Source organism: Cydia pomonella, chromosome 1 (genome assembly GCF_033807575.1).
Source record: "Cydia pomonella isolate Wapato2018A chromosome 1, ilCydPomo1, whole genome shotgun sequence".
In the NCBI taxonomy this organism is placed as follows: Eukaryota; Metazoa; Arthropoda; class Insecta; order Lepidoptera; family Tortricidae; genus Cydia; species Cydia pomonella.
Genome location: NC_084703.1, coordinates 26,077,550 through 26,197,162, shown reverse-complemented (window position 1 = coordinate 26,197,162; position 119,613 = coordinate 26,077,550). Strand labels below are relative to the sequence as shown.

General features: G+C 37.5%; 3 protein-coding genes, 1 long non-coding RNA gene and 1 other non-coding gene across 6 annotated transcripts; 3 read left to right on the top strand and 2 right to left on the bottom strand.

Annotated features, from left to right (window-relative positions):
• Window positions 1–26,404: 26,404 nt before the first annotated feature.
• Window positions 26,405–101,750, top strand: LOC133518824 (neuroligin-4, Y-linked-like). Of its 2 annotated transcripts, none has more exons than XM_061852559.1 (11): window positions 26,405–27,894; window positions 74,768–75,466; window positions 75,816–76,033; window positions 78,766–78,915; window positions 82,639–82,839; window positions 83,708–84,203; window positions 84,294–84,378; window positions 91,122–91,316; window positions 94,291–94,442; window positions 97,308–97,426; window positions 100,593–101,750. In XM_061852559.1, the coding sequence occupies exons 2-11, from the start codon at window positions 74,892–74,894 to the stop codon at window positions 101,588–101,590; spliced, it is 3,189 nt and encodes a 1,062-aa protein (XP_061708543.1). In that variant the 5' UTR covers window positions 26,405–27,894; window positions 74,768–74,891; the 3' UTR covers window positions 101,591–101,750. The 2 variants fall into 2 exon arrangements, with proteins under 2 accessions (XP_061708543.1, XP_061708551.1); XM_061852567.1 differs by lacking the exon at window positions 26,405–27,894 and adding an exon at window positions 30,704–31,080.
• On the bottom strand, window positions 39,001–40,224 carry LOC133529903 (uncharacterized). Its single transcript, XM_061867706.1, has one exon. The coding sequence runs from the start codon at window positions 40,222–40,224 to the stop codon at window positions 39,001–39,003; it is 1,224 nt and encodes a 407-aa protein (XP_061723690.1).
• Window positions 46,044–47,496, bottom strand: LOC133518818 (uncharacterized). The gene is made up of 2 exons (XM_061852547.1): window positions 46,965–47,496; window positions 46,044–46,794 (listed from the first exon to the last, which is right to left on the bottom strand). Exons 1-2 carry the CDS (start codon window positions 46,993–46,995, stop codon window positions 46,154–46,156), a joined length of 672 nt encoding a protein of 223 aa, XP_061708531.1. The 5' UTR covers window positions 46,996–47,496; the 3' UTR covers window positions 46,044–46,153.
• On the top strand, window positions 77,996–78,067 carry Trnaq-cug (transfer RNA glutamine (anticodon CUG)). Its single transcript has one exon. It is a non-coding gene; the product is annotated as a tRNA-Gln (tRNA).
• Window positions 101,751–110,172: 8,422 nt separating the features above from the next.
• On the top strand, window positions 110,173–111,190 carry LOC133518815 (uncharacterized). Its single transcript, XR_009799537.1, has 2 exons — window positions 110,173–110,444; window positions 110,908–111,190. It is a non-coding gene; the product is annotated as an uncharacterized LOC133518815 (long non-coding RNA).
• The last annotated feature ends 8,423 nt before the right edge of the window (window positions 111,191–119,613 follow it).

Genomic DNA, 119,613 nt, shown 5'->3' with positions numbered 1-119,613 from the left:
TTATTAGGTCCATACTTGCGAACGGGGCCCGATGTCTGACTCGATATCGAACCCGATGACTTCTTACAAGGGTCGTTTTCCATTTCACGAAATATCAAAACATCGTAACGTATTGACTATCAAAATAACTCACTTTTCTTAAAAAATTAATAATAATAATTCAGCCTATATGTATACATCCCACTGCTGGGCTTTTCTTAGTTCGAATAAATATTACTTCGCATGTATTTAGCTGCTTCACGATACACTTTTCTACTTTACAATCTTATTAAGTTTAATTGAGTAACATTTATGATTCTTAAAACATTAACGTGGCTAGGCACCAGGAGCTTAAAATTCCAACAGTTTTCACAAATTGGCTCCACACCCGGTGCGTTACAAAAAAGACTAGAATGTGTCGATTGAATTCTCTAAAAGCTCGCCTCTGCGGCATCGTAATTTTTTATCGGCTATCCCACGGGTGCATTTTACCCCTGAAACTGCCACGTACGTTGCCAAAAATGGCTTTGCCTGTTTTATGGTTGATAAAACCTGAAAAACGTTAGTTGAGGAACTCCGTTTGCGTGAGTGTTCTTAAAAGCAATGTTTGCAAGCAAACCATTGAAATCTTTAAGTAAGATAATTTTCTCCAACATATTCGGAAATGTTCACCTTATTGTAGCAAAAATAGCATGGGAACTTTTTCGTTATGGCCAACTCAAATTAAAAAAATTCAAACCATTATTGTCGTGTTTTATCGGACGGGAAGTTATTACTGTGTTATTTACTTTTTAAAAACATGTATCCACTAAGAAAAACGCAAACAGCCAATGAATATAGTTGCGAGCCGCGTCTACACGACCCGCTCAGCATCATTTCAAGGTATAGGATGGAGTCGTGTATGATCATGCGAATACTGCTTAATAAAAACAAAGAAAAAAATTTTTTTTGAGGATCTCATGCGTGCAAAAACAGCTTATATTGCACAATTATATTGAATGAGCGAATATTGAATGGTACTGAATGGCAGACTAGTTGTGCCTTTAACCTTTAAAAAATAATTAAAGACCAGGGAAATTGTTTTTGACGTTTTTGATGTGAGGTTCGATTTGAGTGCTGTTTGATGCCTAAATTATGATTATTTTACTTGATTTCCTCGCATGTTTGGAGAAAAGCACTATATAAGCCTCGACAGAAACAGCAATTCGTCCGATAAAATCGAAACTCATCCACGAATTGCCCTTTCCCGGCCTCTGCAAGAATATACTATTAAACGGATTTTTCAAACCCCAACTAGTAACAATGAGTTTTTTGGAACTTTTATATACGAAATATCATTTGTGACATTATATATCCTCCTGAGACCTAAGCATTTAATGTGATCACTTGTCCTTACGGCCGGTTGTACTTTATAAAGCCTTGAACAGTTTTTGTTGCAAAGTCCGAGACTTTGCCAATTGAATAAAACATAAACTATAAGTTTCCTGACTTTTCACTAAAACAAATGTTTTTTGTTTTTATTTGACAAAGGCAATGAATATATTTGTGTTTAGATATATTTTGTCCTTTACAAAGGACTTTAGGGCGTTTATGCATAAATAGGTATAGTATATAAATCAAACAAATTATTTCTAAATAATTATTTATTTTAATATAATTCCACAAAATATGTATCATTTGAATTCCTGAATAGATAATCTAAGAGACTTACCGAATTTTTCGATAGTTATCTGGTTAGACTTTTCTACAATTAAATTGTACAACTCATCATACAAGTATTCCTCCACATACTCGCTCATATTTGATGGATTCAGAATGCATGGCAAGTAAGATGATGAGGACAAAGTTGGCACGTCAACATCAAACTTATCACATTTCCACAAAGGAACATCTTGTGGCCGACCTGGGCCTTGACTGCAAGTGCCTCCATGAGTACGAACGCCTGAGCGAGTAAGTATGTCTTCTGCCCCGACCGCGACGACAGTACTCCTGATGAGGCTACGACTTCGACTTCGACCTGTTGGTAAATTACCTCCATCCTCGCTATAGTCGCTGTCGCAACTATCGCTCAATTCTTCATCTGCCGAAGATCGTGATTCATTTAGTCCAGATGTACACGGAGTGAACTCTTCATCCTGGCTTGATTCTTCATACTCAGATTTATTTAATACTTATATCTGTTATATCGCGGTCTCGTAACGCTGAAATTATTATATACACTACTTTTTGTACTAATAAGTGATTTAAGTAAGATCAACTTCACATATCCAAAACAAGAATAACGAACGAAGTACCTTTATATAGGTTCAAAATATTTACGATGATTTATTTACTCTATTTTTCATATTTTCTTCGCTAAAGTATATGATTTCGAAAGATAATATAATCATTTTTAATTCGATAAAAGAACTATATTAAACCAAGTGAATTTACCATTTAAAAACATTTTAAATTTTACTTACTGCGTCGGCCACGTGGCGCCATTGTTGTCAACTCCTGAGCACTCCTTGCAATAATGGCGGCCAATAGTTATCGAATTTGATTAATGAGATGTTATGGTTTAAAGTTTAAATTCATCAAAATTACTTAACTTTCAATATCGTCCAGAATTTAATAAAATGTTATATCTGCTTCCTTGTTCTTCCGTTTATTCAGACATCAGTAAACAGAACAATATCTTAAATATGGATTAGATCGAGATTTAGGTTTCGAATCCATTGTCTATTTTTAAATTTGCGCGAGCGCCACGTGACACGACTATCGTGATCGTGCGAGCCGAGCGGCAGCCCGCTGCTATACGCCTGCCCGGGAGGCGCGCCGGCCAAATATACCTAAACTGCGTAGTGACACCCCCCTGCTATAATCAAGTTTACACAGCCCTAAAAAATTGTTTTAGCCAGAACCAGCACGGCTTCCTTCAGCGCCGATCCACAGTGTCCAACCTGGTTCTCTTAAATGAATATGTCACCGACGTAATGGACAACTTGGTCATCAAGTAGACGTGATATAATATACTGATTACAGTAAATGTTTTGACAGAATTAATCATGCCACATTGCTATTAAAATTATATGAAATAGGTATTCATGGGGACTTGCTCAGGTGGTTTTCCTCTTACATAGATAACAGGTGTCAGGCTGTTGTCGTTAATAATTATATGTCAGGGTGGGTTAAAGTTTCCAGTGGCGTCCCTCAGGGGTCGCTGCTCGGGCCATTGCTGTTTAATATATTTATTAACGATATCAGTAAATGCTTCGTTCACTCTGAACTTCTCTGCTTCGCAGATGATATGAAGATTTTCAAAAATGTTAAATCGACTCAGGATTCATTACTTATTCAATCAGACCTCGTGCGTCTAGATGAATACTGCCGTACTAATAAATTAGATCTCAACCCATCCAAATGTATTTCAATTACATTCTCGCGCCAACGAAATATCGTCCCCTTTACTTATTCACTTAAGGGACAACCCCTGAGCACGGCTAGTTTAGTGAGAGACTTGGGTGTGGTTCATGACTCCAAACTTTTGTTTGATAAACATATTGATATATGTTTGATAAGCATAGTAAGCAACGCTTTGGGAGCTCTAGGATTCTTAATGCGAAACTCCGCTCACTTCACCCAAGCTAAGACTCTTAAAGTTTTATATTGTGCTTTAGTTAGAAGTAAACTTGAATATGCTTCCCAAATTTGGAATCCTTGTTATAATACGTACATTGACAGGATTGAACGCATTCAGAAAAAGTTTCTGAAATACTTAAGTTTTAAGCTTAAAAGTTCGTATCACTCTAATGACTACCTAAGCACTTGCAAAAAACACCATCTAATTCCTTTACAAAAACGTCGCGAAATCGCTGATATAACTTATATACTTAATATCACCACTGGCAATATTGATTGTCCACAACTTCTTTCTAAACTTTCGTTCAGTACGCCCACTCGGTCTAAAAGATTTTATCCCCCCCTTTCAGTTAAACGCACTTTATCTAATTGTAGGCAAAATAGTTTCCTGTGTCGCGCAGCTCGTAACTTGAATAATTTGTCGAAGGATCTAGATATTGACGTTTTTAATTGCTCAATCCCTACTGTAAGGCGCAATCAGTGCTTCTAAATAACATGTTGCAGGTAGTGATATGCTATGGAGTGTGATCTGTTACTTTAATGTATTTGAGCCCGGTCCATGTTGTTCATTTAAATGCGAATATAAGTTGTTTATCTTAGTGTAATTTCATAAATTATAAATGTTCTTGCTTATTGCTCATATCTATTTCTTGGTCTCTCTTTTTTTATTAATTGTAACCTTGATATATTTCATATTGTAATATCTTGTGTCACATGTGCTTTTGTATCTAGTGTGTATTTTGTAATTATATATACAGTTTCTATTTGCGAGTTCCTGTAATTGGCTCTGTACTACTATCTAAAAAGTTTAATGTATTTTTTATAGCTGTTGGAATTCTTTGTATAAATAAATAAATAAATAGGCACAATATCTCTGTCGAACCTCAAGGATAAACTATCGCCATTGGTTAAATTTCATTCGTTACAATCAAATAAGCACCCAGGACTGTTTTGGCGGCAAAATTCAAACACTCGGGAATTGATGCTACGTATAGGTCGGTCGTCCGTTGCTTAAATAAGAGTTTTAAAAATGCCCGGCCTTTAAAGTGTGGTTTATTTAGCACTTTGTAAAGGACGCCAGGTCCCAGGAGGCTTACGCCATTATCAACGATGCTCCTATATAATAAACAACGCTGCGCACCGCAGTGCGGCGAAAGCGCCATCGACAAGAAGGTCCCTTTTCATAGATAATGTCACATTTAATATTTAACAGTCGCTTTTCGGTGAAGGAAAACATCGTGAGGAAACCGAAATAATCCCAATAAGGCCTAGTTTGCCCTTTGAGTTGGAAGGTCAAATGGCAGTCGCTGTCGTAGTCGTAGTTGCCAAGCTAAAAATGGTACCTGTGCTTTAAATTGTAGAAATGCAGACTATCTCGCTCATTGGTCAATAAAAAGGTCGCAAATTCGTTACACAAGTTTCAAAACGCTTGACAGTAAATCGCAAGTCCCGCGAACACGGTTTTGTGTTCCAACTTTAGCAATTACGTTGGCTAGGATTAAAGTTGAGTTTGAAACTTTCAAAACAGGATGGATAGTTACAGTCGTGGGAACACATGCCTTTGATGTGTGCCGAATGTAAAAACTCAATATTTTACATTTTAACATCATAATCATATACCTAAAAATAGTTATTTATTTTATTACATTGAAGACTTAAAAAATTATTTACATGTGCTTTTGTATAGTAGTTAACATACTTAAAAAGTAAATCTAAAAAAATACAAATTTATACACTAGGGTCGACAGGTACCCGGGTAAATGTGCCTAGCACGCTGCTGGCGTTACCTCTTTGGACGGCCAACGAAATATGGTGGACCAAATATGCGCCGGACCTGGGGTCGCCACTTTTTTCTCGGAGGCGTTGACCCAACTTTCTTATAAATCTTTTAGCATCCGCGCACCAAGGGCCACTGGTACAAAATCGAAAGTTGGCTCCAGATTTAAGTATTTAGCCCGTTTCAATTTGGCGGCGTTTTCGGCAGCGGCACCAGCTTTGTGTATCGTGTGGCTGAGATGCGAAGGGGCAAATGTGCTTACGCACGTCGCGTCCCAAATGAGGCTACGTCCTCGCGCCCATGGGACCAGCGTCAGACCGTCTGGTCTTTTTCCGTCGGTTCTGTTTAAGCCTTGGGGCTCCAAGACACAAGGTATATTCGCAGACACCAGTGCACGTCGAATAATTTCGTTAATGCACTGGTGTCTGGAGAACCTACCGGCGCAACGTACGCAGCTCAGTCCGTGGTGACCGTTTTTTTGGACTGCAGCCCCGCACACACACTGGTGGGGTTCGCAAACAGCACTACCCAGTCGTAGTGCCACGCCTATGCGGAGGGAGTCGGTATCAAGGAGTGTGCCCAAGTGTGGTGATGGTAGTGCATGCAACCATGCTCCGGATTCAGGCAATGCCACTGCTTTCAAACGCGCCACATCGACATCCATAGCGGCTTCGAGTAGGTCGTCGTATGTTTTCTTGCTGAGAATGTCGTCCCAGGATCTTTAAAGCTTCAGATTTTTGGGCCTCGCGTCATTCGGGCACCTAGCCTTCCACTCATAAAAGGCTTCTTCCAAAAAAGGGATTCGGACACTGCCACCGTTTACTGATAAGATTCGAGTGACAAGTTCCATGGAAGCGTGAGCGGAGGCTATGAATGCCACCAGTCCGACATCGTGCGCTCGACGAATTCCGAGACCACCATACCGGATAGGCAGCGAAGATTGAGACCACTGGGAATCATTCAAGCTGACATTGAGCATGATATCTAGCCCATTTCGCAGTTTGATTTAAGTTGCGGATGTGCTCTGGTAAGAGCCATGAGGGCGCTGTTCGAAGTGTATAAATCATGCGAGGAATGGAGAAGCAGTTACGTAATAAAAACAAGGCAACATGGGATGAGAGCTGTTGTAAATGAATGAGTGATGATGATAATGCATCCCTTTTTTTCCGAATTGTAGAGGGCACCCCTTCAGGAAATATTGGAGAACCTAAAAGTGAAAAAGATGTAGTATCAATTAATTTCAAATTTGGTAACAGTGTCTGGATATCAGGGAAAAAACCAGATGAACTGCATGAAAACAATTCACATTTTTCTGAATTAACTTCTAATCCAATGCCTGATAGGGCTGGCAGTAATATCTTTAAATCGCTAAGAACAACGTTGGCTGGTCCTCCAATCGTGCCATCATCCAAGTACCACACGTTTAAAGGAGATGCCAATGACGATATATGTTTTTGTATGGCCAGACAGAAAACTGACGGACCTAATGGATCTCCCTGTTGGGCACCGACTTGAGATGACAAAACACTACAGTTATAAAATAGGTTGCTAGGAGAGGCATAGCACTAGTAGAGGAAGGGATATAAAGAAGGTATCAAATTCCTTACTTCCTCTAACATTGTATCTCTCTCCACGCTGTTGAAAGCATTTTTTAAGTCAAGTTTCAAAACAATTCTGTCATCGCCATCCTGTAAGGTAGCGAAAGAACGTGTAGCGTGAATGGCAGAGGTGTGCCAAACCCTACTTGGTGGGGCTGAAGGTAAGCCGCCATATTTTCCCTTACTGATTAGCAACACAGTTTGGCAACGAGACGGCGTATGGTATTCCCGATCGCGATGGGCCGAATCCCTCCATCTTTTTTTGATAGGGCGCAAACCGATGCTCCATATAAATATGGACAGACTTGCGGATGGACCATCCCTCGCAACATAAAGTTACATAATTTAGTCAGCGATTCAAGTAATTTAGGCCCATTGCTTCCCGCTGATGAGGAAGTTAACTCCTTCAGATGCTGAGGACGGAGACCATCTAGGCCAGCGGCTGAGCCATTATAAAAACTTCCTATAGCATTTATTACCTCCGAAGTTGTTATAGTTAAATACGGGCTTGATGAATTGGGCTCGGCTGGTAAAATGAGCTGTCTTGATGGAGGTGGATGTTTATTTTGTAATTCTCTTAAAGTGTCGTTATTGTTGGGAGCTAGTGTAGATTCGGACATTAGAAGCCGTACGGCCCCTTTTAAGTCTCCTTCATAAACTTTAGATTCTATTGAGCGATATAGAGACTGTGGTTTATAATTTACTTCGTCAGGGAAGTATGTGTTTAACGACTCAATGTTATCTTTTACTTTGGACGTCAGAGATTTGTGAATAGAACTCTCCGGAACTCTTAACGCCGTAAAGGAAAAAGATAACAATGCATACCAATCTTCTGTACTGTTTGTTTTGAGGCAATTTTCTATCATGTCCGCTAACCTGCCAGCAGCTAAACTTCTGGCTCCTTTAGGTATATGTTTGAGTACACAAACATATTTCTTTAGCTTAGGTAGAGTGGCAAGACCTGTTGTAGTATCATTGTCTTGGTTTGGCTGGGAAGCTTGGGTTGGTGGGGTAGAGGGTTGCGGCGTATTTGTACCGTGAGTTCGACCTAAGTGGATATTTAGACCTTTCTGGCCTTTAAAGAGACGACCCGGTGGGCAAAGTGGGTATTGTACATCTAATGCAGCAGGTGGGGAACATTTAGTGGGGTACCTTTCGTTATCGAACACATTCAACGCTATTTACAAAATAGCAAAAAAAAAAAAAAAAAAAAACGCTACGCTAAAACTTAATATAAAAGGATACGGTCTACCGGCCTTAAGTATTTTATGCTAATGTAGTTCGGCAGCAGGGTTCATGAAGCAATCCTACTAGCCCTCCCTGACCAGCGGCCGCGTGGTAACCGCCGAAGATTAATCCGACTTTGCGTTCTTTGAATGTAATTAATTGGAGAGCATGTTTATGTAGCGTGTGGATGCAGTTAAACTGTGATAGGCACTAATACTTCACTTCAAAAGCACAAACAGCACGAATAAAGCTATTTTTCTTGTTTGTAAATAAAATTTTTGACAACCATCCGTCATGTTATCTGTGTGGGACTACACTTTGGATAAAAAATAATAAATCCCTTTTTGGAAAATTAAAGGAAATGTAGTTTTATTGACATTATCATATTAATTCAATCTAATCAATTAAGTTATAAACAGTGATCGGAACTATGGGAGTAAAACTTTAACAAAACTTGTTAAGCGGACATAAAATAGTGCATACAGCCCTAAAAATATTCATGTCCATAGGGATAGGAATAGTATAGTACTTACAGCCATAAAAATATTTACATTCATAGATATTCGAATATGTTTAAGACTATAAGCACTCTTTTTACGTCCGCTTGATAAGTTTTGTTAAAATTTTACTCCCATAGTTCCGATCACTGGTTATAAATCATGGAGTACAAAATATGCCCTGTCCTTCTTCTTGGCTTGGGGATGGATGAAAGTTGAAAGCATTGGGAACCTACAAATATACCGCCTACGATACAGTACTCATACCGAGGAAAGTGCAAAATCCGAATTGTACAGGAGTGGCATCCAAAGCTTCATCGGCGTTTTTTTCTCGTATTTGTTTCAATAACGACACTTTAAGAGAATTACAAAATAAACATCCACCTCCATCAAGACAGCTCATTTTACCAGCCGAGCCCAATTCATTCATCAAAAAACGGAACCCTTATAGATTCGTCATGTCCGTCTGTCTGTCCGATTATGTCACAGCCAGTTTTATCCGAAACTATAAGAGCTATACTGTTCAAACTGGGTAAGTAGATGTATTCTATGAACCGCATCAAGATTTTTACACAAAACTAGAAAAAAAAAACAATAAATTTTGGGGGTTTCCTATACTTGGAACTGAAACTCAAAAATCGTTTTTCATCAAACCTATACGTGTGGGGTATCTATGGATAGGTCTTCAAAAATGATATTGAGGTTTTAAATATCATTTTTTTCTAAACTGAATAGTTTGCGCGAGAGACACTTCCAAAGTGGTAAAATGTGTGTTCCCCCCTGTAACTTCTAAACTAAGAGAATGATAAACCTAAAAAAAAAATATGATGTACGTTACCATGCAAACTTCCACCAAAAATTGGTTTGAACGAGATCTAGTAAGTAGTTTTTTTATAATACGTCATCAAATTAAAAAAAAAAAAAATTCATCAAACCCATATGTGTGGGGTATCTATTATATGGGATAGGTCTTCAAAAATGATATTTAGGTTTCTAATATCATTTTTTTCTTAACTGAATAGTTTGCGCGAGAGACACTTCCAAAGTGGTAAAATGTGTGTGGCCCCCTCGTAACTTTTAAAATAACAGAATGAAAAATCTAAAAAAAATATATGATACAAATTACCATGCAAACTTCCACCGAAAATTGGTTTGAATGAGATCTAGTAAGTAGTTTTTTTTAATACGTCATAAAATTTAAAAAAAAAATTTTTTCATCAAACTCATACGTGTGGGGTATCTGGATAGGTCTTCAAAAATTATATTTAGATTTCTAATATCATTTTTTTCTAAACTGAATAGTTTGCGCGAGAGACACTTCCAAAGTGGTAAAATGTGTGTTCCCCCCTGTAACTTCTAAACTAAGAGAATGATAAACCTAAAAAAAAATATGATGTACGTTACCATGCAAACTTCCACCAAAAATTGGTTTGAACGAGATCTAGTAAGTAGTTTTTTTATAATACGTCATCAAATTAAAAAAAAAAAATTCATCAAACCCATATGTGTGGGGTATCTATTATATGGGATAGGTCTTCAAAAATGATATTTAGGTTTCTAATATCATTTTTTTCTTAACTGAATAGTTTGCGCGAGAGACACTTCCAAAGTGGTAAAATGTGTGTGGCCCCCTCGTAACTTTTAAAATAACAGAATGAAAAATCTAAAAAAAATATATGATACAAATTACCATGCAAACTTCCACCGAAAATTGGTTTGAATGAGATCTAGTAAGTAGTTTTTTTTAATACGTCATAAAATTTAAAAAAAAAATTTTTTCATCAAACTCATACGTGTGGGGTATCTGGATAGGTCTTCAAAAATTATATTTAGATTTCTAATATCATTTTTTTCTAAACTGAATAGTTTGCGCGAGAGACACTTCCAAAGTGGTAAAATGTGTCTCCCCCCCCCCCCGTAACTTCTAAAATAACAAAATGAAAAATCTAAAACAATATATGATATACATTACCATGCAAACTTCCACCGAAAATTGGTTTGAACGAGATCTAGTAAAAAGTTTTTTTTAATACGTCATAAACGGTACGGAACCCTTCATGGGCGAGTCCGACTCGCACTTGGCCGCTTTTTTTCTACATAGAAAGTTTCGGACCATCCTATTCGATAATTATGTTTTTTGTTTATTTAATTTTTATTAAATAAAACCTAAACAGCGGAGCCATACATTTATTCAGTTTTAAGCAATGCTCGCGAGGTCTACAGCTCACAGTGCTACTAGTGCAATTACTGTATTACCATTAATCTGCCCAGATTTTATTAGGTGGCCACCTATCGTCATTTATCAACAATAAGAATGCTGGTTCACACCCACCAGGCAGCGGGAACGTATTTGCGCAAAAAGATCGGTAGATGGCGACTAATTGAACCTTTATAAAAGAAAGCGTTTCTGACTCTCAAAGAAAGAGGGCGGGTTAAACTACTTTTTGCTAAACAGTATTTAGATTCCGTTGACGCGGATGCCTTTTTCTCTTCAGTTAAAGTAAAAACCTAGTTGACGATATCAACTAGTTTTTCAACTAGTTGACGTTTTCTAAGTTAACGTTTCGTTTCGTTGAATCTAAAACCGTCAATGACCCACTACTAGTAACTATACCAATTTTCAAAACTACACGAATTATTTCTCCTGATTTTATTAATTTTCTTGAGCTAAAAGAGGAATAGTAAACAAAATCCACCAAAATCATTTTTATGTAAAATGTTGCCAAGACGAAACCTTAACCTTCAAAAAGTTATAAGATCTCATGTAGAGTCACGTAGAAAAATTAATACGGGAGTTCAATAAATATTTTTTGATAAACGTATTATTATTTTCGGAAATAATCGCCCTAAAAGGAAAAGAATATGTTTCCCCCTCTACTACATTAACTTCTGAACAATATGTCTAAAAAGTCGAGCAACCTGACCGGCTTACCCGTTTTTCAGTTTTTACAAAAAAAAACTATTTTGACGGACGGGTAGGTACGGAACCCCACACTGAGCATGGCCCGACATGCCCTTGGCCGATTTTTCATATTTAGTCAGCAACTGAGTAATCTTGCTTATTCTAAGCAAAAAAAAAAGAGTTATGTTAAACAAAAACGAAAAAACGACGTTGTCTTAAATCGGCCTTTTTTATCTTTACCAACATCCTGTAGCTCCTAAAGTATTAATCATAATCATAGAATTTTATGAGATGCTTTAGTCAAAACCTTCCATAACAAATTAACATTGCACCAAAAACATAGATTTTTAATACAAAAATGCCGATAGTAAAATGTACGGAAAGTCTTTAAATTGGTTTTGTTTATTTTAATTGTTTTATAGTAGGTAAACGTAGGTACGTATATTCTGAATGTGCTTATAAATGTAGGTCATAGTCGTAGCTTAAGGTGTTCACTAATTGCACGAGCTATACGTACGTAACTACGTACATTTTGAAGAAGGCAGGTGTGTTATTTTATCTTTAGTCTTTTTCATCTTTGTTACAACTTTTGCTAGTAAGTACTGAGATTTAGTAGTTTTCGGTTGACTTTGAGTAGGCTAACGCAAAATTGTAGCTTTTATATTGAATTGTTACACGTTTTTACCCAGACAAACGCTGGGAAAAAAAATCACATGGAAACGAAATTGCATTTACAAGCAAAACCATACTTGAAAGAATAATTTATAAGAAAAAAACAGACTTCATTGAGGGAGACCGGTGAAAGAAAGATTATTGTTGATTTTGTATTTCATACCTAAATTAAAAACGCAGCGTCCTACGCCTACGGCCTAATTTTTATGTAGAAAAGACATTGAAAGCCTAATTTGAAACATAACGAATACGTCAAATCGCCAAGCAGGAACTATGCGTCGTTGAAGAGATCCATTCTGATCAGCATCAGCAGTTCCACTTTATCAAATGTCACTTTTTTTTAATAAATGCTTGATTTGTTGATGAAAATACAAAAAGCACTATTTATATGTATGCCTTTCACATTTGAAGAGTTCCCTCGATTCCTCATGGACCCCATCAGCAGAACTGAGTTTCGACAAAAACGGGACCTATTTGTATGTATATATAATCATTTTTTTTTCAAAATCGTTTCAGAAATAACGGAGTTATGGAGTAACAAACATAAAAACAAAACATACAACCGAATTGAGAACCTCCTTGAGAACCGAATTGAAATCATGAAGTCGGTTAAAAATACAGACATGTCTAATTTTTATTTAATTTCAATTGTATATCGTCACCCTGCATATGTATAAATGTATAAACAGTACCCCTAGTGTAAATATTTTCGACAGCGAAACGTTACGTACGCGTTTGCGTTAAGTGTCATTTTGTATGAGATTTTTGACTTTCCAAAACGTCCCGCTTGGCGCGCTGTTCAAAAACCCATACAAAATGAGACTTAACGCAAACGCGTACGTCACGTTTCGCTATCGACAAAATTTACACTAGGGGCACTGATGCTTACTTTAAAAGTTTCGCGTCTCGTGCCATATCTTTTAAGTTCCTCTAATTTCCTGGCTTTCCTCCCCCGCCTTTATATTTGTAATTCAAATATGAAATAAATTCTGCCAATTTATTGCATTTTTTTCCATATACGGTATAGATTTCGTTTTGATGACCCTCGAAAAAATTCTAGCGCTCAAGTGGAGCCGCAGAAACGTAAATGCGTACCCTAAACGTTCCCACGTTTCCCTGTGACCCTTTTGAGTACGTAATAAATGACCTCTGTTTGTTCTCGAGAGTACTCGAGCATGTTTGTGAAATGTTGGGTTTGACATGTGGTACAATGATTTAAATTTACCAGTAAATTAGCACGTTAACTCGTTTGTTTTATTTACTTTGCTAGAAGTTAATTTATTTTAGTTTTCTCGAAAACACATAAAAAACAGCAATTTTGTATCAATTAATTCTAAAATATATTTTTAGAAAGACCATTTCATTGTTCATATCTTGTAGATTGTTATAATTTTTTTCTGCTCAGAAAATGTCATATTTAATATCAAAAATGGGTCAGAGTAAGTGCGAGAGGAGGAGCCTTAACTTGAAACTCTACACAGTCATTTCATTATCTACATTATTTCACGTGGCTTCTTAAAATAATACACACACAAAGAAAAATACTTCCAGTATTCTGCCCTCCTAATGATAAGTGCAGTAACTCGTTCAAACCAGTTTTCCTGAAAAAGCGGTTTGAATAATAATTTCTTTTTTAACTGTATCTCATAGACTATTTTAGTGACAAAAAAAATTAGCACAACCTTAAAACAATAATATGTACCTATCAAATACAAACAATAATCACTTCCTAATCACAGCCAAATTCAACAATGAAGGCAGAATTAAGATACACATCATCATCATTGGCCACAGCATCATGACAGATAATTGTTGCAGCGATAGTTAAGAGGAAGAAGAGTCCGTGCGCTGACGGAGATCGGAGGTGGGGCACATCTTTTCCTGTGGCTGTAAAGTCCAATTGCAGCACAGCACTTTCTGCGTACTTCATACGTAGAACATGTTATGGGGTGGCTAGCAACCCTCACTGTTTTAGGGTGGCAGTGATGCTGCAACAGTCGACAATGTCGAGAACCCTTCCGTTTGTCATACGATCCTTCCAGGTGACTCCTAGAATCGTATGTAGGCAGCGCATGTGGAAAGCATTTGAGCGACGCTCTTGTTTGGAGTAGGTTGTCCACGCTTCGGATGCGTACAGGAGGACACTTAAGACGCATCGTTTGTAAACAAGAATCTTAGTAGGCAGTTTCAATTTGTTGTTATTCCAGACTCGAGCTTGAAGATTACAAAAGTTGGCAGCAGCTCTATCTATCCGTCTCTCAATCATTGCTCAACTTGTCGATCCAAGATAACAAAAGTTCTCGACTACTTCAAGAGTATTGTCACCAAGCATGATTCTGGGTATATGATCCGTGCCTTGAGCGAGAACCACGGTCTTTTTACTGTTCACGGTCATTTCAAAAAGTCGACAGGTATTGTTAAATTTTGTTACCAGATCTTGGAGCCCATACTCTGTGTTAGTGACCAATGCAGCACTATCTGCGTATAGGTGCTCTCTGACCAGCAGGTGGCATCTGTTTTTATTTGATTTTACCAGACTAATGTTGAACAGGTGCCCGTCTTTCCTTGTATGCAGATGAAATCCGACGTCATATTCTGTAAAGGCCACCATGAGGAGAACAGAAAAGAAGATACCAAAACGGGTGGGAGCAAGAACGCATCCCTGTCTTACACCTCGATTTACATTAAATGGGTCAGATTCCTCCCCGTCAAATACCACAGTACCACGCATGTTGTCATGGAAGGATTTAATGATATGTAAAAGAATGTTTGGGCAACCAAAGTGTTCGAGTACCCTGTAGAGCTCTTCGCGACTGACCAAGTCAAAGGCTTTCTTAAGGCGGTATAGAGGGGCACCTGTTTTTCACGGCACTTTTTCTACATACACATAACATTAAAAAATTATCAAAGTAGGAACTCCTGCAGACCCGCTGCTAACAGGTTAATTTCTCCAAAAGTCCTTGCCTTGTCTTGTCCGTGCCTTGTTTCAGGCATGAATGGAACTTGTTTTATAATTATCTCCAACTTACGCTCAATCAACACACACACAAAAGTTTGATTTTTTTGGATTTTTACCAGCAAAAATTTAAAGCCTCCCATTGACTGTTGTTTAATACTTTAAATCGAATTCTCCTGTCTCAACTTTAACGTACACAATATCTTTTAAATGAATTCTGGGGATTTTATTGCAAATACTATGCTGAGACTGGAAATCTTGGACTTGGAAATCTGAAATATCCATAACTTTCACAATAGTTTTCTTTAGTTGGACATTTGTACAACATCGATGAAATCTTTAAAGTCATATAATTTCTTCTTATTTTCATAGATAACTCCACTTTGTGGTGAAAGAATGGCCTGGTTAAAAATACTTAATGATGACTGAATCCGCGGCAATGACATTACTGTTAATAATGTTTACTAAGAATACAGGAATGCCCAAATATTTTGTGCTGAACAATTGTCAACCCAAAGAACAATGCTATTGACATCACGTTGACTTATCAAAAATGCTTTAAGAGCAGAAATGATGTCTTCACGATTCCTTCCACAAATGCTTTCGTTCCAAATTGCAGTTAATGGCATATGTTCTTTGATTGTTGGGCCTAGTAGTACAAAGCTTCAATGTTAAATGCAGTCCCCGCCTCTATTACCGTACCCTCCGCCACCAAGTTGATCCGCAAAAAATATCCTTCCTCCTAGATAAAAATGCAGTAACTTGAGACATACTGCACAATATAATTAAGAATGTTACCAAACTGAAAAACTATTTTCTAAGCTTAGCTGCAGTAATTACCGTTTACTGCAGACTATCAAGGAATAATATTTAAGAAGTTTTCTCACATTTAAAAGTGCAGTAAGTATAGTTACTGCCCGTATGAATAGTGTGCTCAATATTCTAAGGTGGATTCTTCCACTTAACTAATTTAACTATTAACTAACTAACTTAAACTATGGTTACTGCACTTTTAACAAAACAATACTAACAGTTTAACAAATCTGTTCGAAAAATTTGTGCAGTACCTAAACTTATTGCACTTATGCTTGGTAAACTGTATACAGAATTCTAAGTTACTGCAGTTATTGTCAATGAAAAGTCAAGTATTACACGTCAAATACGAAATTGTAGACCTCGTCTTGCTGATTCCGAATATCTATGTTACTCTATTTAGACAGAAACAAGAGTTACTGCACTATTTATAAGAAGGGCAGTATTCTGCCAAAATGAAGTCGAAACCTAATCGATGCGCGTACAAGGCCTTGTTTACGCTCCTTCTCACGCATACATATATATAGAAATAACGTTGCCAGTACAACCAGTCCGCCATTCTAAGGTAATGTATCCATAATTACTATAATTAGTTTTTTGCGAAGTTCCTAGTAGACTACGGAACCCTAAAATAAAACGCTCTGTTTATATCATCATATCGATAACTTTTTTTATCGATATTAAATCCCTAGGATGTGCCCTGAGGTATTGCGAATAAAGTAATGAGTATTATTTTCAACTTTGTAACGCCAGCTAGCTCGGGTTCGTGCGAGGAGGCTATATTTTAAGTGAAAAGACACTGTTACAGAATAAAAGTTTATTCTAATAATAAATTGCACAGGTTTACAGAACACATAAGGGAACTTATTAGAAATTATGCACTATTTAGCTTTGATCAGCAAATTTATTAACAGTTAAGCACATTATCTGTAACGCATCGGTTGCCGGACTGCGCGGGAGCGGCGGGAACATATCTCTATCTGGTCGCTCACGCGCGGCGCGTTTCGATTCGGAACCGTGATTGGCAAATGCGGTGCAGCAATGAAATCATCCTATCCGCGAGTTTCGTTCGGCCGGGCCGACGATTGAGATTGACGCGTTATACACTCCCCCTCTAAGTTCCCAGAACGACCCGTTGGGAGCTTGGTAACATTATCATCTCGCGCTAAGTTACGAGGGCGTCCACGTAGTCGTCGTGGTTGGACAGGCACCGAAGGAATACCTTGACCTGGTGTGAATGGTGTCAAATCAGAACTATGGTATTCACCCAGGTTGGTATTGGTTTGTATGTCAGATATAACATAAGAAGTTGGACTAATAACTTTACTATGCGATAGGGACCATCCCGTTTTGGCATGAATTTCTTCGTTAAACCTTTAGATCAAAGGGTACCGCCTAGCTCATTCCAGATTGACTGATTTTGATTTAGTTCGCCCGAAACTTTTATTGCGACAATATGTGGCCATGTAGTTCGTGTTTTTATTGCGACAACGCGACAAGAATCTTCGCCCGATAATGTGGCCTAGCATTATAATTTGTTTCTTTGGTTTGTTTTATTGAGGTTTTATTATTCTGAGATTTGTTTCTAATCGTAGAGGTTCAGTTAAACATGAGTTAAAACCATCAATCAATCTTTTGACTTTTAATTTAACTTTCCATGATTATAAGAAGGTATTAGAAATAAAATAATACAAGCGATTTCAAGGTATGAATTTAATTAAGTATGTAATCTTAATTCCATTTCAAATATTACAAAACAATCAATATTCTAGGAACAAAACAAGTTGAATTAATACTCATTTAAACTTAAACCAAAGTAGCAAATCATTTCAATCATTTAATCAAACAAATCACTAGACTGTGACCAAATATTCAGGGGTCCTGCAACGTTGGTTCATGTATTGGTTTGTTAATATTGATAAAATCGACCTAACAACAATCTAGCTTAACAGTTCTATCTAGAAATGTATGAGCTTAGCGTTACTAAGCAAATGAGTGTCTACCAGAACTAGGTCATTAACGCAAAACAAAGGTGACTGACGTCGATGCGTCACTGAAAACGTGCATCTCAATAAACTTTGGTGAATCGCATAAAACTGAATAGGATTTTTCACAGGAAAGTTTAAAGTTCATTAATTGGGCTCCATCCTAACCCAAGAGTGCTAGGCTAATGATATAATTTTCTTGTGTATTTATGTAAGAATCTTCAAACACTTGTATTTTCTTAATTTAAAACATCCTGTCTCTAGTGCCTCAGTGGAACGTCGCTAAACACTTAATTCTTCCAATCGTTTTGCAGCCAAAGCCTTTTGTTTCTCATCCTCGTTTGACATTGTTATTTAGTTTTACGTAAATAAATAAAAACATTTAACTATAAAAAAGATAACAAAAGGTTTATCTCATGCTCCTTACAAAGGTATAGGTACTTGCCGCTGCCGCTGGGAGTCCGGCTGTGCCAGCTCAGCTGACTGGTAGCTACTTGATTAACGGGACTTGCTACGCTGAACCACGCCGTGACGATCCTGGCTTTCCGGTGCATGCGACACTAAACTCAAAACACTAATCCACAATTACTACCAATATTATAAAAACTATTCTCATAACGAATGAAACTCAAATGAACTTGTTACCAAAATGAGCCGTTCTCGATTTGCACTTTCCTCAATACGGGGCCAATTCAAAATGGGCTTAAGATCATAAATACACAGAACGATACACAGAAGGATCTTTTCCTAAAATACTCTAAATTTCAATCACAGAACAACTGTTTCCCATAATAATTCACAAACCGGCTTTTTCCCAAAATACACTTAATTTTTGATTTTCATGTTTTAATAGAATAAAGGTGACAGTCCATTTCTGACCGCAGCTGCACTACTGCTCCGACATTACTGCAGCGGCCTGAACGCGTCGGTGTTATTGTCAATTTCCATAGTAAAATCAATGACGGTACCGACTGCACGTGATATGGTAACTTTAACGTATTTCCGACCGCAGCTGCACTACTGCTCCGACATTACTGCAGCGGCCTGAATGCGTCAGTGTTATTGTCAAATTCCATAGTAAAATGATGACAAGACCGACTGCACGTAGCATGGTGATTTTTAGTGTTTGGTGTACATACGACCGCAACTGCGAACCGCACGTCAAATCTTTACAGAAATGTCTTTGGTCACAGATATTAGTAGCTCTAAGCAAAGAGGATATACCCACTACAATATAAGGAGTTTATTACACCCGCGGATAAACAACCCCGATAGTTTCTGTGTTTCGCGGTAGTTCCTCTGTATCTTGGCGTTGCTCTTATTGTTTTTTTTAATGTTTCCTGATAAATTTATTAAATAAACAGTTCTTTCCTTTTTTCTTTCTTCTTTCGTAGTTTTCCGAGAACAGCTATAAGCTCGAAAGGGCAAGAACGATAGAGAGGCAAATATAGGGAGCGTGCATGAACTGTAGGAGGCAGCACAGGAGCTGTCAAATTTTTGGCGCGAAGCGTAAATGTGATGTTTATTGTTCCGATAAGAAAACACTTGACGTGTAAATGTGCCTGTTTATGGTTCCGATTCACACCACAAGATGGCAGACCCTCCAACGCGCACGGTCCCTATACGATTTTCAAATTAAGATTTTTATGGTAGGCAATAAGTAGATAGTAGCTATGTATGTATGTATATATAAATTATTTACAAACTAATAATAGTGAAAAAACTGGAAAACTAGTTCGCCTTAGTATTAATGATGAGTGTTTTTTTCCTGTTTTGTGTTCATTTTTGTACAATAAAAAGTTTTACTACTACTACTACTAAATTACAGGACGCACTTATGTGTTAGAATAAGATCGATGTAGGTATGCTAACCATTAACGTACAATCATGTACACATAGCATAAAAATGTGACAACATAATATTTCTATGATGATTCTAATACTGAACGGAGTGGTCGTATGCAATTTCCTCTCTCTTTCCTCTTTCTCTCTTTTTCCAAATTTTGACTGAGAAAATGTTTCGAATGAAATAGCTTACTCTGTATCCTCTGTATTTGTGTTAAGATATTACGAAACCACAGTAAATTACATTTTTTTAGTGGCCACAATGGTCGCGCACTGTGCGGCTTAAGAGGAATTTCCTCCCGCGGGCGCTCCGGCTTTAGTATGAGCTCCCTGCCGAGGTTTTACTGAAGGTCTACAGAATGGGTTCTTGAAAAAAGAAGTGTACAGGTTTTTAAAGGGTCGGCAACGCGCATCTATCACTTCTGGAGTTGGAGGCGTGCTTAGGAGTTTCTGTGATGCTTATATTTAACAGGATTAATTACTGAATTCTCGCTGACAGTACCGTGGCACAGTGAATTTGGCGTGATAAAATGTGAAAGTGTCGTAATATCATATTATATACACCGTGGGTTGGTAAAATCCGACAGATCTTAACCACGCATTCCTGAGGATCAAAAAATGTTCAGTAAAATTCGGAAAAGAAATGTTGTTTTTTCTTTTAGCCGATTTAAAAGCCATTTTCTGCACACAGCACGTTATTTCTTTCTACATCTTGGCGAAAAAAAAAAAAACATTACAACTAAGAAGTAATTTTTCTTAATTCATCTATAGATCAAAATTGCGAGTGTTCTTTTTAGTTGAGTAATGTCTGTCAGAAGGTATGACTAAACCAAGTCACATAGAGGCAGCGCCGCAGCGAAAAAGGCGTTTTTCACAAAGTTATTGCAGAAACAAATTTTCGCAAGAATTGCCATTATCTCTGAAAGAAGACCGATTACAGAAAATTTGTATGATATTTTAGCCTCTAAATGCGATTAAGAATACAACTTTAAATCTATCAGGTTTTACCAGCCCACGGTGTATAATATCGTGACACTTTCTCACTTTGTCATTTCAAAGCCATTTCTGAGATAAAAGAAGCAATAATTCAGTTGCATTACCTAGAAATACAAAAGTCAAAGTTGTTGTTTAACACCTCATGGTAGCATATGGATACTCAATCGTAAGAAAAATTACAAAATTGAACCACAAGAGAAGCGACAGCGGTTTTAAAATAAAATTGTATTGACAGTTGTGGGGACTTCAAGGCATAAACAAACTTTGCTACAGAGCGCAACACGAATTTATTTTATCACACCATCACGAGGAAAATATTTATTATTCCAATTAATTTATTAAATATTCTTTCTATCAGCCCCTTGGCTAACGTAAATAGCTTTCTTCATAAAGGATTTCTTGTCTCGCCCATCAAGTTTTATATGGTCTAGTCATAAACTGTATCTGCCACGACCACGAGTGCCGTCGCCCATGGACACCTGCAATACAAGAGCGATTATAAGATTTAAATTTGTGCTTTAGTTTGAAATAGGAAACTGGACATATTAAGTGTAAATTGCGTAATTATAGCTCTTACAAATCAATTTATTCGTTTATTCTTTACTTTTAGGTAACTAATGAAAGATTGGTTTAATATGAAAACTCAGAAAGATAAATCTGTAATATTTTGCTAACACTGAACGACTGCATTGGAGAATTTATTTTGTCGCATCGCCATCGCCGAAGCCCACGAATCTTTTTGCAAAAATAAAGTAAACCCGGGATAAAAGAGCCTACCTAGCTTTTTGAGGGGACGTTTATCGCAGACTTCTACATCCAGGCGGTACTAGGCCACCAAAAACGTGCAGACACCACCGGCTGGATTAGGCTGGATCACGTGATGCAAGTGGATCAAGTGCGCATACCGTATCCATCACGAGCAACATGAGTCCGCTCTCGTCGGGTTGCTGTGTGCGGTGGTCACGCATTTAGTCAAGAGGATGGGGAAGATAATTTCAAAATGTTAACTTACCTTAAGTGAAGAAATATTTCTCCTCTGCATTCATTTAATTCGAGTAATTTGGTTGTATTTCTTCAATTTGAAGTTAAATTGTTATTCATTTAATCGGCAAACAAACGATCACCAACAATATCTGGTTTTTTAATAATATTGCGTAGCTGCCTTCGACTGAATGTGACTTTTGTAGAAAGGCAAACTGTTTTTCGTTTTCGTGTACCATGTAGCATTATCGTCACTTACTTCTTCTCGTAAAAAATACAAATAAGTAAATTAGTAATTTTATTTATACGTCTGACAGTGACATTATTCATTGACTTTGACAATCAACTGTCGAACGCTGCCGCGACTGCACGCCGCAAGCAGCAGCAGTCGGCCGCTGCAGTAATGTCGCACCAGTAATTTCGAACGGTAGTGCAGCTGCAGTTGGAAATGGACTGTCACCTTAAAAACTCGTTTAAACTGCTACTACAGATGCTATCTTGACCACTTAAAAATGAAGTGTCAGTAGTAGATGTAAAAGGAATCGATGTCATCATTTATTGTTTCTTGAGATTCGCCATGGCCAGGAGGAGTGCCAGAACCGTTTTTTTTATTGAAAACCAATAACAGCGCCCCGATGTTTCCATCACCAAGATATTGTATGGGGTTTTCTGCAGATTTCTCATTAATTCGGTGCCAATCTTCGTCGAAAAAATTAAAATTTTATCGGTATATCCATCTTCCACTGTCAGAAATTCGTGAACCAATAAATCAGGGACTTTGACATTTTATAACCGATTAAACTCCGTATTATTTTGCTTTAGAAACTTCTGCCTGACCCTATATAAAGAACTTCTTATTTCATCAAAGGAGCACATACTAAAGTTGGAATCGGCTTCATGCAAATTTGTCACAATTTTTTCAAAAACATTATTTACCGGTGTCATTTTGCTGCATACTTCTTTCTTACAAGAATCTATGGCAATATTGCGTATGTTCTCACTATGAATTAGCGCAAATCAATGCATGTGAATCAGTGTACCCCAATATACCACATGCCAGGGTTCAGCATCAGCTCTATCTTGGATACTGCTCTCCCAAGTGCTTTAAGGCAAGTCGGATAACCAAAATAGCGTGTACCTATGTTGCACCAAACCTGAGTTCCACTAGGTACTGCCAGGGTTCACAAGGTGGATGAGTAATATATACTCAAAACTTATATAAGTTCAGTCTTGCAGACCTTATGATCCCTTGGACGCCTTTTATAAAAATACGATATTTATTCATGTTAATTGTTAATTATCAATCACATTTTTAATTTCCATTAACACTTAATTCAATTTTTAATAGTTTGTGAAGCAATAACATTAATTATTTTTAATTGCTTATTGTTCCAAAAACTTACGTAATTGATGTTAATGCAATTGATAATTAATTTTCCTTCCATTTTTAATGGATAATTTTCACTAACCTTTTCAATGTGCAATTTTAATGGTCTATTGTATTAACGTTTCGGTATGACAAACTGACGACTCAGCTAATGTCATCGCAGAGATATGACTGTTACACACATATTAATTATTTTCAACAGTTCGACAAACATCTTAAGAGGGAAGTATTGCACGTGACCGTCCTTCATACAAAAAAAGAAAAATGTTATTCCACCTCTAAACATTTGCCTTACTTCGTGTTTTTTTTGTATGTTATTGACAAAATAGGTTTATAGGTTTTCCTTTTTTTTTCAAAACTTGCAAAACAATTTTTTTTAAGCGGAACCTGTAAACCTATACCTCCTCATATACTAAGCATATGTATGCTGATCCTGAATCCTGTAAGCGTGTTTTCGCAAATTTAAATGAACACACAAAAATTCTCTCATAATACATTAGAATCATTAACCGCAATTTTGATGACTTGCAAGTATTAATAAGAAGATTCGAAATGGTTTTCGACATTATAGTATTGTCCGAATGTTGGCTTACAGATGATACCTACATACCTACCTTAGAAGGCTATAATACTGTCAAAAGTAACCGCCACATTAATCAAAATGATGGAATAGTTGTTTATGTCAAGTCTGATATCCCTTTACAAACTTCTGAACCTATAGAATGTTTAGAAGCAAACTGTCTAGTTTCGACAATTGGAGTAGGATATGCATTTGTTTCGATTTATAGACCCCCTTCGTTTAGGAATACAGACAATTTTACTTTATCAGTAGATCGCATCTTATCAAAACTCAAACAATTTAAAAATATAATTTTATTAGGAGATTAACTATTAATATAATAGATAATAACTTAGATCCCAAAAGAGCGGACTATACCCTGGCTCTGCCTATAAAATCTCTGCTTAAAAACAGGTATATTTCCTGATATTCCTGATATTATAAACGATCTGTGGTGATCCCTATATACAAGTCTGGAGACAGAAACTGTATCTCAAATTATAGACTCATATCCCTATACCAGCATTGTCGAAAGTATTAGAAAAAAAAAACTAAAAAATTACCTAGAAACAAACAATCTACTAAGCAAAAATCAGCATGGCTTTAGAGAATCCAAATCTACGGAAGATGCGGTACAGTCAGCATCAATAGTAGCGGATGAAACAACGCGACAAAAGTATCTGATATTCCGGATAACTTTTCCAAATATAGATAAATCTCTAAAATTTCCATTCAAAAGTATATATTTTACCGTCTTAATTGTTCTACATATAGAACCACTGGTAAGTAGATACTTTTGAAACCCTGTTTGATCCGCTACTTTTAACGCTGACTGTACTACTTGCTTATTAAGAAAATGGAGAACATGGTGATACGGGGCACACCGCTGCATCTTTTTAGTAACTATCTACAAAATAGGAAACAGTCTGTAAGAGTTGGAGATTTGTATAGTAAAGAGGACAATATCGAATACGGGGTGCCGCAAAGCAGTGACCTAGGCCCAACCTTATTTCTTATCTATATCGATGAACTATGTCGCCTTAATATTGGTAATGCTGAAATAATATCATTTGCGGATGATACCGCTGTCTTATTCTGTGGTGACTCTTGGGAGGAGGTTAACAAGTTAAAATGGTTTTAATCTGGTACATGAGTGGCTCTTGCATAATCTACATACACTAAACTATACTTATTTTTTATTTTATTGGTATTCAGGACAACAACAGCCGTAGATATATAATTTACATAGGTATTTTTACATAGTATTAGGCCAATAACAGTTATTCGTTGGGTGCAAAATAATATACAAATATAATTAGTTAAACAAAGTAATAATCAAAGTGAAACTGTGCAAGCCCACAGTAACAGTAACAGTAGGTGATAATCAACATGAAAATTGAAGTTAGAGGGAGGTACACATGCTTGCATATAGTTGATAGGTGTACTAAAACGAGATATCTAACATTTTGTATTAAGAACAACAAGCAGTCACTATGCAAAAACGTATCAATTAAAATACATTCTTGTCGAGGAGAAGCTGATTGCTCATGTTAAACTATTGCCGAAACGTCATCTTTTAGGTATCTAAGAGTTTTAGTTGATAAAAATCTCTGTTGGCGTGAACATATCTCCAGTCTACCGAGTAAAATTAGAAAATTGATATACATATTCAGAAATCTGAGACATGTGTGCGATAAGAAACTCTTAATATTTATTTACTACGCTCTTTGTCAATCTGTGACTACTTATTGCGTTACTGCTTGGGGAGGGGCGTCACTGTCATTCTGGCGGTTACAACATTCTTCAATGGTAATTTTTTTTTCATCTGTAAATAGTATTTTTCTGTGGCCATTTTGTGTGTACCGCTTCAATAACACGCGAATTCTCTCTAGCCTCATAGTCTTTAATCGTCCATTAAGCAAATGACCTTTTTGTCTGCGGTAAGCGTGTAGTCCAAGGTCTTCATTGATAACTTTTTTTAGGGAGCTTCTCTTCACAGACATTTGTATTGCCAACAACTTTTGATTCCGGACGGGGTTTCTTGCAATTCTCGCCTTCACTGCCTTTATTAGAGCTGGGGTCCGAACGGTGCGTGGTCTTCCAGACTTCTAGCCGTCATCGAAGCTCTGAGTACTATTGTATCTATTAATTGTGCGATAAACATATTAATTATTATTTTTTTATATACAAGTGCAAAAATAGGAAATTCGAAACGAGTGGCGATAAATTAAAACACGACCGAAGGGAGTGTTTTAAATCGACACGAGTTGCGAATTATCTATTCTGATGATTGATCAAACCAATTTTCGGTGGAAGTTTGCATGCTAATGTATATCATTTAAAAAATGGAAAAAAAATGGCTGTGACATAAACGGACAGACAGACGGACATGACGAATCTATAAGGGTTCCGTTTTTTGCCATTTGGCTACGGAACCCTAAAAAAGCACTAGTTCGCAAATACCAAATTTGCGAACGCTAAACAGCTACGTAAGGTAGCATTTTTTGAGCAACTTTATTAAAATAACTGTACTAAAGCTCCTTTTGCATGTGTAAGTGAGTATGAAGAGTTCGAATAGACATTCCATTTTTTAATTTTAATATTTAATTAATCGCCTAGGTATGCCTACTCATTATTTGCTTGTTTTGATTATTCCTGTATCACAACTCGGTACTTATGATTCTATTGTCATAAGATCTAAATAGTTGATAATTTCGAATAGGCATAGTACACGTACATTGTGCAACGAGGGGGGTAAGTGAAATTTTAGGATACGAGGGAATTAAAGACCCGATGATAACAGCCACTGTGCTAACTCGCGTCTTATGCATCTTTCACTTCCACCCCCGGAGCGTATAGCTCCAACGATTCCTCTCTGAACGGCCAATGAAGGCAAGCCAGAGCTGAGAGTCCTGCGGGTCCCCTTGGGGTCCACTCCGACCGACGAAGACACGCCGGAGACAGAGACCCTGACCGACTGTCGGGAGCACTCGGGTCCGTGGGGTCGTTACTCCCCAACAGCTCGCGACAAGTTGCCCTGCGGTCTGATTATTATAATTTTCTTTGTATATTTTGGGTCGGTCATGAATATACAATACAATACAGTTTACCACAGAAGTAAATTCACCTAGGCAAATGAATACGGCATCATTTCCTGAACTCGGTAGAGGACGGCTACTGCATATCCAAACGAAAGGAGTTTTATGTAATTTGTACCAATATTTCCAAGAGAAAAAATAAAAATACTTATACATAAATCTAACCAAAAGTCACGAAATTACAGTTGACTAATAAAACCAAAAGGTGATAAGGACAACGATTTATAATTTTCATGATATACAGTTAGTAATTAATATAAACAACTTATATTAAATATGTACATCATTTATTATGCTATTATATTATTACAAACTGTATACAAACTACGCGCGAGAAGGCTTTAATAAAGTTTTTTTCCATACCTAGCTTTTTATGAGTATGTCGAAATTGAATCATTTCCGTTGCATTGTATTTGAAGTCTTTAAAATTATATATTGTAAAAAAAAACCAACACTTAATAGTTTCGTAGAATACAGCGACATCTAACTGAAGTGAATTTAACTACTTGTGTAGCTTACCCACAATCTGCCTTTCACTGACGCCGAGAGAGCGGAATAATGGAAAACCAACTTTATTTTACCGTTACCTATTACGCTAGCGCCTACGCGAAATGTTTCAGAATGAAGGTTCGCCCATTAGTTTGCTATTTCGCCACCGGTTACATACATATTGGTGTTGAGATTTGGATTTCAGAAGTGTTACTTCAGTCCACGCTCGTCCGCGCTTTTGTGAAAACGTGCAAAGAAAATATTGACGTTTAGAACACTATATATAAAATAGATTACAACGTATTAAAAACTATGATAGATAAGTTTCTGCTTTTGACAGTTATGTGCTGATAAAATAAACTAGGTTTAAGGAGCCTTCACTAATTGAGAGTATAATTGTTTTTATCATAGCCAAGGAATTTACTAAACAGCATAAACAAGTGCAAAGATCATGACCGGTGTGATTTAAAAATTATGGATACCACGGCCAAAATGTGTGCTGCTTCAAAAAGGTAAAAAAAAAATATCCTAATATATTTTAATTGTTTTTCGCGTAACGGTGATTTTTGTGTTTTTTCTGTTTGCAAATATATCCACAACCTATTTTTTTATTATCTACCTACCTATTATAAATATTTGCATGACCGAAGCTTTTTGTTTGTTTTTCATGTTTTATTGTGTTTTACATCAAGAATAAGATTAGCTGCCATGCGAACTTATTTATTTAGCATAATGATTTTATATAGTACAGGCTAACTGCAATATGAATAGCCAATTATTGAAGAACGTGCAATGCGAAATTAGAAATTGCAATTTATACCTACATCGTTATTTGTCAATAACTATGTAGGTATAAATTGTAGAAAGCGCTCCACACTTTGTAATAAATTATACTAAGAATTAAAAATATTTTGACTGTTTTCACAAAACGCCAAGTGGAGCTAACAAGCGCAGTACGTAAGATCTTTATTATTTATACTTCTACGACATACAAAAATACACTATAGTGAAATGGAAACGCGCCGCTTTATATAGGACTACCATTTTCAAAGTAACCCATTATCATTGTCGAGTAGTATTGATGCAAATAAAAACTTATACCATAAAATTTATCCCTTTCATGTTAAGATTTTTTTTTACATTATAAAAAGGTGTTGGTAAGAATTAGGTACTTCTAATTCTTGCCAACACGGCAGCTTTCCCAACCAGGCAAGGTATCTGTTGAGTACTCTTTCCCCCCAAGTCACATTCTGTTTTTAGCTAGAGTTCTGTAAAATAAAAAAACCGTAGGAATACTGAAAACTTTACATTTATCTCTCAATAGGTATTACCTACAGATTTAATTTAGAGTGCAGTAAATTCGTGTTCTCGCACTCTCAGTGAAAGCGTGAGTGAGATGGAACTGCGTGCCCGTGAGCGCGGATATCATGTTTTTTAACCTAAATTTTTGTGTCTTAAAAATATAAAAATAATCACTGAGTTCCCTGAAACATAAATTGATCATTTTTAAAAATCACATTCATATGTTTAGCTTTTGTTGAAAATTTATTATAATTTTTCAAAGTGCATTAATATTTTTCGCCTAGAGTACTGTTGCTGCCGCTCATTTCTATTTCACCTTTTTGAACTCAGAACTCGATATCCACCGACTTACCTATTTGACAACTGTATCAATATTAGACATTTTTATGTTTTAATACATATGAATGACTTGGCCATCGCACGGCTACAAAACGACATAAGAGTAATTGTTAACTGTTTAATATAATCTTAATTGAATGTAGTAGCGCTAACCCTAATGACAAGCAGTTAGATCAATACACATATTCGTATGAGTACGAGTAAAGCGTTGGGTATTTGGAATTATGTTAATCGGTCACTGTGTCAGTGACAAAACTGAGGAACTATTACGTGCCATAGTTCTTGAACTACAAGTTCATATTGAATGTTTTTAACTAGGAATGTATCTAAGCCATATTATTCCATATATTTCACTGAAATTTTAGAGTTCTAGCTGTAGCTAGCAGAAAACTACAGGTGATCGAAAATGGACTGAATGACTTCGAAAAGATGCTACGGCCGTGCCTCTTTGTTTTGCTCGACTTCTAATTGACGACCTTTTCTACCCTACAACCAATTCTGTGACATAGTTCTAGGAAATCAGAAGCATATAAACAATGCCGAACTGTTATTTTCATGTTTTTCCGACATTCTTGATAGGACTACCTATATAACTCAGGGCAATTTGGAGAATTTATATACTTATTGACAATTTGGACTCTTTTTAGGATTCCTTAGTACTACGAACTAGAAATCCTTATAGTTTCGCCATGTCCGTGTCTCTGTTCGTCCGCGGCTTTGCTCCGTGATCGTTAGTGCTAGAAAGCTGCAATTTGGCATGGATACGTAAATCTTACATGATAACAGAACAGTAAAACTATAAAAAATGGTACGTCCCATATAAAATATGTTTTGTCAATTTAACCCAATGGTGTGGGATTCTGTTAGATAGTTATTTCAACCCTACGTCCGATTTCTATAGCATAACCACCTACGAGAGGTCAAGGAGACCACTATTTAAAATGAGTCTAAAATATTTATAAGAATTAATGTCTTAGTATATTTAAATAATATTAATCGTTCTAATGGTTTAAGGCATATTTAAGCAAATATCGATAAACATACATACATATAATCACGCCTATTTCCCGGAGGAGTAGGCAGAGACCACGGATTTCCACTTGCTACGATCCTGACATACCTCTTTCGCTTCCTTCACTTTCATGACATTCTTCATACACGCTCGTCGATTTAGGGTGCTCTTGACCTGGCCTTTCTTCAGGATTTCCCCGATTTGATCAGAGAAAGTCCGCCGAGGTCTACCCCTTCCAACTCCCTCTTCTACTTCTCCCTTATACACTTTCTTTGTTAACCTTCTTTCACTCATTCTTTCCACGTGTCCAAACCATCTCAACGTACCTTTCTCAATTTTTGTCACTACATCTTCGTTCAGTCCACATTTTTCCCTTATCACACTGTTCTTAATTCTACACGATAAACATTAATCAATAAAAAGTTATTTAAATTTAACATAATATGTTAGACAATATACAATGAATAATATTCACATTCTCCAATATTTTAACAAAAAAGCAAAGTGAATCATTTGGAACAAAAGATCTCAAAATAATCTTACATAATGTACATTTTTATTCATAATACTTAAAGTACAATAATTAGTCAAGCTAATTACAATTAGATATAACTTTTATAAAAAAAACTTGTTATTATTATAAAATTGCAAGCTATTAAAATAGCCATTTTTCGCGGCAGCCAGTAGGTAGGTGCACAGCCAATACAATACACAGTTTATTCGGTACTTCCCGATGTCTGTCTTAGTAAGCTGAATTTTGGCATGGAGCCTAAGTTTTACGAGGGTGGTTTGCATTTGCAAAAAAAAAAAACATTTTCATCTTTTTAGTTTTATTTTTCTACACAATCTTTCAACTCTTTACACTTCATCCAACGATGTTCCAGATTTTTCAACCCCTCCAAAAAATATTTTATTGTCAAACCCTGAAAAATATGCTTCAGTTTCAGCTATGACTTCCTCATTTGATGAAAATCTTTTCCCACCGAGCCATTTTGCCATGTTTGGGAATAAAAAAAATCACATGGAGCCAAATCTGGAGAATAAGGTGGGTGGGGCAGTATTTCGTAACCCAATTCTACTAATTTGGCTGTTGGCGACTGCTGAGGAGTGTGCAGGGCATTGTCGTGAAGAGAAGATTTTTTGCATTGACTCAAAAACGACTGGACATGTTCAATATTGTTTTTATTGAAAGTATTTATTAAGCTTTTGTTTCATTTTTTTAGACCCATGGTTCAAAAGTTAGAGGGGGAGGGGGGGACCTTTTTTTTCTTTCAGAGTGATTATTTCCGTAAATATTAACTTTATACCAAATGGTTTTTGGAGGCATGTATTCATTTTGAAAGACCTATCCACATCATGGGGTAAAAGAGATTTATTTTCTACGTTTTTTTTACCGTTGTGTCGCCATCCATGGTTTATATAGCCATGCCTAATTGCAGCTTTCTAGCACAAATGATCACGGAGCAAAGCCGCGGATGGATGGCACGGCCAGACGGACATGGCAAAAATATAAAAAAGATTGGTCTGTAACAAATGTGTTATTTGAATCAATAATGGATCAAATTTAATAATAAGTAACTGAACCCGGAAACTTTATATCGGAAACATAAACGAATGGTGACGTTCGGATTCATACTGCACCAGCATTACTGCTGCAGTGTTGTACCGCGACATGGCTGCCGACTGCATTACTATCGCCGCGCAGCGCGACAATATTACAGGAAACGTCAAATTTGATATACATAACTGGATAAATTTACATTTTTACGTTTTCTACAGGAATGCAATCGAATGCAGCAGTATTGCAGCGCGACAATATTACCTGCTCCTGCTGCACTACTGCTGCAAATATCAATTCGATGTCCCCGTCTGGATTTTTGACATTTGCGGCAGCAATACAGTCTGAGTCGTCTGAACTAACTTTACACCGATTTAAGGATGACTCACGCTGGACTGGCCCGGACCCGGCCGAGGCATCCGACACGTTATTTTCTATGAAGGCTGATCAGTGATCACGTGGTGCTTTCCATAGAAAAAGGAAGCACCGGAAGCTCTGACCTGGCCCCGACCCGATCTAGCGTGAATCATCCTTTAAACAGAAGCAGAAGAAAGTGTGGGATTATCATTGTAAATGTCATATTTTCATAGAAATACATAAATAAGTAAGCAATGATTGTGTTAATGCTATGTAGACCGATTTAAGAAAGTGTGGGTCAGAAACACGCCTTATTTTTTTGAAAATGAATATTAGCTTGCGAATACGGTCTGACAGATAGCGAATATGCCTTGACCAAGAAAGATGTCGGGCAACTATCACTCCCAAATATTTGGTTTGATCAACATTTTCTAGCAATTCACAGTTACAAATAGCAGGGTTAGTTGCACCACCTTGCAAATCACCATTGGAGCATCTATGTACTTTAAGTGTAAAAGGAAATTTCGGTTGATTGGAACTAGTGATAGAGAAGTTAATATATTTAGTTTTAGATATGTTTAATGTGAGCAGGTTTTGGGAGCACATGGGTGTACTAATGCAAGTACGTGATGCCTAAAAATAAAACTTTATTTATTTTATTTTATTTTAAAACCATTATTTAAATAAGAATTCGTAAGAATAAAGTCATCTTGATTTTATTTCCGGCAAAATTATTCAAATCATTTTAGTCGGCAATAATTCGTATGAGAAAAACTTGAATGAGAATAACTAATTTTTAATCAAATAAATATAATCATGATTTTTTACTCTAAATAATATTCCACGAATAAAAATATAGTTTGCGCACCGACAACGAAGCGCTTTTGGTCTCTATCACTCTTACATATTAGTGAGATATAGAGACAGCGAAGCGATTGGCATCTTGGCTAGGCACCCTGGGTGCGTAGCCAACATGCCAATCGTTTATGCTACGACAATGAAACGCCACTTGAAAATCTTACGTGAAATTCATTTTACACACTATAACCCATTGTACTACAAAAGTTAACTTAATTCAGACCTCTATCCCTGATTACTAAACTCCTCGGCCCTGGACCCCCTACTCCTCAACCGCCAATGCTCAACCCCTCACTCTTAACACCTAACCCCCGAACACTCAACTTCAAACCCCGATCTCTCAACTCTCAAACCCCTCTACTCGCGATTCCCGATAACCCCTCAACACCCACCCTTCCGACTCTTCTATCCCCAACCCATTAACGCAATGTCCGCTCAATCCCGCTGCTCCTTCAACCCTGACCCTTCAAGCCCTAACCCCTCAACCCCCAACGTCAGCCCTGGTCTTCATTATCACCTGATCTGATGGAGTAGATCTCCATCAAATTTTGAGAGTATTTACTCTCGCTTGAATTGGTTAAGAAAACACCCAAATAACTATACTACCTTTAAAAATTGAGAAACTTACTCAATTCCGTATGGATCCCATCATTAGATCACAACCAAAATAATATGGGACCACCTTGTGCGTATTATTAAAAATGAATTACTCAAATTGGACCACAGGTCTCGAAATAATCGGTGAACATACATTAGAAAAAAAAAAGACACAACCAAATACAGAACCTCCACCTTCTTAGCATTGACGTCGATTAAAGTGACATAATTATATAGGTACGCAATATACTACGCATGAGGGCGCCGCACTTCGGGCGTCGGGCTTCGCTCTTCCTTCCTTTGTCGGACTCCTGTGCAGCGCTCTGACGTTATAAAATAGGGCGTTGGGCGTTAGTAGCGAAGCCATATGTCAGCTGCCTATACATTTGGGTCAAACATAAACCATACACATTTTGCTTAACCGAAGTAAAGCGCGTCCCACCCATCCCTGACTATGTCTTCAAATTAAACAATAGGAAGTATACCGATACAGCTGGCATAGGCTGCCGGCATCTGTGGTAAGTAATTTGCCATGGCGGATAGTTTATAATGTGTAATTTAGAATCGGGTAAAGAAAACTCTGCATGACATTGCAATAACAAAGTGTGGCAATATCATTATTTATGTATTTCTATGAAAATATGACATTTACAATGATAATCCCACACTTTCTTCTGCTTCTGTTTAAAGGATGACTCACGCTAGATCGGGTCGGGGCCAGGTCAGAGCTTCCGGTGTTTCCTTTTTCTATGGAAAGCACCACGTGATCACTGATCAGCCTTCATAGAAAATAACGTGTCGGATGCCTCGGCCGGGTCCGGGCCAGTCCAGCGTGAGTCATCCTTAAATCGGTGTAAAGTTAGTTCAGACGACTCAGACTGTATTGCTGCCGCAAATGTCAAAAATCCAGACGGGGACATCGAATTGATATTTGCAGCAGTAGTGCAGCAGGAGCAGGTAATATTGTCGCGCTGCAATACTGCTGCAGTCGATTGTATTCCTGTAGAAAACGTAAAAATGTAAATTTATCCAGTTATGTATATCAAATTTGACGTTTCCTGTAATATTGTCGCGCTGCGCGGCGATAGTAATGCAGTCGGCAGCCATGTCGCGGTACAACACTGCAGCAGTAATGCTGGTGCAGTATGAATCCGAACGTCACCATTCGTTTATGTTTCCGATATAAAGTTTCCGGGTTCAGTTACTTATTATTAAATTTGATCCATTATTGATTCAAATAACACATTTGTTACCAAAAGTGAGCTTGACAGACCAATATTTTTTATATTTTTGCCATGTCCGTCTGGCCGTCCATCCGCCCTTTGCACCGTGATCATTTGTGCTAGAAAGCTGCAATTAGGCATGGATATATACTTAAATCATGGAAGTAGGGAGGATATGCCGATTCCAGCTCACTTTAGGTATTTATCTCCCCCCCCCACCCCCCCCCTCACCCCCCTCACCCCCCCACCCCCCCCCCCTCACCCCCCTCACCCCCCCCCACACCCCCCCACCCCCACCCCCCCACCCCCCCCCCCTCACCCCCCCCCACCCCCCCCCCTTGATGACATCAACCCTTTTCTCGACATTTTCAATAGTTTTCCCGAATATGGAGTTATTCATGAGTTTAAAGAAATCTTTTTCAAAACTGTTTTTAGCTTGGACTCTCATTTGCGAATTTAAGTCAATATATGATTTTAGCCAAGATGATTGATTGAAAGTGAGAATTCTATGAATTTTCTTACAAATTAACCCTTTTTCAATATATAGTTTGAGGTTAGCATAGTGCACAACATAATTGGTTTTGTTATCGAACGTTAGCAATAACTTTTTAATTTTACCCTCAATTGGTAGTTTGGTTTCAGCACAGAAAGGGTAATCATTATGCAAGTCATGTAAGCTATGTGGATACTCCAAATCTACTTCCAATATATATCCAACATCAGAGTCTATCCGTTGTGTTGATATATCAAACAGTTTAACCTCGTCTTCACTCATCCACCTAAAGTTATCGATTGGAAGCGGGCGTCGCATGGCATCACCGTAAAGATTATTTATATCCAAATAGATGATAAAACTGCTGTCCTGATTCACGTCATAATCATGCATGAATATATTATTGGCCTTAGCATAGCGGTTTGACGCTTGACAGACACCACCTCTTATACCTTTCTTTATAAATTGAATCATTTCATAGTCCGTAAACAATTCTAGGCATACTTCGGTATGTTTCAACATGGCGTCCCAACTCAAACCGGGTGCAGTGACATATTGACACGGATCTAATTCATACGCACCTATACACACTTGTCTAAAGTTTTCAAACACTTCAGCCAATAATAGAACATCTGTCTTTAAATATAAGTCACAGTATTCACCCAGAGTTGTAATATTGAACGCATCCCAAACATCTTTTGCATGTTGGTAATCCTCATCGGAAATATTTAAGTCCGTGAGGCTGCTATAGAAGGCGGCCTGAGGGGGTAGCGCAGTTTCCTCAAGCCGCCTCCAGTCACTTACATACTCGTAAGGGAAAACTCCCTTACGCGTATGTAACTTCATATATTTCTCACGTTCGTAACAATTATCGGATGGTGGTAAGAAATTTGGTAGTATTTTGAATTGGTCCTGTGAAAGGTTTGAAACTAGTTTATCCAAGCTACTTGACATGAATTTATACGAGTCGACAAACCTTAGACTGTATTCGTCAATCCTTAAATCGAATGAAATATATTTTTCCTTGTTAATGGGAATGCAGGTTAACTTTCCCTTAATCTTGGCTAATTCCTTAATGAATAGATGACAATCGTAACCGCTCAAATTGTGAAAGACGACTGGTATAAACTTTGGTAATTGGTAATTCAAATTACATGAATTGTGTGTTTTGCCTCTAATATTACCCGTTAAATGACAATGATCAATTACATAAGCTTCATCATCTCCAATTTTTTTCTTGCAAATATGACATATATTTGAGGATGTGTTAGCACCGGTGCTGTCGCTGTAATTTTTTTTTGGTGGTACGACTTTTTGCAAGATTTTTATGATTCTATCAGCGTCTTCACGAATGCTCTGTATAAATTTCTCCACACAATCTTCACCGCGATAGATAACAAATTTGGATAAATTATTGTCATATTCACAATGAATATAATAGGAAAAACTACATGGCACATGTTTATGGGTGTTACAAGTAGCACTTGTAGTATTAGACTTTTCATTAGCTAATGGAACTAAAATCGATTCAAAGTCACCATAAATTACAAATGGCACTTTCATTTTATTTTTATAATTTTTGAAACGTAAGTATTTATTATTAGGCTTAGGTAGCTCTACAAGTGTCCCCCCACAACCAATTGCTCGGTGTCGATCTAGTTTATTTTTATTTGCAAAGGGGTGTAAACACCCATCACATATCCATGTTGTTTTTCCATGCTTACTAATTTGCGAACTCACTAAACGAGACAAATTTTTAATCCAACAATAATGTGAAACATCACCTCTCTCAAAATATAACAAATTTACATGATTTTCGCAAGACATTTTCGAAATACGTAGAGGTACAATAGTCAGACCCCTGTCATCCCTTTTCTTATCTGTATCAATACCATATACATTAACACTGATTTTATTTAATTTTTCAAACTTTTTAATGTCCGAGAGACAAACCGGATCTTTTATACCTGTCACGTTAAAAATGTCTGTATAATGTGGGTACGATGAGGGACGATCACTGTTTTTATCAACTGGATAGAGAGCACTAATGATGGCCCAATAAAAACACTTGTTATCACGATTTTTCACGTTAACACATGCATTCTTCGATTGCACCTCGGGTGGCAGTGGTATATATGTAGATCCTTTGAGTGGTTGATATTTGTTAACGTTGACGTTGAGAAACTCAATCTTCTCGAGACCCCAACCGCTGTCCCTTTCGTTGAAATCTTCACATTTTTTGGAAATACACAAGGATATTTGTTCAAAATACGATGGAAAATCCATACAGTCTTTATGCAGAGCCACGTTTTTTGTGTTGAATGACTTTAGATCACGTATCACTTCACCTTCAGCATTGGTTTTCACAAAAGTACCAAAGAGTTCAACATTTATTTTTACATGTTTATGTGTTTTTAGTTCAATGGTAATCAGTTTTTCAAGCGTTTCTCCAATATTCAACAAATACATTTTAGGATCCAAAATGTCTGCACTCCCATTAATCCGGTATGTAATTATTCTGCACTTGAAGGCACTGTCAACAATGTAAACAGCACCGTCGGCAGACTTTTCTTGTGCACAAAGCAGGATGTGGCGGTCACTTTCCGAATGAGATATCAAACAGTTTGATAATACATCTTCGTTACAAAAGTTGCAATGATGTAACAACGCCATGGTGATGCTTCAATTCACTCGCTCAGACAACGGTACGGTCGTGCCGTGAGGCGGGCTGCGGGCAACTAAGTGAGTTGCATCATGCCATGCGCTGACGTCTGCGGTGCGCGGCGAAGCGGGGAAGGGGAGCCTGGCCGGCGACGCGCCATGCGACGCCCACACATGATTTGCACGTGTCGACACAGTGAGTCATTATTGCATCATCGGGCTTGACTGAGAATGGTTAGAGAAAACGGGGATTTCCCGTCGACCAAACACAAGTGAATGATTACATATCTTCAAGTATACTCTGGTGAACCCACTTTGTGAGTAGAAAAAAGAAAAGACGTAATATTCAATTATTACTGCGCGTTATTACTGTACAGCCTACAATTGCATTGGTGTAGGGGAGGAAGAAAGATAAGGGTTCTATGTTAAAATAAATAATAAATAGGTTAGTTATTGTTTTTTATTTTTATTTTCATGAAACTTTAACCGTTTCAATTGAAAATATAGGTATTACACAAAATATCGGTGGCATAACACTTGATTTCAGAGTCGACAATATCGTTTACATTGCACAAACTACCTATAATATTGCGTGCATGTTGAACATTAGCGGGGTGATATATCTTGAAATGTTTCTTGAAGAAGTTGAGACGGTTTTCGTAGGTAGACTTTATTTTGTTCAAGTATCCGATACGTGCGTTAATACACTCCATAACACATTCGATATGACTCCATTCCATGTGGTTTATCACCAAGGGGTGTGTGTTCGTCACCGGTTCATTGTCACAGCTGAGTAAAAGTAACGGTACAGGAGAGATACACATCCGAAGACGATCGCACTGAATCAGCTCTGGTGAAACACACATTGGGCTATGAAAGAAGTTTCCAATGACGTCAACTTTTTCCGCAAACATTGCATTCCATTCTTCACAGGTGAGTTCATAATGGCCATTAAAACTGACACAGGTATGTAATCTGATTTTAGCTTGAATAAACTGCAACTTCAAGTATACATGGATATTTGCAATCGGAGCACTTGCACCAGCAGGACAGCGTTTGAGATTGTAGACACTCTTGCTCAGCTCACAGCAACCATCACCAGCACCGGAACAATCAATCGACGGTGTGTAAGAAGGTAAAAAAATGTTTGAATAATTCATTTTTTAAACGTATTTTCAAAGTTCCAAGACACGTTTACAATTGAGGGTGGTCAATGCTCTACTGAATGATTTTACGTGTGGCACTGGTGAGAGCGTTGTACTCAAACAGTGAATCATTGATAATGAGACAGTATGCCGTGGTGTTGGCAGGTACATTCTCTTTAAACTCCATTTCCAATTTAATATCAATAGCACCAGCTCCCGAGTTGAAGCTGTCACACTGTCTGGACGTGTCAATGACTATTAATGGAGAGTGTGTCTTGTAATGAGCATAATTTACTTGAGGGCTGGTATGATCACGGCTGTAGTACGATCGTTGGAAATTGGTAAATGCGTCATATAAGAGCGCATAGTTGTTTGTTTTAAATTCAGCCGAAAAAGGATCGTATGGATAATACTGTGCGTTCAAATACACCCTGCAATTAGTAAGATTACAATGGTCGAATATACTCATATCTTTGGTCTTGTCGTTCCTGCGTGCCGTTTGGAAACCAACAATGAGATAGCGAGGTTTCTCAAGCTGAGTACTAGTCTTGATGCACCAAATATGACGTTCTGAGGAAGGTAGTATGGGATATTCATACAGTTCCCACGTGCGGAACGCTATCTGAACTGGTATGCTGCCCTCAACATACGACATTAAGCGCAGTTTCTCCTTATCAGATACTTTTATGACTGGCATCCTCCATGTGACACGAGTGATTTCAATCTCACCATTTGGAGTCGGCGGTTTTGGTACCGTATTCGGATCAACGGGTGCTAAATCTAAACAGTTTACATCTATACTGGCGCGATTTAATATCAACTCGTGTTTCCCATTCATTATTACCTTCTTGTAATCCTCGGCGAAACCCAAGAAATGAGATAGTGGTATGGTTAATGTAAACTTGTCATGTATCTTTTTAGCACCAACTTCCCACCCCGCAGTCTGAAGACTATGGTCCATTTCCTTGGTGTATGAGATTAGTCCCTTAATGGTGGATGTGATGCCGCAGTTTCTCGCTCGATCAATCTCCACACCGTTCAATTCATAACGAATGTCTTGAAATAAAAAAGCAGCACCATTGTTGACCAGTAGACAGCCTTTCTCCACAGTGCCTTCCACTAATATTTGACTTTGACTCGGTAGTAGAATTAGATCTTGACGGTTGATACATATGTGGATGTTATCGTTGTTTTTGAAAGAGTCATTATACGGAGTGTATGGGTGAAATTCTATACTTTCTATACTGTCATCGAATAACACCTTCTCACCAATGTTTAAGATAGATGACGAGGACATACTTTGAAACCGATACTCTGTAAAAATGTACTGTTTTCTCTAGTCAATTTCCTTGGTTGTTGTTGTTTTTGTAGTGACTGCCGCTGTCTCTCGTTAATACGACGAGTTGTAGTAGTTCTCTCGACGAGAGCAAGATCTCGACTAGTTGTGAAGGTGTTGTTACCAAGGCTTTTATTGTTATGTATAATCATTTTTTTTTTTACTTTTTACGAATATGCAAACGAAGTGCAATGCTTTCACCTCGGAAATTTACCGTATTACCGTGCTCGTTTACAATGCGCAATTCAATGTTTTGTATGCGATTGTTACTCTTCTTGACGGGTAGATATATAATATTGGTAGGTTGTTCAATAATTTGGTAGCCGGGCGGGACGTCAGGTGAAAACTCGTGTAAAACATGTGACGGCTTGTTGTTTACGAATGAGCCCTCCACAATATTGCACTCTATTCTTATAGTGTTTGTAATGATTATATTAATTGTTTTATCCGACCAATGTGATGTTTTTGCTTTAAGCTTTTTCGCTGAATAACCAAACAATGACCCTATGCTGTTTGGTTTGTCAAAGCGAATATCATACTTTGGCGAGAATATCATACACTTGGAGGTATTGTTATTTACAAAGATATCCACCAATTTTTCACCATCACCTTTAGCCCTCTTTGTCATTTCCTCGTTCAAGAGGTGTATTATACTGGAGAGCTCGTATGAACCTTCAGGAATTGCGATTACATCATCCCCATAGTGAAACATATTATTGCTCTTATCAACATTAGGAATAGTGTTGAAAGTCTTAAAGTACACGAGAGCACACTCGTAAAAACCATCATTGTCCAATTCTAGAGCCGGTTGAAAGTCTACATTCAACACAGGCTCGTTACCGCTCAGACTTATTGTGAATGATGTCATAGACATGATACTGACGGGTAGACGATTAATGTAAGAATGAAACTACGCATGTAATGCTCATTATATTTATTTAAAACAAACGCTTAGCATTGGTACACAGGAAGGCCAAACATAAGTGTCCACAATTTACAGTATTAAATTTCTGTAATCGATTGTAATTATACTCTACTCGCATGTTGCGCTGTTGTTTGGTACTAGCGGAATCATTTATATAATCAATAAACTCTCGAGGTGGTCTCAAATCACCAAAGCTATCAAAATATAGACAATAATTACCCTTTTTCGCATAGGCACACCAATGTGTACCTTCACCCTGCTGAGAGTCTAAATTGATAATACCAGTTTCATAATAGTGAGGTTTCTTTGGGAGATTATCTCGCATGAAAACACCCCTAAAGTAGGGGATTTTCTCTCTACGTGCAAATCTCACAATGTCCACATCGGTGAGAGCTTGACCAATCGGAGGTAAATCTAATTTCTTGTTTTTTTTTTTTTCGCCACTTTTGCAGTTGCCGTTACTGTTGCTGCTGCTGCTGCTGCTGCTGCTTCATTAGCCGGTGTAATGTAGAGTCCCATTCCACGTTTATAAGGTGCTAAATATAAACCTCTACCGACAATCTTGCTTTCATTGTTATTATTATTATTTCTATTCCTGACCATTTCATAAATATTTTTAGCAGCAGTGGTAACACCGCCGGCCAAAGTTCCCGTGGCTGCTAAAGCACCCAGTAGCGGTATCAAAGCTGGTAGGAAACCGCCTCTCTTAGGTATTGGAATGACTCGCTGTTTCTGTTGTCCCTTAACAATTTTCCCTTTAACAAAATGTTTCGCAGCTTTTACACCCACTTTTAGTAGTGTATTAGTAGTTGTATCCTTCTTTTTCGCAATGTGTTTTTTTACAGCATCACGACTTGCTTTAATGACTTTTGATATGGGAATCATACCCATACCGTGTTTAACTTTATATTTCATAATCTTATCTACCGCTAACGCGGCAATACGTTCACCAATTGAATTGTTACCACGCCAACGATTTTCAGCAGCTTGGGCCAATCGCAAATCTGCTTGATGACGTCCCTCCAATGTTTTATCACGTGAGTAGGCAATATCGTGTAATTTACAAGCTTCGTCAAGCGGATTCACACCGGGATCGTTGCGAGCCAATCTCTCCTTCAATCTAGTACCGGGACCGCAATAATTGTAACCGGGTATGTGCGCTTCGAATGGTAGATTATTAATTAAATTATTTATAATACCCCCACCGCTACTATGAGATCGCAGTCGTCTAGGTCGTTTGGGATTATGCTTAACACTAACCCCGCCAATGTGTGTTATCATCTCAAGTATCTATACTTGACTGTGTACGTGAGTATAAAGTATGCCTATATATCTATATAATATTTAAACCTTTGAAATTTGATCATGTATGTGTGTATGTGTGAGTATAAAATACATGTCCTAACGATTTGATACATCACAGTGAAATGAAGCTTAAAAAACAAAACACGTCACTGGCTATTAAAGATTGGAGTGTTGTGCTAGATGATAATGTGAAACCAGCAATGACTCATCGCTCCCTTAAACATGGCTCGTTGCTGGCGAATAACATTAGATGTCTCATCTGTGGACCTTCCAACTGTGGCAAGACAAATGTTCTGTTGTCTCTGCTCTTACATCCGAACGGTGTAAAGTTTCATAATGTTTATCTTTATTCGAAATCATTGAATCAACCTAAATACAAGTTTCTGAGTGACGTTTTAGAGCAAGCGGGTGACATACCGTTTCACACGTACAATGATAAGAGTCAAGTCGTCCCACCGGAGGAAGCTGCGGAGGACAGCGTCATTGTATTTGACGATGTGGCTTTGGAAGATCAAGATGCCATTCGTCAGTACTTTGCAATGGGACGTCATCGTTGGTTAGATTGTTTCTACTTATGCCAGACATATAGTAGGATACCTAAACAGTTGGTACGTGATAATGCCAATCTTATATTGCTATTCAAACAGGACGAGTTGAATTTAAAACATGCCTATGACGATCACGTGAACACCGATATGGGTTGGGAAAAGTTTAAGGAAATTTGTCGCGAGTGTTGGCAGAAAAAGTATACTTTTTTAACAATCGACAAGGAGAGAGACATTAATAAGGGTCGATATCGTAAAGGATTTGACGTTTTCATTATTGTATAAAATTTAGTGTCATCTCCGGTTTATTATCAGTTTTATGTTGTCAGCTACTGAAGAACAACGTCGTTTAATTTATATCCTATCAACATATTAGCATCGGCCGTACCAAAAGCAGCAGCAGCAGCAAAAGCAGCATCAGCACATACACTATAAAATAAAATATGTTTGGTAATAAAAAGTTGAAACGGAAACTCGTAGATTCCATTGAGAGTGTAAAGAGAAAAGTAAAAGCGTTGCGAGCAGATAAAACTTTGCTTGACACTTCGCTAGCTCAAACCTTTGAACCAATTACAAAACCGCTCAATGTTTTAATGACTAAAGCTTTAGAATCTAAAGGTAATAATAATAATGATGACAATGCTAAACCAGCAGTAATGAATAACCCCCAGCTCCCTTTGATAAAGACCTCCACACCATTGTCAAAACATTCACGTAAAAGGAAATATCTGATTAAAACCGAAGAACCCAATAGTAAACTGATTAAGTGGAGTAATAATCTTTTTACAAAAACACAACAGTTTGATGATGCTGCTGATGATGATGATGATGAAGATGATTCTAATGATGATGCTGATAATGATGATGATGATGATGAAAGAAAAACAGAGGGAGATGAAGAGTTTAGCGATGCTGAAGATATGAAGTCGGCTCTTGAATTTGATGAAGGTGGTGGTGGTAGTGGTAATAGTAGTATTGATGATCTACAAAATAAATATATGAAACATCTTTTAAAAACATCAAAAATACCATTTGGTGTTTATCTCAAGGATAATAAAATGCATATTGGTAATAGTCGGGTTAAAATCATTGATGACGTGTTACATATTAAAGATTCACGATTCAACCTAACTCCTGGACTGTTGGAACTTATCTTTAAAAGAATACCAAACAAGAATATAGTTTTGAGAAAAGATGTAGAGGATTACAATAATATTTTAGACATTACAAACGCTCATCGTAGAGGATTCTCGCCAAACGGCCAATTGAGTGGAGATAGAAGTGTAAAATATCAATGTTACATTAAACAACCACAAGAATCAAAGAAACATAAAGAAGGTGGATGTTTGAACTCTGGTAGAAGAGATGTATTAACAACTAAAACTTTTTATCCTAAAACTGATTATATCTATTGGGATGATCCCAACGAACTGGTGAGCCGTTTACAGCTTTTGATAGCATCACATAATGCTGGCAACACCTCTCATTCGAACGAGATCAATGCAATCGTTGAGGAACTGACTGAGAGCGGTATAATTTTAAAGTAAGAAAACAGACCCTCTTCTGTTAGCTGTTTTTAAACCTGTTCTGAGCTGTTATCTAATAAAACAGACATGTTTTGTAACTAAGCCTCTCCCCCCTTGCTACCTTGTTATAAATACCGATGAGGCCTCCCCCATCGTTCACTTTCACAATGCCTCTTAACAAGTTTGGACAATACTTGGGTAGCGAGTCTACAATCCGTGACGACTTGAAAGTGGAACGAGATTTAGTAAATTTTGAAAATAGACGGGTGGCAGGAATTCATAAATCTTTTCTTAAAACTGATGCTATTTGTAGGGCTGAATTGGATGAACAAGTAGTATTTTTAAACACAAAGCTAAAGGCAAATATTAAAGATATAAAAGATTTACGGGTAAAGGTTGAACAATTATCAGCTAGAATTACTACACAAACACACGCACCACAACCAGCCCAAACACCATCAGCAACGGCAATAGCTCCAGGAAAGCGATTGAAGAAAAATGAGTAAAGCTCAAGTGGTCAACGAGATACACAGGTATGCGAGAAAAACATTTCCACGTCGTCGATTCATTCAGAGGGGGCTCGATGACACATGGCAGATTGATCTAATTGATATGCAAAAGTACTCCAAGGATAATAACAACTACAAGTATATTCTAGTGTGTATCGATACCTTTTCCAAATACGCTTGGATGCAACCGCTAAAGTCTAAGAGCGCTGAAGATGTTACAAAGGCAATGAGCAGAATTTTGAGTGAAAACGGGAGAAAGCCCAAGAATATTCAATCAGATGATGGAAAAGAGTTTTTCAATGTCAAATTTAAATCGCTCATGAAACATCATCATATCAATCACTACTCTACCTATAGTGTCATGAAAGCTTCCATAGTGGAAAGGCTAATTAGAACCTTAAAACATTGGATTTGGAAACAATTTAGCATGAATGGTTCCTACAAATGGATACAGCTGACAAGTGAAGTGGAACAATATTACAATAACAAACTGCATCGTACTATCGGTATGGCACCGGCGAGTGTGAATAAAAACAACTCTAAACAGTTGTTACATAAAGTCTACAATCACATTAAAGTCAAACCACGTGCCAAGTTCAAGGTCGGTCAACATGTGAGAATTAGTAAATATAAATCCACTTTCGCCAAAGGCTACACCGGCAATTGGACTACGGAAATATTTACAATAACTAAAGTGCAAACTACTAATCCAGTGACCTATTTACTTCAAGACGCTAATCACCAACCCATCTCTGGATGTTTTTATGAACAAGAGTTGCAGAAAACTAAACACAATGACATTTATCTAGTGGAAAAAGTTTTAAAGCGTCGTGGAAATAAAGTGTATGTAAAATGGCTTGGCTTAAATGAAAAAAGTTGGATAGAAAAAGATAACATTGTGTAACTATTTTACTCAATAAATATTCATTTACTCCAAATCAATGAGGTTTCACTCAATAAAACATTCCTATATTCAGTAATATGAATTTATTATTAATACGTGTACATTAAAACATTTACATTCGCAGCGAGCTAACAATTTAAAATTAAACAATGACAAGGAATAAATGCATCATCACCTTAATATGTACGAGCATTCTTACATTTAGGTTCACATTCATAATCACCGGCAGCTATTATGTTTGGACCTAGCACACAAAATATTACATTGATTAAATAATTAAAAGATTTAGTATTGAACATCACGCGTGAAAATAGTTCCGCTGTAACGCCACCTAATAACGCAATCCAGTCTTGATAGTTGATTTGAGCATCTCCCACTATCTCTTCTACGTCATCGTTTAAATCGTCCCACATTACAATTAACGGGTAAATATGACAATCGTCATGGTGACCTTCGATATACAATCGTTTTAACAATCTCGCTACTTCCGCTCTAAATGTGTGAAATGGCATGGGGAGGCGCCATCTATTAATCAGAGTATTGTTTTGGAACGCTTTTATCCACTTGCTTTTACATCCTTGATAAAAAGATTTCATTTCATCGCTCGTATCGCTCTCAGAAGCGCTCTCTAGGCAGTTTGTTTTTCCCTTGTCCCCATCGTCTTGTTTTAACAGTGCCTTTGCTGTTGCCATCGGTTGTGGTCCGGGTGACGATTGCGAAGTGGAGCTGCTACAGCCACCGTCACAGCCGCCGCCGCCGCTTGTGGTGGTGGACAACCAACACTGGCAGCACCAAGTGGTGATGGTATTGTTGTCGGCTGGGGAAAATATAATAAAAATATTGTTATTATTTATATTAAAAGTCAGCAAGTGTTCCTAATTGAGAACATAAGGGATAGGTCGAAAGTGATAGATTATTTAAACTACACAGACAGAACAGAGGTGAAATACTCAAATGTTAATCTGAGTATAATACAACTATACTTACATTTGGTATGTGATGAAGCTTGCGGATCCATGATTTCAACGCAATATTCGTTGTGACACTGTAGTGGGAATATGGTTCAACATGCTCTTTTATAGCAGAAAAATTCAGTGGAGGGGTGGGGTGTAGACGGGGGGGCGGGGCGCATGTGGTAAAGAAACGTGTGAAACGGTTCTCATGAACTATATGAAAAGAGGAAAAGATTTGTTTGTTAAGTTATCGTACAGGAAACGAAACTACATTATTTTGTAATAATTAAAATATAAATATATGTACTTACCTCAACTTTCGGTGCAAACTGAACCATCTTTGTCGAGCGAGGTCAAATGTAGTCATTTACATTATTGCTCAACGAGCTATAGGAAATTGGCATCGATACATGCGAATTTCACATAACGCCTAGTCTCACTACGATTGCATATATAGTCGAGAAATTAGGACCAGTTTCACCGTGACGGGGTGGCCTAGGGGTTCATGACGTTAACTGGCTAAAGACGCCCCGGTTAGCTAAAGACGCTGGTTCGAATCCGACCTTCGCCACGTGGGGGGGTGAGGGGGGGGGGGTGGGGGGGGTGTGGGGGGGTGAGGGGGGGTGAGGGGGGGGGGTGGGGGGGGGGAGATAAATACCTAAAGTGAGCTGGAATCGGCATATCCTCCCTACTCATGGATGGCGACAGAACGGTAAAAAAAACGTAGAAACAAAAATCTCTTTTGCCCCATGATGTGGATAGGTCTTTCAAAATGAATACGTGCGTCCAAAAACCATTTGGTATAAAGTTAATATTTACGGAAATAAATCTCTCTGAAAGAAAAAAAATGTCCCCCCCTCCCCCTCTAACTTTTGAACCATGTGTTTAAAAAAAGAAACAAGAGCTTAATAAATACTTTCAATAAAAACTATATTGAACATGTCCAGTCGTTTTTGAGTCAATGCAAAAAATCTTCTCTTCTTAGTAAAAAGACGTACAAAGCGCTGCAAAGGTACTTCCTTATGCTTGTAATGTAAATGATACTTACTAATAGCTCCTATTTTGACAGAATGGTAACTACGAAACCCTACACTAAACATGCCTCACGTAAAAATAGAAAATCATCAAATCCGACCGTGTCTATCGTATCGTATCTCTTTTAGTCAGCTTATTAGAAGGAGGATGCGCTATTTATTACCGTTATGTTAAAAACATCCGATGGATTTTATGACGAGATATGTTCTCTTTCTTTTTTTATTAGTTTATGCTCAAATATTTAAATCTGCGGTTGAACAATCATTATTTTTAATTTACTTTATAAAATTTCATTACTGGTGTTTCAAATAACTGACTCAATATTTTACACAAAGAGGAAAATATTCATCTGTCTTAACAAAGGCCTGTCACGTCGACTCGCGAATATTAGATATTATTAAAATCGTTCTACCTAATATAATTAATTATACATTTCTGGTTATATTCTAAACAAATATAAAATAATAATGTTGATAATTAGGCTTAGGGCCTGTTTCACAATGTCCAAGTACAGTATTGAATAACTACGCTAGCTAAGTACGGTATTGATAAAACTTCCTTCAAAAGTTAGCACTTTATATCTACCAGTTAAGCTTATCTGAAGATTGTGAAACGCCAACGATGGCTTTATTTGTCAGATAAGTGGCAAGTAGCTTAGTCGGGACTTTACTTGGACATTTTGAAACAGGACCTTACACATCAGAGCTAACTTTTAGATTTTTCGTAATGAGTTTAAGGAAGGAAGATTATTATAATGTAATGTTTACCCAGGTATTGGCTGTCGTATTTATAAGTGCTTTTATGTATTCCTCATGTCACTGTATGATGTTAATATACATGTTGTATTGACTATTGTAAAAGAGCCCTTGAGACCTATTTGCAGAATATTTTTTTGAATTTTTGAAGAAGAAAAAATGCTTATAGATAGAAAGAGGTGGTAAAAAAACTCAGGTTAGTATTTCGTTTCGGGAGAAAAGTCGAATGAGAGTAAAGTTGGGTGGAATCGGAAGTTGTACCTACTTACGCAGGCAACCTAAATAACATCATTGGCTCATTCCACGTCAGGGATGCCGCAAGTTACATTTTCATTTATGCGTTTTTTCGTGATGCAAATATAATTTATTACCAGATAAGTGTTACTTTTTATCTCTTATACTTGAATCTAAATAATAAAGAAAAAAGAAACTCAATTATTGTTCGTCATTTCCTGATTATTTCGCTGAAATTCCTTTCCAACTATTTTTAGGGCGATAATAAAACCTGTTTTTAATAAAAATACTTTAAGTGACGAAAAATATAAAAGTTTTTCATATGAGTTTATTGATAATCAAGAAACATAGTATATAACTTAAAAAACGAACAAAATAAATAAACTAATCATTAAAATTAAAACCAAAATATAACAGAACTTATAAACTTATAAATAAAAAATGCACCCCAGGTAACTTTAATGAATTATGGTACCCAGAAAGCTGGCAGCGTTACCTTTTTGGATGGCCATGCTTGGCCGAGGTAGCTGCCAGCATTCCGGTCACCTGAGGTGTCTGTTAGGCGCTGGGAAATTTTCTTGAAAATTATTTTTTCGCTAGGCCCCCACGGTCCCAGAGTTACTACGCCAAACGGCGCAAATATGTAGCCCTCACCGAGGACAGCATATTTGCGCCGTTTGTTCTGTTCTGCGGTTGTAGCCGCAGCTCCCACCCTGACGGAGGTCGCCTGTAGGTGAGACGGCACGATCGTATCAACGCAGGTGGCGTCCCGCACAAGCGTCCTCCCAAGCTTCCACGGAATGAGTGTCATCCCGTCGGGCCGCTTGCCGTCGTCGCGTGCGATACCGTTCGGCTCTAGGATGGCCGGCACGCTAACGGAGGCAAGTGCCCTCCGGATGACATCATTCAGGGAGGCGTGGCGCCAGATACCGCCCGCGCTTCTTTGGCAGGACAGTCCGTGGTGGCCCAGCTCATCAACATTGGAGCCACAGCGGCAGCGGTGGGGCTCATTGGGTTCAACCCCCAGTCGCAGACTGGTAGCGAGTGCGAGGGTCGTTCTCTCTAGGAGGGTGCCTATGTTGGGGGATGGCAATGCATGGAGCCAGAGCCCCGACTCTGTATCATTATCTAAATAGTATTATTAATATTATTATATATATTTTAAGTTGCGAAAGTATCAATACTGATACAGCGGTTACGTTGTTTCGCGCGCACCTGCATTAGGGACCGGCGTTCGGTAACTGTGTTAAAGTCGTATCTTCGCGAGTTTTCAAATCGATACCGGGCTCTTAAGTTGTTGTAGTTCTAAGCTTCGTGGAGGACATTAGCTTGGTTTTAGACCTAATTTCATGCTTTCGGTTTCTATTCGCCGGAACAGTCGGCTCATCTCTTCCTCATCGGAAGCCAAGAGCGTTGTGTGTGTGTGTGTGTGTTTAAATTGTATATCAAACAATTTGCCGGTTTTTGCCGGACCCGTCCAGACGGGACCATCAAATTGACCAATTTGATCAGAAAATAAATTGGCGTCAATCTCATCTATTAGCGTCCACACATACACAATTTAATTCACCAATTTTAGATTTATGATAAACTTCAAGCGCTCAAATTCATAAATATGCCCCCATACACGCTTAATAATGCGTTCTAGGAGAACTAAATGTCGAAATCAATATGATACTCTGGCACACACAAACTTTAAAAATTGTAGGCAAGAGTTGACTTGTGATTAAAGATTTTTAATGACCTGAAAAGAAATATACATTTCATTTAATGAGATACATACATGCATTAATTTATTCTATGTTAATTTGTTAGTTTGCGCCCGTGAGGGACAATTTGCTATTTACAATAACAATTTTAATTTTATTACACTATGTATATTTAATTCCTTTAATTCCTAAGTTATGTAACAATAACATAACAACTTCCCACAGAAAAATTGAACTTCTTGCGTTTTCTACTAATGAGTTGGGTGTGTTTCAGTACAATGTTTTTATTTAAATGATCTTTTATAATGACAATTTGTGTAGCTGATTAGCTCTGGAGTAAAAAAAGACAAAAAAAGCCTGGGTAAAACGAAGACTGGGAGGAAAGGAAAACACTTGGATGTATTGTTTCGGAATTGTAATTATTATGAATAAATTTTACTGGTGATAGACTACAATAATAAATGTACCGACAAATCTACAATAATAATGCAAAAACATCCGTAATTTCGTTTTACTAACTCCAAACTGTAGTGTGTACCTGGCGATAAAACTTTTGATCGATGTTGTATGTAAATACGTGCAAATTTAAATAATAACAGTATTGAAACTCAACCAAGAGTTTATTTAGCATTAGTCCGCAATAACCGATCTTTGAGATATAACCATTTTTAAATCATAAATCGCGACTAAAATACATTTTTATACCAGATTTCTTTCATATTCGGTGCGACCTAGAACAAAACAACAAATCTGTCTGAACTGTGACCTCATGTGACGTTTCGTATTGCGTTGCGCTCATTAGCATTTCGCGCGCAATTTTTGTACTCTTTATTTATTATTTTAAGCAGTTAAACGATAATTTTATAACGGCAGTAGCATAGTATTGCCGTTTCTGGCTCAGTTTAGGTATTTATCTCCCGCGTCGGTCGCCTTATTTCCCGACGTGGTGCGTCAGCCGCCAGCGTGGCGCCAACAGACACGTGCAAATTGCAGAACATACGTGGGCATGGAGGTCGATGGAGATAAGAGAAGATAAGTTTGATTTAAAATTTGCATATATATGGGCTTATTTTTTCTTTTTTAATACCACGTCGGTGGCAAACAAGCATACGGTCTGCTTGCTGGTAAGCAGTCACCGTAGACTTTGGACGCCTGCAACTTCAAAGTTGTTACATGCGCGTTGCCGACCATTAAATCATGCGATATGCATTAATGGGGGAGGAGAGGGGGAGGGGAGCCACGCCGCTCCGCCCCCGCCCCGGCCATCGCCCCCGCCCCTGCGCCACTTGGTAGTTGTGCATTGATCCCGCCAGATGGCGATACTTTGTATGTGTGCGTTAGCTATCGATCCGTTTAAAAAGTTCGTTAATAAATGTATAGATGGCACTACTTTGTACGTGTAATCGACTCGCAGCCACAGTAGGTATACCGGCTTTGTCTCCAAAAATTGTTACCAGCGGTTTGTGATCTGTCTTTAAAAGAAATTTCCTTCCATATAAGTACTGGTGAAACTTTCGAATGCCATATATAATCGCAAGTCCCTCTTTTTCGATCTGCGAGTAGTGTCTCTCGGCGGACCTGAGCACTCGACTCGCATAGGCGATAGGCCGCTCGCCGGCAGGCGTACGGTGCGCGATCACGACGGCTACGTCCGTGCTGCTCGCGTCCGTCGTCAGCACCAGCGGGAGCTCGCTCGAGTAGTGCGCCAGCACCTCACTCGACTGTAGCTTTTTTTTTCTCGAAAGCGGCCTGACAATCCTTACTCCATATAAACTTGACATCTTTTTTTAGTAACTCATACTCTGTTGTCTAGACATTTTATCAATGACTTCTACTTTACTTGAACATGCCGATACTCCTACTCTTGAAATAACAAACCCTAAATATGTAACGGACTCTGCGAAAAACGTATACTTTTCTTTTTTTTCTTTTCAGACCGTAATTTAGTAATCCAGGAGGTAGTAGTTTTGATACTAAGCCATTTGGAGACGAAAACCTTTTGCAAGGTAGTCGTTTTACTACCATGTTATTTTGAAATATAGGCTTTCTGCAATTGTGATCGTTTTGCAATCCCGTCCTCATGCAGAACCGGTAATTTTGAAAACCAGTGGTTTTGATACCAACCCACAAATCGTCGATCCTAGGCAGAGGGTACCTGTCGATTTCTAGCCATTTGTTGAGCGTTAGCTTATAATTAGCACAGATACGAATCGAGCAGTCCGACTTGACTACTGATACAATTGGCGTAGCCCAGTCGACCGGGGTTATGATACCGTCACTCACCAGCGCGCGGTCAACTGCAATCGGAAGGCGAACGCTAGGGGGCGCGCGCGCATGAATACGGGCGTCGCGCCGTCTCGCAGCCGAAAGCTCACCGGCTCGCCCGTATACCACCCCTGCCCGTCTTCAAAAACCTGCGCATATCTGGAACTGAACGAATGCTAATCAAATTTCCCTCCCGTGACTATATTATTAGTATTATTACACTGAAAACTGTCGCGGTCCACAATACCCAGTTCCTCTAACCATTCGCGACCGATTAAAGACGTCCTCCCGCCCTTTACGACATACAAAGTGAATTCCCGTATCTTATCTTTATATTTAACAATAGGCCTTGTTTTGCCTACAATTGTTACGGGCGGGCCAGTGTAACATCGCAAAAACAGATTGGAATTTATTACATCACAGTCCATAACCACTCACTTGCTTTTGGTAACTGTAGTTACCAGCTGTCACCCTTATTTTATTATAATCTCTAAATCTCCGCAGATGATCGAAAATAATTTAAAGATGAGAAGCCATCGTGCGGGATTAGATAGACGAAGGATCTAACTTAAAACATCTGTTGCCCCATTCTATTCGCACTTAAATCGTGCCTATAAAAGTACAAAACGACGCCCCAGGGACCATCTCGCAAATTGTTCCGGCGATCTCTCGTCCGACCCAAAAGGATTTACTTCTGATGGCCAAGTGAACCTTAATTATATAATTCGTAGTTTCGTTTACTTTTTCCTTGTTTCTCTTTTTGTTCTAAAGCTTTGTCTGTGATTACCTATTGTGTTTTATCATAATTGTACATTATTGCCATTTAGTTTATCATCGATTTTCTCTATTTTCAATACAGGCAATTGTTCCGTTCAATTATTACTTAGCAAAAAGTAAAAAAGTGTTCACAATTATTATGTAAATAGTCCAACACACAACAACCAGTTATCAGGACTTAGTTTGGCTTTAAAATGTCAATAAATTGAAAAGTATTCTTAATTACAACCAGGCATTATATGGTGCTATTAAGTCCCTCGCCATGAGGACTTGAAATATTGTTAAGAGGGTATGATACCACGTGATTGTCTATACAAAAGAGAAAACGTTTTTCCACTTCTAAATATTTTCCATTCTCCATGATTTTTAGTATGTTATTGACACAATGAAAAACTAGGCTTATAGATTATCCTTTTATTCAAAATTTACAAAACTCATATAAAATAAAAAATAAAAAAACGAAGTTATTTGTTAACATTTACTAAGTGGAAATCGTTTTCCCCCCAAATGAAATTTCATAGAAAAATTACTGTTACTTCGTTAGATCCAAAAAGCTATTACCTTTTCCCTCTTAAGGGTATGTGGAAAATATGCATGTAAACAATGCCTCAGATATAACGCTCTTAAAAGTGAACTAAGTTATGGTTTTTAAGCCTGGGTCCCAGACTTAAAAACCATAACTGGGACGAAATGTACATCATTTGTACCGCCGCGCCGTTGTGTGTGTTAAGTATCACTTTGTCAATGAAAATTTGCATGACGACGCAGATAGGGAACGTAAGGCACTGGCGATAAGAGCGAATATCAGGTCAAAATAACATTCTTTAGAGCCCACTGTACTTATCTATTTGCTTGTTTGAGTTTTGTATTAGTGTTGATTCGGAAATGTTCAAGTGTCGCCTATTTTAAACCGACTTCAAAAAAGCAAGAGATTATCAATTCGGTCTTCGACCGCAATTTTTTTTGGACGATTAGTTACGTCAGAACTCCGTTATTTCTGAAACAAATTGGATTTTTATTTCTTTGAAACTTTACAGTTCCAAGTTGGTCACATTTTTGGTTAGCTTTTGCCCGCGACTGAAGGACAATAGTTATTTGTAAACAAGAGAGCAAAGTTTGATATTTCTTCGAGTGCTTGTTTTGTAGTCTAATGTAGAATCTTGAGCGTAGTAAGGGACTCAAAATCGCACGAGATGTAAATAACTTTGATCTCGTGTAATACAAAAATTTCACGTCAGTCAGCCATCAAATAATACAACCTGAAAAAATGTAATCCTTCTTCATCACTATTTCACTCATGTCAACAATTAACTTTAATTTTTAATGTCTAGGATTATGAGCCAAAAATCGGTGGAATTAAAACGTCGTTTTGAGCAATTGTGTTGAAAGAGTATTTTACGTCACGTTGTATAAGTATGGCGTATTCCTTTACAATGTTCGCCTACGCTTTCCGCTCCGGTTCACATTGTAACTTACGCCACTCGCCTGTTTTGACCCTTCTTATACAACGGTTGCATAAAATACTATAATTTGATTAATTTAATAGCCGTTTAAAATATTTTTATAGATTTTTTTATGCCAGAAAAGCCTTTGATGCCTAACCTGTCAAAGAATGACAATATGGCGGACGAATGTTCGAAATGTCACCGTATTTAAGAATTATTTCACTTAAAATTTAGTTTTTTATTCACAAGTGTGATGAAAACCATTGTGTGTTACACCGGGTGTAAGAATATTGCAAACACAAGTCTTTACTCCATCCAGCCTGCGGCTGTCGTGCATCCAAAGACCTTGTTTGCAAAATTTCACTTACCCCCCTAGTGGCACAATGTAGGTACTATTCTCGTTCACGGGACTATTGTGTTCCGGACATTCGGGAGGGAGGCATGCGCGGAGCGAAAGCCAACACGTAGAAGCTCGTTCGGCACTTTAATGAAGCGTAAGGGGTACACCAAGCAGATGCTGCCCTTGCTTTTTTGGGGTGTACGTTTTAGGAAGAAGTACATAGATTGTTAATTATAGGTACAGAGGTACTCAGGAGGCTTAGTGTGTTTATAAACATTTTTTTGAATTTTCTGAGGTGAGGTATACGATAGTATTTATGATGCTATTAAAATGAATACAAAAAGGCAATGGGAACCTTTTCACGTCGTTATCCAATTCTCGAAGCCGAACAGATAAATGGCGAACTATTGTATTATTCGAATGCCACTACGAAACAAGCAGTACATCGTCTGAAACTCCTCAGTTAGCATACAAATGTCTGTCTTACCCACGATCAAATGGTCTGTCCCTAAACAAAGAACTACGCGTAACTGGAAATACTACTTGAATATTTACAAACTCTTACTAGTTTATTATTCTTCCATAAGTAGTGCCACAGTGATAGTTGCGTTTCGATCGCTACGGAGCTTAGGCAATGGAACCTAATGTATTCTGAAATAAATGTTTTTTTTAATACGAATAAGGAATTGAAAACATTTTGGTTTAAACCCTTAAAATAATAATGTTCGTATTATGCTAAATATATAAATTGCATTTAGGCTACTAGCGGCATCGGACGTATGGATTTCAATCTTAAATTAAGCAGGTGTGTAGGGTAAGCATTATTATAATAATCTATTAGAGTGCCTGGAAAAAATTAACAATGCAAGATGATAAGTACAGTAAGCTGCAAAGATAACTGAACCACTGCAAAAAAAGTTTCTGTACGTGGGGTCAATTATCTCTGCAGCTCTGTACATGGCTAGAAAATAGTAAACCCGAAGGTAGTCGTCGTTTAGTCTTACAGCGGGACTTTAACTTTAGCAAGAAGTTGGATGTTATTTACGTTATGCAAAGATATGCTTATAGTGTACAATGAAATGAATATTTGGACAGGTTATAGAAAACTCGCAAAAGACTCTTAATACGATATAAAAAAACGACACAAAAAAGGCCATACATGCAAAAGTGCAAATCTTCGCAGCAGTTACATTTATATTAAAAAAATTTTTTTTTTTGAAAAACATCAATGGTGGTCAACCGACCCTGTTCAAAATAATTTTCGTGGAAAGTATTTATTAATGTTTAATATCTGCAATACATATTATCTGATTTTTAATATTTTTTGCATACCAGGTTCAAAAGTTAGAGGTGGGGGACACAATATTTTTGACTTTCGGAGTGATTATTTCCAAAAATGCACACTGAATTAAAAAACATTTTGAGCATCCTTGATGTTATTTTATACTACGTCGGCAGCAAACAAGTATACGGCTCGCCTGATGGTAAGCAGTCTCCGTAGCCTATGTACACCTGCAAGTCCAGAGGAGTAACATGTGCGATGCCAACCCTAACAACTCTCCCTCCCCTCGTTGAGCTCTGGCAACCTTACTCACCGGCGGAACACAACACTATGAGTAGGGTCTAGTGTTATTTGGCTGCGGTTTTCTATAAGGTGGAGGTACTTCCCCAGTTGGGTTTTGCTCTAGATCTGGAATGACATCCGCTGTGCTGTGCTGTGCCCTACCACACATAGCGAGATGAAATTCACAATGCCCATACCTCTCTTGTGGACGTAGTTTAAGTATGAACCCGGGTCCAAAACTACGGGGATTACGTAATTTACACATTACGCGTACTTTGCGAACATAAAGTGGTGAGGCGCATATTTTTTACAGCTGATGGTCTTTCCACCACGATACAACCGGCTGACGGTTTTTTAAAATTTAAAACAGCACCTAAACTATCATCTGACAAAGTATCAGCCGGGAGGCGATGACTGACGAAATATGCTCCTGGCCCGCGGTCTATTTTGAGAAAAGCGCATTATTGTCTGTAATGGGTTTTGTTCGTACGAGTACTACGAGTAAATTAAACGCACTCGCATGGTCATTCGTTTCAACTTTAGACTTAAGCCTGCAGATTGTTACATTACCTACCTACTTAGACAATAATGTAATATGTACCTATAATGTCAATTATTTCTTATCAAAAAAATATGTCGCCCGCACGGATGGGAAGAGGCCGGACGGCCTGACATTGGTTCCGTGGCGGAGAGGGCGCTGCCTCTTGTGGGATGCCACTTGCGTGAGCGCCTTCGCTGCATCCCATTTGGGGCAGAACGTGCGTCGTGCTGATGCAGCAGCGGAGGCTGCTGCTAAGCAGAAACACGCTAAATACTGGCATCGGCGTACGACTTTGTGCCGGTGGCTGTAGAGACCGCGGGGCCGTGGGTTGTGATCCTCGTTCTGGGTCGTAGTTGGTCCAACAGGTCTTCATAGCATTTCAGCGGGGGAATCCTGCAGGTATTATGGGGACCTTTGGGCCAGGTAGGTACGATGCAGGGGGGGGGGGTTATTTTATTTTTAAGGTTTTTAGTTTATGGTTTGTTTTGTTTAATTTTGAATAATTTACTTATAAAAATTGTGTGTTAGATTTAATTTAGTCATATCTTAGTTTTAGTTTTTATAATTAATTTTAATCATATTATTTTATTTATGTTGATGTTATACTTAACTGTCGTGAAATAAACTATAATTTTATTGAAAAATATGTGCGATCCAATAATGTTCTTAGCATCTTATCACTAAATATTTCATCTAACTTCCAGCTCAGTCAGCCCAGTGCACACGTCCTTCCCTACTGTTCCAGCTATACATATTTAGGTCGTTTTAATAGGCGACTAAAACAACCCGGACGCTACTCATTTTTAGGGTTCCGTAGCCAAATGGAAAAAACGGAACCCTTATGGATTCGTCATGTCTGTCTGTCTGTCCGTCCGAATGTCACAGCCACTTTTTTCCGAAACTGTAAAAACTATACTGTTGAAACTTGGCAAGTAGATGTATTCTTTAAGCCTACCTCATTAAGTTTTTCACACAAAAATATATAAAAAAAAACTATGGATAGGTCTTCAAAAATGATATCGAGGTTTCTAATATCATTTTTTTCTAAACTGAATAGTTTGCACGAGAGACACTTCCAAAGTGGTAAAATGTGTCCTCCCCCCCCTGTAACTTCTAAAATAAGAGAATGATAAAACTAAAAAAAATATTATACTTCGTCGTACGTCGTATAGTTCGACATTTCTAGTAACTTTTAATCAAGCTGTGCTATATTCTTACCCAATAAGCTGCCCTACTATTCTGTTCCATGACACTGCGATGCCTCAAGGGCTGACGATGAATAAATTTTCCATTATCTCTCATTTCCCTTTAACTTTTTCTTTAGCAGTTGTTCAACCAGTTTAGCATTTTTGTTTTATTTGTAACATTTATTATTTAGCAAAACGATAATTTTGTAAAATAATTTGAATTGTAATTGTAATTTTATAAATAAATTCGAGGAGAAAATAGCTCCAAAATGGTGAAGGCGGCTGCCAAACCCGGGGTCTGAGACATTTCTAGTCTCGTATTGTAGCAAATTTAGTTTACTTTAAAAACGTCCTAAGAAGTCATAAAAACGGCCAAGTGCAAGTTCGTTTTGCTCGCGAACCGAAGGTTCCGTAAACACTTTGAATTATCTCGTGTGATTATAAAGGCGGAAGACTTTTGACCTTATACTAAGTATAATTGTGTCCGACGCCATCTATCGGAAAATTGTCTAATTTGCGCGTTGTATGATGTATGTTGGTTTTTCGAGAATTATACTCTGTCATGTGAACCGATTTCATAAATTGTTATTTTATTTCAAAGCTAGATATTTCAAGTGTAATAAACACACATAAAATTGGTTAAATTGCAAACTGAATTCGGAAATGCTTTTTGTTAATTAAAAAAAAGATAGAGATCTGATTATATTTTTCCTGTAAAATTTATAGTAATTCTAATATCTTAATTAACTTCGGACATAAGGGAGGGGGAATAGTATTTTGTTTTCACATTTTCCAAGTGCGAGTTCGTTTTGCTCGCAAACCGAAGGTTCCGTACACACTTTGAATTATCTCGTGTGATTATGTCATGTGAATCGATTTCATAAATTGTTATTTTATTTCAAAGCTAGATATTTCAAGTGTAATAAACACACATAAAATTGGTTAAATTGCAAACTGAATTCGAAAATGCTTTTTGATAATTAAAAAAAAGATAAAGATCTGATTATATTTTTCCTGTAAAATTTATAGTAATTCTAATATTATGTAAAAGATCCATATTTTTCATTGATAAAGTTCGGAGATAAGGGATGGGGAATGGTATTTTTTTTTTCACAATTTTTTTCTACTATGTAATAATAATAATAAAATGTTTTGGAATGTTCAATTTGAGCTCTTTCAAATAATACCCCACTTGATCAAGTTACTAGACTTTGAAATTTTGCCCTTATTGGGCATTTTCCATAGTTATTAAAAAAAAAAGAGAATTCTTTCAATGTGCCTGAGTTATCGTTGTGATAGCTTAAGTGGTTCTCGAGATATTTAGCAAAGTGACAGACAGACTGACAGACAGATAGATAGACGGACGGACGGACGGACAGTCTTACCATTAGGGTTCCTTTTGAACCTTTTTGGTATGGAACCCTAACTAGTTTTTAGAGTTATACTCGCAAACTGGGAATATACGTTGGGCCAAAATTATAAACAAATCTGCAAAACATCAGATTTGACGCTAACACTGATATGTAAAGTTACTGTATTAACTCCCTCAGAGTTGGCTGCTTTAAAGGTGCCCTTTTTTACTCGACTGCGTCAGAAGGAGAGTAATGTTATTCGAGCGTATGTATGTATTGTCTGTGTACGAGTATGTATGTCCATTTCTTTCATCTTTCGAGTATATATTCGTATATGAGGTGTCGTTGAATTTGTTAGAATTGTGGTAGTGACATAGGCTATATAAATTAAGGAAATGACGCCCGTGTATATAAATAGAAGGGGGGCGGGATTTGTTGAAACGGGACCGACGGTTGGACGGGACCTAGTGAAACAACCGTTTTTAAAAATATATGTAGCAGTTTTGTTGTAGGGTGCTTTGTTTTACTACCAATTTGTATTTATTTATTTGCTGAATATGGGACACGGAACCCTTAAGAAACAAAACAACTTTCAACTGAATGGAGAACATACTTTTCTATATTAAATTCGGATTAAAAATAATGAAGACGAAGATTTAATACAAACTTAATTATTTGCAGGTGTTGCAAAATCATTTCTTTGTCTTAGTAATTTTCTTGTACAGTATATCTAATAAAGTGTCGTTATTAGAAAGATAAAACTCAAAACCATTGTACCTAATCCTACTAACACGCTGTAAACACATGTAGATAATTTGTATGAAGGGTGATTTCAATTGGCGAAAATAATGGATACAATTTTAAAAGGGGTTAGTGTTATCATTGTGTACTTCTTCTTGTTCTGATAAAAATACGTTTATTTGGGGTTCCATAGCAACACGTTACTCGTCACAGTACGAGTATTATTTTCTAAACTTATGTACAGAAGTTTAGTGTATATACTCGTATATATGAAATATTCAGCTTTCATTCAACTAGTCCATAGTCAACTCGGACCTCATATTAGTTTCGCCATGCCCGCGACTTAGCTCAGTCACCGTTAGTATGTACTTAAAAAATAATATGTATCTACAAAGTACTATTCCTATTAAAGTTGTTTTCATTTAAATTTAGTGCCACGTTTATGTCTCGTATATTGCTTCATTTGTTAAGAAAATGGACGATAGACGTCTTTGTATTCTTTTTTGTCGTCGCTACGGTCATTTAGATTCGGGATGAACTGTCCTGGGAAGGGTCAGATGAAATAACCTCGACCTAAAAGGGTCGGATTGACCTACTATTTCACCAGTTAACTAAGTAGTTAATTTGAAGTTAGTAGATGATGTACATGCACTTTTAATATATTTTCCTACTCATCTACTATTATCTGTCATTTATACATTCATGAAAACGAATATAAGAACCAACTTAAAGGGTTTGAAAAAAGTCTATATTGTCTATTCCTCATAACAGCACTTGTGCTTTAAAATCGCTATAACGATACTTTGACTAATGGTTACCAATCTCACAAAATCAAATTGAACACAGTTTCAAACTAAGTGCATTGCTGCCAAGTTATAAAATATTCATTTGGTTGCATAGTAGAAACAATTGCTTCATAAGTCAGAAACACGCATGTGAGACCCGTAATAATCGAGAAATTAATTGGGCAAAGAGCAAGTAGGGCTTTATGAGTTACGAGAAGGTGTCGCTGACCGGCCGGGCCGGGCGGGCAGGGTGCGTGAGAAAGTATGCTCGCATGTCTTAGCTGTATACTTTTGGTTTGATTACCTATATGATTCTACACTAGTAGCTTTTTGTTGACTCGTAGGAAAAGTATTGTATGCAACGTTGTATAAGTAGGTAAAAAAATGCTCATGGCGTATTCCTTTACAATGTTCGCCTACGCCTTCAGCTCCGGCTCACATTGTAACTCACGCCACTCGCATTTTTGGACCCTTCTTATACAACTGTCGCATAAAATACTATTTTGCTCCGGGAAATATATTTAAAATATCCACTTATTATTGCAGTAAATAACTTCACATCAGCAGAAATTAGTGTAAAACTGTTAAACGCTATTGTTTTTAAGCATTTATAATAATATATATATATATATATATATATACATTGTATATATATGTATATATATATACAATGTATTTGTTCACGTTTAGTGGAGCCGTTAACCACGTATAGTACGATGAATTTTCGACATCGACATCGTCCCCGACGACTCGATCGACAAATCACCATTTTAAAACTGCACCGTTTCAAAGTTTTATGGTGCCATATACTACTGCACTTGTTTATGAACCATTATCTGCACATCTAAAAAATAATAATAATGTGATAGCTTATGAATTAGGGCATAAATTAAAATGCATAAATGTCATAAAGAATTTTCCACAATTACTCGATAATTAATAAGAAAAATAAAAATCGTCTTTATAAATTTACTTTTTTTTACATTTTATCTTTTTTTTCGAAAACCTGACTTTCGTTGACCTGTACTTTTTTTATTGTTAAATGATAGCACAGGATATCAGCTAAAAGTTGACATCAAAATGATAGCCCTAGTTAAAACATTTCACAAGTAATACACGAGTCCAAACAAGACCTTCTGTAATGTGCGTCGAACTAAGTTGCTTTAGTTCTAAATGATAATCGGGCGGCGGGAAATTATTCTTTAGAACTAAGTTGACGCCCATCCCATCCATCCTATAACCATTTTCAACTAAACAAGTGTCTACTTTCTTATTCCAGGCCTTAGAAGCCTGCTTTGGGCTATAAATAGCTTTCTAAAGTTTTAAGACCTTTTTAGCACTGTCATCAAAACAATCAGGTATCTACTTATAAATAGTTTCCTCTAGCTCACCATTTCAAAAACTTGTTTTCACATCTAAACGGGTAACATCTAGTCCTAACTGTATTGCTAAAACGAACAATAATAACCACAAGGCTGTATGCCTGACATCGGGTGAGTAAGTCTCTGTATAGTCCTCACCAGCTTTATGTGTGAAACCCTTTGCCACAAGTCCAGCACGAAACCTCACGGAATTGTCACTTTCGTACTTTTTACATAATACCCACTTGCATTTTACAAAGGACAGCTCCTTGGGTGTATCCGCAAGTTTCCAGGCCTTGTTATCATTAATATATCATGCACGCCTCCAGCCGCTGAGCTTTTTCTGAGCCTTCCAGCGTTGCTTCAAGTGAAAGCTCACAGGTATCTTCATCACTCGCTGTACCTATACACGTTGAAAAGCCATAGCTGTCTGGTGGGTGCCTTTGCTTCTGGGAACACTTCACCTCAGTGACCTCTAGAACACTATCTATACTGCTGGCTGAAGAGTCTGAAGATTCCTCTTCTTCTGCTTTATATGTGTCATCACCATCATAATACTCTTCGCTACCTGAAATATTCGAAACATTCCCTGCTAAATCCAATGACATTCATCACATGGTATCAGTAACCTTCTCCAAGACAGGTTTTCCCTCAACTTCAACTGTAGTTCTCCATTACCACCACATCTCGGCTGGTTGTGATATCATTGGTTCCTAAGAAGATATATTCATAGCCTTTTGTAACGTTCGGATATCCTATAAATATCCTTTTTTTTCTGCCACTGAACGGCTTCTCCTTGGGGATATCACATCATGACAACACTCCCCAAAATCCTGAGATAGCTCAGATCTGGCTTTCTGCCTATTCAGAACTCAAAGGTGTCCTACCATTCATAGCTAGACAGTGAAAAACGTTAGTTTTACCTTGCTTCACACTAAACTTGACTACAGAAATACCTGTACCTGTCAAGTGTGAGCCCTTCCACAGTGTCCTGCATCTTGTTCAAGTAATTACTTACTGTTACTATCTTCAAGACCACGATGCCTCCTGACACCACTGCTGCCAACACTTGAGTGAAGTTTAATTTGTAGACTCCATTTATCAAGCACGCTGTGGCAACGAGTTCTCCATCCAAACATTCCGTCCAAATTTAGTGCATTCAACATTGTTGCCATTTTAAATCAACTCTCTGACGGATAGCAGATTTGTTGTGAAACATGGAATACACAAAACATTATCAACAACTTTGTATTCGCAGTTATATAGATAATAGATTTCAAAAACTTCCGTGACATAAAACGTCATCGACGAACCATTTTCTAGACGAATGGAAATGTACAATTCTCAGGAAACTGATTCTTCTTATGAATCCTGAGTCATCACACAACTGCTTTAGTTTTTCCCAAAGCTCCTTCGTATTTTGTACGTCTTTGATATGCACGTGAAACAACGGGTCTATCATAAAGATTAATTTTGCTTCGCTTTTCGCATCAACTGCGGCTTTTTCTGGCTTCGTGCTTTTGAGGCATCTCCAGAACTAGAAATTTCTCCGCTGCAAAAGCCCACCCTGCATAATTCTCACGACCTTTTAGTTTTGGCACACAAGTCGACATTTTTCATAAATTTATTAATTCTCAAACTGCAAAAACTTTATCCAGCACAAAAAATGCAAGTTTCTTACGAGAATAAATAAAATTTTGCTGGGACATAACCTATAATGAAACCACCATGTAAACGGATATCAAAAGCAATAATATATTAAGTCAATTCATATTTGAAAATATAAACAGTCACACAGTTCAAAAAGATTCCAAAGAGTATATTAAGCTAATAATTTCTATGTTTATAGTTATAGGTGGCGATTTATTAGGATATCAACACAACAAATTTAGTTTCAAGCAATCTAAGAGCTTGTATTTCCTCACATGTTTGAGAAAAGCACTATGTATACTCGTAACTCGGTGGAAATAGGCATTTTCTGACTCTTACTTTACGCGGTATTTAGTTACCTCATCAGGAAATGCCTTTCTTTCTATCAATCGACAATAACGTACCTACTATTTATTTGAGCATTCGGAATGTTCTCACGTATTGCTTTAAAGGCTAAGAGTTCAAATTCAAATCCATGGTGAACTTTATTGGCGAATAAACGGCTATCCTTGATTTTAATAATTTTCACACATAATCGTACGATTTCATTGTTTTATGCGTCATGAAATCATAAATAAATAAGTTGAACAACAAATAATGTCGTATGAGAACTACCTAAAGAAATAGTTGCAATAACATTGTTTGAATAAAGAACCCACGTTCATCATCACAATAACAGTCTGTAAGTAAATAGTCCAGCATAAAATTTGGAACGCCGAAATCTGAAACTTTTTCTTTCACTCGAAAGCTTTCATTTCGCGCATTGTACAATCTAGACTTTACCAAAAATAATTCGGTGATATTGCATATTTTAGTCTTTAGTTACGCAATAACCAAAATACAATTAGGTGAAATTTCGTAACTAAGTCGGGCCAACACACAATTACACGATACGACGTCGTATCGTGGGACGACGTTACGTCGTGTCACGTTGCGGTGTCGTGTAACGTTGCGGTGCCGTGGCACGATACGACGTCGTACTCCAGCACAATACGATGTCGTCTCACAGCACGATACGACGATACGACGTCCTGTCGTAGCATAATACAACGTTGTGTCTCGTTGCCGTGTCGTGGAAACCAATGATGTCGAAATCTTTAAGATAAGACTATATATATATATATATACACACCGTGGGCCAAGTAAACCCGATAGATTTTAACCACGCATTCCTGAGGTCATAAGGAGCAAAAAATGTTATATGAGTTTTTGCCAAATACGCCAAAAAAAAAAAATCTTTTTGCGTTTTCTGCACACGACTCGTTATTTATTTTTACACCTTGGTGTAAAAAAAAACATTACAATGAATAAGTAAAGTTTTTTTTTAAATTACAGACGAAAATTGCGAGTTTACTTTAAAACTTTAATATCTGTCAGTAGGTATGTCTAAACCAAGTCACATAGTGGCAACGTCACAGCTAAATAGGCGTTTTTGACTAAGTTATAAAAGAAACAAATTTTCACAGAAATTGTTACTATCTCTAAAACAAGACCGATATCAGAAAACATTGTATGACCTCCGTAGAATACACCTTTGAAATCTGTCGGGTTTAATTGGCCCACGGTGTATATATAGTATCTATAATACCAATACCGATTGTTTATATGTACACAGAGATTACATATTATATATTAGGTATTATGTGTATTATTAATGGTGTTTACGTATATATCATATATTTTGCATTTTTTCTTGAATACAGCATTGTTTATACGTTGGTTACTTTCAATGACGTCTTTATTATTTTCGTAAAAATCTTTAAACATTTTTGAATGAAGGTTGAATAGTTGAGCCCATAAGAAAGTAAATAAATGGCTTACACAAATTGAAGAATCACCTTACACTTTATATAGTGACACTGTTGTATGATGATTAAAATAAATAGGCTAAACATTCAAATACCAACTGTTCCGCCGCTTCAAAATTTATTATATATATATATATATATATATAAAGTATGCCTTTGCCGGTCGAATAAACGACAAGCACCAAAGAAAAAATGCAATTTAGCATGACGTCTCTATGTTCGCAATTGGAGTGTCTTTGCGTCGGCGTGTCGCTCTCCCCGATTTGAACATAAGTTTGTCTTTTTCTTTAATGCTATAAAAATTTACGGTATAAGTACATCGTAGGTTTCCACGACGCGACGCCGCAACGTGACACGACGTCGTATTGTGCTGTGAGACGACAATGTATTGTACCGGAGCACGATGTCGTATCGTGCCACGACACGACGCCGCGACGTTACACGAAGTCGCAACGTGACACGGCGTCGCATCGTCCCTCGATACGATGTCGTATCGTGTAATTGTGTGTTAGCGCTTAGTAACGCAATTACCAACAATTCTGTAAAATCTGGATCGACAATGCACGAAATGAAAGCTTGCGAGTGAAATACACAAGTTTTGATTGGCCGTCGCTTACCACAAACACTGTAAATAAATACAAAAGTGAAATAGTTTTTGTCTTTTAAAAGTTGCCGATATTATTATATTTATTATATCAAAGTAATAACTTTAAAATTTTCTATCAATTCATGCTAAAAAAATGTTATTATTTATTTTGTTCTTGCTATATTGAGTATCGATTTCAGTGTCGTGTTTCTTTACCTTGGACCATAAAGAGTAAAACGGCCGCGGGGTGCAATAGGAAAATTGTATTTACAACTCGTTATAACTTTCCGCTTTCGAGATTGTTTCAAATTTTCCTGAATCAACTTTCAAACCAAACCGTGTCTGTTGGAGTTGCACTATGTACCCAGAAAATCTAAAAAAAAACTTATTGAATAGTCAGTTTCTTTAACGAAATGTTTCTATTACCAATACCTAGACCTAGTATAGAATCTGAAGTATAAACTTAGCCCCAAGCCGTGCACATCATTAGGCCAGTACTTACATAAACACGACACACAGGAATTTTAAGAACTAATATAAAGTAATAAATAATTGTTAAGTAGCACGAGCACGACTGCCCGACCATATAAATTTAGGTAACAATAATTACTCTCCGTTCCACGGCACTCTGTTTTGCTGTGACAAGGCGAGCGAGTGAAAGGGAGAGCTCAGCCCAGGGTTAACCCGCTCCGGCCGGCTAGCGGACGCGGTACAAACAAGTCTTCGTGACACACACGTTGTAGCCGCCGTGCAGGTCAGGATGTCGACGACTTAAATAAAACTTCGATTGATAATAAAGTGAAGTATAATCTTCCAAAAGGTACTGGTTTAGAAGGGTTCTTGCCAAAACGGTTAACTGTGCTGTCCTATTGGTGCTTTTGAAAAGCCTCCGGATACTAGCCGAGCCCGATGGCTGCGTTTAGCTACTGCACACGTGATTTGCGCGCCAAAAATGTTATTCCCGCGATAATCTAAGTTTCTTTTAAGTGATTTTCCTCTATTTTGTGTTATTAGTGTTTTATGTGTTTTTCTTTTATTTTGACCAATATAAGTAGTTATTGACATTAGCTTTTTCTTCTAAGTCAACCCTGCCCTTCTCTTACAAAATTGGTAGCCGGATACGTGAAATAGCTAAATATGAGTCATCACAGTAAACGGAGAACACATAGCAAAACTAGAGCGATGTTAAAAAAACTGCCAGTTTCGGGATTGGGGACTCCGTCGGATGCCGACGTATCACAGCACGCGCCGTCACTGCAGCCAGGGCGTGCCCCCTCGGTGGGTGGTCAGAAAGGCCACGGAGATGAACAACCGCCGTCGGGGTTGAAGACTCCGGTAACAGAGGCCACGGTGCGGCCAGGCCGGCGCCCCACTGCAGCGCACGCTATGTACACGACCCACGTTCCTATACAAAATTTCGTGGGCTTGCCCACGGTTTGTATTAAAACGTGGGCCGTGGATGTAGCGTGCGCAGCAGTGGGGCGCCGGCCTAACGCCAGCGTAGCCAGCTACACGTCGAAATGTATCCAGGCCTCCCTCAATCCACGGCGCTTACACGCTGAGTATGAAGCGGAGCTCGAGGTGGCCAAGCTAAAAGAGAATCTATTAAAAAAGAAGTTAGCCCTGGGCATGGCTAACCTTCAGTTACAGGAAGAAGAGGAGGACGAAGCAGCGCTCATTGTTGCGAGCGGAGAGGTAACGGCATGCGTGATGCGCTGGGTCGACAACACGCCCGCCGCCGCGCCGTCCCGTGCCGTACCGCGTGCGCCGTTGCCGCAGCACGAAGCCATCCTCCTGTCCCGAGCGCCAGCACCATCGTTACCGCGCACGCCGTCCCCCCAGCCGCTCCCGCGCACGCCGTCACCCCAGCTGCTGCCGCCGCTGCCGAAGAGCCAGCCTCTATCTGAAAAAATCTCTATTGATCCGCTAACGGAGGCCATTAGCAAGTTAGGACAGAAGAGACACGTGCCGCGGAAAGTGCACGAGATACCGACGTACGACGGTAACGTTTCAGACTGGCTTGGTTTCAAAAAGGCCTATCGCAGTACGACGAAATACACGCATTTACACCTTTTAAAAATATGGAGCGCTTTCGAGGGCGTCGAGTGGCACTTGTCGGCTAGGCAAAGGCCGCCGTACAAGATTTGTTGAGAACTGCCACCGATCCAGCGAACGAAAAAAACATAGAAGACTAACGTCAAACAAAATAGCGTAAAAGTGGCTCCACTATTAAAACACGCAATACTCTTAACATACCAATTGCAACTCGTCAAAGTTTAGGTCTTGTTTTCTTTGACGAAACTTCATTTGACCATGATTAGTCAATTTAAACCACCCAAACTACGATTGGTCTATTATAAAATGAGGCGCTGTGATTGGCTGTAGCGTGGTCACTTGAAAATACATGACAATGAAAACCAACTCTAGGTAGACGGTTTCATGTTTTTCTCAAACTTGTAATGAAATGTTGACATGACTTACTTCAAATTAGGTCCGGAAATACTACATATCAGGTGCGATGAGTTAAGATGATATGTGAAGGAATTTCATACAGCCTTACACACCTAGGCTTGTAAGGCAACCTTCTTTTGTTTTTAAACGTCAAATTATGGTACGTCTTGGCATTCAACCATAAAAACCTATAAGCAAAATTCTGTCATTATGCTTTTTTTTTGCGTTTTTTTTTTTCTATTTGGTGTTTGTTAAATATTAATTCAGGCATTCAAAGGGGAACAAAAATTTCATTATTTTCGTGCTACGACGCTCGGTTTAGGAAATACAGCCCCATAAAGATTTTTTTTTCAGTCATGCAGAAATCTTTATAGGGCTGTATCGCCTAAACCGTGCGTCGTAGCGCAAAAATAATGAAATTATTGTTCCCCTTTTAGTAACCCCAAAGTAATAATAAAACAACACAAAAAAGAAAATAAAAGGAAAAAGCGTAATGGCGTGAATCGTAGCGCCAAAATAATTACATTATTGTTCCCCTTCAATACCCCACGCACTAAATAACCTATCACATTAGGACATGAAACAATCATCATCATCATCATCCTATTATTTTTTTAGTTATTTCATTGCTAGTTTGAGAAAAGCACAATACAAATCACGGCGAGAAACGGGATTGCCAGCCGCGTATCCCTATACGACCGCGCTACCCTCGGCCGTCTATATCTACTGGATAATAAAAAACCTCCACCTACAACGACGATTCGTATTTACTATCACAAAAAAATATTGAAACAACAACCTGAACAAATTTAAAATGAAAGTTAATATCAATGGTTGTTTAAAATGCATAACATCATCCCCATACAAAACCTGTTTTGATCAAGGAAATTTAAATAATATGATCCTAGTTAAACTAAAAAGTAATCCCATATTTTTTCCAGTGTTTGTTGGAACGACTAGCACACATCATTTATCCAATAAGGCATATTTCTTTTGTCAAAGATATAATTTGCATACTTCTTACTACGACTGTGACAACGGGCCGCCATTTGCGAACTAAATAGCTTCGCGGCACAATAGGCTTTTTACAATATGTATATAAAAGTAAAATATAAAAACACTTACAAAACAATACAAAACATATAAACACATTATATAAAACCTAACCTAGGGTGCCGCCAGCAGCGGGGCAGGGCCCAAGCTGCCGGTGGTCAGGGCCGCAAAGAGAGAAACCGGCGGACTATCCGCGTCGTGTCCAAGATCACCGCCTTCTGCATCTGACCCTTGATCCAACCACCTAGCGAGAGTCTCTCAAGGTGTTGGTCGAGACTCTTCGCTATGAGACCGTTCGCTGAAACGACTATCGGGACAATGATCGTCGAATCGACATCCCACATGGCGGTTATCTCGTGAGCCAAGTCTGTGAAACTAGTACGAAAAGCAGGTCCACGTCGGGTCCCGTGAGGGCCTTGTAGAACAGCCCGTGTAGCACCTTACTCTCCCATGCCGCCTTGCGATCCGCAGTACTTAGTACCACAGGTTTGCGCCAGTTCTCGTTTGCCAAAGAGAGCGGCGTAAGGTTCCTGTCTACTGCCACCACATCACGATGCATCCCACACTCGTTGTTAAGGAAATAATTCCTGAGTTTGCACACCTCGCGGTTCTGGAGATCTTTGGCGTTTAGGAAGCCTCGACCTCCACACTTCCGTGGGATGTACAATCTCATAACTGACGAGCGTGGGTGTAGCATACGGTGTGTGGTTAGCAGTAATCGGACCCTCCGATCCAGGGCGTCCAGCTCGGTCTGAGTCCACTTTAGTATACCAAAGGAGTATGTGAGTAGGGGCATTACCCAGGCGTTGAAGGCGTGCACTTTGTTGCCTTCTGACAAAAGACTGTTAAGGACTTTTGTGAGCCGACTGAAAAAGCGCTCCTTCACCGACTGTCTAATACCCTCGTCCTCAATACCCAACGACTGTGACATACCAAGGTATTTGTAGGTTTCTGATTCAGAGATAGATCTGAAGGATATTGTCTCAGAAAGTTGTGAATTTGGTTAGTATTATTATTATTATTTTCTATAAGATTTCTCATTCTTAGCCTAAGGTGGTAATTAATAGAAGGCACAGAGTATTAATTATAATAATAATTGAGAGCGCACTATTCGCCAACAAATTTTTGTATATATATAGTCGTAAATATTTTTTGAAATAAATTATATATATCATCTATGGGCTGGAGCCAAGTAGATGATACGTTACAACCAGGTTAAATTAATTCATTCATGCATACATGGCTATAAAACGTCAGATCTACCTAGAGCGTACCATCTACATGCTGTTCACTGCAGACATATGACTCTGTGAGACTCTTTAGACTCTTGAGACTCTTTAGACTCTTGAGACTCTTTACACTCTTGAGACTCTTAAGACTCTTTAGGCTCTTGAAACTCTTTAGACTCTTTATACTCTTTAGACTCTTTTAGACTCTTTTAGACTCTTTGGACTCTTCGGACTCTTCGGACTCTTCGGACTCTTTGGAATCTTTGGACTCTTCGGGCTCTTTGGGCTCTATGGACTCTTTGGACTCTTTCGACCCTTTGGTCTCTTTGAGCTCTTTGGATAGTTAGTTGAAATTGAAATATCTATATTTTGAACTTGAGAGTTTTAATTTTAGTTATTATTTTTATTTCCTCATATGTGATGTAAAAAGTAGTATGGGTCACATGGTAGCAAAATTATTATCAGCACTTGAATCCCTCACTACGCTCAGTATTTGTAGGAATAAAAACAAGGCTCTGATATCACTTTTAAGTATATTAAAATGAATAAAGATTACGCGGATTAACTTTGTGCTTGACGTATGTAGCAACAGGGACGGGTCGACAATCATTTGTCGGCAATAAGGTGCGCGCGAGGTGATTGCCTGCATGAAAACACCAGGCGTCCAAATTCCCAACAGTATTCCATTTTAGAATCCCTCGCTTCGTTCAGGATTTAATGTAGGCCCTCGCCGCAACCATGTCGTTTAGTTCCTTTGCGACACACTCCACTAATGCTCAACTGAAGCAGAGTTGCATCTGTTTTGCTTCGTTCCATTTAAAAACAAAACAAAATCAACCCTAGCTTCTACATAGGTTCGGATTTCAATAGCAAATTTCGGACTTTTTCCTTGTATGGCTGGACCCCAGCAATATTAACACAACAATATTGACAAGCATAAAGGTATTCCCTTCTTGGAGAATACTCGTATTAGCTAGCACTCTTTGCGACAAATTCATCGGCAGTATCAGTTTGTTTCCTTATTTTTCCCTTTTGCATTATAGAAACAAGACCCAGATAATATTATACTGATTTGGTTAAACAGTTTAAATGCATACCTAAGTAGCACACGTAAACAGGTGTTGATTTTTATTGAGTTTGGCGCTAAATAAAGTCTACAATTATAAGACACGCCTATTGTAAAGTGTACACTTAATAATTATTTAGATAACTTCTGGTTAAAGTTTTTATGTGAACTATTATTAAGCAGTACCCCTAGTGTAAATATTTTCGACAGCGAAACGTGACGTACGCGTTTGCGTTAAGTGTCATTTTGTATGAGATTTTTGACTTTACAAAACGTCCCGCTTGGCGCGCTGTTCAAAAACCCATACAAAATGAGACTTAACGCAAACGCGTACGTCACGTTTCGCTATAGACAAAATTTACACTAGGGGTACAGATGTCGTTAATTTAACACCCTTGTGAGCTGCTCAAATACTACAACACACCCAAGATATTGTTTCAACAACTATAGTAAATTAAGTCTATCATAAATTACTACACAGCAATATGCGCGACAGTTTATTTACTACACGTATAACTTCATTGTAGTTTTACACGCTTTATTAATGTCACTGTCGTTATAGAAGTTGTTTTTTTTTTAATAACTTATTTTACCGTACTTGGCTTGATTCTTGTTCACCGACTCGTTTTTTAGCATTCAATAGTGTTTAAACTGAATAAGACGTTGATATGTGCCTTATCTTATACCTTTAAACGAGTAATTCTTGTATATATATATATATATATATATATATATATATATATATATATATTTCCGGGATCTCGGAAACGGCTCTAACGATTTTGCTGAAATTTGGTATATGGGGGTTTTTGGGGGTAAACAATCGATCTAGATTAGTCTTATGTTTGGGAAAACGCGTGTTTTCGAGTTTTCATGCGTTTTTCTTTCGACGCAGAATATGGTCGCTAATTTTGTGTTGCCGGCCACTGTCCGTCTGGTCCAGCGGCTTAAGACGCGGACCGCTAAACGAGTGTTACGGGTTCGAATCTCGCCCGGTGACTAACTTTTGTTTTTTTTTTTATATATATGTTCAAGTTTATAATATTTTTTTAATTTTTATTGTTTTAGACAAGTTTAATTTAGTAATAAAATGTAGTTAAGATTATCACCTATACACCACCATATTACAATAAATAGTTATAACCGAGCAAAGCTCGGTCGCCCAGGTACTAGTAATACTATTAGCGTAAACATAGTCTTGGCTCCGTTGTATGACAAGGTGGTAAATAAAACAGTTTGTGATCGTATGCCTTGCGACCCAGCAGCTCGCTCCGCACTTGACAACCGAGTGTCGACTTGCAGGTAGTTCGCAAATACCTTTATTGTGCAAACGTCACAATTAAACTAAATAAATCCTTTTTCTAATATTTTAACCTGTATTCCTAAAGATAAGAAGATAACAAGACGTTATTATTCGAAAAAGTACTCTTTGTTTCTAATAATGAGCTTAAAGTCCTGAATTTAACCGAGGAACAATTTTAGATTATTTCGTCTTTTCTTTTAACGAATTAAAAAAGCTGTAGAATATAATATTATTTATCATTATATAATAATATGAACGTGGAAAATATGTAGTAGTTATTTTATATATATATATATATATATATATATGTAGTAGTTAATTAATTATATATTTATTATAATATTTTTATTTGTGTATTGTTTATGTACTTTATTATATTTTTCAGTTGTTTGCAATAGAATAAAAAATAACTCTCTTACTTTTCTTCTTGCACCATTTTTACATTTCTGTTTAGCCCTATGGTTGACTGGTAGAGAATGCCTTTAGGCATTGAGTCCGCCATTTGTACATATTGTATGTATTTTGTGCAATAAAGTTTAAGTAAATAAATATTAAACTAATTAATTATGCAAAAATAATATTACATTACTTTTGCTTCAGATGCAGAGCCACAATATACAACATAGTGAAAATACCTCTCCAGAAGAATATACAGGCGAAGATGATTACCTGACTAATTACTTATGACTTAGAAAACAAACATTTAAATTCACTTCAGGGTGACATGGACATATGTCTTAATACTTTTGAGAAAAGGATGCTAAAAACAAATTACAATTGTAATTTAGCTCGAAAATCCTTCAATTTGTATTGTATCACCCTCATACTTTGTATGTCACTAAATTCTGTTAATTCCAACACAACATATATCAATCCTCATTCAAGCGAAAAGAGCAGCGTAAGCAAAGAATTTAACTTTAGTGACGGTGTACGTGACAGTCCCGGCTCACACGACGACTACGAGGATCGTGATACCGAACATTCCGAAGAAAAGTCGCATTATAATAAAGTCAATTTCGAACAAAACCCATTTTATGATAGTGTACATATGAAGAAAAAAAAATACGGCAACGAGCCAAATACTTACAGCAACTACGAAGACTATAAACATTTTTATTTAAGCCCTTCTAATCCACTACCAAATACGAATGCAAAATTTAAAATAAGTAGTAGAATAGTTCAGACTAAATATGGTAAACTGCAGGGCATAATTTTGGGCATGGATGAACATAAATATTTAAGCCCACTAGAAGTATTTTTAGGCGTGCCGTATGCCACTCCGCCAGTAGGATCAAACAGGTAAAACCGCTCATTATTCTATTAAATAATCGAATCGCAAGTTGCTCCGATGTTTGAGTGAGTGAGTGCTTTGCGCGTATTATAGCGACACGACATCGCATCGACGTGCGAATCGCATCGTGTAATAACTGCCTACTGTAACTTTTCAGACCTAATGAAAAAAAAAAAATACAATAACCAACTTTAAATCACGCATTGCCATAACATGAAATCATTTTAGCGGTTTGTAAGTCCAGGCGGTTCGCAAATCGGCAGACTACAAAAATAGTATTACAGATTCATTTGCGGGATAAGCCAAAATAAGTAAATATTGTTATTTACTCAAACGTAATTGGTCGCTTTTTTGCAGGTTCAGTCCTACAAGAGCACCATCACCGTGGGATGGTGTGCGTATCTCCGATCGGCCAGGCCCTGCGTGCCCTCAAAAGTTGCCCGACCTCCTCGATGAAAGGACCATGTTGGACACTATGCCTAAGGGCAGACTGGAATACTTAAAAAGACTGATGCCTTATCTTAAAAACCAGAGTGAAGATTGTTTGTACCTAAACATTTTTGCGCCCTTGCAAAGTAAGTTAACATAAAATTATTATATTGTTTAAATCGATACTATTATTCTCATTTTTATTGATTAATTAGCATTTTCCTATCCATTGGTTTGATTATATTCTCGTAGTTACGCTTCATATAACACAAACACCTAAATTTAAATTTTTGACCACTATAACGTGAGCCAGAAACATGGGTCTGCATAATAAATTCTAAACTGTTAGAAGAGGTAAATCTTAAATGTAAATATTGTTTCCTTTTTTATTGTGGAACGTTACCACACAAAATTAGCATTATAATCTATAAATTGTATACACAGATGTCAATCACATCAACGGTGAACTCTGGCCAACGTGGGACTCGACACATCTTTGGATTGTCGGTCCAACGCGTTACCAGTTACGCCAGCTGACCATCCGTCATTCGCCGCGAATTTACCCATTGCAAATGTGACAACGTCACTAGCGAGTCAGAATCCAAAACCTAACTTTTTAAAGAACCGGAAGTGGTTTTTATCTCCAAATTAGATATTTTTGTCATTGTTCTTGTCATTGAAGTCTACATTATATTTCCATTTAACAGATCGATCAACATAAATCTTCAAGTTTTGTATTCTATATATATTTCACTAATACAAGTACAAGTTAAAAATTTCTTAATATCCAAAATGTCATTTATAAAATAGATTACAATTAAATAAAAACTAATTTGAAACTAACAAAAAAAGACCATCACATCTGTTCCCTGCCCGGAAGGGTGCCCATAATGTTGGCTACACTTCCCCGCTGAATGGCAATGCCGATTCTTTAGCCGAGGAATGTGCCAGCCCTAGGGTATCTAGTCGTGTCAACAATGGTTGATACCTTTGACTGTGTCTTATTTGCTAACTTTTTGATTAAATTGTCACAAACCATACTTATCTCATATACACGACTTCATTCGCTGCCATATGAAATAAAATAACTAATGTAATTTCTTTCTAGCTAAATAGTGTTAACATGAAAAAAAAACAACATTCTTTCCAGGGATTTGTATTCACATTCGTATAGCATTATGTTGTATATGTTGTTTCGGATCTGTAAGTGCATTCTTCTTTTGCTACTTCTATAATGTATGCTTGCTACCTTTGCGGCTAAGGCCATGTTTCGGCGGGCTAAGGCCATTTTATTGCAGTTTTTTGGGTTGTTAAAGATATGATCTATTACAACATATTGATAAGCCAAGTGAAATTTGCTTTCTAACCCAGTACTAAATAGTAAGATAAGGATCACGTACACAACAATATTTTTTGAATATCCAAGATTTAGATAATATCGAATAAAACAAATTTAAGCAGTGTCCAAAATCTGTGTGTGTCTCAGCGAAGCATTTTCAATAATGTATGTATAGCCTAATGTAGGACGTAAAATCCTACACATCTAAGAATTTATTTAGGACATGCAAGAATTTATTCAGAACGGCCTGGACGGCATGCCATAGTAAAAGGCATGTTGCACGCTACTCGTTGCTAACGCTCGCTTTGGCCTGTAACAGGTATACAACGCGCATGCGTTCGAGTGCCACGCATTCACTCTCGCTCTCTACCTTTCTATTCCCCCTCCCCAGGAGCGTTGAACGTTTAACGCAACAGTGCTTTCATAAATTCATACCCCCTTCGTGATAGCGTTAAACGTTTAATGCAACCTTGTTGGAAGTCGCATAAGAAGTTTCACTTCAAAAACCGGCAGAAAATTCAAGCCACCAAGAAACAAATAAGGAACTTGAAATAATAGTCTAGCGTCTAAAATAATAATTTGGCACCTAATATTATAAAGCGTATGATTTTAAATATTTGTTATCATATAGTTATAACATGTTCTAAAAATATTGAAGTGAAACTTCTTATGCGACTTCCAACAAGGTTGCGTTAAATGTTTAACGCTATAATCGGTAACATAAAGTAGTAAGAGTTTGTGACGAGGCAATTCGTTGATTAGCTCGGCCGGTTCCATGGTGTAATGGTTAGCACTCTGGACTCTGAATCCAGCGATCCGAGTTCAAATCTCGGTGGAACCTGACTTTTTGTATTTTTTCTTTTTATTTTTGCTATTATTTAGGAATTTTAGAATTTTAAATATATGTATTATTAAATCTATTTTATAAATCTTTTTATAATGCGCGAGTGTTGCAGTCCTCGGCCCGCGCGTCGGTCATTCTGAAATTAATACTAACTGAAGAGATACCTAATAACATTGATTTTGGCTGAGCTCACAATGAAAACCGTATAAAATTGTGATACCAACAGTTTCTCATATTTAAATTGGATTAAGGATTCAACATATAAGTTTCACATTTTCAGCAATCCAAAAATACAAATGTTATAATAAATAAATAAATAAATATTTATAAATATTATTATACGACATTATTACACAAATTGACTAAGTCCCACAGTAAGCTCAATAAGGCTTGTGTTGAGGGTACTTAGACAACGATATATATAATATATAAATATTTACAAATACTTAAATACATAGAAAACACCCATGACTCGGGAACAAATATCCATGCTCATCACACGAATAAATGCCCTTACCAGGATTTGAACCCAGGACCATCAGCTTCGTAGGCAGGGTCACTACCCACTAGGCCAAACCGGTCGTCGAAATGGTCGTTATAAATGGTTTTATTTTCATTTTAACTCACACGGGGTTATTCTAAAAACATTCAGTGTGTTCTAAGATATAAGTAGTCTAATATAATTTGTTTTTCAGTGGATGAACTCAAATTGGCCATTCCAGTGCTGGTTTATATACACGGGGAAAGCTTTTCGCGGAGCTCTGGAAATCCATACGACGGAGCTGTTCTGGCCAGTTACGCTGATTTGATTGTTGTCACCTTAAATTTTAGACTTGGTATTTTAGGTAAGTTAAAGCAAAATTTATATTCATATAAACATTATCGTACACCTTAAACCAAGGCAAATGTGCAGGAACGAAACAGTTTCATGTGTAAGCAAATAATAAGGGTATGATCTAAATATTTGTCAAATTAAGGTGTGGTTTAGTAAAAAAGTAGCAGTGAATTAAGTATTTGGTATATTTTTATTTTTTTGCTAATTAAGCAGTTTTTTTCGTAACCTGTAGATAAAATACTATGTATAAAATAAAAACACAATCATATTAAAATGTATGAGATTGTTCGAATTATCTCATATTATTGAAAGGAACGTGGATAAGGCGAGGCTAGAAATTCTGATGAGCAAGGTGGTTTGGGTCCATTGACGGTTTCCAAATATGTTGAAATATTGATGTCTGTAGCGAACTTTTGGAATCTGAAAATTACTGCCTTTTTGAGTATTGTCTAAAAATACAGCTCACATTTTGAAAATTTTAATGTCAAACATATTTGTGAAAATTCTGTGATAAGAAGATTCTAGGTCTTTGACAACCTCATCGACTTTGCCGAACTTAGAAATGTAGTTAACATTAGTAAAGATAGCGGCGATTTCTATCAATGGGATCCGATAACCTACTTTTGCGTGAAGTTAACTACCGATTGTGCAAACTACATCACCAGATGTCACTATAAAATTGGTACAATTTAAAGGCATGAATACAACATTAAGAAGGTTGCATATACCTCGTATGTCAAGACCTATCTTTATTCATAATGTTGTTACTTAGCAACTGTTACTTACTTAAGACAACTGTTACTACTTAGCAACTAAAACAATATAATCAAGCGAGAACATAATGGTCTCTTGTGTCAGTTCTACTGGACATTAGTATGGTTATTACTTGCTTAAAGGCATCTTTATCATCTATAAAATCATTTTCAACACACTTGCTCAAAACGGCGTTTTTATTCCACCGATTTTTTGCTCATAATCCTAGATATTAAACACGCGTGCTTTTTCAGTATATTATAACACTCGTGCTTTTTCATTATATTATCCGACTGAGTTAAGAAGGTACCTAATTGCTAATAATATGCATGGAATCGGAGCCTTCTTAATTTGGTCGAGTAATACAATTTTTTCAACCAACTATTAGATTTCGTATGTTAGTTCAAAGATATACACACCAACAATAATTTATAGATTAAATTAACTCGTAAATTACATTAATGAATAAACATAACATTTTATCGATTTAATCTGCATCCGTCGAATAGAAATACGAAAATATTAGCTTTTTTACATTTTTTTTATTGGCTGTGTGTCGATTTTGTTAGCGCCTTTGCCTTGCGCGCGCATACGCACGTTTCCAGCGTAAAAAAATAATAACGCGCTAGCCATTTTTCCGTATTTGTCATAAAATTGGAATAGCTTTGCATGTTTTTAGTTTATATATTGACGAAAATGTCATTTTCAAGGATTGAAAATGAAGAACACATAAAATTGAGAACCGAGAACAATCACCTTTTACCATCAAAATCGGGTGAAAAATAATTGGCGGCATATGAAACTTTTATTCATTGGAATATCAACAAAAACGCCCGGGCTTTCTTGGAAAACCTGTTGCTAGCTTACTTCAATGAACTGACGAATCAGTGCCTACAAGCCCAGCATGCTTTGGTGCAATTGTCCGATGTTAATACTGTAAGCCACCATTTTGAAAATTGTACTTTTACAGTTTTGACAAAAAAAAACTTATTTATAAGTTTTGTTTTTTCCTTGCAAGTGTGTTGAAAAACGTCGTATGAAACGCGTGTGCATTTGTCATTACCCACATCGGCTTTCTTATCGCGCGCGAGCTTACAGCTCGCGCGCACAATATCGCCTCGTGTGTAATAACCAACTTAGCACACTTGTATCATAATGTACTATTACAGTATAGTACGCCTTACTTAACAAACTGCTCTTAACATATGACTTAAATTTGTTAAATGGTAAATTCACTATATCAATGGGAACTTTGTTATAAAAATGTGTACAGTTCCCAACGAAAGACGTACTAACCTTACGGAGGCGGTGGGCGGGTACAGGAACTTTATTTTTTTCTAGTGTTATAGTTATGGATATCACTGTTAAGCTTAAATTCGTGGATGTTTTTCTGATCATACATAATATTCTCAAGTATGTATAGAGATGCAACGGTAAGAATGTTAGCCTCTTTGAATTTCTCTCTTAGGGATACTTGAGCGCCTAAGCCATAGATGGAACGCACAGCTCGTTTTTGCAGCACAAATATTGTCCGAATGTCTGCCGCTTTGCTTTGTTATGGTGAACCATAACAGAATTCTATACGACATACATAACACTATGGAAGTAACTGAAGTATACCAGCCTGGCCGTCTCTACGTTTGGTAGCTGTCTGATTCTCCTCACTGCATAGGCTGCTAAACTAAGCTTGCAGGTTGAAGTGGCTATATGTGCATGCCATTGCAATTTTGAGCCTAAAGTGACGCCCAGGAAAACAGTCCTATCTTCAAATTCCAGCTTATTACCTTTTATTTTTATCTTGCTGGTATTTAATATTTAATGCATTTGGTTTTATTGGGCCCTTCAGGTCCTCGGATATCAATTTTCATTATTATCAAACCAACAATAAATAAAGTAAATATTGGGGCCTTTTAAAAAAAAATACTACGGGTTGATGTTAAAAGGCCTTCCGGAACGTTAGACACACCTATAAATTTTCATTCAATCCTTATTCGTTAAACTTTACAAGTCTTATTTAGTTATTTTTCTTATGGCCTAATTCGTAGAATGATTCAGACACGTTTAAGATCTTGGAAAAATTATTAAAAGATCGATAACTAAACGACATGTCAAAATTGACGTTTATTTCGATTCCGCTGTGATCCCAATAAAATCTATCTACGATATTTGTAACGTCAAAGTAATCCTCGAATCGAATTGAGAACTTATCTAAACCAGAACTTATCGTTATCGTATTTCATTCTTCGAATCCGGCCGTTACCCTTTCTTGTAACTTAATTCAAAATGACAGATTATGATAAACGAGGAATAGTTAATTGAGGCTTGTAGCGCGTTTATGAATAACGCCATTAATTCGTAGGCGGTAACGATGCCCAAGTATCATACAATGCGCTCGACATCAGCGAGGTTTGGAATAGAGCCTCATGGGACTTCATTTGAATTTAATGAAGTCCCATGACGATACCCATTCTTTCCTATTTTTTACAGACCCACACACACACCCTTTGTCAACTGTTTTTCAGTTCAGTTCAGTTTTTTTTTCTACATGACGGTTTAAGGTTATTTATTAGCTCTTGCAAAGCGATAGCTGGACTTTACAATGGGCCACGTGGATAACCTGTCGTTACTTTATGGTGGTTAAACTCGTATCGAGATTATTCTTCATTATCCCCACATCCGTTTGCATAATAAGATTAAAAAGGTATCAGTATTACACTTTAGACAACATTAATGAGCAGAAAAAAATCGATTGACACTAAGATGGCGGTCGATAAGCTACTCCCGACAAATTGTTTTATGGTTACGAAACTGTCAGACGTCAATTTTTGTCAACCTGAACTACTTCATAATGTACAAGGCCATATAGCGACACCTACTTTAGCTGTCAAATTTGGGGCATGATTTTGTTTATACTTAGTACTTCTTAATTAGTCTTTGGTGTAACAAAATCAGATGTTGTAAGTAAATAATTATTTAACAGGGTTCCTTAATGCAAATCCGGCGCCACATTTAAAAGCCCGGGTAGCGAATTATGGTTTGATGGATCAAATAGCTGCATTGCACTGGGTTCAACAAAACATTGTGTTATTCGGAGGTGATCCAACAAACATTACACTAATGGGACACGGCTCAGGGGCCGCCTGTATTAATTTTCTCATGATATCACCCACAGTCGTGCCAGGTAAATATACCCTCTTTTTATAATTCCAGTAAACGAGCATGTTTAAGATCTTTTATCTATACACGTATTATTAACCCTTATGAATATCTTCTGCACCAAAATATATGTCTCTGTTTGCCCCAATGGTTGACTGGTAAAGAATGCCTTTTGGCATTAAGTCCGCCATTTGTACATTTTTCTTTGTGTGTGCAATAAAGTTTTTAATAAATAAATAAAACCCTCTATGATGCGTTCAAAAACCGCAAAATACGGTCAACATAAAAATAAACTGTTCTGTATAGTTTATCTTTGAAAATGTTATATTTGCGCAACATCGGTATGGATTTTAGAATTAACATTCAAATTTCGATTATCTCTAATAAACAAAGGAAAATTATTTGTGTTGAGATGTGGTTTTATTCGAAATGTAATGCCATTTGCACACAATTTTGACAAATTTCGCAACTGACTTCGTTAAGTCCGGCTCTTGTTTGTCTCTGAAACTGTGAATTAAGTTTTAATTTATCGCAATTTCATGTTCAGTTTTTCTTATTGTAAAATTCAGTCTGTCTTGTTGTTTAATAACTGACTATCGCACTCTTTTCTGTAAAATGAATAATCAATAATCGCTCGATCAATCAGTGTATAATCAGCGAGCAATATTTTGGAGACGCTACCTGATATCCGCGACAAACAAACGCCGCATTGCCGTTCGTAACATTTGGTCCCTGAACATATCATAGAATATAACCATAACTTTATGTATGTGTGTAGGTGAAACAGTGTATGTAACTGTACTTAATTAGACATTATACACTAATACTATGTAGCAGTCACATAAACTACTAGGTATACCTACAAGATAAATTAATGGATACATATTTTTCAGGTTTATTCCACAGAGCACTACTTCTCTCCGGTTCGGCGCTAAGTTCATGGGCTATTGTGGACGATCCAGTTTTTTATACATTAAAATTAGCAAGGCATATGAACTGTGCTATCCCAGACAATATGGCAAAGGATCATGAAATTATAGTTGACTGTCTAAGAGACGCCACCACGGAACAGTTGCTATCAATAGACATATCTCCTCCAAATTTTATGACAGCGTTTGGCCCGTCCGTCGACGGAGTTGTTATTAAGACAGATTTTGCAAAAGATTTTTTAACCACGTTTCCGACAGGAGATTTTCCAAGTTTCGGACCGTTGAATAATATGAATCAGAATCACAACATACACTCTAAGAGAAGTGATAGTGGAAGAAGACGTTTTCAAAATAAGTACGATTTGATGTTTGGAGTTGTAACTAGTGAAGCTTTGTGGAAGTTTTCAGCTCATGACATTCAAAACGGCATCGATCCAGACAAAAGAGATCGCATGTTAAGGCAAGACATCAATTAAAAAATATATTAACATTATAAGATATTGCTACTAGGTACCTATAACAATAAAATAATGTTTCACTTTTTTTTCAGGACCTATGTGCGAAATTCGTACATGTACCATTTAAATGAAATATTTTATACCATAATCAACGAATACACAGACTGGGAAAAAACGGTACAGATTTGTTTATATAATTATACAATTTTGTTTGTGATAAATTTTGGAAGTCTATCAATTATTAATGGCTTTGCTAAGCAACAAAGAATACAACTTAAGAATTTCCTTATAACACGTTTATTACCACATACACAACGTTTTACAATATTACAATGCGAGCAATTAAAAAAACGTTACGGGCAACTTGATTAACCGGGCAGTATAAATAATGATTGGTCATTATGAGCAAAGCCCAATAGCGTCGGGCAATGTGATAAATTTATTATTTTGGCCGGACTAATATTATTAATGCCCGACGACCCGTGGTCCATTTAATAAATCAAGGTTTCAGACAGCTTGGATTCATCTCTTGGACCGGGTAGTATGAAATATTTCCCTACTTTTAGCCTGGCAATGTGATAAATTCCTAACCCAACTTAACCTAAACTTTGAACTACTGTGCTGAATATTCTGTTTTATTACATTACCCAAGGCAGGATGGTCATTATTTATACCGTCCGGTCAAAGTGTACAATCATATCGTTTTAATTACATTGCCCACATGATGCAGGCATTATGTATACAGACCAGTCATTATTCATAGTAACCGGACTTATCAAGTTGCCCGTAACATATATACATTGAAATAATTTGCCGTTTTCTTTAAATTATAAACATGGGCTGGTAAAACCCGACAGATTTTAAAGGTGTATTCTTGACCACATTCAGAGACTAAAATGTCGCATGGAGTTTTATGAAAGAGATAATGACAATTCTAAGCAAAAATTGTTTCTGTGATGACTTTGTAAAAAACGCCTTTTTGGCTGCGACGACGCCGCTACTAAGTATGTGACTTGGTTTAAAGGTATATTTAAATAAAACTACTGACAACTTTAATCTAAAAAACACTTTCAATTACTGACAGACATTAAGGTTTTAAAGAAAACTCGCAATTTTTATCTGTAGAAGAAAACTAAACCTTATTACTTGTATTTTTTTGTTTTACCAAGTTGAAATAAGAAATAACATGTCGTAAAAACGTAAGAAATAACGTGTCAGAAAACGTAAAAATAATGTCTTTGGCAAAAAACTATTTTTTTAGCCGAGTTTTACCAAAATTCGTATAACATTTTTGTTACTTCTGACGTCAGGAATGCATGGTTAAAATCTGTCCTTTTTTACCAGCCCATGGTGTAACTCTATTAACACAAGTAACTCTATTAATATGGAGCGAAAATAAAATTTATATATTTTTTACTTTGACCGTCCACGTCCACGGATCACTTTTACTACAAGGCATATATTCCTTTGTTAGCTCGATATAATACATAATATATATGCAGCATCGATTTTAAAGGGGGCACTGAGAGCAGCTAAATTTGACGATTTTGTCGCTGATTTTGTTTCTTCCAGAATGTGTAATGACAATCTTCCCTAACTAAAAACTTAGGGAAGTCTCATAAGACCTTTTCACGTAGTAGCACGGGATCAGTTAGGTGCTTTCGTTGTCTCATTAAAAAAACACACCGTACAATAAATTTATTGAGGTCAATATCATGATCCTTCAATGTTGACAACAATCTCTTTAAGCAGTAATGCATGAAATATATTATATTATTAGTTACCTAATCATTTACAAATTGTTATAACAAATTCTTATCCACCAGTGGTCAGCTTTTTAACGAGTTTTCTAAATTCATTAACCCATAAATTGAGCTATTGGAATCATTAATGATTTTTATGAGCAAGAAACGCTACGATTGTATGGAGAAACGGCCGTCCCCTTTCCTCTTTAAGTCGAGGCGCACAAATTGTTAAGATAGATGCCACGAAAATAATTTATTCCTGAAACTATTCCTATGACTCACCTCTATCAACTACTGTTGATATTTTGTTTGATGTACAGTCAGCGTCAAATACTTTGTAGCAACCAAAGTAGCCAAATAGTTCGGTACACCATATATTTAGTATGGTGTACCGAACTATTTGACCACTTTGACTGCTACAAAGTATTTGACGCTGACTGTACCAAAAATGATATTTGAATGATTACCCTTTTTAAGGATAGTAATACAAAGAACACACTATTAACATAAAATAATCATGAAATCAATGTATTTACATAGTACATCGGTCAAATCATACAATAAAAAAACAATGCGTGATGTAAAACTACAAAAACTTTGTACTTTTTTTCAGTTTTTGCAGCTTTATTATAAAACTATGAGTTTTTGACAAAACTTGCTGTGTTATATTGAAAGTACATTAAATTTCAAACAATTTAAGCCCACTTACAGCGCCGCATGTCAGATAGTTCATGAGATATGATGCCTTAAAAAGGTTTTTTTTCCTTCTTTGTAATGAATTTTTTGGTTTTGCCTATATTTTAAGACTAACATCGGAACAACCGCTCAAGCTATGAGATATATTGCAATAAATAAAGTTGTAGCTTTAATTTCCTCATTTAAGTGCAAGAAAGGGTCAGTAAGTCCTATAGTTCTCTTGTTATCGTAAAAAAATGAAACTGACGAACTGACTGATGAAGGAAACAAATGTTAGTAAATATTTTTTATTGTGGACCAACAAGAAACAGAATATGACACAGTTAAAAGCTAGGTAACAACAGGCTATCTTATCGCTAAGAAGCGATCTCTTCCAGACAACTTTTGGGTAGCAGGAAGCAAAGAACTTATAACATTGAACGGGTCGTGCCGATATATTATATACGTATTAAAAAAAATAGAGATGAAAACAATTATATACTTTAATATAGTATATACCTATATAGTACTATAATAAATATATATAAACATACATACATAAATTAAACAGTCTTAAATAAAGGCAAGTTAAGGCAGCGAAAGGTAATATGTATTCAAAAGATTTTTGAAAATGGGAATAAGTTAAAGAATGTGATCAATCAAGATGTTCTCCGCACACCGGACATAAGAAAGATTGTTGAAACGCCCTTTAAGATATAGAGGGGTAGTGGGGTTGAAAAAAATATTATAAAGTAGTACAAGAGTATGAGAGTTATGGCGATGGCGAATAGGGAGCTACTTGAGCTGGGTATGAAATTCAGAGACGTGGTCAGATTTCCAATGCCATTCGCAACTCGTAACGATTTAAAACACTCCCTTCGGTCGTGTTTTAATTCATCGCCACTTGTTTCGAATTTCCTATTTTTCGCACTTGTATCGTAATGTACTATTATTGACTTATGTTTGATTTAGATATTTTCAATATTATAATAAATTCCTTATAACAGATTTGTATTTTCCTTTTATCTTTCACGGGATGGAGCTATAACAAACTACCTAGTTATTTGTTATACTTTAGGTATAATCCGATTCTCACAAGATGTTATTCGCAGTGAACTATGGAAAAAATCAGTCCAATTAGAGATACGTGAAAATAATTAGATGCCTGGCAAGAGATCTAGAATACGTTTTATTGATTTCAAAGATCAAAATTTCAACTTGTCAAAAAAACCCGACCCGGACCCGGGTACGTCCTTAAACTACGTCCAAAAGAGAAGTATGGGCATTGTGAATGTCATCTCGCTTTGTGTGGTAGGGCACAACCAGTGGTTTTCATTCCAGATCTAGAGCAAAGCCCAACTGGAGAAGTACCTCCACCTTACAGAAAACAGCAGCCAAATAACACTAGACCCTACTCATAGTGTTGTGTTCCTACCGGTGAGTAAGGTTGCCAGAGCTCAAAGGGCAGGGGGGGGGGGGGCGTTTAGGGTCGGCAACACGCATGCAACTTCTCTGGAGATATTTTTTCTGTCACTCTTTCAATGAATTTATTTAACAAATACACATATTATCTGAAAATGTGGATCATTAGAATCCACCCTCTACTGTCATATACACCGTGTTTTTTTTTTATTTCCGTTAATTTCAAGGGTTCCCTGAGCTTAAATTAAGTAGATTTCTCAAAGACTCGATATTTCGGAGATACTAAATATATTTAATTTTTTTCTTATAAGGCCCTTACGAGCGTGTACACTTGGCTTAGGGCCTCTTTACATATTGATTAGTGTTTAGTTTGAGTTCATACATTTTCTACAAAAGGTAAGTAATCTCGGACAATTGATGATCGAAATGACATTGATATGTCACAGTTTTGAATTGTTTGATTAAGTTCAACGTAATGCCCGTGTTACAACAACGCTATATGCAAAATCTAATTAGTTTTTACAAAATTAAAAATAAGTGAATTATGAAATAAAAAGTTTTTTTTGAAAATTAACTATGCCATTTAGTTTCCTTAAGCATACTTACCGATACCTAGAAGTTAACGGGATTCAATAAAAACACGGTATATCCCCGTATGGCTAAGACTTTTTATTAAAACTTGATGCAGTTGCCCAGAAATTTTTCCTCCTCTTGAATTTAGACAACGCACGCAGAGGTCACTATTTCCAAAAAAAAAACTTTCGTTGGAACTGAAAGTGGGGATGAGCCTTTATTGTCAATCAGTATTTTCAAATATTTTTGACCCGATTCGTGTAACCATGTAAATTTTGCTGGCTGTACCTGAAGTACCTGAAGTGACTACGCTCTGCCATACAGATTAATAATAAAATTTATCTAGCCATAAAAATACTTATTATAGCGGAATATGTCAACACAACAATGAATATTTACTTATGTTCAGTTAGTCTTTCATTTCATGACAACAAGAATATTTGACTGGTACTTCAAACTATTATGGAATAACCTATCCCTGTCCACGTCATATTCTAATCAAAATATGAACCGCGAACTCTCAGCTGCCAGTACGTACAGCAAGAAGCTTATTAGCGGATTTTAGTCGCTGATTGGTAGTTATTGACATTATATGCAAATGCATATAAAATGAAATATCTTTACTTAATCGTGTACATTAGTGTAATGGAAATTATTATAACTATTAGTTTGTTTATCAGTTTTGATTACAAGCTCTTTAAACGTATCGTCTTATTTAATTGTCGGTGTAATTTGTGTTTGTGTGCTAATTGTCCTGATCATTTGTACGGTAATGTTCTCAAATGCGGATTCAATGTTTTATTTGCGTTCACTGCTTGCTAGACGGAGACCCTGACCGACTCTCTGGAACACTCAGGTCCGTGGGATTGTTACTCCCCCTACAACTCGCCACAAGCTGCCCTGCCCTTATTATTATTATTATTGTATCTCCTTGGATTTCACGGGCCTATAAATCCCGGTCTTTTGATAGGCTTGCGTGGGGATATAGATCCAACACGTAGAGGCCTCTTGGAGAGCTTTAATGTCATGTAGAACGTCTGCTGGAACCCGTTCACGGGCGCAACAATAGACACCTATGAACCGGTCTCAACAGGCATTGGGACTATTGTAGTAAAGTGAACAGTATAACGGTCTATGGATTGAAGTTTGGGAGGACAATGAGACTGGGTTATTGCAAAGACGTCCGGACACCTGCCATAACAATGTTTTCACTAGTTATCGAGGCAGGCGGTGACTCGCCGCCCACTAGATGGGCCCCTGAAAATGCCGTCGTGAAGAATATATATTATTATTATTATGTCTGTCTTTTACAAATTCTCGGGACCATGGGGTCCCGGACATTTGGAATGCGTGCTTGGGGCCGAAGCCACCACGTAGAGGACCTTTGTAATAAGACAATTTACTCTAAATGTAACGTGACACCAACTGACGATTATCCCTGTTCACACTATAGTAGTGCACCCAAGGACAAGCCCCGGTTAGTGTAGGACTATTGTAAAAAAAGGGTATACCAAAATAAACCGGGCTATTGGGTTGAGTTGCAAGTGGACTGGTAACCGGGACTATGGAGAATACTATGGCACCTGCCCTGATCATATGTTTTAAAAAACACGACAAAATGGGCAGGTGGTGACTTGCCAACTCACAATATGGGTCCCCGAAAACGGCCGCTCGCACGGAGCGACAAGGGGACAACATTGCGTGAGCGGCTCAGGGTGTGGAGAGGTGTACGCTGCTTTCTAGCCAGTGGCTGTAAGCAGCCACTGTGCCAACTCGCGTCTTATGCAAATTTCACTTCCACCCTGCGATCATATAGCTCTGACATCCCACTCTGGACGGCCGGTAAAGGCAAGCCAGGGGTGAGAGTCCTGCGGCCCCTGCTCAGTGTTCACTCCAGCCGGCCAATCAAGGCAAGCCGGAGAGAGGGGTCTGACCGACTGTCGGGGCTATGGGACCCAAGGGACGTCACTCAGCTCGCCACAAGCTGCCCTGGGGGCTTATTATTATTATTATTATTAAATCTAATATCATGAGCAGTTGTGCCGATATTTGTCTTAAAATATAGGCAAAACGAAAAATGTCATTAAAAATGTAATATCTCAAGAACTGTTTGACATACGGCGCTATAAGTGGACTTAAATTGTTTCAAATTTAATGTACATTCAAAATTACACAGCAAGTCTTAACAAAAGCCCATAATTTTATAAAAGAACTGAAAAAAGTCCGAAATTTTTGCGGTTTGTCGCAAGTTACGCAAGGAGCCCAAACTTTTTTTTTTTGCTTGCCATGTTTTAGTTTCACATTCCTCCAAAGACTTCAATTAACATACAAAAAATACCGCTTTACATCACGCATTGTTTTTTTAGGGATTTTTTTGTAAGATTTGACCGATGTATAGAGTTATAATATATACATATTTAGACAAGCAAGGCTGACCACAGGTGTATGAATAGCCTAGAATAGAACAATATGAATAGTAAGAATAACAACGGTTTTTCGTTTTAGAACTTGATCAATACAAGAGATGCGACTGTGGCAGCGTTCTCAGATGCTCAATATGTAGCACCATTAGTCCAAAGCGGAGATTTGCTCAGCGGAGGACCTAAACCAGCACCAAGTGACGAGGACGGGCCGCGTCGACCAACTAAAACATTTTTTTACGTGTTCGACTATCAGACTAAAGACGGTTTTTATCCACCGGTACGTGTAGAGTAAGTTTTTGTGCATATGAAAATTTAGTGTCTTGGCTACATTAATTATCAAAATGAGCATTTTGGGTCACAACAAATCATGGTCAATTAAAAAAAAACCAGCCATATAAGAAGTTTTCGTACATGCAGTTAAATTATTTATATCTTACAGGTATTGAATTTGTTAAAACTTGCTTTTGTATTGCTGACTTAAAATTAATAACTCTCTTGCTAGTTTCGCTGCAGTCAATGAGGGTGCTCAATTAGAGTGAATGTTAACACAATAGATAATATATTTTTAATTGTGTTAACTCACAATAATATACAGACTATAATAATAAACAGACTAATATACAATTAAAAGTTTGTAGGCAGTAATGTGTGATTACTGAAATTGAAAAAAACCTAATGTGTGAAAACTGAAAACCGCCTATAACCATCAAAATAGCAACAACTGTCCGTTTAGGGTTCCGTACTTCAAAAAGAAAAAAACACTTATAGGATCACTTTGTTGTCCGTCCGTCCGTCCATCCGTACGTCCGTCCGCCTCTCTGTCTATTAAGACCCTTTATCTCGAGAACGCGTGGAGGTATCGAGTTGAAATTAATCTACAGTGCTTTGAAACTGTAAAAATCTCAAACTTCTAAATTAACGTAAAAAATACGGCCGCAAAAACGTACATTTTTCAACAATCTCAAGAGAATCAAAATTTATAGGGTACTTTCCGTTGACCTAGAACTATGAAATTTGGAAAATAATATCGTCTTACACTACAAGTACAGGAAAAATATGAAAACAATATAATATATATGTACGGGGCCATCGGTGGGCGACTCCGACTCGCACTTGTCCGATATTTTTTTCGAAAGAGCACGATTTTCCAAAAAAAACAGTCGCATTAAGGTTTTTTTTCTTGCATACTACATTCATTAATATATATGTACGAGACCATCGGTGGGCGACTCCGACTCGCACTTGTCCGATATTTTTTTCGAAAGAACACGATTTTCCAAAAAAAAAACAGTCTCCTTAAATATTAAAAAAAAATCTTGCATACTACATTCATTGCGAACATACTCGTACGCAAATAATACATTTATTATAGAAACAATATTCAAATCACCATTTAACCCACTTATTTGGCAATTTTGATGGCGGGTTAAGTTAAATATTTGTTTTCCCTCACATTGCCCAAGTCCATTTCGTATGTCTTATAAGTCGTAGAAACAATGATCACTTGAAGACAAAGGGTCATCCTACTGTTCCCTTCAAACATTTTATGTAAAAAATAGGTGGACATGTTACCTACTTTTTTAGGGTTCCGTACCCAAAGGGTCAATGGGAACCCTATTACTGAGACTCCGCTGTCCGTCCGTCCGTCCGTCCAACCGTCCGTCTGTCACCAGGCTGTATCTCATGAATCGTGATAGTTAGCCAGCTGAAATTTCTACAGATTATGTATTTCTGTTGCCGCTATAACAACAAATACTAAAAACAGAATAAAATAAATATTTCTTTCCAATCTCGAGGTTCTCATCCAATCACCGAAGTTAAGCACAGTCGGGCGGGGTTAGTACTTGGATGGGTAATCGTTTTTATAGATAATGTTACGGAACCCTTCCTGTGCGAGTCATACTCGCACTTCACAGTCTTTTTATTAAATTCGCATAGAGCATTTTCAAAGCTGTTAGATTTATCACTTTTAAGTAAACACAATAATTTTAAAACCAAATATCGTTTTAGGTCTAAAACATCCAAAAAAAGAATGACGAGACAAATATAATACTATTATATAATTATAAAGCTACTTTGGTGTACAATATTATCTTCTATTACTTATGCAGTTGGGTAGAAGGTAGTACACCCGAAAGAGTCAACCCTACGAGTAAGCCGTTTTGGTCGTGAGCAATGTTGTCATTAATATGTCTGTAAATTACATACTGAACAACTTGGATCTTATTTTGATACGACCTTGAATACCGCTCACTTGCTTGAAATACAAGCCAATCACCAAGAGGATCGTCAAGGTCGTATCAAAATCAGTTCAAAACCGTAACTTGTTGAATCTGAGTCGTGCTCCGGGTTATTCGTACATTGCCCACCGCCACAATTTTTGTGTCTTTAGGCCTTTTCAGTTTAAACTTGAAAATTAGTGCACTCTACGCTTTATGTTTTATAACTGAAAACTTCTTATAAGTACTCGGATCCATTATTCACCAAGATTTTACCCGCAATAATTGACCCTACATTTGATAACTCGCTGAACATTCCCGACTTAAGCTAAACTCATTTGTGTGTTATAATATAATGATGTCACTCATAGTACAGTTAACATATCTCTTATACATTTGGATACATAAACGAATCTTAAAAATGTATTTTGTGCAAAGATACCACGGAAGGCAAAGTTATCTGGTTTGACGGAACTTCATTATTGTCGAAAATTTGACATAAAAATAGAAGTTCCATAAACATGTTTGGCAAATAATTGGTACGTAGGTACTATATATTTTCCAAGACCTGTTAACAGAGACAACGTCCCTTCAGATAGTCCCACGGAAAAAAATCCGCGGAACATTGCGACCAATCAATGTCAGCGACTTTAGAAATAAATCGACCCGGAAACTTTATATTATGGTGGTGGCTCGTATTCAAAATACGCCGAAGGAATTCATAATGCATCGTCAACTAAACTGTTTGGATGCTGAGTAGAAAATAAAACTTTCCAAAAATATATTATTTTTTCATAAACAGAAACATTATATAATATATTTTAGTTTTTAATCAAATTTAGAAATCGAGAATCCGCCGCGGGATACATCTACTTAATCGGAATAAATAAATAGAGCTTATTATTAAAAAGGCTAATTAGATTTATTTTAGTGCTTTTTACGTATATAGGTACTTAAATAAGTAGGTTTTTGGGTATTGTACTAGCTACTGTAAGATCACCTTGTTTAACTTGACTTTTCTTATCTTTAAAGAAAATGGGCGCCGTCCACGGTGAAGAACTGCCATATATTTTCGGGGCTCCAGTCGTGGATGGGTTTGGTCATTTCCCACAGAATTACACAAAGTCTGAGGTTGCTCTGTCCGAATCCATGATGCTTTTTGTATCTAACTTTGTGAGAACTGGGTAAGTGATTACTTAGTAAATTTTAAATTAACTAAATTTGCTTTATACCTACCGCAGCTTCTAAAATTAACGTTAAACAGGTATAAACTATACCTGTTTAACGTCAATTTTAGATTTTAGTTTACACGAAGTTTAGTTTCCTTCCAACAATATAACATTATCACGTAATATAATATGGATTCGTATACCAGCAATGGGTAGCATCTTATTACGATATTTATAAGAATACACTAAAAGAATAATGAAGATGTTTTACTTTATATGAAAAATACCAAAAGATATACATATCATGTTGATTTCGTTTCAAAGATTCCATGTGAATAAGCAACCCTTCTATGATGGAAAGCCACAGTTAATGTTTGTTTTTGAAATAGCGAGAGTGATGTCGATGGTATAAATAAATAAACTCGGGTGCAAAGAAATCGGACCACCCCAGCATTCCTAACATTTCTTGAATTTGTGTTAAAACGGTAAGTGCTACTGTGAGATATTATATACCTAATGAAAGGTTGGCTTTTCCTCTATAAATTGATGTACTTTTCACACGTTTGTTGCCAATATTTTCAGACTTTGAGGGCTAAGAACGTTGCCGCCCTAAAAATGTGTAATTAAGAAAAAATGAAATAAATTTTCAGCATTTTAATACAGTGTATTGCCTCCTCTAGCCTTTCGACATGCAGTCATACGGTTATTCATCGATCTTATTAATTTTTCTACAGTGTCTTGAGAGATACCCGCCCATTCTTCTTCGATCGCAGTTTTTAGCTCCAACAAGGTTTCAGGGGCGGGATTTCTGGCCCAGATTCTTCTTTTCAGCTCGTCACAAATGTGTTCGATCGGGTTTAGGTCAGGACTACGGGCTGGCCACTCCATGACTCTGATTCCGACCTCCTCCAGGTACTCCTTAGTGATCCGGGCTGTATGCGGCCGAGCGTCATCTTGCATGAGGATGAACTCATCGCCGATATAACCCGCAAATGGGACCACATGATCAGCCAGGATTTCCTCCACATACCGACGTGAAGTCAAACCGCCTGAATTCGGCCTGGTGCCTGGCCCTGTGATGAACACATTGTCCGTCTTTGCTTCCAGAGAAATACCAGCCCAGACCATGATTGACCCCCCACCATAAGCAACACGTTCCTCGATGCAGCATTGAGAAAACCGCTCCCCTGGCCTTCGGTAGACTCGTGCCCGTCCGTCATTGCCAAACAAAGTTATCCTGCACTCGGAAAAAAGTACGGGACTCCATTGCTGAAGGGTCCATTCTTCATGTCCACGAGCGAAGATGCGTCGTTGTCCACGGTGTATTGGGGTGAGTTTTGGGCCATTTGCGGCTCTGTGGGCTGTCAATTCTTTCTCCTTCAGTCTTCTTCTAACTGTTCATCGGCTGATAGACACATTCCTGGTCTCTAGCCTCCTGGAAGACCTGGAAGCAATTGTTTTGTTTTTCAATTTGGAACCCTTACTTACATAATAAAAGTTCAAAATAGATTTTGGAATATGTACAAAAAAATTTACTCAGGGTCTTAGGAGGCTAGGAGCTTCTGCTGAAGCTGAACAGCATTCAGTCGGCGATTTCTTAGCGAGGTAACAACAATGAAACGGTCATCTCACTCAGTAGTACTGCGAGTTCTGCCAGTTTCGGGTCTTCTGGAGAGCGTTTGATCGTTGCGAAACCTTTGGAAGACACGTTGAACCGATGACTTCGATAGGTTCAGTTGTCGAGCCACTGCACGTTGACTAAACCCTTCCTGCAATAGGGCAACTGCTTGGCCGGCTTTAGTCGGGGTGGTATCCATTTTTCTTCAGTTTTTCCAGGTTGAGGCGATGAGAGTAGTGTTCAGGAAGACGTATCAATCATAAACAATGATAATTACTGGTTTTATACCTAATGACAAGTGGTCAATTAGTGCATACGCTAATGAGGCACTTGGAGGGTGTTCGGTATTAAAACCTTAAGGCTATTTAGTTATTCGTTCTCTAGTTTTAAAACAATGACATGAAAAAATAGTGTCACATTTTGATTTTGATTTGTACTAAAAGCACGTATTTTATATAATTAAAGAACCAGTGAGAAATATGTGTTTGATTCAATAGAATTATATATACATATACATAATCCACTTCAGAGGGGATGGCTTTCCAGGCCCATATTTTGCAGATTATCCATCCCCACCACTGAATATTGATGTCATTTGATAGGGCAGAAAATTATCTACGTGGTATTTTAATGATCGTGATCGAGCTTACAGTTTTTACACAAATTGAAAAAATGTTTAAAATGCTGGGGTGGTCCGATTTCTTTGCACGCGAGTGTATATTGTAGAGATACATTTTTTGATAAATTATTTTATTTAGAATAAACAAAATCATTATTTTTATGAAATAAACGAAGTATATTAATTAAAGCCTATATTAACTACTCTTATGGCGGTTATTTACAAACACATTATAAACCTGAATTAGCTAAAATCGTTTGTCTTTATCTGTCATTTTTACTTATGGATTTGTAAGAAAGGGATAAAACATATTTTAACTAATTCAGGCTTGTGTAGTTTTATGAATCCTGTTAGAATTTATGTATTTTTTAGGTTTACGTGGAATAATTAGTCACTGAAAACATTACTTTCGTTAAAGGAGTTAGAGAAATAAAGTCAACAGAGATGATGTTAATTCAAATGAATGGCATATAAAAACTTTACATTTTTCAAGTACATTCTGAAACGGTTAACTTTAAATGGAAAATTTAAAGTGCCCCGTACAATTACTAGGGTATATAATATCGAATTAAGCTGACCCAAGTTGGTACAATAAACACATTGATAAAATTGTATTCATCTCATAAGTGTTTGTTTGTTATAGAAATCCAAATGACAACACCAGACAGGAGGTTTTGTTGCCAACGTCGAGGGAGCGTAATAAATTTCGAGGCATAAATTGGGAAGAGTACGACTCCACGCACCAAAAGTACTTAGAAATAGGTCAGTAATATGTGTAGTGATATATACGGCCGATATAGGGAGCGGATATGTACCAAGTCTCTTGATGAGTATTTCTTTTCAAATAACTTTGAAAAGAGAAGACTCGCCGAATTGTTTGTAATTTCGTTTGTGTCTCTAAAACTTTGCTAGAGTTTTGTAATACGCCGTGTTTTACATGGAATTTGCAATCATAGAAAAATATTTTTCATGTTTATAGTATATTCATTAGTTCCGAGTTTTTGTGATTGAGTAGTTATAGTTTAATATTCGGTAGTAATTTATAATTTTTTTGACGTTATAAACATTTGCATTGGTGATTGTACGGAAATAATGTTGTTGGATATCATTACATTACCTAGCCTTTATATCATTTGTCAGTGACATATGTCGAGGGACAATTGTCACATGACAGGTGACAAGTGACAATTTCGTAATTTTTTTTTGTATAAAAGTGATTATTAACATGACAGACGTTTTGTTACAATGGTCCATCTTTCATTTATTGACAATGATTTGGTGAAACAAAAGTAACTTTTACAAGTCGACATATATGTCAATATGCCGGTAACTTTTGACATGATATCGAAGCGGTGGCAGGGTGCATTTTTAAAAAACCCTTTAGCAATGTTGCAGTTCATTGAAAATAAAGGTTGGGAAAACATCGTAGGTACCCTAAATTCGCCCTTAGTACCTAACTTCTCCTTAATTTCACTTGTATTATGGACCTGATCCTTAAGGCCGATTTCGAACATGGCGACCACTTTGACTTCTAATTAGCTCGGCGCTTGTGCGCTCGAACATGGCTGACGTGGCCGATATTCAAGGTGAACCCCCGTGCACATTGAGGGCACGTGAGGACACCACCCACATAGTGGTAGTGAATGGAAGCAGGCTGGCATGTTTTCAGATCCTCGCGTTTAGCGTCGAGGTGAACTATACGGTGCTCTTCGAAATCGCGCACTTTGTCCTACACCAACCTGCGCCACTCATGACGCTATAACGTGATAAAGATACGCTTCGCCACTCTCTTCTCCACCATATGCAATACGTGACCGCACTACCGAAGCTGTCGTAGCATTAGGTAAGCCTCCATTCCACCGACCTTGGCTAATCGCAGAACTTCGGTATTCCACACTCGATCAGAGCCATCTGATGTTCCATAATCTTACGCAAACAAATGAGGTGGAACCGGTAAAAGGTACAAATATGATGACGGTACACGCACTACGTCTCGGAAGAGCATAAAAGGTTCAGAAGCATCACCTCCATCTTTTTGACACTCATTTTGAGGCCGAACTTGCAGCAGGCTTAGTGTAAAACAGACATCAGCTGTTGCAGGCCAACTGCAAGAAAGCACAGGTCGTCAGCATACATGATCTCTGTAATCAATGCATGTGAAATTTTTGTTTGCGCCCTAAATCTGGCCAAGTTAAAAACTACCATCGGTTCGGAAGCGTATGCAGACACCTTCGCATACTGTTTGTAAGACTTCTGTAACTACAACTGCAAACTATAAAGCGAACAGTTTAGGGGCTAGGATACACCCTTGTTCGACCCCACAGGTAACGGGGATGAAATCTGACTGCTCACCGTCTACGGCGACGCAGCCCTGCATGTCGTCACGCAGGAGTCTCAGAAGTCTGACAAACTTCTCTGTGCATCCCAGTTTCTTGACCACCAACCAAAGAGCTTCCCGAGGCACACTGTCAAACGTTTTCTCCAGGTCATCAAAACAAACTGACGGCCTTGTTTCCTGCTTTTTTTCTTGTAGTTGACGCACGCTGATGATAGCTAGCAGGTGCTTCGGACAGTTCGGAAGCCGAATTGAGTTTCAGGCAGGATTTTTTCTGACAAATTCGTTAGGTGATTTAGCAGTGTTCAGGCGAAGATCTTTCCAGAAGCTATCAAAATCCGAACGGTCGCCTTGAGAGCCTGTATGCGAGACACTTATAACTATCCGGGACTCGCTCTTAATGCTCCCAAATAAATGGATTCAACTCCTCACCGCCGTATTTTAACAGCTCTCCCGGTATAAGGTCTATGCCAACTGCACGCTTGTTTTCCTGCTGTCTGATGGCTGTGGCTACATAGTCACGCGTCAGGGGCTCGTCCAGCTCGATGGGTACGGGGAGTTGGGGCATTAAACTGATGAGTGTTAGATCAGCTGACCGATCTACGTCAAGCAACGAGTCGTTACCAACGAGTTGAAATTAAAAATATGTCTACTTGTAAAAATTACTCTTGGTTCACAAAGTTATTGTCATTAAATTTAAGATGGGCAATCGTACCAAAATGCCAGTCATATTTATAAGCACTTCTATACAAAAACAAGTAACGAAACTGCCATCTGTCACCTGTCGCTTGACAATTGTCACTCTACATATGTCAATGACAAATGGCGGCGTAGTGAAACAGGGGTCTGCCATTTATTAACAACTGTCGCACTTGTCAACGTGGTGGGTGAAATAGAGACCTGGTTAAATAGATATAAAATTAGCAATATATCATGATAAAGTAAAAAATAAAAAATTCCAGAACCACGAGCGTAACCAGTGGCTGAAAAATTGGAATCTTGAGCATTGCGAGATTTTCAAGGCACAAGAGTTTAATATTGCGACCGAGTGAAACACATTTTTTTCACCTCATCAACTCGAGGAAAATACCTTAAAACATAACAAATCGAATCCAAAGGAATGCTATTCAATATTTATAATTAAAAGTCGTCAGTTGAAGTTATTTTACCAACTTGAGGATATATCTCAATATTTGCATTAAATTACTTTGCCACTTCTGTGAATAAATTTAAACTTTGCAATCTATTTTTGAAAAATAAAGAGGGCCTTTCCGAGCTAGTGTGGTGGAAAATAATTTTGTATCTTCCAAAATGAATTCAATCTTTATATGCACAACGTTTTTTTTAAATAACTTATGACAAACAAATTTTGAGCATGCTGTAAGAAAGTATGATTTTAATTTTTGGTTGTCGTTTTTGCGTTGCTTTAATTAAGTTGTTTCCATATAAGCATTGGATGGATATTCTAAGCAATGGAATAAAAATATATATATTATAATAGAGAAGTCAATGTCCAGTCAAAATGCATGTAGTACATAGTAAATCCTATTATTCGTATTTTCGGTAGGTCCTAAGTCTTGTTTTATTGTTTAGGTATGAAGCCGCGTCTGAAGAATCACTTTAGGGCCCATCAACTTTCTGTGTGGCTAAGGCTAGTCCCCGAGTTGCACAGAGCGGGAATGGAGGATATCGCTACTCGACATAACCTGTTTAAAAATCACAATGAGCAAGAACTATATGAAGGCATCGTCAGGCCTGACCCTTTAGCGAGAAATACCAACGACAACGATCAATTGAAACGAGTTAATGGATCGGTTTACGCTGATGCAGCTTTGACTACTGTCGATACTATTTTGGCGACATGCGTTACACTGTTACCGAATAGTAAGGACGTGCATATATTAAATGCGACAGAAAACACTTTAGCTAATTTGGAGGCAGCAGGGTACGCCGCCTATTCAACGGCATTAAGCGTTACCATAGCTATAGGTTGCTCACTATTGATTCTAAATGTTTTGATATTCGCCGGAGTATACTATCAGCGGGATAAATCTAGGTCGCGGGGAAAACAACAACGCTTCAATGAGAAACACTTTGAGACGATCTCTGGAAAACATTCACATTACCACATGGATCCGACGCATACTCCCAGCTTAGTTGTAGACGTGGAAAGACACAATCGAAAGAAACATCAAATGGGTAGTGATTCTCACTTGGCTAACCTGAACTTTAAAGGTCAGCTGAACGTACCGAAATCGCCACCGAGTCCGTCACTTAGTATAGAAAATGTGATGATACCCAGCAAAATAGGAAGTAGAAACAGTAGTTTTAGATTGCCCAACGTGAGTTATACTCATATGGGTGGATACGGCACGATGCCAAAGAATCTGAACCAGTTTAATAACTCGCCGCCCTTACAAGAGTTGAGACAGCAGAAATCCCTGCCTCCAAATGGTTCGGCGTCGCAGGGCTCCCCCTTAGGGCGGGAGGACGCAGCGAGAGGGGGGCCTCATGCCACTCTCCGGCGCGGAAAGAGCCCCCACCAAGCCTCGAGTCTGCCACAAGCAGCTATTGACGAAATGAGAGTGTGACAGTTAATTATATTTGACTCTACTTAAAAACTCTGCATATTTCAACATGTGACTTGAATATATTTAAAAATAAAACTGTACATATTGGCTGCATTTCGTTTGTTAACTTGAACTCGTATTTATGAATTACTTGAGTATTATAAAATTATGTGTAATTAAATTGTGTTTCATTATTATCTGTTTTTTATCCGTATATTCAAGACCGGTAAATGAGTTTTGTTACCAACCTAACTAAATTAATGCCCTTGATGCACAAATACGTCGAATTTTATTAAGATTATTTATCACTTTTATCATTAGATTTGTACCATATTCTTTGTAATTTTGCTTCTAAGATAGCAGCTGACGTTTAAAATAAAATAAAATAATAATAATAATCGTGTAAGTTCAAAATAAATAGTGGCCGTAAAATAATATTATTAGAAGAGTTATGCCACGTGGTCGTTCTGTAGTATACCCCGTAATGTTAAATTTCTGGGCTTACCTAAATGTTCCATTTGAGGTGACATTGTACACAATGGAATCAAAAAGTCCATTTTGCTGCGAACGTCTTGCGGTCGACGATAAACAAGGCCATAAAAGGGTCTTTGTTTGGTTCCCGGGCGGATATGGCAGCCGCATACGTAATTGGAATTGAAGAAAGACCAGTCGTGTATTAATCACATTTTTGCTATTTTGATATTACGTAGTAATAGTTTAACAATGAGGAGCACTTTATTTGAATCTTAACATTTTATTTATTACACTAATCGTGTTATCTCTCAGATGACGAAGCGATATCTGGCTAAGCACGATTTACATTAGGTACATACGATCAGCTATAACGCAAATTAATTTATCGGTATCTTGGTTGTTATTTATAAATTTCTTTCACAGACACGACTGTACAACCATCTGAATACTATATTGATTTAAGGCAGAGTACCACATTTCGCATATATTTTGCTGGTATATCAGCTATCCTCGAACAAGTTCAGTGTTACCGGCGTCAAAACGTGGGAATAATAAAGGAAAACAAAGTAAATTCGGGATAAACCCGCCAAAAATTAGGTGTTCAAAAATAAAATTGTTAAATATTTCATTTTTCATTCGTTAATCTCACAAAATAGAAATAACACTATTAATATTTAAGCGACCAGACAAACTTCGATAACTTTCAGTATGTTTTCAAATTTGTAGATCCAAATCTTGGATGAAAATGTGATCATATTCCTTTTTATGATTGGTCAGGTATTTGACATAATTACGAGTAAGACCGTTGATAACATAATAATTACTGTCCTGCTAAAAGATATTTCATGTAAAGTGTTGCCACGATTAACGAAGCCGCGGGCACAAGCTGGTCTTAAATAAATACGCTTATATAAGACCAGCTTCTGCCCGCGACTTCGTCCTTGGGATGATGATGGTTGATAAAATCTATCGTATTGTCCTTCTTCTGTACTACATCAAAATTTTATCTAAATCGGGTCAGCGGTTTAAGCGTGAAGTGGCACAGGCAGATAGTTACTTTCGCATTTATAATATTAGTAGGGATAATATATGTCAATACGGCATCATCTTATTTAGGATCAAATAGCCAAACAGCTAAAATGTACAAGTACGTAACACTAAGTGCGATATACATTAATACCCGTATATATATTTCCTTAACTAATGGAGTTCCCAGGAAGTTTCATATTACTGGAATCTCCATACTTAGATATTAAGATAAGATGTATTTCTTTAACTAAAGGAAATCCCAGGAAGTTTCATAATGGAATCTCCATACTTAGATATAAAGATTGTTTACTTTAAATATAGAGATAATTTAACATCGTTTTGAAAAGTTAACTTCTAGTTAGTATATTTTTTTAAGTCTCAATAATTGATTTCTTAGTTAAAAGCGCACAAAAAAATCTATACACAACGATTGCTTTAATATTGAATTGTATATTTTGCCTATTATAGATACTACTTTTAAATCTTGACTATTATGTTAAAAGTCCATTATTTCTACAATAAACGTCATAACAAAAAAAAACGGTTTTCGCTTGTATTTCTAATAGAGGAAAAATTAATTCAAATATGAACAAATTTGGTAATCACTTTTTTTCCTGTCCACTTGAATGCCCCTAATATAGTTTGTCTATGTTTGAGTAAAAATTAATAACAACATTGATGGTAAAAGTTAAAAATAAAACAATTGTATGCCAATTTTATTTTCCTAAACGATATTGCCTAAAAATAGTCAATAAGAAGGCGTTCGCTTCTCCTAAAGGTTGGGAGTATTCAGCAATTTTATGGTTTCATTTCTCCGGGTCCTTCATCAAAAAACTATTTGCCAAATGGAAAGTGCCAATTTGACTTTGAGGGCGGGTCTCTAACAAAATGTAAAGGTGAAGTAGGTGTGATCTTTTTATTTTATTTTATTTTATTTTATTTTATTGGTATTCAGGACAACAACAGCCGTAGATATACAATTTACATAGGTATTTTTACATAGTATTAGGCCAATAACAGTTATCCGTTGGGTGCAAAATAATATACAAATATAATTAGTTAAACAAAGTAATAATCAAAGTGAAACTGTGCAAGCCCACAGTAACAGTAACAGTAGGTGATAATCAACATGAAAATTGAAGTTAGAGGTAGGTACACATGCTTGCATAAAGTTGATAGGTGTGCATTAACGTTAATAGTTGATTTAATTTATTTATATTGCTCTTGTAAATAATTTAAGTGATCACGCTTTTACCCAAAGATCACTATTTAGCGCTCCTGTAAAGTAACTGTTTTACTTACTACATGGGACCATCCCTTGCATAAGATACCAAAATTTGTATTATGCCAAGACGCCAATGATGAGTACTCCTACAGTATAATATAGTATAACTTTTTACCACACTTATCTCGTGCACTAGATAATGTAAATAAGGGTACCTATGTAAACATTTATTTTATTCGTCTTTACGACTAAGTTACCTTCCAATATATAGGTATTTACAAAAGCCCTTATTGATACTTACTTAACCTAGCGATCAAAATTATGTTCCGTTGACGCTCAACTTAGTACGCATTAAGTAAATTATAAACTTATGTTTGCGTTACAATATTTCATGAGTGGTGATATGGTCTGGAACAGTCCTGAAATTTATATATATATAAATTATATATATATATATATAAATTAAAGGCCCCTTATTCAAACCCACATCATTTGACATTTGGGGATCTCGATGAATCGCAGCCATCTTGGAAAATGTGTACCATCCTGGAGAAATTCACGATGTCTATTTTATTGAAACCCGCTGAATAGTTACGGCGATAGGAGAAAAAATATTTTTTAATATTCGGCGTCCTGTCAAGGCGGCTGTATTGATTTTTCGTTAATAAAACAAGTGTGAACAGCTTGTGAAGGGCAAAAGGAATCTACCGAAACGTCACTTGAAAAAGTCCGTCCAGTATCCTAAACTACATGGTGTACTAAATCATCAGTACTTAAACCCTACTTTCTGATTAAGTCCTAGTCGAGTAAAAAGTTGATATTGGTGTAGAGCATGTACAAATGTATGGTTAAAAGTGGATTTCATATTGCTACAAGTTTCATATAAAGATAATATCCCCTGAAAGGGTATAAGCACTAAATATGGGTTCAGCAAGTATTTTTTAGACCAAGATGTATTTCTTCCGCAAAAATATCTAAGGCTATTTTGTGTAGGATTTATTGTGTAGGTTATACTTTTGTGCGATGGCAGAAGGGGAAGTGCCTCCTGTGGCAGAGTTAGCAGTAGTCAGAAAGCAGGGAAAATATTCTCCCCTTGAGGTAAACCATTATTTCTTTCCTCTTGCGTTTGACACATCAGGGTGCAGGGGGTATGATGCTATAGCGCTCAAGAGAGAGATGGGGCACAGATCCACGGTTAGTTTCACTAGACTTAAATCGACTGGGATTTGGGCCGTGATTAACTTTTGTATTGTTTTCGAGCTCCCGATATTTCGACGCAGTTACATGCATCTTGTTCACGGGTAACTGAAGATAGCGGATGAATGTCTAAGTTGTGTAGATCGCGCTCGGTCTACCCTCATTCATACGCGTCGGCTGCGTTCGCTTTCAACGTGACCACTGGTCGCGTTCACACTTGTTAGTGTATCCAAGCACACTACACTCACAGTATCAAGGCTGGCGTTCACTAGGCTCACCGATGCGAATCGAATCGAATCGCAATAATTCGCCTCCTATATTTTCTATGCAACTGCGTCCATTAACGAATAGCCGCGGCGCGCCGATTCGAATCTACCGCGCGCATTGCTCGTCAGGCGAATTTCTGCGGCTACGCGTTTCACTTTCGACTCGACTCGGCGCGCTTTTTTTAGTGGACGCGGGGTAGCGGATGAGTGATGACGGGTGGTTTCGTTTTCGATTTAAGGTACTTTCGGATCTAGGTTCAAAATGAACGAAGAATTGTTGTCGCCGCGAGATGGCAGCACTTGGTGACGCCGGCTGACGTCACATCCGAGCGAGCAGAGTGGGGCCGACGGGTTCTCACGCCACCGAGTTGCGGTCGAAGGGAGAAGACCGGCGCGCCTCACTTTTGTACTTGACTTCGAGCGAGAATGTTGTCTTGATAATTATTGACATGAATTGTACTTTTGTTGGTTCGAGTTAATTATATTGATTATATATTTCGATCCTTGCCTTTCATTTAATATCAGAAGTGTTCGAACCGCGCCATGGCGCCAAAAAGAAAAAGTAAAGAAATAAGTCGTAAAAGTAGAAGTAAAACTAAACATTCTCATAAAAAGCGTAAGAATAAAGACAGTTCGCCCTCGGAGTCAGGCACGTCTCGAAGTTCGTCATCCTCATCAAGCAGCAGCAGCTCGGGATACAGCAGGCGACAGCGGCGGAAAAACAAGCGAAGTCGTAAGCGCTCTGAGACCGTGAGTCAGAATGCATTATTATCTTCAGTGATTCCTGAATTTGATCCTTTGATTGACGATATATCTATGTGGCTCAATGTTGTGGATGCTAACGCTCGGGCTTTCGGATGGTCAGATAAAATAATTAAATATCAGGAGTTACAAAAGTTACGAAATACTGCGAAAACTTGGTATGATTCGTTACAAAAAAATCGTACGTGTTGGACTTCTTGGGATTGGAAAGATTGGCGCAATGAAATGTTAGACACATTCCAAATAAATCGAAATATGTATACTTTGTTATCGGATTTAATGAGTGCTAAGCCCACCGAAGGGCAGTCGCTGTATGAGTTCTACTTCCAACAAAAAAGTAAGATTGATCGGCTGCGGCTATCATTTAAAGAGAAAGATGTGATTTCGATTATAGTCGGGACTATTGGGGACAAAAATATTTGCACAGCGGCCGAAGCTGGTAATTTCCAATATTGTGATGAATTAGCCTCATTTTTACATGGCAAAACATATTCGACGGTAGAAACGAAATTGTTAAATAAAAATAATGCAATCAATGCGCCGTCTAAACAGCAAATTTCTCGTCTAACAACGGTGGGTCTGTTTTTAGGAAAACGGACCAAACCAATAATCAGGGCTTGTTTAGTAACGAGCATTCGCAAACAAAAATTACTTGTTTTTCTTGTGGTGAAATGGGGCACAAAAAGATTGATTGTAATCAAAAAGACTCCTTGAAATGTAACTTTTGTCAGAAATCGGGACATTTAGAGGCGGCATGTAGATCTAAACCGAAAACAAAGACCGAAAAGTCTGCTGAAGTGAAGTTCATTAGTACATCTAACGCTAAAGAAAATTTTTATAAAGAAGTGTATTTAAATGATTGTAAACATCAAGCTTTTATTGATATGGGCAGCGCATGCTCATTAATGGAATCGGATTTGGTTGCTAAGTTGAATTTAGTTCCGCGGCAGTTAGACGCACCGGTTAGGCTCACCGGGTATAAAAAAGAGATATGCAGTGAGGTGACGCAAGCGGTGTCTGTGATGCTCAAATTGGATAAGGTGCAGTTAGAGGTGGATTTTTATGTTATAAACGAGCTATCTGGATGTGACACACTAATAGGTAGAAATTTTACCGAAAATGAAAACATCATGTATACCCGGGTAGGTAATACATTGATGTTCCAACCAATAACAAAAGAACAAATTTGTTTGATTGAAACATCAATGTTCAATGCCGATAATGCAGAGCATATTGAAATTCTGAATGATCTATTTACAAAATATCCGAAGTGTGTAGCAAATGACTTATCCAATTTGGGGAAAACATCATGCGTTGAGCTGGATATTGAAGTTACCACGAATAAGCCAGTGTGTCAGCGACCATATCGTATGTCGGAATCGGAAAAGAAAGTTACGCGGGAAATAATTGACGATTTATTGAAAAATAATATTATACGTGAGAGTAATTCACCGTACGCGAGTCCGGTTTTATTAGTCGATAAACCCAATGGTCAGAAACGATTGTGTGTCGACTATAGACAACTAAACAAGATAACTGTAAAGGAAAAATACCCGATGCCGATTGTAGAAGATTTGATAGATAGAATGCGCGGTTGTAAATATTTCACGTCATTAGATTTAAAATCTGGGTATTATCAAATTAAAATTAGAGATGATTCTATTCCTAAATTTGCGTTCATTACATGTGATTCAAAATTTGAATTTTTGAGAATGCCGTTCGGGGTTTGTAATGGGCCTGCAGTTTTTCAGAGACTGATGGACACGGTATTGGGTAAACTTAGATTTGGACGTGTTATATGTTATATGGACGATTTATTAATAGCGACGGAGACACTGGAGGAAAACGTACAGTGCCTGGAGTCTGTTTTGAGTCTTTTACAGGATAATGGGTTAACAATTAATTTAGAAAAATGCAATTTTTTCAAAACAAAATTAGCTTTCTTGGTTATGATATTTCGGGCGATGGAGTCCGACCAGGCATGAAAAAACTGTCAGCTATCAAAGATTATCCAATACCAGAAAACGTGCATCAAGTTAGGCAATTTCTTGGTTTAGTGAATTTTTTTCGAAAATTTGTGAAAAACTGTGCAGTTTTATGTAGCCCTTTGACAAAACTTTTGAAAAAGGGTATCGCATGGGAATGGGGCGAAGAGCAAAGTAAAGCTGTAAACGCATTGAAACATGAACTATTAACAAACGCGCTGCTTACTATATTTGACCCCAAATTACCGATAATTTTATATACAGATGCGTCACGTGATGGAATCGCGTGTATCGTGGTACAGGTTACTAAAAATGGTGAAAAACCAATTTATTTCTATAGTCGACAGACAACCACGGAAGAAAAAAAATACCATTCGTTTGAACTCGAGTTTTTGGCTATTGTTGTGAGTTTAAAGAAGTTTAGGCATTATCTGTTAGGAAATCAATTTAAAATCGTGACTGATTGCAATGCGGTGAGGTATACTATTATGAAACAAGAGATAAATTCGCGTATAGGTAGGTGGGTGTTACAGACACAGGAATTTAATTTTGATATTGTGCATAGGCCGGGGACTCAAATGCAACACGTAGACGCGTTAAGCAGAAATCCAGTCGGTAACTCCGCGGCCCCTGTTAATGAAAGTGTGATGGTAATCAATGTTTTGGAGTCTGATTGGCTATTATCAGTACAATTGCAAGATCCTTGTATATGTTCAATTAAGGACATTTTAGCGTCAGGTGAGGCCGAGTCGCATAAGCAAATTTTTAACAATTATGAATTGCTAGGGAATAAAGTGTATCGTAGAACTGAGTATGGTAGAAGATGGCTAGTACCCAAACAATGTATATGGCAGGTAATAAAGGCTAACCACGATGATATAGGGCACTTTGCTGTAGATAAGACAATTGAACGCATAAAGAGCAAATATTGGTTCTCACATATGAAAAAAATTGTTACAAAGTATGTGAGTAATTGCGTAAACTGTATCTATAATAAAAATGTTCATGGAAAAAAGCTGGTAAATTGTATCCGATACCTAAATATGCTAGGCCTTTCCACACGTTACATATAGACCACTTGGGGCCCTTTGTGAAAACAACACAAAAAAATACGTACTTATTAGTTATTGTTGATTCGTTTACAAAGTTCGTATTTATAACCCCGGTACAAAACACAAAAAGTAAATGTGTAATAAATGAATTAAAAAAGATCTTTAAAGTATTCGGAAACCCCAAGAGAATTATATGTGATGCTGGAAGTGCGTTTACCTCTAAGATGTTTCGTGATTTTTGTATTGAGGGAAAGATTAGGCAACATATCATAGCTACAGCGATGCCGCGTTCGAATGGACAGGTCGAACGGTACAATCTTACAATTTTGGAAGCATTGCGCAGTAAGGGAGCAGATACCGATAACAATAAATGGGATACTCATGTTTCTGACATCCAACAAGGCATCAATTCCACTATTAACAAGTCTACAGCCGCTGTCCCAAGCGAAGTATTTTTTGGATATCGATTGCAAACTGATTTCGATAACCTTGTCGACGATATTGAGCAAGCAGTAGATGTAACGGCCTTAAGAATAAAAGTCGATGAGAATATAAAAAAAAGCTGCAGAGAAACAAAAACAATTATTTGACGCGAAAAGAAAAGAAGCCCGAGTATATGCTGTAGGAGAGCTAGTTGTTATCAAGATACCCAGTCAAAGTAATGACGGTCAGAGTACAAAATTACTTCCTATTTACAAGGGACCATTCCAAGTTGTAGAGGTACTAGGTCACGACCGGTATAAAGTGGCAGACATGCGAGGCGCTGAGAGGACCGCAAGGCGATACGAGGGCATCACGTGTGCCGAGAATATGAAGCCCTGGGTTCGTATCGCTGACGCACAGGTCGACGAGGGAGCCCCGGATGTGTAAACCGGATGTTGTCAGGTATGCATTGAATCAGTCATTAAAATAGTGAAGAAACAAAAAACAAGTTCTTGGAAATAATTTTATATCATGAAATATAGTTCACATCATTACTTGATTAACTTATTATATAAAAAAAAAAAGTTGTGTCTAATGCATAATGCTACGAATATGTGTATGTTGCAGTGAAGGTTAGCATGAGATTGGCCGCTGATGGAACAATAAAGCTAACAAAAACTGTAAATACAATATCGTTCATGATGCGTATATGATACATGGCACTTGTAATGTGTGCACTGGAGTTTATTGACCGATGAAGGAATAATAGACTCTTGAGTACGCATTAAAAAAGTGAGCGTGTAGGTGTCAAAGCTAGCCGATGATGGAATAGCCAGGACACGGTGACCTCACTCTTTGAAAGTGGGAAAACCTTGTTGCGAGTGTGATGATGATGATGAATCCTAATTTACTGTTTTCTTCGCAGCATATGCATCAGACTTGAACGCATTCGGGGACGTAATGCGTACGTAGGACGGCCGGATGTTGTCGCCGCGAGATGGCAGCACTTGGTGACGCCGGCTGACGTCACATCCGAGCGAGCAGAGTGGGGCCGACGGGTTCTCACGCCACCGAGTTGCGGTCGAAGGGAGAAGACCGGCGCGCCTCACTTTTGTACTTGACTTCGAGCGAGAATGTTGTCTTGATAATTATTGACATGAATTGTACTTTTGTTGGTTCGAGTTAATTATATTGATTATATATTTCGATCCTTGCCTTTCATTTAATAGAATTATTAATATCTCTTGTCCAAAAATATCGTGAACTGTACGACCATGAAGATAGTCGGTATCATGATGAGCAGCGTAGAATGAATGTATGGGAGGAAATAGCGGGAATAATGAACCAAACTCGTAAGTAACATAAAACAATTTATTATTTTAAAATTACAATTGTATACATACCTATTGCTTTGGTTTTTTTTTTTTTAGTATTTTCGGTAAATAAAATATTAGCCCAATTGACAACATTTCATATTTCTGACCCTATAATTTCATTGGTTCTCTACATTTTAATTGAAACGAGGAATACAACAGAAACAGTTTATTTTTTTGACTAGGCTTTGTATTTAATTTTTTTTATATGTACCTATTCTAAAACGGCGTAACTTCAGTTCTACGCTAGAAGCTAAGTCTCATCTCGATAGAAAAAAAAACTTAATTAATCTGACGTTGTCTGTCATTGTCAATTCGTAACGATTGGCGATAAATTAAAACACGACCGAAGGGAGTGTTTTAAATCGACACGAGTTGCGAATTACCTATTCGCACATGTATCGTACAACGTTTTACAGTATATATGACCATTTAAATTTTCGACATAGTTACATATTTATTGTGCTACTAGTAATTTACGCATTAGTGCGGAAAAGTAGCACCATATGTACTGTAATAGTTATTTATGATACAAGTGCAGAAAATAGAAAGTTAGCAACGAGTGGTGATAAATTAAAACAAGACCGAAGGGAGTGTTTTAAATCGACACTTACAATTAAAACAAGAAATATTACTTTGCTAATCCGCGAGAAAATAACGTGTTAGTCAATCAGTGCTAACCCGTTATACTTACTTGCGTATTTTTACATGCAATTAATGTTCCCACCCTCCCACCGCAAAAATAAATACGCAAATAAATATAACAACCCACCACCAAAAGTACAAAACTCGACACGTGTTTAGCCTCTCTACGAGGCATCCTCAGGAGATGCTGAAGATGTTGACGGTCTGACACCCGACAACTGACTGAGCTGTCTAGAACGGTCGGCCATATTTATACTTTGACCAGTCCCCCTACTGTGCAAGTGTGAGATGTGAGATGGAAAAATTCGTAATAACGGCGATGACGCAACATTCAACTGTTCGTTAAGAATCATCCCCCTATTGTTGTACCTAATTATTTCCAACTGTTCCAGAACACTCAAACGCAATCCTTTCTCGCAAACATGTAAAATATCAAAAGAATGATTCTCAGGTAAAGCATGGCCACTGTCTATCAAGTGCTTCGCAAAATTAGACTTTTCTGGATGGTTGTGTCTGTATGACGCAACATGCTCCTTATACCTGGCAGTGAAATTACGGCCTGTTTGCCCCACATACACTTTATTACAATTATCACAAGTAAGCTTTTATAAATTATTATTTTATTTTATACTCCAGATTTTTTTCCCTTCTCGATCTTATCTTTCCCATTGCAAAGTTTAGAGTGCAAAGTATTGTTTGTCCTAAAAGCCACAGGAATGTCGTTAGATTTTAAAATTCTGTAAATTGCATCTGACAATTTGCCAACATAAGTTATGCTCGCTTTGTATTTCTTAATCGGCTCTGAGGATCTTGCAGCATACAACATATTGTTGACTATACTATTTCGCTTTTTTCTGATGATTCCATCCACAACAGACTTATCATAGCCATTCGAAACTGCTAAATGATAAATATTATTTAGTTCAGCTCGATAGTGTTCATCAGAAAGAGGCACAGTCAACATCCGATGCACATAACAATGAAAAGCAGCCAACTTATGCTGCCATGGATGCGTCGAAGAAGCCGGGATAACCGAATCAGTATGTGTAGGCTTACGGTAAATTTGGAAACGATGCCTATTATTCACTCTCGAAATTGTTAAATCCAGAAAATTCAATGAGTTGTCTTGCTCCAGTTCCTTTTTAAACTTGATTTTCGGATGCTTACTATTAAGTTTAGCAATAAAAGCATCCAGTTGGCCCATGCTCCCCGTCCAACTAATAATCAAATCATCTACGTATCTAAAATAATACAATATATTATTATTGCCTACAATGTGCTGGTTCTCAAAATGGTCCATAAAAATATCCGCCATTAAAGGACTCAGCGGAGAACCCACACAGTCAGACACACAGTTTCGCCTCTAACTAGCTATTATTCTTAAGCTTAGTGACAGACGTCAAACGGTGAAAATGGCGGACACAAGTTGTTCTCGATAGCGTGTCTAGTATGTATGTAGTGCATTTATGTCAGTGTGGACATCATTAGATGAAGAACCCCTAAAATGGGTTAAATGTTCAAGACGTATCAATATAAACGATCGAGCTCGGCGAATTCACCGTATTATGACCACATAAATTTTATAGCCGTGCGACCTATAAAACTGGCGAATTATCAAACTGGGTCGGAATTACCCACATAAATTATTTCGGTTTTGACGGGTTAGTGGGAAGTTTAAAGCCGTTACGTTAGTATGTACAATTTATGAATGTGTTAAGCGTTTATTCCCTAAAGAAACGCCAAAGGGTCTTTTTAGGGTTCCGTAGCCAAATGGCAAAAAACGGAACCCTTATAGATTCGTCATGTCCGTCTGTCTGTCCGATTCTGTCACAGCCACTTTTTCTGCAATTAACTTGTTAATCGCACTCACTTTCCCCTGTACATAATTACCTTTCTTTTATTTGCCGACTATTACTCCCAAACTGTTTCTACGTGTTAAACCTTAAACAGGTCACACATTATTTTTTTTACTTTTGGTTCTTAATTACAGTAGGTACATAACACCGTCAATAGAAAAGTAATTTCTTAAATTATTTTTCTCTTTACTTGTTTTTCTATAATAATTAAATAATTCTATTCATAAGATATAAAAGTAAAATATTAAAAACTTAGAAAAGAATACATATCAATATTGAAATATTATGTTAATGTGATATTTGTAGAATCTGGTTACACCTATTTTAAGGGGCCACCGTACTGGCAGTAGACGGAACCCTGTCAAATTTGTATTTGTGTAGCAACGGTTCTATGAATTGTTTGTTTACTTTTATGTATGTCAGTCGGTCAATAACAGTTCTCATGTAAACACTGAATAAATTTCTAGTATACACTTTCTTGGTTTAACTGTGCTATAGATCTCTGCTAAATAGTGATAGGTTTATTTTCCCCACAGTGGTTATGTAGCCTACGCACGATTCAAGAATAGTGTTAACGGTAAAAGAAAGAAATTTTCAGCGGAAATGAGTAGTACTGTAAAAATTGATCAACTCAACGAGAGTAATTATGAAACATGGAAGATCCAAGTTGAAGCAGTGTTAATAAAAAACGACGCCTGGGGATACGTTAATGGGAGTATCAAGAAACCAGCTGAGGTAGCCGAAGCAGCAAAATGGGAAATTGGCGATTCTAAAGCTAAGTCTGACCTAATTTTATCCATAACCCCGAGCGAATTACGACATTTGAGAGGTTGTAAGACATCGCGTGACGTATGGTTAAAGTTACAGAACATTCATGCTTCCAAGGGACCTGCGAAAAAGGCTACGCTATTAAAAGAGTTGTTACTGCGTAAATTGGATGAAGGTGGTGACTTAAGAGAACATGTCATGCGATTTTTCGATGTAGTAAGCCAATTAGCGGACATGGATATTGAAATGCATGATGATTTGATCTCTATAATGCTTCTGTATAGTTTGCCGTCCAGTTTTGACAATTTTAGATGTGCCATAGAATCTCGAGATGCATTGCCAAAACCAGACGCATTGAAAATTAAGATATTAGAAGAGGAACATTCCAGAAATGATAAAGAAAGTGTAGATAAGGCACTTCTTGTAAAAGGAAAGAGATCTTCTAAGCCTAAGAAACAAATAGAGCATCGTCAACACGCATATGATGCCCCTAAACGGTAACACAAATAAAACATATAAAAACAAATCAAAGTGATATCAAAGAACAACAATAAAAAAATAAAAACAATTAACAAGCAATGCCCAAACCGCGCATGCACATATAGTGCTTTTCTCTAGGCAGAGCCTTCGTTAATATGTCGGCGAGCATTGAGTCGGTCGGTAAGTACTTTAACTCAATACTCTTATTGTCCTTTAATACACTTCGTACAAAGTGGTACCTTATGTCAATGTGTTTACTCCGAGAATGAAACATTGGATCGTTCGCAAGGCAAATCGCCCCCTGATTATCTACATGTAAAGATAATGGTGCAAACTTACGTAACCCAACTTCAGTAAGTAAGCTGTTCAAGTAGATAGCTTCCTTCATTGATGAGGCTAGACTTACATACTCTGATTGACAGCTTGAGGTGCTGACACATTTTTGCTTCTGCGACTTCCACGACACACATCCACCTCCTAACATGAAAACATAACCGGAATAAGAACGCCTATCTATCAAACATCCTCCCCAATCAGCATCCGAGTAACCATGCAAAGATTTACCTGTCTTTTTGTAAACAAGTCCATATTGTTTTGTATGCTTTAGGTATCGCAGCACACGCTTTGCAGCATTCCAACATTCCTCATTAGGGCAATTCAAGAATTGACTCAATACAGCCACGGTATTCGTAATATCAGGTCTTGTTCCCGTAGAGAGATACATCAGTGAACCTATAATCTCACGATATGGGTACTGTTCACTGTCACTGCACTTATTTACAGATTTTTCAATCTTTTGCTTAACTTCCATAGGCGTAGATATTGGTTTACTTTTATCCATATTAAATTTGATTAATAAATCATCAATGTATTTTTCTTGTGACAATTTCATGCTTTTGTCACATCTGTCAAACTCTATGCCTAACATATATTTCACAATGCCATAATCTTTGAATTCAAACTTAGTGGCCAGTTCCTTTTTGAAATCTTCGATGCATTCACCTCTTTGCGAAGCGACGAGAATGTCATCCACGTAAACTAATACAAAGAGTTTAGTTTGCGAATCTATATTTTTAAAATAAAGACAAGGCTCATTTAAAGATGCTTGTAATCCCATGGACTTCAGCTGCTCGTCCAGTCTGATGTTCCATTGTCGACCAGCTTGTTTAAGCCCGTACAGCGATCTTTTGAGCCTGCACACACTGCCTCCAGACCTCAGGTCACATAACATCTTGCTAGCTCTTTCATGTATAAGTGAACCTGGCTGCTCCAATCGTGTTAGATCTTGTAAACATTCATCTAGGAGATCTGGCACCTTCATATATATCTCCTCTTCTAATAATCCATTTAAATATGCCGTATTAATGTCCAACTGATGAATTTTAAGATCCAGCTCCACTGCAAGTGCAACTAATAGTCTTATCGAGTCAAGCCTAGTGACTGGCGCAAAAGTTTTCTGATAATCGATGCCGTAACGTTGGCTAAAACCTTTTGCCACTAGTCTGGCTTTCTTCTTCTCAGTTCTATCGATATTCAACTTCTTTGTTAATATATATCGGCAACCAACAACATTTCGACCCATAGGTTTCTTGACAACATCGAAAGTATCGTTTTTGATTAAACTTTGAACTTCTGAAATTATTGCGTCTTTCCATCCTTTTCGTTCGTTACCGGATAAGGCCTCCTTTAGAGTTATTTCGGCGACTCCAACGAAATCCATACAGTCTGCATACTCTCCAGTCGACTCAACGCCTTCTTCCGTGGAAACCTGTGGCTCTACATCAACCATGTTGTATATCTTGCGTGGACGCCCAACATGACCTCGCTCCAGTCGTGGTCGCCCTGGACCTCTCTTTACTATCCTTGCGATCTCTAGGATAGCCTACAAAGATTCCTTCCAGGCTTCTTACAGTAGCTTCTTCTTTCAGTAGCTAAAATTACTGATCAAGGGTATAGCGTTACGTTCAAGAAAAACATAGCTAGTGTTCAAGATAGCTATGGTAACACTAAACTTGTCGCGAATCGTAAAGGTAATCTATATTACGTCGAGGAACATTGTGATGGAGTGTCAGCGATTTCTGAACGAAAGGTTGACGTATGGTCGTGGCATGAGTATTTAGGTCACTTAAATGCGAAAGATCTTGTCCGAGTCTTAAACAAATCTGGCATGAACTTAAAGATGACAGATGTAGCCGAGTTGTACGATTGTGATATTTGTGCGAAAGGAAAAATGAGTAGGTTGCCTTTTTCTAGATCGAGTGGGCCATGCGATGAAAAGTTGAGAATCATACATTCTGACCTCGTAGGAGTATGCGGCATACGTCAATAAATGGAGCGAAATATTTCGTAACCTTTATCGACGATCATACGAGATGGTGTGAAATATATTTTCTTAGCAAGAAAAGTGAAGTCTTCACTACATTCAAGGTATATAAAAATCACGTAGAGAATCTATTCAGACGTAAAATAACTTATCTCCATACAGATAACGGAGGCGAATACTGTAATCGGGATTTCGACGAGTTCCTGAAGAAAGAAGGAATAGCAAGAAGATTGACAATTCCTGGAGTACCCCAGCAGAACTCGGTCGCGGAAAGAAAAAACAGGACCTTGTTAGAAATGGCGAGATGTATGCTGATTTCGTCAGGACTTTCTCCGGGTTTCTGGGCAGATGCTGTAGCAACAGCTTGCCATGTAAGAAATCGTTGTCCGACCAGAAGTCTTGAAGGTGAGATACCTTTTGAGAAATGGTTTGAACGACCTGTCAAGTTAGACTACTTACACAAGTTTGGGTCTAAGGTACACGTCTTGGACAAGTCAACCGGGAAAGATAAGTTCGCACCAAGAAGCCTGGAAGGAATCTTTGTAGGCTATCCTAGAGATCGCAAGGGTTACAGAGTATGGATGCCAAAACAACGACAAGTTATCATGTCAAGAGATGTGAAATTTCACGAAGCAAAAAGTGAAGGTAAAGAAAACGTGAACCTGAAGATTGACCCCTTTGAAATCGACTTGGGAGAATCGATAAATGTTCAAAATCAACCTGTATCGGTAGAGTTCCATCCGACTCAAACTAGTGAAAATCCGGTAATACATATCTCCAATCACGAGGATGAGTGCATCGAGTCATCGAGTAGTCGTGATCCAGAACCTGAAGGAGGAGATGATGTTCCCGTTGAAGCCCGCCAAATGACAGACGATCCATATATTGTCATGGAACCATCTCAACACGATCATCATCAAGACGATGTTCATGTTGATGGGGGGAGGATAGTAAAGATAGGTCCAGGGCGACCACGACTGGAGCGAGGTCATGTTGGGCGTCCACGGAAGATATACAACATGGTTGATGTAGAGCCACAGGTTTCCACGGAAGAAGGCGTTGAGTCGACTGGAGAGTATGAAGACTGTGTGGATTTCGTTGGAGTCGCTGAAATAACTCTAAAGGAGGCCTTATCTGGTAACGAACGAAAAGGATGGAAAGACGCAATAATTTCAGAAGTTCAAAGTTTAATCAAAAACGATACTTTCGATGTTGTCAAGAAACCTATGGGTCGAAATGTTGTTGGTTGCCGATATATATTAACAAAGAAGTTGAATATCGATAGAACTGAGAAGAAGAAAGCCAGACTAGTGGCAAAAGGTTATAGCCAACGTTACGGCATCGATTATCAGAAAACTTTTGCGCCAGTCGCTAGGCTTGACTCGATAAGACTATTAGTTGCACTTGCAGTGGAGCTGGATCTTAAAATTCATCAGTTGGACATTAATACGGCATATTTAAATGGATTATTAGAAGAGGAGATATATATGAAGGTACCAGATCTCCTAGATGAATGTTTGCAAGATCTAACACGATTGGAGCAGCCAGGTTCACTCATACATGAAAGAGCTAGCAAGATGTTATGTGACCTGAGGTCTGGAGGCAGTGTGTGCAGGCTCAAAAGATCGCTGTACGGGCTTAAACAAGCTGGTCGACAATGGAACATCAGACTGGACGAGCAGCTGAAGTCCATGGGATTACAAGCATCTTTAAATGAGCCTTGTCTTTATTTTAAAAATATAGATTCGCAAACTAAACTCTTTGTATTAGTTTACGTGGATGACATTCTCGTCGCTTCGCAAAGAGGTGAATGCATCGAAGATTTCAAAAAGGAACTGGCCACTAAGTTTGAATTGAAAGATTATGGCATTGTGAAATATATGTTAGGCATAGAGTTTGACAGATGTGACAAAAGCATGAAATTGTCACAAGAAAAATATATTGATGATTTATTAATCAAATTTAATATGGATAAAAGTAAACCAATATCTACGCCTATGGAAGTTAAGCAAAAGATTGAAAAATCTGTAAATAAGTGCAGTGACAGTGAACAGTATCCATATCGTGAGATTATAGGTTCACTGATGTATCTCTCTACGGGAACAAGACCTGATATTACGAATACCGTGGCTGTATTGAGTCAATTCTTGAATTGCCCTAATGAGGAATGTTGGAATGCTGCAAAG

What these genes read in the sequence shown, in the direction of transcription:
- LOC133529903 (XM_061867706.1), bottom strand. Translation starts at nt 40,224, where the DNA reads ATGTCCTCGTCATCTATCTTAAACATTGGTGAGAAGGTGTTATTCGAT.
- LOC133518818 (XM_061852547.1), bottom strand. Translation starts at nt 46,995, where the DNA reads ATGGATCCGCAAGCTTCATCACATACCAAAT. An exon ending in AGCTTCATCACATACCAAAT is followed by an intron (nt 46,795 to 46,964) that starts GTAAGTATAGTT and finishes TATTTTCCCCAG; the next exon opens with CCGACAACAATACCATCACC.
- LOC133518824 (XM_061852559.1), top strand. Translation starts at nt 74,892, where the DNA reads ATGGACATATGTCTTAATACTTTTGAGAAAAGGATGCTAAAAACAAAT. An exon ending in CCGCCAGTAGGATCAAACAG is followed by an intron (nt 75,467 to 75,815) that starts GTAAAACCGCTC and finishes GCTTTTTTGCAG; the next exon opens with GTTCAGTCCTACAAGAGCAC. An exon ending in ATCACCCACAGTCGTGCCAG is followed by an intron (nt 82,840 to 83,707) that starts GTAAATATACCC and finishes CATATTTTTCAG; the next exon opens with GTTTATTCCACAGAGCACTA.